General features: G+C 35.1%; 4 protein-coding genes across 6 annotated transcripts; 3 read left to right on the top strand and 1 right to left on the bottom strand.

Moving 5' to 3' along the window:
• Positions 1–62,980: 62,980 nt before the first annotated feature.
• LOC136041391 (uncharacterized) lies at positions 62,981–68,981 on the top strand. Its single transcript, XM_065726045.1, has 2 exons — positions 62,981–63,094; positions 67,644–68,981. Exon 2 carries the CDS (start codon positions 67,742–67,744, stop codon positions 68,786–68,788), a length of 1,047 nt encoding a protein of 348 aa, XP_065582117.1. The 5' UTR covers positions 62,981–63,094; positions 67,644–67,741; the 3' UTR covers positions 68,789–68,981.
• A 6,779-nt stretch (positions 68,982–75,760) lies between these two features.
• Positions 75,761–98,212, top strand: LOC136041402 (putative ankyrin repeat protein RF_0381). 3 transcript variants are annotated; one of them, XM_065726054.1, is made up of 3 exons: positions 75,762–75,860; positions 90,515–90,668; positions 94,768–98,212. In XM_065726054.1, exon 3 carries the CDS (start codon positions 94,866–94,868, stop codon positions 96,837–96,839), a length of 1,974 nt encoding a protein of 657 aa, XP_065582126.1. In that variant the 5' UTR covers positions 75,762–75,860; positions 90,515–90,668; positions 94,768–94,865; the 3' UTR covers positions 96,840–98,212. The 3 variants fall into 3 exon arrangements, with proteins under 3 accessions (XP_065582125.1, XP_065582126.1, XP_065582127.1); XM_065726053.1 differs by lacking the exon at positions 90,515–90,668 and having other exon boundaries at positions 75,761–75,860; XM_065726055.1 differs by lacking the exon at positions 90,515–90,668 and having other exon boundaries at positions 75,785–75,860; positions 94,678–98,212.
• A 7,937-nt stretch (positions 98,213–106,149) lies between these two features.
• LOC136041404 (saposin-C-like) lies at positions 106,150–119,300 on the bottom strand. The gene is made up of 4 exons (XM_065726056.1): positions 119,102–119,300; positions 114,933–115,081; positions 112,717–112,908; positions 106,150–106,364 (listed from the first exon to the last, which is right to left on the bottom strand). The coding sequence occupies exons 1-4, from the start codon at positions 119,157–119,159 to the stop codon at positions 106,326–106,328; spliced, it is 438 nt and encodes a 145-aa protein (XP_065582128.1). The 5' UTR covers positions 119,160–119,300; the 3' UTR covers positions 106,150–106,325.
• Positions 119,301–129,400: 10,100 nt separating this feature from the next.
• LOC136041390 (uncharacterized) lies at positions 129,401–132,486 on the top strand. The gene is made up of 2 exons (XM_065726044.1): positions 129,401–129,684; positions 131,528–132,486. The coding sequence occupies exons 1-2, from the start codon at positions 129,670–129,672 to the stop codon at positions 132,389–132,391; spliced, it is 879 nt and encodes a 292-aa protein (XP_065582116.1). The 5' UTR covers positions 129,401–129,669; the 3' UTR covers positions 132,392–132,486.
• The last annotated feature ends 11,693 nt before the right edge of the window (positions 132,487–144,179 follow it).

The following is a 144,179-nucleotide window of genomic DNA, read 5'->3' as shown; positions in this document are numbered from 1 at the left end:
GGGATTTCTCCTTGGAAGTGGGACCGGATATCCTGGCATTGTCTAAAAAATTATCAGAAATTTAATTAAAAAAAGAGTTTTTTTTCAACTGAAAGTAAGGTGTAACGTTAAAAATTAAAACGAACAAAAATTATGACGTGTATGAAGGAGGTTGTCCCCTCCTCAACACCTTTCTCTTTACGCTAAAGTTTGAATTTTGTCCCTCTTCTTTAAGAAAGATTCCTGAAAAAAAAGGGTCGTTTAGTTAGAACAATAAGAAGCGTTTTTATGGCACTTGGTATAAACCAAGTGACATATAGCAATCGAAATTCTGTCGGTCTGTCTGTCGGTCCCGGTTTTGCTACTTTAGGCACTTCCAGGTAAGCTAGGACGATGAAATTTGGCAAGCGTATCAGGGACCGGATCAGATTAAATTATAAATAGTCTTTTTCCTGATTTGACCATCTGGGGGGGGGGCGGTTAATTCGGAAAAAAATAGGAAAATGTAGTATTTTTACTTATGAGCGGATGATGGGATCTTAATGAAATTTGATGTTTGGAATGATATTGTGTCTCAGAGCTCTTATTTTGAATTCCAACCAGATCTGATGACATTGGAGGAGTTGGAGGGGGAAACCTAAAATCTTAGAAAACACTTAGAGTGGAGGGATCGGGATGAAACTTGATGGGAAAATTAAGCAAAAGTCCCAGATACATGATTGATATAAACGGAACGGATCCACTCTCTTTGGGGTAGTTGGGGGGGGGTAACTCTGAAAAATTAGAAAAAATGAGGTATTTTTAACTTACGAACAGGTGATCGGGTCTCAATGAAATTTGATGTTTAGAAGGATATTGTGTCTTAGAGCTCTGATTATAAATCCCGACCGGATCTGGTGACATTGGGGGGGATTTGGGAGGTGGAAACCTAAAACTTGGAAAACACTTAGAGTGGAGGGATCGGGATGAAAATTGGTGGGAAAAATAAATACAAGTCCTAGATACATGATTGACATAAACGGAACGGATCCGCTCTCTTTGGGGTTGTTGGGGGGGGGGGGTATTTCTGGAAAATTAGAAAAAATGAGGTATTTTTAACTTACGAACGGGTGATCAGATCTCAATGAAATTTGATATTTAGAAGGATATCGTGTCTCAAAGCTCTTATTTTAAATCCCGACCGGATCTGGTGACATTGGGGGGGGGAGTTGGGAGGGGGAAAACCTAAATCTTGGAAAACACATAGAGTGGAGGGATCAGGATGAAACGTGGTGGGAAAAATAAGTACAAGTCCTAGACACATGATTGACATAACTGGAACGGAACTGCTCTCTTTGGGGTAGTTGGAAGAGGGGTTAATTCTGAAAAACTAGAAAAAATGAGGTATTTTTAGCTGACGAACGGGAGATCGGATCTCAATGAAATTTGATATTTAGAAGGATATCGTGTCTCAAAGCTCTTGTTTTAAATACTGACGGGATCTGGTGACATTGGGGGAAGTTTGGGGTGGGGGAGCCTAAAATCATGGAAAACGCTTAGATTGGAGGGATCGGGATGAAATTTGGTGGGAAAAATAAACAGAAGTCTTACATACGTGATTTACATAATTGGAACGGATCCGCTCTAGGGGGGGGGGGGTTAATTCTGAAAAATGAGAAAAAATTACGTATTTTTAACTGACGAAGGAGTGATCGGATCTTCATGAAACTTCATATTTAGAAGGACCTCAACCGGATCAAGCGCAATTGGGGGAGGGGGCAGTTGGGGGGACCAAAAATCTTAGAAAACACTTAAAGCGGTGAGATCAGGATGAAACTGGATGGGAAGAATAGAAATCTGTCTAAGATGCGTGACTGTTATAACCGGACCGGATTTGCTCTCTTTGGTGGAATTGGGGGGGGGGGTAATTTTGAAAATTGAGGTATTTGTAGCTTACGAAAGGGTGACCAAATCTTAATGAAATTTGATTTTTAGAAGGATCTTGTGCTTTAAAGTGAATGAAATTTGATATTTAGAAGGATCTTGTGCTTTAAAATTCTAATCTTAAATTCCGACCAGATCCTGTGACATTGGGGGGAGTCGTAGGGGGAAACCGGAATTCTTGGAAGACGTGAAAATTGGGGTATTTTTATCTTACGAAAAGATGATCGGATCTTAATGAAATTTGATATTTAGAAGGAATTCATGTCTCAAAGCTCTTATTTCAAAACTCAACCAGATCTTTTGACATTGGGGGGAGTTTGAGGGGGAAATCTTGGATAAACAGTTGGAGTGGAGGAATCGGGACGAAGCTTGGTGGATAGAATAAACAAATGTCCTTGATATGTGATTGACAGAATCGTACTGGATTCGCTCTCTTTGGAGGAATTGGGGGGAGGGGTTCAGTGATTTGGCGAGTTTAGTGCTTCTGGACGTGCTAGGACGATGAAAATTGGTAGGCGTGTCAGTGAGCTGTGCAATTTGACTTGATAAAAGTCATTTTCCCAGATTCGACCATCTAGGGGGCTAAAGGGAGAGGAAAAATTAGAAAAAATTAGGTATTTATAACTTACGAGTGGGTGATCGGATCTTAATGAATTTTGATATTTAGAAGGATGTCACGACTCAGAGCTCTTATTTTAAATCCTGACCGGCATTAAGCCTCTTATTTTCCTTTTTAAATCAATGCACTTTACGGAAAACAAATTAAGTGTTTTCACAGTAGTCACTTTAATAAATAAAAAATCATTAAGATTTTAAAGAATGAATATGAGCACGTGTATATTAAACTGACAATGCACATTCATTTTTTTTTTTCAGTAGATTGCAAATTATGTTCTGACCTTAAGAATTCATAGGGGTTGTGAGCCCTATTCATGTTAATTTCTTCTCATTTTGGTTTCGAATGAGTTATTTGTTGTAGATTCTCTCCGATTTGGGTATGGTTTATTTATTGATTCTGATTTATGGTAGTTTTACGCTTGTAGATTTTTTAATTTTGGCTCATTTTAGATTTAATGCAGCTCTTCACTTTCCTTGAAAAACATATTTTGTTAAAAAAAATTAAAATTAATTTTCAGTAATAAAACTGAGATATACTGGGAGAAAAATATTTTCTTTTGATCTTTTTTTTTATTAAAGAAACAATATGACCGATGCTTATTTAAGCAAATAGTACAAATAGTACTATTTAAGCTAATAGTATAAATAGTACAGCAAATCTTAGTACACGAATTTTCAAAAAAAAAGAAAAGGAAAAAAAAATATGGTGCTGTCTTCAAGAAAAAAGTTATGCATGCACACATATACACGGTTGCTCGTTTAAAGACATATGTGCGTAAGTGTGTGTCTGTGTTTTAATGAGGTGGTTTTTCCCTTGGGGCTAGAAAGAGGAAGGTATTTGGTTATTATTTTTTTGGGGGGGGGGGTAATTGAGAGGTAAGATTTTGTCTGAGAGTAGAAGCACTGATCATGTTGCCTGTATCCCCAAAATGTAAACACTGTGGTTCTCGGTGTGGCGTCCAGGAATAGACATTCGAATATTTGAGATATATGTTTTTATTCGTTGATAAACCCACTGAACTTGAAACTTAAAAACTTAAACTAATGATACATCGCCCAAACTGTCTGAAAGTGGAAATTTCTGTTTCTGATTAAATTGAACGGTGTTTGCCTGGTAAAGCCTTCGAAAGGGCGGTCTCTCAAGATGTTCTGTCTACCTGCTAGGAATTTGCAGAAACAAAACTCGGGGAATAATTATCAACTGAGCAATTTGGTCCCTTTGGGAGTTATCTGTGTACGTATTCACTATGATTAAAAAGTTCGTCGATCAAGTAAAAATTGGATTGTCTTTATCAGTGATGGTTTTTAGGAAGTCATATTCTATTGGAATTTTACAATCTTTACTATAATCTCTGTCTGTTTTTCTGTTTAATTTGTCTGATTTTGGCAGTTATTCAAAATCGAGTTCGGCCTGAAATGTTTCTATGATTATTGTTTTCATAATATGGCATCTTAGTAAATATCATTGCGTCTACTATTTTACAATATTTATATTATCATTACGCACTATGAAAGTAAAAGAACTAGTCAATAATCAACCCATTAGCGTTGACTTGAGTGGCATCAATTCATAAAAATTTAGAAGGGGGGAGGGTCATAATATATTATTCGCCATTTCTAGAGGGGTGAATTTAACGTGCTTTCTATTTTTTCAATGAAAATAAAAAATAAATATTTTTCAATGAAAACACACCAAGACAAGTATTTTCAAAATCTAGGGGGTAGGAGCAAAAAATTCAGGCAGAAGCCCCCTCCCCTACTCTAAATGTCGTTACTAATTGAATTGATATATAGAGTTATCTGTGTACGCATTCACTATGATTAAAAAGTTCGCCGACCCAGTAAAAATTGGAGTGTCTTTATCAGTAAAAGCACTAGTCAATAATCAACCCATTAGCGTTGACTTGAGTGGCATCAATTCATAAAAATTTAGAGGGGGGAGGGTCATAAATATAATTCGCCATTTCTAGAGGGGTGAATTTATCGTGTTTTCTATTTTTTCAATGAAAATACAAAAAAAAATATTTTTCAATGAAAACACACCAAGTATTTTCAAAATCTAGGGGGTAAGAGCAAAAAATTCAGGCCCCCTACTTTAATTGTCACTACTAATTGAATTGATAACAATCATTTCGTAGCTCATTCCTATAGAAAAGCTTGTTTAAGAAGCTTGAGAGGGATTTTAGGAGGGTTATAGAGGGCTTATTTGATTTTAAGATGATCGTTCGAGTACCCTCTTACAAGGTAAAATATAATTTACAAACAAGTGGCACCTTCCTGTGCCCTTTTTTCTTAACATACCCTCAAAACCCGATCAAAACTTTTAAGTGTCGGTTAAAAACTTCCCGATGTGTTCTCTCTTGGGTAATTAATTTATTTGCATTAATTGATCTTTATGGTTAAAATTACGTATTTTCTCAACATAAATGCTTAAGCTCCATAATTTTAAGTTTGTTTTTCAGTGTATTTCGGAAGATAGAAAATTAAGACTCCCCGATCTCCCAACCAAGATTTTTTCCCCATCTAGACTTGAAAAATACCATTCTTGGTATTTTCATGAAGAAAAGGGAAAAAAATTACCCCCTTAGATTATGAGAAATGTATTTTTCCCCAGCCCTAATTTCGGTGAATTCAATGAACTGTGTTCTGCATGTTCAATACGTTCCATCTTTCAGGGGGCCTTTCAAGTTAGGAGGTTCTTAATAAAATAAAATAATGCGATGAATATAATATGAATTAATTGAAATAACCATTAATAATACAATGAAACTGTAGCATTTCCTCTGATAAGCCAGAACTCCATGGCTAAAATTTATTCCAATAGACTATTAAGCTAGAGAATAATTGTTTTTTTATAAAAAACAATTTTCTGGCAAAAGTAAAGGGCGGAGTTGAAAATTGAAACGAACGAAAATTACTCCTTCGGAGTTTATGCAACATACATCTGAATAACTGTTTTGAACAGACTCGTAATATTTTCCTGTAATTTTTAGAATTCTGGAAACTAGAACATTATTGAAACTATGCTGGCGTGAGTTTTTTAGTGAATTTTTTTCATTTCATGGTCGGTAAAATACGATCAAGAGCCTTATGAATAAGTATTTTACTTTCTGTAGGCCACATAAAGATTTTCAAGTCTTTTTCAATAATTAAATTAGAAATCGTGTATTTGCTCAACTGTCAAACTAAAGCAAGTGGCAAGTAGATGTAAAATACTTCTCTATTGAGTGATTTTTAACAGTCATATTCAGGTATTTGCCAATTATTTGTTAATTTAAATAATAACTATTTTATCTGGCTCATATATAAAGATGGCGAAACTGATAGTTGTAAAGTAGTATATTGAATAAATTGACACATGTTAGTTACAATGTAATTAACGCTAATTGACAAGAAGAAGGTAAAGAATTAATTACGACTAGATCCATATACGTAATATACTGGATCCAGTTGTTTATAAGACAAAACACTTATTGAATATTGCATTTTAGCTGACTCCTGACATCAGAGTTACCATCCACCAGGCTTGTCAGCTTTTCAAAAATTACATTACTTTAATTGTGGAATTTTGTCTGTAGTATATATATTATTGCTAGATCTATATTACAATTTTTGTACAAAAATCTTCTAAATTTAGAACAATGTATGAACAAAGTAATAACTTAAAAATATATTTTAAAAAGTCTATGAAATACCCTTGTTGTTCATAAAATGTTTATCACATTATAATATGTAACAATCCAGCCTCAAAGGGATTTTAAACATATAAATACATGTAATAGACATTTTAAAATAAAAATTGAAGAGTCAACATGCACACACCCGCTACCTGACCATCTCAATTACTATACAGAAACCGGTTCTCTTTGTATTACTCATTTTTTTAAGTATAATCCTCTGTACCAGATATTTTGATGAAACTGAATTAAAAGCATAAAATTAATATTACCCTTCTTTGTCGTCTTTAGTTTGATTTTCCAGTCATTTTTTCTAAATATATTCTCCTCTACAAGTGAAGGAAAAACTCTATTAAACTAGAAATGAATCAAAAAATAATGTCGAACATTATTGCCCCAGCCAAAATTTAAGTAAATTTGGATTAGGAATTCCTCCATGGTCCCGCACATGTAATTTTAAACAACCTGGAAACACAGTAGAAATGTTACATTTAGGTATTGGCGAAATGTTGTTGTTTTTTCTAGGGGGTGGCAATCCCTCCTAAGGCGCTGCGAAATATTAAAATTTTATCTTTTAACGATGAACATCTAATAGTTTAAAACAGTTCCATAGGATAATCTTCGATTGGTCGTAAGTAAGAACACACAAAATCGGATGCAACATGTAATTATTTGTGAACTGCGGGCTGGACGATTCTTAATGGGTGTGGAAAAAAGGGTTTTTACTTTTGCCTCTCCATAATACTAATTCACCATTCTTGATTGTTTTCCTTTCAGCAAAATTAAACTTCTATACTTTTGTGTTATGTGTATCTATAAAGCTTCTGTTTTATATGGGTAGTCTGCATGGTTTCGGGCCCTCTCCTTTTGCACAGCGTCAATTACTAATCAAACAGTGCCTAAAGGTTCATCTGCAGGACATTCTGACTCTTTATTAAATTAACTTTTATTTCAGCTGAAATTAAGAAGTAAAATTGAAACTTAAAACGAACACAAGCTATTCTATACATTAGGGGGGCTTCCACTCCCTCAACCCCTTTACTCGTCACACTAAAGTTTTATAGTGCTTCACAAAAAGCTTCTTGCTCCAGTTGAACGGCCTCTGTTTTTAATTTGTCGTTCTTAAATAATTGGGACGAAAATTCAAACATCAAATCAAAATTTTGAGACAGCCATTTTGATCAACGGTGTTGATAGTTCCGGAAATTATGTCTTTGGGTATGGCAACCCCCCTCCCCCATCCATCAGGACAAGGGTTTTTAAGTTATGCTTTAGGGGCATATAAGATTTTCTATAGAAAATTTTGTCGTAGAAACTTCAAAAAGGGCTAATTCAATTGGAAATTAAGAGGACTAGTGCCTTTGTTATCAGTCGAAGGTGATCGGAGGACAAAAGCCTCCCCCCCCCCCACAATGCCTATCATTTCCTAAAACACTTCTAATCAGGATTTTGAGATAGCCATTTTGTTCAATGTAGTTGAAAGTTCCAGAAACTATGTATTTGAGCATGACAAATTCCCCCATCCCTCGGGGCAAGGGTTGTAAGCTATGCCCTAGGAGAATATAAGGTTTTTGTAGAAAGCGTGGTCATATACAGTTCGGAGGGGGCTCATTGGTAATCTTAAGCTCTAGTGCCCTTTTTAAGATTCAAAGTGATTGGAGGACAGCTATACCCCCCCCCACACATACATGCGTCATATTGTTCCAAAATGCATCTAATAGTAGCCCTCCAGCCCCCAGGGCAAGGGTTGTAAGTTATGCTCTGAAGGAGTATATAGTTTTTATAGAAAGCATGGCCATAGTTCGGAGGGTCCTCATTGGTAATCAAAAGCTCTAGTGCTCATTTTAAGAGTCAAAGTGAACGGATGGCAGCTCCCCCCCCCCCTCAGACACACGTCGTATTATCGCGAAATGCATCTAATATAAAATTTAAAATAGCCATTTTATTAAAACTGTCTAAATATCATATAACAAGGCTCTTGAGGGTTTAAAAAAAAACCAAAGCCTTGGGAGCAAGGGTTTTAAGCTATGCCCCGGGGGAATTTAAGGTTTTTATGTAAGGGATGGTTGTATTAACTTTAAAGGAGGCTCAATTGGTTGAAAATTGGAAGTTCCAGTGCCCTTTTAAGAGTCAAACGTGATGGAGGGCAGCAAGCCCCCCTCCAAATACCCCCCAACAAGTGTTGTCATTATAGGGATGTCCCCCCTAATTTAAGTATTTTTGAGGTCTCTTAGGGGCGAACTTTTTTACTTAGGGATATGGGGATTTTTAGGGATTTATACAATTCTTCTGGAGTTTTTAAGGAATTTCTACGTTTTTTTTTCTAAATCTAGTGATTTTCAACGATATAGCGCATAGATTTAATATGCAATCGAATGAATCATAAGAAAGCTAACTAAAAATAAAAAAAAGTGAAAATAGCTGTCCATTACACCTCCCAATACGTGCCAAATTAACATTTATGCAAATATACCGCCTTTGAAACTTCTGATTTCTCACTATATCAGATATAGATCTCAGAGCGTTATAATTAAGAGGATAAGCGAACCTAGTGAATCGAAATTTGCAAATATGTTCTATGCTTCTTATTTCACAATTTCTTATTTGCTCATGTCAATTTTTTCTTCATATTTAAGGTTTTTTACTCTCTATAATCGGTCAGTTCCAAATTAGATTTTCTTCTGTTAAAACCTTTGAAAGTAGACTGGATATGAATACATCCTCTACATCTGCTAGCAGATCAGAAATAGAGCTATTAAAAAAAAAATGCAGGTATAAATTAAATACAATTTTCGGAACGAAAAAAAGAAATTATTGAAAAAGAAAATACGACTTAGTGCTTTTCACAATAGGGTTCGTAATATAACTAGACAGGTTAAACCGGATTATTGATTGATGACTGAACTCGGTCGGGAGTAAGGGGGCGGGGTATCTCTTCTGGGAATTTCTTAGTGGTTTTAGTTTTTACTTTTAATATCTAATCAATACTCCAATAATTCTCCAAATGCTCTTGTTTGTAATTGAAATGCGTAACAAGCGCGAATAACTTCCTATTCTATAGAGTTTTCAAGCTCTTATACGCACAAAATGTTGCATATACATTTTTTTTTTCTGTGCCAGAAGAAAGATCATGGATGAGTTTTTCTTTCCAGGGATGATCGCATCGAGCCAATCAAACAGTTCGTGGTAACGAACTGTAATAAGGAGCGAGCGACCTTGCTCAATAGTAAATGAAACTCTAAAAAACGGAATTTTTACGCTGAACCTAAATATATAGGTTTCAATTAATTTAGTCTTTGTCATCAAAAGCTACGAGCCTGAAAAAATTTGCCTTGTTTTGGAAAATAGGGGGAAACATCCCCTAAAAGTCATAGAATCTTAACGAAAATCACACCGTCGTATTTGGCGAGGTATTTAAGAGGAGATAAATACCTCGGTCTTTATGCTAAAGTATTTTTAGTAATTTCAACTATTTATTCTACGGGCTTTTTGATTCAGGGGTCATTCTTAAAGAATTGGGACAAAACTTACGATTTAGTGTAAAGAGTGAGGTATTAACGAGGGTACAAAACCCCTCGTACACATAATAAAAATATAAGAATATAAAAGTTTGTTAAGTAAGTTAATTCTTAAGTTACGCATATTTTTTACTAATAAAAACGTTCGTTAAAAATTAAAAGTACTAGTAGCCTTTTCAAGTAACCGAAAAATTGGAGGGCAGCTAGGCCTCCTTCCCCACCCCTTATTTCTCAAAATCATCTGATCAAAACTAAGAGAAAGCCATTTAGCCAAAAAAAATTAATATACAAATTTCATTTCAATAATTTATGTGCGAAGAGCCAAAATCAAACATGCATTAATTCAAAAACGTTCAGAAATTAAATAAAAAAAACTAGTTTTTTTAACTGAAAGTAAGGAGTGACATTAAAACTTAAAACGAACAGAAATTACTCCTTATATGAAATGGGTTGTCCCCTCCGCAATCCCTCGCTCTTTACGCTAAAGTTTGACTCTTTGCCACAAATCTGTTTTTTAAAACGATTAAAAGCTTTAGCGTAAAGAGCGAGGCGTTGAGGAGGGGACAACCCATTTTATATACGGAGTAATTTCTGTTCGTTTTAAGTTTTAATGTCACTCCTTACTTTCAGTTAAAAAAACTAGTTTTTTTTTTATTTAATACTCCTAGAACACCGGGCGAGGGCTCATTTGAATGCAAATTGAAATTTCTAGTTCTCTTTTTTGTGTGACTAAAAGAAATGGAGGGCAATCAGCCCCCCTCACATGTCCCTTTTTTTCCAAAAAACCTTTTTTAATAAGCATTTCTAGGAGACCAAACTTTGAATTGCGAGACAAATTTCAGAAACAAAATGACATTCAGTGTACTCCACCCCCTCCGAAAATATATACCCCGAACACCCTGATTCACAGTAGAAAAACTTTTGTGTAATTTTTCCAGGTTTCCAACTAAAAAAAGGAAAAACGACCCTCAAGTACAGTGTAATTACTGGAACACCAGCAACAATTTTGAAAATGATCTTTAGCGTCAAATAATCTACAAAGAGTAAAATCACCATCAATAAATAAATATAACCCAAAACAAACAGAAATTACAATAAACAACCGAATTAAACTCATAGAGGCTCACAACCCTTATGCCTACTCAAGGCCAAAACAAATTAAGTGTTTTCACTGTAGTCACTTAAATGAATAAAAAATTAATAAGATTTCAAAGAATGAATATGAGCATATGTATATTAAACTGACAATGCACATTCATTTTTTTTTCAGTAGATTGCAAATTATGTTCTGGCCTTGAGAATTCATAGGGGTTGTGAGCCCTTTTCATGTTAATTTCTTCTCATTTTGGTTTCGAATAAGTTATTTGTTGTAGATTCTGTCCGTTTTGGGTATGGTTTATTTATTGATTCTGATTTATGGTAGTTTTACGCTTGTAGATTTTTTAATTTTGGCTCATTTTAGGTTCAATGGAGCTCTTCACTTTCCTTGATAAACATATTTTGTTAAAAAAAAATTTAAAATTAATTTTCAGCAATAAAACTGAAATATATTGGGAGAAAAACATTTTCTTTTGATCTTTTTTTTTATTAAAGAAAGAATATGACCGATGCTTATCTAAGCAAATAGTACAAATAGTACTATTTAAGCAAATAGTAGAAATGGTACAGAAAATCTTAGTACACGAATTTTCAAAAAAAAAGAAAAGGAAAAAAAAATATGGTGCCGTCTTCAAGAAAAAAGTTATGCATGCACACATATACACGGTTGCTCGTTTAAAGACATATGTGCGTAAGTGTGTGTCTATGTGTTTTAGTGAGGTGGTTTTTCCCTTGGGGCTAGAAAGAGGAAGGTATTCAGTTATTATTTTTTTTGGGGTGGGGGGGGGGGGTAATTGAGAGGTAAGATTTTGTCTGAGAGTAGAAGTACTGATCATGTTGCCTGTATGCCCAAAATGTAAACACTGTGGTTCTCGGTGTGGCGTCCAGGAATAGACATTCAAAAATATTTGAAATATATGTTTTTATTCGTTGATAAACCCACTGAACTTGAAACTTAACAACTTAAACTAATGATACATCGCCCAAACTGTCTGAAAGTGGAAATTTCTGTTTCTGATTAAATTGAACGGTGTTTGCCTGGTAAAGCCTTCGAAAGGGCGGTCTCTCAAGATGTTCTGTCTACCTGCTAGGAAATTGCAGAAACAAAACTCGGGGAATAATTATCAACTGAGCAATTTGGTCTCCTTGGGAGTTATCTGTGTACTTATTCACTATGATTAAAAAGTTACGAGCCTGAAAAAATTTTGGAAAACAGGGGGAAACATCCCCTAAAAGTCATAGAATCTTAACGAAAATCACACCATCGCATTCAGCGTATCAGAGAATCCTATAGAAAAAATTTCAAGCTCCTATCTAAAAAAAATGTGGAATTTAGTATTTTTGCCAGAAGACAAATAACGGGTGCGTGTTTATTTGTTTGTTGTTGTTTTTTCCCAGGGGTCATCGTATCGATCAAGTGGTCCTAGAGTGTCGCAAGAGGGCTCATTCTTACGGAAATGAAAAGTTCTAGTGCCCTTTGTAAGTGATCAAAAAATTGGAGGGCACCTAGGGCCCCTCCCACGCTCATTTTTTCCCAAAAGTCAAGGGATTAAAATTTTGAGATAGCCATTTTGTTTCGCATAGTCGAAAACTATAATAACTATTTCTTTGGGAATGACTTACTCCCCCACAATCCCTGGGGGAGGGGCTGCAAGTTACAAACTTTGACCAGTGTTTACATATAGTAATGGTTATTGGGAAGTGTACAGACGTTTTCAGGGGGATTTTTTTTGGTTTGGGGGGTGGGTTTGATGGGAGGGGGCTATGTGGGAGGATCTTTCCTTGGAGGAATATGTCATGGGGGAAGAAAAGTTCAATGAAAAGGGCGCAGGATTTTCTAGCATTACTATAAAAAAAACAATGAAAAAATAAAATTGAAAACGTTTTTTCAATTGAAAGTAAGGAATAGCATTGAAATTTAAAACGAAAAGAGATTATTACGCATATGAGGGGTTCTAAAAATACTTTAGCATAAAGAGCGAGGTATCTAGGAGGAGATAAATACCTCGCTCTTAATGCTAAAGTATTTTTAGTAATTTCAACTATTTATTCTACGGCCTTTTTGATTCAGGGGTCATTCTTAAAGAATTGGGACCAAAATTACGATTTAGTGTAAAGAGTGAGGTATTAACGATTGTACAAACCCCCTCGTACACATAATAAAAATATAAGAATATAAAAGTTTGTTACGTAAGTTAATTCTTAAGTTACGCATATTTTTTACTAATAAAAACGTTCGTTCAAAATTAAAAGTTCTAGTAGCCTTTTTAAGTAACCGAAAAATTGGAGGTCAGCTAGGCCTCCTTTCCCACCCCTTATTTCTCAAAATCGTCTGATCAAAACTAAGAGAAAACCATTTAGCAAAAAAAAAAATTAATATACAAATTTCATTTCAATAATTTATGTGCGGAGAGCCAAAATCAAACATCCACTAATTCAAAAACGTTCAGAAATTAAATAAAAAAAACTAGTTTTTTAACTGAAAGTAAGGAGCGACATTAAAACTTAAAACGAACAGAAATTACTCCTTATATGAAATGGGTTGTCCCCTCCGCAATCTCTCGCTCTTTACGCAAAAGTTTGACTCTTTGCCACAATTCTACTTTTTATAACAATTAAAAGCTTTAGCGTAAAGAGCGAGGCGTTGAAGAGGGGACAACCCATTTTATGTACGGAGTAATTTCTGTTCGTTTTAAGTTTTAATGTCGCTCCTTACTGTCAGTTAAAAAAACTAGTTTTTTTTATTTAATACTCCTAAAACACCGGGCGAGGGCTCATTTGAATGCAAATTGAAATTTCTAGTTCTCTTTTTTGTTTGACTAAAAGAAATGGAGGGCAATCAGCCCCCTTCACACGTCCCTTTTTTTTCAAAAAATCTTTCTTAATAAGCCTTAATAGGAGACCAAACTTTGAATTGCGAGACAAATTTCAGAAACAATATGATATTCAGTGTACTCCACCCCTTCCGAAAATATATACCCCAAACACCCTGATTCACAGTAGAAAAACTTTTGTGTAATTCTTCCAGGTTTCCAACTAAAAAAAGGAAAAACAACCCTCAAGTACAGTGTAATTACTGGAACACCAGCAACAATTTTGAAAATGATCTTTAGCGTCAAATAATCTACAAAGCGTAAAACTACCACAAATCACCATCAATAAATAAATATAACCCAAAACAAACAGAAATTACAATAAACAACCGAATCAAACTCATAGGGGCTCACAACCCTTATGCCTACTCAAGGCCAAAACATAAATAAAATAATGCGATGAATATAATATGAATTAATTGAAATAACCATCAATAATACAATGAAACTTTAGCATTTCCTCTGATAAGCCAGAACTCCATAGCTAAAATTTATTCCTATAGACTATTAAGCTAGAGAATAGTTAGTTTTTATAAAAAACAATTTTCTGGCAAAAGTAAAGGGCGGAGTTGAAATTTGAAACGAATGATAATTACTCCTTCGGAGTTTATGCAACATATATCTGAAAAACGTTTTTGAACAGACTCGTAATATTTTCCAGTATTTTTTAGAATTCTGGAAACTAGAACATTGCTGAAACTATGCTGGCTTGAGTTTATTAGAAAAATTTTTCATTTCGTGGTCGGTAAAATACGATCGAGAGCCTTATGAATAAGTATTTTACTTTCTGTAGGCCACATAAAGATTTTCATCTTCCTATTTCTGTTTTGTTGCGCTTCACGTTGTCAGAACAGCGGTAGTTATCAGTATAAATATAAAGGATGCATTAATATATAAAGTATTAATATAAATTAATATAAATATAATTAATGTAATAATATACAATATATAAAATATAAAATGCAATATAAATAAAATATAATAAAAAATAAAAGTCTCAATAATAAAAAGTAATATGATATGAATATAAAAATAATAAAATATAATTAATATAAATTATTAATATAAAGAAATATAAAGAAATTAATGTAAAGAAATGCTACAAATCAGTGTAGTTGAAACAGTTTTTTAAATATATTTTGCACAAAACGCCAAGCCATAATTGTAAATTGTTCGGTAGCGTTCTGCTTTTTTAGTTTTTCTGCCTTAGGATCAAATTGAAGGAATTTACGTAGAAATTTTGACAAAATTTGAATATTCAATTTTCAATGAACAATTGGTCTGTTGAATAAGTCCTTAACAATAGAGTCACAGCAGAATTTTGGGAGGATGGAAAGGGGGTATTATCATGGTTGCAGTGATTAAGAACGTACCGCAGCCAAAAAAAAAAAAAAAAACATTTTAGAAGTTTGAAAACTAAGTGGCTTGGAAAACAAAATTGCCATCTGTAGCTGATCCTGGAATAGTAACTACTACCTCGACTAGTTTTCATAGAAAAAGTTTGTTGTGAAAACAAATTTGCGGGAATATCTAAAAAATAGACTGAAACCTCTCAAACGCATATTCGGATCGAAATCAAAAATGTATCTTTGGAATTGCCACTGACGAAAACCTCATACAGGAAACTTACAGTCCCCTGGCTAGGACAACAAGGAAAAATACTTTTTTTTTTACCTGGCAAGCACGAATGTTTACTCGTTTTTTCTTACTTTCACCACTGCTGATGAAGGAAAACGTAGAGGGCTGTTTAAGGGTTTGATTGAAAGTATAGTACTGTAAATGCACTTTTTGACAAAAACTGCATCGGAACACTCTCCCCGATTCTGGTTGGAACTGCCAAACGTTTGATATTCTCAAAAAGTATATAAGAGAATTACTCGTAAATATTTAAGGTTTTTTACCGGTTTTTCACATTACTTATAATCTAATTAGTGTCACTTGTCAAAAGAAAATGGTTAATAATTATTCAAAGATGCACAGTCAGGGTTGCCACCACGGACGGCTACAAGAGTGCTACACGTGCCAAATTTGCGTGCTACACAGCAATTTTTGGTGCTACAGTCAAAAGATGCACAAAATTAGCATGAGGTTCCTATAAGGAACTTCATGCAAATCCCACAGGTTCCTATAATTTTAAGACAAGGCACTTACTGATGACTATAATTTTAGCTGACGCACTTGACAATAGAGTTACCCTCTTTCAGGACTTGTAAGCTTCCCATAATTGAAATGGAGCAAAAAAAAAAATGTGTTATGTTTCAAAGTTTAAAGTGATATCATTATTTTCAGATAAAAGTATTCTAAATTTAAAACTCTTTTCTCACTTCTAAATTTAATTTATTCTAAACTCAAAACTCTTTTCATCGTTTTTTAATAAAAGTATTCTAAATTCAAAGCACTTTTTTTACGGTTTTGGTTACCATTGGTAAGAGTTACTCCTTTTTTACAGCTCAATACTACTAGCCGCTGGATTCTTGCTATTTTAATTAGCTTTCGACTCAAGTCTTTTTCAATAATTAAATTAGAAATCGTGTATTTGCTCAACTGTCAAACTAAAGCAAGTGGCAAGTAGATTTAAAATACTACTCTATTGAGTGATTTTTAACAGTCATATTCAGGTATTTGCCAATTTAAATAATAACTATTTTATCTGGCTCATAGGGGCATATAAGATTTTCTATAGAAAATTTTGTCGTAGAAACTTCAAAAAGGGCTCATTCAATTGGAAATTGAGAGGACTAGTGCCTTTGTTATCAGTCGAAAGTGATCGGAGGACAAATGCCCCCCCCCCACCATGCCTATCATTTCCTAAAACACTTCTAATCAGGATTTTGAGATAGCCATGTTGTTCAACGTAGATGAAAGTTCTGGAAACTATGTATTTGAGTATGACAAACCCCCCAAGCCCCCAGGGCGAGGGTTGTAAGCTATGCCCTGGGAGAATATAAGGTTTTTGTAGAAAGCGTGGTCATATAAAGTTTGGAGGGGACTCATTGGTAATCTTAAGCTCTAGTGCCCTTTTTAAGATTCAAAGTGATTGGAGGACAGCTAACGCCCCCCACCACATACACATGTCGTATTGTTCCAAAATGCATCTAATAGTAACCCTCTAGGCCCAGGGCAAGGGTTGTAAGTTATGCTCTGAAAGAATATATGTTTTTATAGAAAGCATTGTCATATAAAGTTCGGAGGGTCCTCATTGGTAATCAAAAGCTCTTGTGCCCATTTTAAGAGTCAAAGTGAACGGAGGGCAGCTGCATCCCCCCCCCTCACACACATGTTGCATTATTCCGAAATGCATTTAATATAAAATTTAAAATGGCCATTTTATTGAAAATGCCTAAATATCATATAACAAGGCTCTTGAGGATTTAAAAAAAAAGCTTCGGGAGCAAGGGTTTTAAGGGGAATCTAAGGTTTTTATGTAAGGGATGGTTGTATTAACTTCAAAGGAGGCTCATTTGGTTGAAAATTGGAAGTTCCAGTGCCCTTTTAAGAGTCAAACGTGATGGAGGGTAGCAAGCCTCCCTCCAAATACCCCCAACAAGTGTTGCCATTACAGGGATGTCCCCCCTAATTTAAGCATATTTGAGGTCTGTTAAGGGCGAACTTTTTTACTTAGGGATATGGGGATTTTTAGGGATTTATACAATTCTTCTGGAGTTTTTAAGGAATTTCTACGTTTTTTTCTAAATCTAGTGATTTCAACGATATAGCGCATAGATTTAATATTCAATCGAATGAATCATAAGGAAGCTAACTAAAAAAAAAAAAAATGATAATAGCTGTCCATTACACCTCCCAATACGTGCCAAATTAACATTTATGCAAATATACCGCCTTTGAAACTTCTGATTTCTCACTATATCAGATATAGATCTCAGAGCGTTATAATTAAGAGGATAAGCGAACCTAGTGAATCGAAATTTGCAAATATGTTCTATGCTTCTTATTTCACAACTTCTTATTTGCTCAGGTCAATTTTTTTCTTCATATTTAAGGTTTTTTACTCTCTATAATCGATCAGTTCTAAATTAGATTTCCTTCTGTTAAAACCTTTGAAAGTAGACTGGATATGAATACATCCTCTACATCTGCAAGCAGATCAGAAACAGAGCTATTAAAAAAAATGCAGGTATAAATTAAATAGAATATTCCGAACGAAAAAAAGAAATTATTGAAAAAGAAAATACGACTTAGTGCTTTTCACAATAGGATTCGTAATATAACTAGACAGGTTAAACGGATTATTGTTTGATGACTGAACTCGGTCGGGAGTAAGGGGGCGGGGTATCTCTTCTGGGAATTTCTTAGTGGTTTTAGTTTTACTTTTAATATCTAATCAATACTCCAATAATTCTCCAAATTCTCTTGTAATACAGGCAAATTGAGGTTTGACCCGAAACAAATTGCAACAGAAATGATTCTTACACCATCTTGTAGAAAAAAAAAAATGAACAACATATCCATTTTCGCATATTCTGAGTCGAAGCAAAATAACCGTGTTTTGGCTTTTAATGCGATTTTTTTTTACGTTTTCCGCAAAAAAAAAATATAATTTTAGTATCCGACCGTTTTTCTTGAAATAAAGTATGATTCTGATCCAGAATGACAAGCTGAGACAGAAAATGAAGTCAGATTGGGTGTCTGGTGCAAAACAAAAAAGTTTCACTATCATCAATATGCGTTGCGGTAATTTTTGTAAAGACAATCAATCGGCACTTGTTATTCAACAAATGATCGGTATTTCCTAAAATACCTGAACTAGGCACTAGTATAAGACACTTCGAAGGCTATGTAATGCAATAAAAATTTAAATCGTCACATTCATCACTTAGTCTTTTAAAAATTTCAAATATTATTCCCAAGATTTGACTGAAGAAATCAATTAGACGAAGACCTCAAGTAATGCCAGAAAGTCGAGTAGAAAACTAGTCCCGGTCAGTGACAGTCATAACCTTTATTTAAATTCGCCATCTACCCCGAGAAAAAATTTTATTCGAAATTCCGCCATCTAACAGTCGAGTAATACTTTCCGGTGAATCTGCTAGTGTTCTGATTAGCGCAGGTAAGAAGTCGGTTTTTATAATGGTGGTTCGGAACTGAATACTTTAAAAGTTTAAAGGACAAATTATTGTACTTTACTGCTTTGCGTCAAATTCTTGGATGTTTCAGGTCAGTTTAAGTTATTTGTTTTTGTTTTACAGCGACATCTATTGAGAAGACAATCGTCCCCTGAAATACACCTTGTACCAACAGGTGACCTCATCATCACGACAGGTTAACTTGTATTATGAGCCTGTGGTATTCTTCAGAGCTGTGAGGGACCAAAAGATTGACGGATTAGGTACAGTACTCTATTGAACTCTTTTTTATGGCACTTGGTATTAACCAAGTGACATATAGCAATCGCCAATTCTGTCGGTCTGTCTGTCTGTCTGTCTGTCGGTCTGTCGGTCCCGGTTTTGCTACTTTAGGCACTTCCAGGTAAGCTAGGACGATGAAATTTGGCAAGCGTATCAGGGACCAGACCAGATTAAATTAGAAATAGTCGTTTTCCCGATTTGACCATCTGGGGGGGAGTGGGGGGCCGGTTAATTCGCAAAAAATAAAAAAATGAGGTATTTGTAACTTACGAAGGAGTGATCAGATCTCAATACAATTTGGAAGGAAATCGTGTCTCAGAGCTCTTATTTTAAATCCCGACTGGATCTGGTGACATGGGGGGGGGGAAATTGAGGGGGGGCCTAAAATGCCTATCCGTCTGCCAACGTTGATTCTGCCAAAGATGTTGGCCTAAAAGTCATTGACGCCAAGTCTGGACAGCTGGTCTCTGACTTTGTGTTTCGACGAAAACAACAGGCAATCCAGATGACGACCAAGCAAAGTCCAAGTGGAGACTGCAAACGACTAGACCCAACTCTTCTTTTTCAGAGGTTTATCATGATCGCGAAAAGGATCAATTACGGAAACTGAGTACTTTCAACACGAACTGTGTTCCTACCCAGCGTCACTTTTTGACAGCTCCTGCATGCTCCGGACTGCGAACAAACCAGAACTTGCGAAGGCCATAGCCCAGGTGTGCAACCTTCAAAAGCATTCATTTCCCCTCCCCGAAGGCACTCGATATATCCTAGACGGAGGAGCTCTGCTGCACAGGATACCATGGACAAATAATGAAAGATACCTGGAGATTCTAGACCATTATGCAACTTATGTGACAGGAAAGTACCCTTCTGCCACTATCGTTTTCGACGGCTACGATGGTGGGGCTTCCATAAAAGATATGGCTCACTCGCAGAGGAGTCGTATAGTTGGCCGTGAGATCTTCTTCACAGCAGATATGCAGCTCATGGTGAAGAAAGAAGAGTTCTTATCTTGCAAGAAAAACAAAGCCAGATTTATCTGCGCTTTGGCTGATCATCTCCGTGCAAAGGGTGTCTCTGTCTCCCGGGCATCAGGTGACGCAGATGTCCCGATTGTGGAAGCTGCTGTTGCCTCTTCACGGTATCACGACACTGCCGTAGTTGGGGACGATACCGATCTATTGGTTCTCTTATGCTACCACTGTGACTTGTCAAGCAAGAAACTATTCTTCGCACCTGAGCCAAAGTCGAATAAAGCTCCCCGAATATGGGACATACACACCCTGAAAGAGAAGCTGGGAAAAGATACTTGTCATCTGATCCTTTTTGCTCACGCCCTGTTAGGCTGTTACTCTACTTCGCGAATCCACGGTGTGGGAAAAGGTCTTCCACTGAAGAGGCTGATAGAAGACAATGATTTCCAAAAATCAGCTGCAGTGTTCATGCAGAAGTCCGCTTTGAAGGAGGAAATCTAGACCGCTGGTGAAGACGCCGTGCTGATCATATACGGTTTGTCGAAAGGAGGGAACTTGAACAAACTCCGCAGAGAAGTTTTTGAAACGAAAGTGACAACGGCAAACTCTTTTGTTCACCCAGAACATCTGCCACCAACTTCTGATGTAGCCAAGTTTCATTGCTATAGAGTTTTTTATCAAGTTCAGGTATGGACCGGGGAGCCTGATCCGGAACTGAAAGCCGAGGAATGGGGATGGAAGAATAAAGATGACTTCTTGTACCCATTAACAACTGACCTCCCACCAGCCCCGTGTATGCTCCTAAAGATTGTGAAGTGCTCCTGTCGTGTACAGTGTAGTTCAGCAAGTTGTAGCTGCTTTAAAAACGGCTTAGTTTGTACTTCAGCATGCAGAACCTGCAAGGGAATAATGTGTTCCAACTCCCCAAAAATTGACAGCAACAATGATGAAGAGAACTTAGAACCCTAGTCGTTAATCCATTCCAAATGAAGAAGTTGTGAAACTAGTCGGAATCTGATTCTCTATTTTGTATTTTTTATAAGATTGATTCTATTTAATAGACTGTGAAGATTAGACACTATGGGTTGACCCTAAATAGTATACGAAGAGTGTTTTAAGTGTGATTTACGATACTGACCACTGAAAACCAGTTCGGTTTGTAATTGACTTTCCCTAATTATTTTCTAAAAAATTGTAGATTTTTTTTCTGGTTCAGTGAACAACCTATTTGATTCTATTTTCGGTCTCAGCTCGTGATTCTATGTCAGAACCACACTTTCATTCAAGAAAATCGGGCTACAACGAAAATTGTATTTTTTAGGCGAAAAAAGTCGAAAAAATACAGTTACTTTTTTTATGGTGCTTCTTACGCTAAATCCGACTTCGTTTTCGGTCTCGCCATGTTATTTTGGGTTAGAATCATACTTCAGTTCCAGAAAAACCGATGTCCACGAAAATTGCGATTTTTATTCGAATAACGGAAAAAAATAGCTTTAAAAGCCAAAAAACGGTTATTTTGCGTCGACTCAGAATATGCGAAAATGGATATGCTGTTCAGTTTTTTTTTCTCTACAAGATGGTGTAAAAATCATTTCTGTTGCAATTTGTTTCGGGTCGACCTCTTTTTGGAGCTCATTTTCCTGTACTATTGTTTGTAATTGAAATGCGTAATAAGCGCGAATAACTTCCTATTCTATAGAGATTTCAAGCTCTTATACGCACAAAATGTTGCATTTGCATTTTTTATTTTTTTTGCCAGAAGAAAGATCATGGATGTGTGTTTTTTCCCAGGGATGATCGCATCGAGCCAATCAAACAGTTCGTGGTAACGAACTGTAGTAAGGAGCGACCCGGCTCAATAGTAAATGAAACTCTAAAAAACGGAATTTTGATGCTAAAAGATACATCAAAAGAATCGAATTTTAACGCTGATTCTAAATACATAGGTTTCAATTAATTTAGTCTTTGTCATCAAAAGTTACGAGTCTGAAAAAATTTGTTTTATTTTGGAAAATAGGAGGAAACATCCCCTAAAAGTCATAGAATCTTAACGAAAATCACACCATCGCATTTGGCGTATCAGAGAACCCTATAGCAAAAATTTCAAGCTTCTATCTAAAAAAATGTAGAATTTCGTAATTTTGCCAGAAGACAAATCACGGGTGCGTGTTTATTTGTTTGTTGTTTTTTTTCAGGGGTCATCGTATCGACCAAGTGGTCCTAGAGTGTTGCAAGAGGGCTCATTCTTACGGAAATGAAAAGTTCTAGTGCCCTTTTTAAGTTATCAAAAAATTGGAGGGCACCTAGGCCCCCTCCCACGCGCGTTTTTTTTCCAAAAGTCAACGGATTAAAATTTTGAGATAGCCATTTTGTTTCGCATAGTCGAAAACTATAATAACTATGTCTTTGGGAATGACTTACTCCCCCAAAATCCCTGGGGGAGGGGCTGCAAGTTACAAACTTTGACCAGTGTTTACATATAGTAATGGTTATTGGGAAGTGTACAGACGTTTTCCGGGGGATTTTTTGGTTTGGGGGGTGGGTTTGATGGGAGGGGGCTATGTGGGAGGATCTTTCCTTGGAGGAATATGTCATGGGGGAAGAAAAGTTCAAAAAGGGTGCAGGATTTTCTAGCATGACTATAAAAAAACAATGAAAAAATAAACATGAAAATGTCTTTTTCAATTGAAAGTAAGGAATAGCATTGAAATTTAAAACGAACAGAGATTATTACGCATATGAGGGGTTCTAAAAATACTTTAGCATAAAGAGCGAGGTATTTAGGAGGAAATAAATACCTCGCTCTTTATGCTAAAGTATTTTTAGTAATTTCAACTATTTATTCTACGGCCGTTTTGATTCAGGGGTCATTCTTAAAGAATTTGGACAAAACTGACGATTTATTGTAAAAAGTGAGGTATTAACGAGGGTACAAACCCCCTCGTACACGTAATAAAAATATAAGAATATAAAAGTTTGTTACGTAAGTTAATTCTTAAGTTACGCATATTTTTTACTAATAAAAACGTTCGTTTTTAGAGAGATTTTCATTCGAATAGGAGATTTTCATTCTCCTATTTCTGTTTTGTTGCGCTTCACGTTGTCAGAACAGCGGTAGTTATCAGTATAAATATAAAGAATACATTAATATATAAAGTATAAATATAAATTAATATAAATATAATTAATATAATAATATACAATATATAAAATATAAAATGCAATATTAATAAAATATAATAAAAAATAAAAATCTGTATATAAAAATTAAAGTCTATATAATAAAAAGTAAAATATAATATGAATATAAAAATAATAAAATATAATTAATTTAAAGAAATATAAAGAAATTAATGTAAAGAAATGCTACAAATCAGTGTAGTTGAAACAGTTTTTTTAAATATATTTTGCACAAAACGCCAAGCCATAATTGTAAATTGATCGGTAGCGTTCTGCTTTTTTAGTTTTTCTGCCATAGAATCAAATTGAAGGAATTTACTTAGAAATTTTGACAGAATTTGAATATTCAATTTTCAATGAACAATTGGTCTGTTGAATAAGTCCTTAACAATAGAGTCACGGCAGAATTTTGGGTGGATGGAAAGGGGTATTATCATGGTTGCAGTGATTAAGAACGTACCGCAGCCAAAAATAAAACATTTTAGAAGTTTTAAAACAAAGTGGCTTGGAAAACAAAATTGCCATCTGTAGCTGATCCTGGAATAGTAACTATTATCTCGACTAGTTTTCATAGAAAAAGTTTGTTGTGAAAACAAATTTGCGGGAATATCTAAAAAATAGACTGAAACCTCTCAAACGCATCTTCAGATCGACATCAAAAATGTATCTTTGGAATTGCCACTGACAAAAATCTCATACAGGAAACTTACAATCCCCTGGCATACTTTTTTTTACCTGGCAAGCACGAATGTTTACTCTTTTTTCTTACCTTCATCACTGCTGTTTAAGGGTTTGATTGAAAGTATAGTACTGTAAATGCACTTTTTGACAAAAACTGCATCGGAACACTCTCCCCGATTCTGCATGGAACTGCCAAACGTTTGATATTCTCAAAAATACATAAGAGAATTACTCGTAAATATTTAAGGTTTTTTACCGGTTTTTAACATTACTTATAATCTAATTAGTGTCACTTGTCAAAAGAAAATTGTTAATAATTATTCAAAGATGCACAGTCAGGGTTGCCACCACGGACGGCTACAAGAGTGCTACACGTGCCAAATTTGCGTGCTACACAGCAATTTTTGGTGCTACAGTCAAAAGATGCACTAAATTAGCATGAGGTTCCTATAAGGAACCTCATGCAAATCCCACAGGTTCCTATAATTTTAAGACAAGGCACTTACTGATGACTATAATTTTAGTTGACGCACTTGACAATAGAGTTACCCTCTTTCAGAACTTGTAAGCTTCCCATAATTGAAATGGAGTAAAAAAAAAATGTGTTATGTTTCAGAGTTTAAAGTGATATCATTATTTTCAGATAAAAGTATTCTAAATTTAAAACTCTTTTCTCACTTCTAAATTTAATTTATTCTAAACTCAAAACTCTTTTCATCGTTTTTTAATAAAAGTATTCTAAATTCAAAGCTCTTTTTTTACGGTTTTGGTTACCATTGGTAAGAGTTACTCCTTTTTTACAGCTCAATACTACTAACCGCTGGATTCTTGCTATTTTAATTAGCTTTCGACTCAAGTCTTTTTCAATAATTAATTTAGAAATCGTGTATTTGCTCAACTGTCAAACTAAAGCAAGTGGCAAGTAGATTTAAAATCAGGGCTGCCAAATTTTTTTTGAGGAGTGTGTCATATTTTTTCCGAAAATGTGCTTTTTGTGTCATCTCAGATTCCATAATGTGTCACAAAATGTGTCATATTTTTTTGCTACAAGTGGTATCATATTTAATTGTCAAATCTTTATTTAGAGTTTTGAATATGTAATCTTTTCCAAATCAGTTCAAAAAGGAGTAAACTTAACCTTATCCTATTATCTTGGGATCATGACCTTTTTGTGACGTCATGAAAGAAATAGAAACATTCGATTAAATTAATGTTACACACTATGAATTTGTGTCTGGGCGGCCAACAAGGCAAGTTTACATTTATAAAAGTATTAGGGACAATGAATTCCGACAGTAAATTGAAAATAGACTTTTCGTATGACGTCGTAATCGTAATCGGCTCTATACGTGATCGGCTTTATTGGCTAAGCTTTTTATTAACTCAGTATGTAAGCCATTCAACCAGCTTCAATCTAGTATTTTTGTCATATTTTTTGGTGCCTTTTTAGGCCAGATGGATTTTTCTGAAGGAAAGACATCTCTGGAAATTTGTAATCTTGTCCGAGGTTGGATATCCCTCCTGTACGCCTAAAAATGGGAGTTGCTGCTTATGCACACAGCTCCGGTAAACTGCATGCTGTTTAATTTTTACTATTAAGTACGTAGGAATTGTCTACATCAAATACTCAATCAAGAAGTATTCAGCGTGCATTTTGCTGTGAAATCTCCGCCTATGGCTGTTTTTTTCGCGTGGTTTAATTTTTAAATAAGGTGATGGCATCTGTCCTGTATTCTGTACTGTTTGTGCACTACTGCCACCGTTAGGCAGCGCTATTCCCTTCCATTAATTTGTAGCCTTTCTGGAGGTAGAAAATTGAAATTTAACTTTTTTTTATTACCATTTTAAAATCAAGACTAGGATGACAAAAATATGTCATTTTTTTGAAAAATGTGTCATTTTTGTTGATTGTGTCATTTTTTATTGAAAAATGTGTCATTTTCGTCGATTGTGTCATCATTTCGTCTGAATGTGTCATCGTGTCATGCAACATCAAATTGTGTCATTTTGACACAAAATGTGTCAATTTGGCAGCCATGTTTAAAATACTTCTCTATTGAGTGATTTTTAACAGTCATATTCAGGTATCTGCCAATTATTTGTTAATTTAAATAATAACTATTTTATCTGGCTCATATATAAAGATGGCGAAACTGATAGTTGTAAAGTAGTATATTGAATAAATTGACACATGTTAGTTACAATGTAATTAACACTACTTGTAAGGGAGAAGTTAAAAAATTAATTACGACTGGATCCGTGTACGTAGTCATAACCGTTATCGCCTCCAGATGTATATATGACAAAAAATTATTGACGATGGCATTTTAGCTGAAACCTGACATCAGAGTTACCATCAACCAGGCTTGTCAGCTTTCCAAAAATTATGTAAGATTGTATTAGTTCAAATATTGTAAATCTTGTAATTATTGCAAGATTTATATTACAATTTTTGTACAAAATCCTTCTAAATTTAAAACAATGTACGAACAAAGTAATAACTTAAAAATATATTTTAAAAAGTCTATGGAATACCCTTATTGTTCATAAAATGTTTATCACATTATAATATGTAACAATCCAGCCTGAAAGGGATTTTAAACATATAAATATATGTAATAGGCATTTTAAAATAAAAATTGAAGAGTCTCAACATGCACACAGCCGCTACCTGACCATCTCAATTACTATACAGAAGCCGGTTCTCTTTGTATTACTCATTCTTTTTAAGTATAATCCTCTGTACCAGATATTTTGATGAAACTGAATTAAAAGCATAAAATTAATATTACCCTTCTTCGTCGTCTTTAGTTTGATTTTCCAGTCATTTTTTCTAAATATATTCTCCTCTACAAGTGAAGGAAAAACTCCATTAAACAAGAAATGAATAAAAAAATAATGTCGAACATTATTGCCCCAGCCAAAATTTAAGTAAATTTGGATTAGGAATTCCTCCATAATCCCGCACATGTAATTTCAAACAACCTGGAAACACAGTAGAAATGTTACATTCAGGTATTGGCGATATTTTGTTTTTTTCTAGGGGATGGCAACCCCTCCTAAGGTGCCGCGAAACATTAAAATTCTATGTTTTAACAATGAACATCTAATAGTTTAAAACAGTTCCATAGGATAATCTTCGATTGGTCGTAAGTAAGAACACTCAAAATCGGATGCAACATGTAATTATTTGTGAACTGCGGGTTGGACGATTCTTAATGGGTGTGGAAAAAAGGTCTTACTTTTGCCTCTCCATAATACTAATTCACTATTCTCATTTTGTTTTCCTTTCAGCAAAATTAGACTTCTATACTTTTGTGTTATGTGTATCTATAAAGCTTCTGTTTTATACGGGTAGTCTGCATGGTTTTGGGCCCTATCCTTTTGCATAGCGTCAATTACTAATCAAACAGTGCCTAAAGGTACATCTGCAGGACATTTTGACTCTTTATTAAATCAACTTTTATTTGAGCTGAAATTAAGAATTTAAATTAAAACTTAAAACGAACACAAGCTATTCTATACATGAGGGGGGCTTCCACTCCCTCAAACCCTTTACTCGTCACACTAAAGTTTTACAGTGCTTCAAAAAAAGCTTCTTGTTCCAGTTGAACGGCCTCTGTTTTTAATTTTTCGTTCTTAAATAATTGGGACGAAAAGTCAAACATCAACTCAAAATTCTGAGACAGCCATTTTGATCAACGGTGTTGATAGTTCCGGAAATTATGTCTTTGGGTATGACAACCCCCCTCCCCCATCCATCAGGACAAGGGTTTTAAGTTATGCTTTAGGGGCATATAAGAACTTCTATAGAAAATTTTGTCGTAGAAACTTCAAAAAGGGCTCATTCAATTGGAAATTGAGAGGACTAGTGCCTTTGTTATCAGTTGAAGGTGATCGGAGGACAAATGCCTCCCCCCCACCATGCCTATCATTTCCTAAAACACTTCTAATAAGGATTTTGAGATAGCCATGTTGTTCAACGTAGATGAAAGTTCCGGAAACTATACATTTGAGCATGACAAATCTCCCAAGCCCTCGGGGCAAGGGTTGTAAGCTATGGCCTAGGAGAATATAAGGTTTTTTGTAGAAAGCGTGGTCATATAAAGTTCGGAGGGGAATCATTGGTAATCTTAAGCTCTAGTGCCCTTTTTAAGATTCAAAGTGATTGGAGAAAAGCTAACCCCCCCCCCACATACACATGTCGTATTGTTCCAAAATGCATCTAATAGTAACCCTCCAGCCCCCAGGGCAAGGGTTGTAAGTTATGCTCTGAAGAAGTATATGGTTTTTATAGAAAGCATGGTCATAGTTCGGAGGGTCCTCATTGGCAATCAAAAGCTCTAGTGCTCATTTTAAGAGTCAAAGTGAACGGACGGCAGCTCCCCCCCCCCTCACACACACGTCGTATTATCCCGAAATGCATCTAATATAAAATTTAAAATAGCCATTTTATTAAAACTGTCTAAATATCATATAACAAGGCTCTTGAGGGTTTAAAAAAAACCAAAGTCTCAGGAGCAAGGGTTTTAAGCTATGCCCCGGGGGAATTTAAGGTTTTCATGTAAGGGATGGTTGTATTAACTTTAAAGGGGGCTCAATTGGTTGAAAATTGGAAGTTCCGGTGCCCTTTTAAGAGTCAAACGTGATGGAGGGCAGCAAGCCCCCCTCCAAATAACCCCAACAAGTGTTGCCATTATAGGGATGTCCCCCCTAATTTAAGTATTTTCGAGGTCTGTTAGGGGCGAACTTTTTCATTTAGGGATACGGGGATTTTTAGGGATTTATACAATTCTTCTGGAGTTTTTAAGGAATTTCTACGTTTTTTTCTAAATCTAGTGATTTTCAATGATATAGCGCATAGATTTAATATTCAATCGAATGAATCATAAGGAAGCTAACTAAAAATAACAAAATACTGAAAATAGCTGTCCATTACACCTCCCAATACGTGCCAAATTAACATTTATGCAAATATACCGCCTTTGAAACTTCTGATTTCTCACTATATCAGATATAGATCTCAGAGCGTCAGAAATAGAGCTATTAAAAAAAATGCAGGTATAAATTAAATACAATTTTCCGAACGAAAAAAAGAAATTATTGAAAAAGAAAATACGACTTAGTGCTTTTCACAATAGGATTCGTAATATTACTAGACAGGTTAAACGGATTATTGTTTGATGACTGAACTCGGTCGGGAGTAAGGGGGCGGGGTATCTCTTCTGGGAATTTCTTAGTGGATTTAGTTTTACTTTTAATATCTAATCAATACTCCAATAATTCTCCAAATTCTCTTGTTTGTAATTATGGCACTTGGTATTAACCAAGTAACATATAGCAATCGTCAATTCTGTCGATCTGTCTGTCTGTCGGTTTGTCTGTCTGTCGGTCTGTCGGTCCTGGTTTCGCTACTTTAGGCACTTCCAGGTAAGCTAGGACGATGAAATTTGGCAAGCGTATCAGGGACCGAACCAGATTAAATTAGAAATAGTCATTTTCCCGATTTGACCATCTGGGGGGGGGGGGAGTAGGAGGCCGGTTAATTCGCAAAAAATAGAAAAAATGAAGATTTTTTTTAACTTATGAGCGGGTAATTAAATCTTTATGAAATTTGATGTTTGGAATGATATTGTATCTCACAGCTCTTATTTGAAATCCCGACTGGATCTGATGCCATGGGGGGGAGTTGGAGGGGGGAACCTAAAATCTTGGAAAACACTTAGAGTGGAGGGATCGGGATGAAACTTGATGGGAAAAATAAGCGCAAGTCCGAGATACATGATTGACATAATCGGAACTGATTCGCTCTCTTTGGGGTAGTTGGGGGGGGGAGAGTAATTCTTAAAAAAAGAAAAAATGAGGTATTTTCAACTTACGAACGGGTGATCGGATCTCAATGAAATTTGATGTTTAGAAGGATATCGTGACTTAGAGCTCTTATTTTAAATTCCGACTGGATCTGGTGACGGGGGCCCGGAGTTGGGAGGGGGAAACCTAAAGCTTGGAAAACACTTAGAGTGGAGGGATCGGGATGAAACTTGGTGGGAAAAATAAGCACAAGTCCTAGATACATAATTGACATAACCGGAACGGATCTTCTCTGTTTTGGGGAGTTGGGGAGGGGGGCTAGGGTTAATTCTGAAAAAACAGAAAAAAATAGGTATTTGTAACTTAGAAGGAGTGATCAGATCTCAATGAAATTTGGAAGGATATCGTGTCTCAGAGCTCTTATTTTAAATCCCAACTGTATCTGGTGACATTGGGGGGAATTGAGGGGGGGCTAAAATCTTGGAAAACGCTTAGAGTGGAGGGATCGGGATGAAACTTGGTGGGAAAAATAAGCACAAGTCCTAGATACGTGATTGACATAACCGCAACGGATCCGTTCTCTTTGGGGAGTTGGGGAGGGTTAATTCATTACAAATTAGAAAAATGAGGTATTTTTAACTTACGAAGGAATGATCGGATCTTAAAAATCCACTCCCTCAACCCCTTTAATCGTCACACTAAGGTTTTATAGTGCTTCAAAAAAAGCTTCTTGTTCCAGTTGAACGGCCTCTGTTTTTAATTTTTCGTTCTTAAATAATTGGGACGAAAAGTCAAACATCAAATCAAAATTCTGAGACAGCCATTTTGAACAACGTTGTTGATAGTTACGGAAATTATGATAGTTACGGAGTTATTATATTCTGCAGTGTTCATGCAGAAGTCCGCTTCGAAGGAGGAAATCTAGACCGCTGGTGAAGACGCCGTGCTGATCATATACGGTTCGTCGAAAGGAGGGAACTTGAACAAACTCCGCAGAGAAGTTTTTGAAACGAAAGTGACAACGGCAAACTCTTTTGTTCACCCAGAACATCTGCCACCAACTTCTGATGCAGCCAAGTTTCATTGCTATAGAGTTTTTTATCAAGTTCAGGTATGGACCGGGGAGCCTGATCCGGAACTGAAAGCCGAGGAATGGGGATGGAAGAATAAAGATGACTTCTTGTACCCATTAACAACTGACCTCCCACCAGCCCCGTGTATGCTCCTAAAGATTGTGAAGTGCTCCTGTCGTGTACAGTGTAGTTCAGCAAGTTGTAGCTGCTTTAAAAACGGCTTAGTTTGTACTTCAGCATGCAGAACCTGCAAGGGAATAATGTGTTCCAACTCCCCAAAAATCGACAGCAACAATGATGAAGAGAACCTAGAACCCTAGTCGTTAATCCATTCCAAATGAAGAAGTTGTGAAACTAGTCGGAATCTGATTCTCTATTTTGTATTTTTTATAAGTTTGATTCTATTTAATAGACTGTGAAGATTAGACACTATGGGTTGACCCTAAATAGTATACGAAGAGTGTTTTAAGTGTGATTTACGATACTGACCACTGAAAACCAGTTCGGTTTGTAATTGACTTTCCCTAATTATTTTCTAAAAAACTGTAGATTTTTTTCTGGTTCAGTGAACAACCTATTTGATTCTATTTTTGGTCTCAGCTCGTGATTCTATGTCAGAACCACACTTTCATTCAAGAAAATCGGGCTACAACGAAAATTGTATTTTTTAGGCGAAAAAAGTCGAAAAAATACAGTTACTTTTTTTATGGTGCTTCTTACGCTAAATTCGACTTCGTTTTCGGTCTCGCCATGTTATTTTGGGTTAGAATCATACTTCAGTTCCAGAAAAACCGATGTCCACGAAAATTGCGATTTTTATTCGAATAACGGAAAAAAATAGCTTTAAAAGCCAAAAAACGGTTATTTTGCGTCGACTCAGAATATGCGATTTTGGATATGCTGTTCAGTTTTTTTTTCTCTACAAGATGGTGTAAAAATCATTTCTGTTGCAATTTGTTTCAGGTCGACCTCTTTTTGGAGCTCATTTTCCTGTACTATTGTTTGTAATTGAAATGCGTAATAAGCGCGAATAACTTCCTATTCTATAGAGGTTTCAAGCTCTTATACGCAAAAAATGTTGCATTTGCATTTTTTATTTTTTTTTGCCAGAAGAAAGATCATGGATGTGTGTTTTTTCCCAAGGATGATCGCATCGAGCCAATCAAACAGTTCGTGGTAACGAACTGTAGCAAGGAGCGACCCGGCTCAATAGTAAATGAAACTCTAAAAAACGGAATTTTGATGCTAAAAGATACATCAAAAGAATCAAATTTTAACGCTGATTCTAAATACATAGGTTTCAATTAATTTAGTCTTTGTCATCAAAAGTTACGAGTCTGAAAAAATTTGTTTTATTTTGGAAAATAGGAGGAAACATCCCCTAAAAGTCATAGAATCTTAACGAAAATCACACCATCGCATTTGGCGTATCAGAGAACCCTATAGCAAAAATTTCAAGCTTCTATGTAAAAAAATGTAGAATTTCGTAATTTTGCCAGAAGACAAATCACGGGTGCGTGTTTATTTGTTTGTTGTTTTTTTTTCAGGGGTCATCGTATCGACCAAGTGGTCCTAGAGTGTTGCAAGAGGGCTCATTCTTACGGAAATGAAAAGCTCTAGTGCCCTTTTTAAGTGATCAAAAAATTGGAGGGCACCTAGGCCCCCTCCCACGCGCATTTTTTTTCCAAAAGTCAACGGATTAAAATTTTGAGATAGCCATTTTGTTTCGCATAGTCGAAAACTATAATAACTATGTCTTTGGGAATGACTTACTCCCCCAAAATCCCTGGGGGAGGGGCTGCAAGTTACAAACTTTGACCAGTGTTTACATATAGTAATGGTTATTGGGAAGTGTACAGACGTTTTCCGGGGGATTTTTTGGTTTGGGGGGTGGGTTTGATGGGAGGGGGCTATGTGGGAGGATCTTTCCTTGGAGGAATATGTCATGGGGGAAGAAAAGTTCAAAAAGGGTGCAGAATTTTCTAGCATGACTATAAAAAAACAATGAAAAAATAAACATGAAAACGTTTTTTCAATTGAAAGTAAGGAATAGCACTGAAATTTAAAACAAACAGAGATTATTACGCATATGAGGGATTCTAAAAATACTTTAGCATAAAAAGCGAGGTATTTAGGAGGAGATAAATACCTCGCTCTTTATGCTAAAGTATTTTTAGTAATTTCAACTATTTATTCTACGGCCGTTTTGATTCAGGGGTCATTCTTAAAGAATTTGGACAAAACTGACGATTTATTGTAAAGAGTGAGGTATTAACGAGGGTACAAACCCCCTCGTACACGTAATAAAAATATAAGAATATAAAAGTTTGTTACGTAAGTTAATTCTTAAGTTACGCATATTTTTTACTAATAAAAACGTTCGTTTTTAGAGAGATTTTCATTCGAATAGGAGATTTTCATTCTCCTATTTCTGTTTTGTCGCGCTTCACGTTGTCAGAACAGCGGTAGTTATCAGTATAAATATAAAGAATACATTAATATATAAAGTATAAATATAAATTAAAATAAATATAATTAATGTAATAATATACAATATATAAAATATAAAATGCAATATTACTAAAATATAATAAAAAATAAAAATCTGTATATAAAAATTAAAGTCTATATAATAAAAAGTAAAATATAATATGAATATAAAAATAATAAAATATAATTAATTTAAAGAAATATAAAGAAATTAATGTAAAGAAATGCTACAAATCAGTGTTGTTGAAACAGTTTTTTTAAATATATTTTGCACAAAACGCCAAGCCATAATTGTAAATTGATCGGTAGCGTTCTGCTTTTTTAGTTTTTCTGCCATAGAATTAAATTGAAGGAATTTACTTAGAAATTTTGACAGAATTTGAATATTCAATTTTCAATGAACAATTTGTTTGTTGAATAAGTCCTTAACAATAGAGTCACGGCAGAATTTTGGGTGGATGGAAAGGGGTATTATCATGGTTGCAGTGATTAAGAACGTACCGCAGCCAAAAAAAAAACATTTTAGAAGTTTGAAAACAAAGTGGCTTGGAAAACAAAATTGCCATCTGTAGCTGATCCTGGAATAGTAACTATTATCTCGACTAGTTTTCATAGAAAAAGTTTGTTGTGAAAACAAATTTGCGGGAATATCTAAAAAATAGACTGAAACCTCTCAAACGCAACTTCAGATCGACATCAAAAATGAATCTTTGGAATTGCCACTGACAAAAATCTCATACAGGAAACTTACAATCCCCTGGCATACTTTTTTTTACCTGGCAAGCACGAATGTTTACTCTTTTTTCTTACCTTCATCACTGCTGTTTAAGGGTTTGATTGAAAGTATAGTACTGTAAATGCACTTTTTGACAAAAACTGCATCGGAACACTCTCCCCGATTCTGCATGGAACTGCCAAACGTTTGATATTCTCAAAAATACATAAGAGAATTACTCGTAAATATTTAAGGTTTTTTACCGGTTTTTAACATTACTTATAATCTAATTAGTGTCACTTGTCAAAAGAAAATTGTTAATAATTATTCAAAGATGCACAGTCAGGGTTGCCACCACGGACGGCTACAAGAGTGCTACACGTGCCAAATTTGCGTGCTACACAGCAATTTTTGGTGCTACAGTCAAAAGATGCACTAAATTAGCATGAGGTTCCTATAAGGAACCTCATGCAAATCCCACAGGTTCCTATAATTTTAAGACAAGGCACTTACTGATGACTATAATTTTAGCTGACGCACTTGACAATAGAGTTACCCTCTTTCAGGACTTGTAAGCTTCCCATAATTGAAATGGAGTAAAAAAAAAAATGTGTTATGTTTCAGAGTTTAAAGTGATATCATTATTTTCAGATAAAAGTATTCTAAATTTAAAACTCTTTTCTCACTTCTAAATTTAATTTATTCTAAACTCAAAACTCTTTTCATCGTTTTTTAATAAAAGTATTCTAAATTCAAAGCTCTTTTTTTACGGTTTTGGTTACCATTGGTAAGAGTTACTCCTTTTTTACAGCCCAATACTACTAACCGCTGGATTCTTGCTATTTTAATTAGCTTTCGACTCAAGTCTTTTTCAATAATTAATTTAGAAATCGTGTATTTGCTCAACTGTCAAACTAAAGCAAGTGGCAAGTAGATTTAAAATCACGGCTGCCAAATTTTTTTTGAGGAGTGTGTCATATTTTTTCCGAAAATGTGCTTTTTGTGTCATCTCAGATTCCATAATGTGTCACAAAATGTGTCATATTTTTTTGCTACAAGTGGTATCATATTTAATTGTCAAATCTTTATTTAGAGTTTTGAATATGTAATCTTTTCCAAATCAGTTCAAAAAGGAGTAAACTTAACCTTATCCTATTATCTTGGGATCATGCGATTAAATTAATGTTACACACTATGAATTTGTGTCTGGGCGGCCAACAAGGCAAGTTTACATTTATAAAAGTATTAGGGACAATGAATTCCGACAGTAAATTGAAAATAGACTTTTCGTATGACGTCGTAATCGTAATCGGCTCTATACGTGATCGGCTTTATTGGCTAAGCTTTTTATTAACTCAGTATGTAAGCCATTCAACCAGCTTCAATCTAGTATTTTTGTAATATTTTTTGGTGCCTTTTTAGGCCAGATGGATTTTTCTGAAGGAAAGACATCTCTGGAAATTTGTAATCTTGTCCGAGGTTAGATATCCCTCCTGTACGCCTAAAAATGGGAGTTGCTGCTTATGCACACAGCTCCGGTAAACTGCATGCTGTTTACTTTTTACTATTAAGTAGGTAGGAATTGTCTACATCAAATACTCAATCAAGAAGTATTCAGCGTGCATTTTGCTGTGAAATCTCCGCCTATGGCTGTTTTTTTCGCGTGGTTTAATTTTTAAATAAGGTGATGGCATCTGTCCTGTATTCTGTACTGTTTGTGCACTACTGCCACCGTTAGGCAGCGCTATTCCCTTCCATTAATTTGTAGCTTTTCTGGAGGTAGAAAATTGAAATTTAACTTTTTTTTATTACCATTTTAAAATCAAGACTAGGATGACAAAAATGTGTCATTTTTTTGAAAAATGTGTCATTTTTGTTGATTGTGTCATTTTTTATTGAAAAATGTGTCATTTTCGTCGATTGTGTCATCATTTCGTCTGAATGTATCATCGTGTCACGCAACATCAAATTGTGTCATTTTGACACAAAATGTGTCAATTTGGCAGCCATGTTTAAAATAATTCTCTATTGAGTGATTTTTAACAGTCATATTCAGGTATCTGCCAATTATTTGTTAATTTAAATAATAACTATTTTATCTGGCTCATATATAAAGATGGCGAAACTGATAGTTGTAAAGTAGTATATTGAATAAATTGACACATGTTAGTTACAATGTAATTAACACTACTTGTAAGGGAGAAGTTAAAAAATTAATTACGACTGGATCCGTGTACGTAGTCATAACCGTTATCGCCTCCAGTTGTATATATGACAAAAAATTATTGACGATGGCATTTTAGCTGAAACCAGACATCAGAGTTACCATCAACCAGGCTTGTCAGCTTTCCAAAAATTATGTAAGATTGTATTAGTTCTAATATTGTAAATCTTGTAATTATTGCAAGATTTATATTACAATTTTTGTACAAAATCCTTCTAAATTTAAAACAATGTACGAACAAAGTAATAACTTAAAAATATATTTTAAAAAGTCTATGGAATACCCTTATTGTTCATAAAATGTTTATCACATTATAATATGTAACAATCTAGCCTGAAAGGGATTTTAAACATATAAATATATATAATAGGCATTTTAAAATAAAAATTGAAGAGTCTCAACATGCACACAGCCGCTACCTGACCATCTCAATTACTATACAGAAGGCGGTTCTCTTTGTATTACTCATTCTTTTTAAGTATAATCCTCTGTACCAGATATTTTGATGAAACTGAATTAAAAGCATAAAATTAATATTACCCTTCTTCGTCGTCTTTAGTTTGATTTTCCAGTCATTTTTTCTAAATATATTCTCCTCTACAAGTGAAGGAAAAACTCCATTAAACAAGAAATGAATAAAAAAATAATGTCGAACATTATTGCCCCAGCCAAAATTTAAGTAAATTTGGATTAGGAATTCCTCCATAATCCCGCACATGTAATTTCAAACAACCTGGAAACACAGTAGAAATGTTACATTCAGGTATTGGCGATATTTTGTTTTTTTCTAGGGGATGGCAACCCCTCCTAAGGTGCCGCGAAACATTAAAATTCTATGTTTTAACGATGAACATCTAATAGTTTAAAACAGTTCCATAGGATAATCTTCGATTGGTCGTAAGTAAGAACACTCAAAATCGGATGCAACATGTAATTATTTGTGAACTGTGGGTTGGACGATTCTTAATGGGTGTGGAAAAAAGGTCTTACTTTTGCCTCTCCATAATACTAATTCACTATTCTCATTTTGTTTTCCTTTCAGCAAAATTAGACTTCTATACTTTTGTGTTATGTGTATCTATAAAGCTTCTGTTTTATACGGGTAGTCTGCATGGTTTTGGGCCCTATCCTTTTGCATAGCGTCAATTACTAATCAAACAGTGCCTAAAGGTACATCTGCAGGACATTTTGACTCTTTATTAATTTAACTTTTATTTGAGCTGAAATTAAGAATTTAAATTAAAACTTAAAACGAACACAAGCTATTCTATACATGAGGGGGGCTTCCACTCCCTCAAACCCTTTACTCGTCACACTAAAGTTTTACAGTGCTTCAAAAAAAGCTTCTTGTTCCAGTTGAACGGCCTCTGTTTTTAATTTTTCGTTCTTAAATAATTGGGACGAAAAGTCAAACATCAACTCAAAATTCTGAGACAGCCATTTTGATCAACGGTGTTGATAGTTCCGGAAATTATGTCTTTGGGTATGACAACCCCCCTCCCCCATCCATCAGGACAAGGGTTTTAAGTTATGCTTTAGGGGCATATAAGAACTTCTATAGAAAATTTTGTCGTAGAAACTTCAAAAAGGGCTCATTCAATTGGAAATTGAGAGGACTAGTGCCTTTGTTATCAGTTGAAGGTGATCGGAGGACAAATGCCTCCCCCCCACCATGCCTATCATTTCCTAAAACACTTCTAATAAGGATTTTGAGATAGCCATGTTGTTCAACGTAGATGAAAGTTTCGGAAACTATACATTTGAGCATGACAAATCTCCCAAGCCCTCGGGGCAAGGGTTGTAAGCTATGGCCTAGGAGAATATAAGGTTTTTTGTAGAAAGCGTGGTCATATAAAGTTCGGAGGGGAATCATTGGTAATCTTAAGCTCTAGTGCCCTTTTTAAGATTCAAAGTGATTGGAGAAAAGCTAACCCCCCCCCCCCCACATACACATGTCGTATTGTTCCAAAATGCATCTAATAGTAACCCTCCAGCCCCCAGGGCAAGGGTTGTAAGTTATGCTCTGAAGGAGTATATGGTTTTTATAGAAAGCATGGTCATAGTTCGGAGGGTCCTCATTGGCAATCAAAAGCTCTAGTGCTCATTTTAAGAGTAAAAGTGAACGGACGGCAGCTCCCCCCCCCCCTCACACACACGTCGTATTATCCCGAAATGCATCTAATATAAAATTTAAAATAGCCATTTTATTAAAACTGTCTAAATATCATATAACAAGGCTCTTGAGGGTTTAAAAAAAACCAAAGTCTCAGGAGCAAGGGTTTTAAGCTATACCCCGGGGAAATTTAAGGTTTTCATGTAAGAAATGGTTGTATTAACTTTAAAGGGGGCTCAATTGGTTGAAAATTGGAAGTTCCAGTGCCCTTTTAAGAGTCAAACATGATGGAGGGCAGCAAGCCCCCCTCCAAATAACCCCAACAAGTGTTGCCATTATAGGGATGTCCCCCCTAATTTAAGTATTTTCGAGGTCTGTTAGGGGCGAACTTTTTCACTTAGGGATACGGGGATTTTTAGGGATTTATACAATTCTTCTGGAGTTTTTAAGGAATTTCTACGTTTTTTTCTAAATCTAGTGATTTTCAACGATATAGCGCATAAATTTAATATTCAATCGAATGAATCATAAGGAAGCTAACTAAAAATAACAAAATACTGAAAATAGCTGTCCATTACACCTCCCAATACGTGCCAAATTAACATTTATGCAAATATACCGCCTTTGAAACTTCTGATTTCTCACTATATCAGATATAGATCTCAGAGCGTCAGAAATAGAGCTATTAAAAAAAATGCAGGTATAAATTAAATACAATTTTCCGAACGAAAAAAAGAAATTATTGAAAAAGAAAATACGACTTAGTGCTTTTCACAATAGGATTCGTAATATTACTAGACAGGTTAAACGGATTATTGTTTGATGACTGAACTCGGTCGGGAGTAAGGGGGCGGGGTATCTCTTCTGGGAATTTCTTAGTGGATTTAGTTTTACTTTTAATATCTAATCAATACTCCAATAATTCTCCAAATTCTCTTGTTTGTAATTATGGCACTTGGTATTAACCAAGTGACAAATAGCAATCGTCAATTCTGTCGATCTGTCTGTCTGTCGGTCTGTCGGTCCCGGTTTCGCTACTTTAGGCACTTCCAGGTAAGCTAGGACGATGAAATTTGGCAAGCGTATCAGGGACCGAACCAGATTAAATTAGAAATAGTCATTTTCCCGATTTGACCATCTGGGGGGGGGAGTAGGGGGCCGGTTAATTCGCAAAAAATAGAAAAAATGAAGATTTTTTTTAACTTATGAGCGGGTAATTAAATCTTTATGAAATTTGATGTTTGGAATGATATTGTATCTCACAGCTCTTATTTGAAATCCCGACTGGATCTGATGCCATGGGGGGAGTTGGAGGGGGGAACCTAAAATCTTGGAAAACACTTAGAGTGGAGGGATCGGGATGAAACTTGATGGGAAAAATAAGCGCAAGTCCGAGATACATGATTGACATAATCGGAACTGATTCGCTCTCTTTGGGGTAGTTGGGGGGGGGAGAGTAATTCTTAAAAAAAGAAAAAATGAGGTATTTTCAACTTACGAACGGGTGATCGGATCTCAATGAAATTTGATGTTTAGAAGGATATCGTGACTTAGAGCTCTTATTTTAAATTCCGACTGGATCTGGTGACGGGGGCCCGGAGTTGGGAGGGGGAAACCTAAAGCTTGGAAAACACTTAGAGTGGAGGGATCGGGATGTAACTTGGCGGGAAAAATAAGCACAAGTCCTAGATACATAATTGACATAACCGGAACGGATCTTCTCTGTTTTGGGGAGTTGGGGAGGGGGGCTAGGGTTAATTCTGAAAAAACAGAAAAAAATAGGTATTTGTAACTTAGAAGGAGTGATCAGATCTCAATGAAATTTGGAAGGATATCGTGTCTCAGAGCTCTTATTTTAAATCCCAACTGTATCTGGTGACATTGGGGGGAATTGAGGGGGGGGCTAAAATCTTGGAAAACGCTTAGAGTGGAGGGATCGGGATGAAACTTGGTGGGAAAAATAAGCACAAGTCCTAGATACGTGATTGACATAACCGCAACGGATCCGTTCTCTTTGGGGAGTTGGGGAGGGTTAATTCATTACAAATTAGAAAAATGAGGTATTTTTAACTTACGAAGGAATGATCGGATCTTAAAAAAACAGTTCCATAGGATTATCTTCGATTGGTCGTAAGTAAGAACACACAAAATCGGATGCAACATGTAATTATTTGTGAACTGCGGGTCGGACGATTCTTAATGGGTGTGGAAAAAAGGTCTTACTTTTGCCTCTCCATAATACTAATTCACTATTCTCATTTTGTTTTCCTTTCAGCAAAATTAGACTTCTATACTTTTGTGTTATGTGTATCTATAAAGCTTATGTTTTATATGGGTAGTTTGCATGGTTTTGGGCCCTATCCTTTTGCACAGCGTCAATTACTAATCAAACAGTGCCTAAAGGTACATCTGCAGGACATTATGACTCTTTATTATATTAACTTTTATTTCAGCTGAAATTAAGAAGTAAAATTGAAACTTAAAACGAACACAAGCTATTCTATACATGAGGGGGGCTTCCACTCCCTCAACCCCTTTAATCGTCACACTAAGGTTTTATAGTGCTTCAAAAAAAGCTTCTTGTTCCAGTTGAACGGCCTCTGTTTTTAATTTTTCGTTCTTAAATAATTGGGACGAAAAGTCAAACATCAACTCAAAATTCTGAGACAGCCATTTTGATCAACGGTGTTGATAGTTACGGAAATTATGTCTTTGGGTATGACAAACCCCCTCCCCCATCCACCAGGACAAGGGTTTTAAGTTATGCTTTAGGGGCATATAAGATTTTCTATAGAAAATTTTGTCTTAGAAACTTCAAAAAGGGCTCATTCAATTGGAAATTGAGAGGACTAGTGCCTTTGTTATCAGTCGAAAGTGATCGGAGGACAAATGTCTCCCCCCCCCACCCTACCTATCATTTCCTAAAACACTTCTAATCAGGATTTTGAGACAGCCATGTTGTTCAACGTAGATGAAAGTTCCGGAAACTATGTATTTGAGCATGACAAATCCCCCAAGCCCTCGGGGCAAGGGTTGTAAGCTATGCCCTAGGAGAATTTAAGGTTTTTGTAGAAAGCGTGGTCATATAAAGTTCGGAGGGGACTCATTGGTAATCTTAAGCTCTAGTGCCCTTTTTAAGATTCAAAGTGATTGGAGGACAGCTACCCCCCCCCCCACATACACATGCCGTATTGTTCCGAAATGCATCTAATAGTAACCCTCTAGCCCCCAGGGCAAGGGTTGTAAGTTATGCTCTGAAAGAATATATGGTTTTTATTGAAAGCATGGTCATATAAAGTTCGGAGGGTCCTCATTGGTAATCAAAAGCTCTAATGCCCATTTTAAGAGGCAAAGTGAACGGAGGGCAGCTGCCACCCCTCACACACATGTTGCATTATTCCGAAATGCATTTAATATAAAATTTAAAATGGCCATTTTATTCAAAATGTCTAAATATCATATAACAAGGCTCTTGAGGGTTTAAAAAAAAACAAAAAACAAAGCCTCGGGAGCAAGGGTTTTAAGGGAAATCTAAGATTTTTATGTAAGGGATGGTTGTATTAACTTTAAAGGAGGCTCAATTGGTTGAAAATTGGAAGTTCCAGTTCCCTTTTAAGAGTCAAACGTGATGGAGGGCAGCAAGCCCCCCCCCCCCAACTACCCCCAACAATTCTTGTCATTATAGGGATTTTTCCCTATTTTAAGGGTTTTTGAGGTCTGTTAAGGGCAAACTTTTTTGTTTAGGGACTTGGGGATTTTTAGGGATGTATACAATTCTTCTGGAGTTTTTAAGGAATTTCTACGTTTTTTTCTAAATCCCGTGATGTTCAACGATATAGTGCATAGATTTAATATTCAATCGAATAAATCAAAAGGAAGCTAACTAAAAAAAAAAAAAAAAAGCAAAAAGAGCGGTCCATTACACCTCCCAATACGTGCCAAATTAGTATTTATGCAAATATACCGCCTTTGAAACTTCTGATTTCTCACTATATCAGATATAGATCTCAGAGCGTTATAATTAAGAGGATAAGCGAACCTAGTGAATCGAAATCTGCAGATATGTTCTATGCTTCTTATTTCACAACTTCTTATTTGCTCAGGTCAATTTTTTTCTTCATATTTAAGGTTTTTTACTCTATAATCGATCAGTTCCAAATAAGATTTTCTTCTGTTAAAACCTTTGAAAGTAGACTGGATATGAATAAATCCTCTACATCTGCAAGCAGATCAGAAATAGAGCTATTGAAAAAAAAGGCAGGTATAAATTAAATACAATTTTCCGAACGAAAAAAAGAAATTATTGAAAAAGAAAATACGACTTAGTGCTAGGATTCGTAATATAACTAGACAGGTTAAACGGATTATTGTTTGATGACTGAACTCGGTCGGGAGTAAGAGGCTGGGGAGTCTCTTCTGAGAATTTCTTAGTGGTTTTAGTTTTTACTTTTAATATCTAATCAATACTCCAATAATTCTCCAAATTCTCTTGTTTGTAATTGAAATGTGTAATAAGCGCGAATAACTTCCTATTCTATAGAGGTTTCAAGCTCTTATACGCACAAAACGTTGAATATTTTTTTTTTTTTTTTTTTTTTTTTTTTGTGCCAGAAGAAAGATCATGGATGTGTGTTTTTTCCCAGGGATGATTGCATCGAGCCAATACTCCTAGAACACCGGACGAGGGCTCATTTGAATGCAAATTGAAATTTCTAGTTCTCTGTTTTGTGTGACCAAAAAAAAAAATGGAGGGCAATCAGCCCCCCTCACACGTCTCTTTTTTTCCCCAAAAAAATCTTTCTTAATAAGCATTACTAGGTGACCAAACTTTGAATTGCGAGACAAATTTCAGAAATAAAATGACATTCAGTGTACTCCACCCCCTCCGAAAATATGTACCCCGAACACCCTGATTCACAGTAGAAAAAACTTTTGTGTAATTTTTCCAGGTGTCCAACTAAAAAAAGGAAAAACAGCCCTCAAGTACAGTGTAATTGTTGGAACACCAGCAACAATTTTGAAAATGATCTTTAGCGTCAAATAATCTACAAAGCGTAAAACTACCACAAATCACCATCAATAAATAAATATAACACAAAACAAACAGAAATTACAATAAACAACCGAATGAAACTCATAGGGGCTCACAACCCTTATAATTACCCTTAACGACTCCATGCGTAAAATTGAGACAGAAAAGAGAAAGCGAGACATATAAAGAGAATTTTGTATAGGAATTCTGGCAAATTCACCTAGTGCATAATTTTCCCTGACGAGTCTCCCCTGAAAACTTCCCTCCCCATGGAAAACTGCCCCGTGGAGAATCCCCAGCTGAAAATTCGTCACCGCCCACCCAAAAATGTATGCATACTTCCCAAAAACAAATACTATGCGTAAACAATGGGCAAATTTTATAACTGAAATACCTTTCCCCTGGGGCCAAGAGGGGGGGGGGTCATTTTATATCCAAAAGCATAGTTATTGGGCTCTAAACTATGATAAACAAAATGGCTATTTACATTTTTTTATCAGACGAATTTGGGAGGGTGCCTAGTTGCCCTCCAATCTTTTTTGGTCACTTTAAAAGAGCACCAGAACTTCTAATTTCCATTCGAATGAGCCCTTACACGACGTTCTATGACTAATTGGTTGATAATAACCCCTGACAAAATAAAAACAGATAGAAAAAACAAACAAATAAATACGCGTGATCTTTCTTCTGGCAAAAAAAAATAAATAAATAAATTCCACATTTTGCAGATATGAGCTTGAAACCATAACAGTAGGGTTTTCTGATACGCTGAATTTGATGATGTGATTTTCATTGAGATTACGTCAGTTCTAGGGGGCATTTCCATCTTTTTTCCAAAATCAGGTAAATTTTTTCAGGCTCTTAACCATTGTTGGGTGAGACAAAACTTAATGAAATATATATATATATATATATATATATATATATATATATATATATATATATATATATATATATATATATATATATATATATATATATATATATATATATATATATATATATATATATATATATATATAATATATAAAACGTTCAAAGCGCTTAATCACCATTTCCTCTTGATGAGTTTTGAGCGGAAGGGGAACTTCACTCTCATGCAGTTACACTCGCCTGAGGGGGTGGGCTGCAAATGCAAGTCTAACAAAAAACTCTTACATGACACCTTTTGAATTAGCCAATAATGCAGCGAGATAAAAACAGTGACAAAAAAGAAAGTGAATGAAATGGAAGGAGAAGAATAAAACCGGAATTTGGCTCTTTAGAATGCAGTCAACACATAAAAGTGAACTTTCCTTCGCCAATTCTCAAGTAAACTAAAAAAAAAAAATACAACTCAATCCAAATTCTCAAATTTGGAAAACCATATTTTCTGCGGCGAGGTGGGGGGAATTTTCGGCACTTCCTTGTTATATAGAACACACGTGAGAAATTGTTATCGTGAACATGAGATAATTCCTGGTTTTCACGGATTTTATGCCAGACAACTAGCTTCGGCTCGGTAGAAAAATAAACCGTAGCTCTATTTTAATTAATTTACTATATGTATTTAATATATGCTATGCTTCATCCCCACCCCTACCCCTAAGGTGCAAAAATATAGCCCAAATTTGTTTCTAAACTATTATATTTTTATGATAATTAGGCGTGTGTTCTAAATAAGCAGAAAGTACCTTATTTTCCAAGGGGGAATATTTTTAGAGGGGGTAATATCCACGGTGGTCGTTTTCCAGAGTGTGGTGGTGGTGGGAGGGGGGGGGGTAAAAACTTAGACTCTAGAGCCGAGTCTTACCATTCAATGTTTAGCTAGAAGAAGGGTTGCACTCTTTTATTTTTACTGGGGTTCGGTTATTTATTTAACTATCTGTTTACTTATACAAAAAGGTGAATGCAAACGATTATTGAAGATGACAATTTGGAGGAGAACTGCAGGTAGGCTTAAAACGACATTTTAAAGAGTAAATATAGAAAAACAGTAATTGACTTTGATAACTCGATTGAATAAAATAGAAAACAGTTTAAAAGAAATCATAGAAACTCATTTTCTAATTCTCCTACACAATTCTCCGCAAATTCAAGTAACTAATTCTCCACATTTCAAGTAATTGATTGACTTTGATAAGAAATTTTCATAACGATATTAATAAGTAACTAATAATGGGGGGGGGAGTAAAGGTACCTATCTACAGTCATTAGGGTACCTACAAAAGACGGTTGTTGAGTATCAATCAAACAAAACATAAACCATTACCAAATTTTCCCTAAGTACGGCCAAGTATGTAAAAAAAACATAAAATGATAAAGAAAATAGGCACGCTGTCTGAAAAATATCACACGAGACTATTTTCTGAAATGACTGGGGAAACTACCAATAAAAATGCATTCAAGTCTTTTCTTATTCAACCGAATAATATTCAGTTGAAATTCGTACTAAAAACAAGGAAGCTACTAGATGGGACGGAACTAATTTCCAAAGTGACGAGCTTAAAGAAAAGGGAGACGATTAGTCAGTTGACAATAGGGTTTTGAGGAATAAGGAGAATGTCTTCACTGTGGATCCTGGGTCGTTTGAAAATGTTTCATAAACTGGGGCGCAAAGTGTTAAGAATATTTATACTTAGCCAATACTTTATAAAATCACTGAAAATATCGAGCCTAGTGGATGTAAGTGCCAAGCTAGTTGATAAATCCGCCCCCCCACTCATTATTTAAGTAACACTTTTAAGAGCAGCAGTTTACATAGAAGGTGTGCCAAAACCTTTACAACTGGATTCTCTGGTACGATGAATTTGATTGTGTTATTTCCACAAGAATCACTCCATGTTTGAGGAGTAGGGGTGCTTTCTTCATAATAAAGAAATCAGGTAGTTTTTTAGCAATTGGACGGGTAGCTTTAAACTTGTTAAATCTGCCTATTTAGAACCACCATAAAAAGCAGATTCTGTGAATATATGTATTTTCGTCGTAACTCATTTTATAATGTTGCAGTTCCAATTAACACGAGGCATCTCTTGCTTATAGCCCGTTACCATGAACTGTTTGATTTTCCAGAATGTATAAACTGTTCAGTGTGTGTGTTCTTTTTTTTTTCCTTTTCTTGTTTCCTTTTCCGTTGATAAAGACTTCGAGATATGAAACTGAAATGGGCAATAATAAAAACACAGTTTTTTCTGTCTTAATTCAAAGCATTACCTGCTATTACATTTTTTATTGTATTTCAATTATAAATAGAAAGGAATAAGAAATCATTACGTAAACACTAGTCAAAATAATCTGACAGTGCTGTCAGAGTTCATGGTTAGTCAGAGTTCATGCTGTCAGAGTTAGTTCATGGGGACTAACATGTGAAAATGTGCATGGAATCCCTTCTTCCTATGTTATTCATGTTCTAATTTCGTGCCAAATCAATTGAATGTCTCAAAGTTTGTACGTGTTCACACATGCTATCTGTAGATAATTTATTAGCATAATTTACAGTATTTTGGATAAAGGTGCAGACCAGGAAAAAGAAAGAAAACGTTTGGGTTTTAAAAGGAACCCCCAAAAGAACTATGAAACTACTTTAAAACAATTATAAATACTTACTTGTCTCATTCCTAAAGCCGTAGTTTGTCACCCACTCCTATAATGGACAGTCCGCTTTATAAAATCCCATTATATTTTGGGTAGGCTACTCCCGTACAATCCAGAACACATTTGAGAAGTTTTCTGAATGTAGTATATAACAAAAGAATAAAATATCTAAGGCTTCACTGGCCGACCATGACAAAAACAAAGAAATGAATTTAAAGACGATAAACGGGTCTATGACCAGTAACTGAAAGCGAAGAGAAACAACAAAAATCCGACGAAATTTTAGTCCATATATAACAAAGCGTCTTCAGCGTAAAAACAAAACAAAAAAGAACATAAAAAATAGAAACTAAAACTAAAAAATATAACTAAAAACATATGTAAAACTGACATAAAATATATAATAAACAATTATATACATTTATAATTTGTAGCTACCTTCATCAAACCACGAAATTAAATTCGTGGTTTGATAAAGATAGCTGCAAATTGTAAATGCAAGTAATTGTTTATTATATATTTTATGTTAGTTTATTTTAGTTTTATGTATGTTTTTTTCGTTGGATTTCTGTTGTTTCTCTTCGCTTTCATTTACTGGCCATGGACCCGTTTGTCGTCTGTATATTCATCTCTTTGTTTTTAGCATCTAACAAAACCGGTCTCATAGCCAAAAAATACAAATGATGCGAAACAAAATGCATTGGACTTGTGTAATTTGCACAATACCCCCCTAGTGTGCCAATATATAGCTCAAATTATATTATCTTATTAACTAAATTATTGTATAAACTAAAGTGTTTCATTATGATTAAGATAACTTTACTACTAAAGTGTGTTCTGGATTGTACAGGCATACCATGTTTAAAAATTGTGCTACTCACTTCTACAGCCCTTCAGCGGCACTCCCCGTTGTAAAATGTTCCATATTTTAAAATGCAACAAGAATATACAAAGTGGGTGATGTATGTATCAATCAGGGGGAGACGGGTAAAAGGATACATCAAAAGAATCGAATTTTCATGTTGATTCTATATATATAAGTTTCATCAAATTTAATCTTTGTCATCAAAAGTTACGAGCCAGAGAAAATTTGCCTTATTTTGGAGAACAGGGGAAAACATCCCCTAAAAGACATATAATCTTAACCGAAATCACACCATTGCATTCGGCGTATCAGAGAACCCTGAAGCAAAAATTTCAAGCTCCTATCTACAAAAATGTGGAATTTTGTATTTTTTGCCAGAAGACAAATCACGGGTGCGTGTTTATTTGTTTTTTTGTTTTTTTTTCCCAGGGGTCACCGTATCGACCAAGTGGTCCTAGAATGTCGCAAGAGGGCTCATTCTAACGGAAATGAAAAGTTGTAGTGCCCTTTTTAAGTGACCGTAAAAATGTGGCTATGTGGGAGGATCTTTCCTTGGAGGAATATGTCATGGGTGACGAAAAATTCAATGAAAAGGGCGCAGGATTTTGTAGCATTACTATAAAAAAACAATGAAAAAATAAACATGAAAACGTTTTTTCAATTGAAAGTAAGGAGTAGCATTGAAACTTAAAACGAACAGTGATTATTACGCATATGGGGGGTTCTAAAAATACTTTAGCATAAAGAGCGGGGTATTTATGAGGAGATAAATACTTCGCTCTTTATGTTAAAGTATTTTTAGTAATTTTAACTATTTATTCTACGGCCTTTCTGATTCAGGGGTCATTCTTATAGAATTGGGACAAAAATTACGATTAGTGTAAAGAGCGAGGCATTAACGAGGGTACAAACCCTCTCGTATACATAATAAAAATATTAAGAATATAAAAGTTTGTTACATAAGTTAATTCTTAAGTTACGTATTTTTTTACTAATAAAAACGTTCGTTAAAAATAAAAAGTTGTAGTTGCCTCTTTAAGTAACCGAAAAATTGGAGGGCAACTAAGCCTCCTTCCCCACCCCTTTTTTCTCAAAATCGTCTGATCAAAACTAAGAGAAAGCCATTTAACCAAAAAAAAGGATTAATATACAAATTTCATTTTAATAATTTATGTGCGGAGAGCCAAAATCAAACATGCATTAATTCAAAAACGTTCAGAAATTAAATAAAAAAAAAACTAGTTTTCTCAACTGAAAGTAAGGAGCTACATTAAAACTTAAAACGAACAGAAATTACTCCGTATATGATTGGGTTGTCCCCTCCGCAATCCCTTGCTCTTTACGCTAAAGTTTGACTCTTTGCCACAATTCTACTTTTTAAGACAATTAAAAGCTTTAGTGGAAAGAGCGAGGGATTGCGGAGGGGACAGCCCATTTCATATACGGAGTAATTTCTGTTCGTTTTAAGTTTTAATGTAGCTCCTTACTTTCAGTTAAGAAAACTAGTTTTTTTTTTTATTTAATATAGGCTGTGCTTCTCTTCAAATAGTCCTCTGATACAGAATTACCTTATTTTGGTCAACTATATTTATGAGATCTAGCCTCATTTCCACTGTTTTTGAATTAGCTGCTACCTCCCACACAATAATAAAATTGGGCTTAAAAAGCAACAATAGAAGAAAAAACACTTCTATGCATTTGGGCGTATAGAAGACAAATAATACTTCAAAGGGAGGAAGAGCTCGTAAAGGAAAACAATGATTTGATTTTGCTCTTTGAAAATCAGTATAAAAGCAAAGGGGCCTTGATTAATATTTCCAGATTATGAACCAAATAAGGATGGAACTATTCACTTATTAAACTTTAAAGATACAAAACTGAAGGTTAAATAAAATAGCACGGCAAAGAACTACAACGAATCTTGTTCCCAACTTCCGTATATATATATATATATATATATATATATATATATATATATATATATATATATATATATATATATATATATATATATATATATATATATATATATATATATATATATATATATATATATATATAGAGAGAGAGAGAGAGAGAGAGAGAGAGAGAGTAAATTTTAAGCTAAACATGTGAAATGCTTACTGCCTAATTTTTTAAGCATGAGAAGGTAAGCAAGGCTTCAAAAATCCAAAATATATTAACTAAAAATAAATAAAACAAAAAAAGGAATCTGACGTTGTCAAGACAACAAGGTGCGAGGAACGATGGCTCGAGTTAATAGTCGTACCGAACAGAGTAAGTAAAGGAAGGTGAAATGAAGCTATATTTGAAAGACCAAAGGGCCTTTTATTATACAAGGAGAGAAAACTTGAGCTCCTGAAACTAGCAAGGGGAGGAACATAATGTTGGGCTGCGTTTGCGAAGGTCTGAGCCCATTAGTTGCAAGGGCTAGTTTTCAGGACATGCTCCGGAATGGCGAGCGGGTAGAGGTAGCTGAAAAAGCAAGATTATATATCATTCCGGTCACAACCTGACTTTACCAGATTTAGTTAGTTAAGAATCGGGCAAAAGTGGTTCTTGGTTAAAAGGAATATTTATGATTAAAGCAAGCTTAGTCCAAAAGCCGTAAGAGCTAACATAACCACACCCACTTTTTCCTTCACATTAACAACATTCAAAACAACAAGTTTTTTCAGAAACAATGTATAACCCTGCCAAAATGGAGCGGGGCGAAAAAAGTCTCACTTTAAAAATGTTGGGAACCGAAAAGTGTATATACCGCAGTGGAATGACAAAATTATTGATTTAACGAAATTCATGAGCACTATTGGTGGGTTGGTCGAATCTCCAGGGTTCTTGATCAAATTAATGGCACAAACACACGATTTGCACCTGTGAATGTGAATATCAACAACCAAAGACGAAAACGGCTTGTCAGTCGTTTCTATTTGTTTCACAAAGGTTCACAACTCAGCAGTGGGATGATCAGTCCGGTAAATAGCCCACTCAAATAGCATTACATAGGAATTGAATTTCTATGAAATTTGACGTGAATTTCTTGCCCCTGTACTAATCTGTGTCGTTACCATGAGGGAACTTTACCATGAACAACTAACAACTTAAGTCGCGCAACAAAACTTGAATTGGCGTGAAAATACTTCAGAATAATAGCTCCAAAGCTTTACTTTCAAAACCCTACCACTGTAGATGGAAACTCCTTTCTTATAAGCGGTTCATCTTCAGTCGTTATCTTTTTCTTATAAGAGAAAATTCTCCCATTGTTAGCTAGAAAACGCAAAGGCTCTATCAGTGGACTAATACTGTCACTACGGTCAGGAACCAGGACAAAATTCTGTCATTAAGTTGGGAAGGTTTTTATTGGACTAAATTGCACGAGAGCACGATTGTAATCAAAGAAAATCAAACAGAAGCACAGAGGAGAGAGAGAGTCGGAGAGACTTGGGGAATAACTTAAGCCTTATCATGATTAAATAAAAAAAACAAGTTTTTTTAAAATGAAAGTAAGGAGCGACATTAAAACTTAAAACGAACAGAAATTACTCTGTATATGAAAAGGGCTTTTCCTCCTCAACACCCCGCTCCTTGCGCTAAAGTTTGACTCTTTCTCTTAACTCTACTTTTTAAAACAGTAAAAATTTTAGCGTAAAGAGCGGGGCGTTGAAGAGGAAAAGCCCTTTTCATATACGGAGTAATTTCTGTTCGTTTTAAGTTTTAATGTCGCTCCTTACTTTCATTTAAAAAAACTTGTTTTTTTTATTTAATTTCTGGACGTTTTTTAATTCATGCATGTTTTGATCTTGGCTCTCCGCACATAAATAATTAAAACGAAATTTGCATATTAATTTTCTTTTTGGCTAAATGGCTTTCTCATAGTTGTAATCGGAAGATTTTGAGAAAAAAGGAAAGAGGGAGGAAGCCTAGTTGCCCTCCGAATCTTACTTAAAAAGGCAACTAGAACTTTTGATTGTTTTACGAACATTTTCATTAGTAAAAAATATACGTATTTTACGAATTAACTTGCGTAACGAACTTCTATATTCGTATAGTTTTATTCCGTATATGAGGGAGTTCACCCCTCGTCGATACCTCGCTCTTTACACTACAGAACCAGCCTCACTACCCCCCCCCCCCGCAGCCTCCAGGGCAAGGGCTATAAGTTTAAACAGTTGCTTATTTTTAACATATAAGATTTTTGTGGAAGGGCTGATCGTATAAACTTCAAAGGAGAATCATGGGATTGGAAATATTACGTTCTAGTGCCCATTTTAAGAGTCAGAACTGATCACACGGCTATAAGCCCCACCCCCCCCCCCCCCACAACCGGTTTACCCTAAATGAATCCGAAAGAAATTTGAAGATGATCATTTTGTTAAAAAAAAAGTCTAATGGTCATATAACAAGGCCTCGGGATGAAAAAAACCCTCAGAACCCAGGGACAAGGATTGTCGATTATGCCTCGGGGGCATATAAGGTTTGTACTGGAGTGGAGGGTCATATAAACTTTAAAAGAGGTGCATTTAATTAGAAATTGGAAGTTCTGGTTCCCTTTTAGGAGAAAAATGTGATTGAGGGCAACTAACCCCCTCCCCCCCCCCGACACCCTATTTTCCTACAAAACATCTGAACAAAATTGTGAGATAGCCATTTTGTTATAAAATAATCCAAAGAACATATGGCAATGCCACAGGCCACCAGAGTCCTGGAGCAAGAGTTGTAAGATATATCCTGGGGGCATATACAGGTTCCATGACGTGGATGGTCGTATCGGATGGGACCCATTCGATTAGAAAGTCGAAATTATATTGTCCTTTTTACATGTCAAAATTGGTTGGAGACCAACCAGCCCCCCTCCCCCCACTCCCATCATTCTCCAAAACAAATATCCAATCAAGATTTAGAGACATCTATTTTTTTAAGCATTGTTGAAAGGTCCAGTAATTATGCCTTTGGGATGTCAACCCCCAACCCCCCACACACACAGCCCTCACGGAAAGGGCTGGAAGTTACGCAACTCGTTCATTGTTTGCGTATACTACATATTATAGAGAAAGGTATGCATATTTAACTTTTACTTTCAAAAAGACAAAAGGCATGTGAGTCTTTCAAAGAATGTTGAGGGATTTTTGAACTAAATCAAAACACATTGTGTGTATGCGGGATGTCAAGAGGTAAGAGCATGAAGGTGAAAACTTTAGAGACTATTAAGGGGATATTAGAACTAAATAACAACACACTATGTTAATGCTGATTGTCAAAAGGCGTATCTCAAGAATGGATTTGGGTATTAAACCTGTAACTTTTAGAGAATACTTGAAAGAAAAGATCAACTGACCAAAAGGTAGTATTTGAACACGGCTGCTACTATTATTATCATTGCTACTTATACTACTACCTCTGCCACAACAATAGCTGCTCAAACTACTACTTCTATTGTAACTACTTGTAAGGCTAAGATTGTTAAATTGAAAATTTCACGACAAATTAAATAAAAAAAACTAATTTTTTTTTAGCTGAAAGTAAGTAGCGACATTAAAACTTAAAACGAACAGAAATTACTCCATATCTGAAATGGGTTGTCCCCTCCGCACTCCCTCGCTCTTTACGTTAAAGTTTTTAATTGTTTTAAAAAGTAGAATTGTTTTAATGTCGCTCCTTACTTTCAGCTAAAAAATTTTTTTTTTTTTTTATTTAATTTCTGAACGTTTTCGAATTAATGCATGTTTGGTTTTGGCTCTCCGAGCATAAATTATTAAAATGAAATTTGTATATTAATTCTTTTTTTGGCTAAATGGCTTTCTCTTAGTTTTGATCAGACGATTTTAAGAAATAAGGGGTGGAGAAGGAGGCCTAGTTGCCCTCCAATTTTTCGGTTACTTAAAAAGGCAACTAGAACTTTTAATTTTTAACGAACGTTTCTATTAGTAAAATAATATACGTAACTTAAGAATTAACTTACGTAACAAACTTTCATAATCTTATATTTTTATTATGTATACGAGGGGGTTTGTACCCTCGTTAATACCTCGCTTTTTACACTAAATCGTAACTTTTGTCCCAATTCTTTAAGAATGACCCCTGAATCAGAAAGGCCGTAGAATAAATAGTTGAAATTACTAAAAATACTTTAGCATAAAGAGCGAGGTATATATCTCCTCCTAAATACCTCGCTCTTTATGCTAAAGTATTTTTGAACCCCTCATATGCGTAATAATCTCTGTTCGTTTTAAGTTTAAATGCTACTCCTTCCTTTCATTTGAAAAACGTTTTCATGTTTATTTTTCATTGTTTTCTTATAGTAATGCTAGAAAATCCTGCGCCCTTTTCATTGAATTTTTCTTCCCCCATGACAGATTCCTCCAAGGAAAGATCCTCCAACATAGCCCCCTCTACTCAGCCCCACCCCCAAACAAAATAAAATCCCCCTGAAAACGTCTGTACACTTCCCAATAACCATTACTAAATGTAAACACTGGTCAAAGTTTGTAACTTGCAGCCCCTCCCCCAGGGATTGTGGTGGAGTAAGTCATACCCAAAGACATAGTTATTATGTTTTTCGACTATGTTGAACAAAATGGTTATCACAAAATTTTGATCCGTTGACTTTGGGAAAAAAATGAGCGTGGGAGGGGGCCTAGATGCCCTTCAATTTTTTTGGTCACTTAAAAAGGGCACTAGAACTTTTCATTTCCGTTAGAATGAGCCCTCTTGCAAAATTCTAGGACCACTTGGTCGATACGATGACCCCTGGGAAAAAAAACAAACAAACAAAAAAAAAAAACAAAACAAAAAAACAAATAAACACGCACCCGTGATTTGTCTTCTGGCAAAATATACAAAAATTCCACATTTTTGTAGATAGGAGCTTGAAACTTCTACAGTAGGGTTCTCTGATACGCTGATTCTGATGGTGTGATTTTCGTTAAGATTCTACGACTTTTATAGGGGGTGTTTTCCCCTAGTTTCTTAAATAAGGCAAATTTTCTCAGGCTCGTAACTTTTGATGGGTAATACTAAACTTGATGAAACTTATATATTTAAAATCAACATTAAAATGCGATTCTTTTGATGTACCTATTGATATCAAAATTTAATTTTTTAGAGTTTTGGTTACTATTGAGCCGGGTCGCTCCTTCCTACAGTTCGTTACCACGAACTGTTTGATATGAACCTACAGGTTATAAAAAGGGCATGTCAGAAATGCAATAGCGACATGCAAGATCGTCAAAAATTCAAACATGCTAGGAAGTAAAAAAGTAAAAAATTCTAGGACTTGATAAGAGGGATATTCAATTGACAAAGAGCAATATGTTAATTTTGTTGTTGCTACTAATACTAGTACTGTTAATACTACTACTAGTACTAATACCACTACTGTGACTTCTGATACTACTATAACTAAGGTATGAAAGTGAAACTTTTACGGAATATTAAGGGGAGAAGATACACTGAATCGCCACACTTTCTTTGTTTGTCTCAAGTTTTCTTTGACAATTCAGTTTTGCATGTGGCGTCCCAAGGAAATTTTCAGCGTGGTTAGAACAGTCTGGGGAATTTTTTGTCTGGGGGGATTTATCTGCGGGATAAATAATTTACGAGAGAATTGTGTTTTGCTTATGTCTAGCAATAAAGGTTCCTTTTCTGAGAGAAAGAGAGAATCCTAGATATTAAATCTAGGAGAATCTTCCAATGATGTGGATGTATTTAACATGGGAAAAACTTTCCATAGAGGGAATTATTGTTGGGGTTATTTTCCATGAAGCAGAAGGTGGGTTTCTCTTATTACCAGAAATATGATAAGAAATTAAATAAATAAAATTGTATAACTAAAAGCAAGAAGAAACATTAAAACTAAAAACTAACAAAACTCTTCCGTATATGTCAACAGAATATTATAGAGCCTGGAGGCTTACCCCTCCTCAACACCTAGCTCTTTACGCCTAAGTTTAAATGTTTTGTCCCAGTTCTTTCAGAACGACTCCTGAAATGCAAGAGCTGTTTAATCAGGACAAAAAGCTTTTGAAAGCAAAAAAAGCATTTAGCCTACAGACCAAGGTATTGAGGAGAGGACAGCCACCCTCATACGCAGAATAATTTCTATTCACGTTAAGTCTTAATGATCAATGTGGCATATTTGAAGTGAATGAGTTTAGACTTATTAATAAAACAAATGGCTTCAATAGTGGTGAAATTCTGATAACTAATTTCCGTGTTACTACTACTGCGAATACTAACAACTTAATCCAGCACCAAGTCACTTGAAGCCAATACAGCTGCATAAACTCCACCTCAATTCAATTCTATTCAAAGTTGCCCTGTTTACATCTTCCCAAGAAGTTTCCATTTACTATAAACATTTCCTTACAATATCATCCCATCTCATTCAGGGACAACCAACTTTTCACTTGATCCCAGACTGTTGATCAACAAGGGCGATATTCAATTATCCAAAGAGCGTGGACTAGTCATCTCAACGTCTAACACTCAAAATGCCCACGATCACAATGCCAACAACTCAAAATACCCACGACTCAAAATTGAATTAAAAGGGAATAGTAGTGGGCATCAAGTCATGGCTAATTGTAGAAAAAGCCAAGACAGATACTCCAATTGAGTGAGAAGAAATACCCGGCATTAATTCCCCCCCCCTTGATTGCCGACGTTACCATCTCCCACTTATAATACACATCTTATGTCAATCCACAATGCTGAACTAGATTCAATCTCTTGGAAAGTCTCCCCGGCTCGGCACGCTGGGTTCTTCCCTCCCGGCACCGGCACCCGGTATACACTCATTCCCGGCACCTCCCGTCACCTTCCACTTTTGTCAGTTTTTACCCTGTCTAGGACGAGATGAAATCCTCCCGGCACCCTACCAGCACCTCCTGGCTCCCATACCCGGTGTAGACGTGTTTGAAGAGTGAGCAGCCCCTCGTCTCATTCCCAATAAAGGACTGAAACCTAAAATTTATACAATCGTGGGCATTGTGAGCGTGGGCAAAAAGATCGTGGTGATTTTGGGAACCACCCATCTCAACTTTTCTCTTACCCTAACCCTAGAAAGCGGGATAGAACCATGTGTTTTTTACATGGAATAATCCATGGACAGGCAGTCGTGTCGTAAGTAAGTATAAGTCGTCATTTACCAAATATTAAAAACAGTAGAAAAGGCAAATAATTCAGAGGCGACAACCCAACGCAAGGGCTCATCAGGAGAATACGCACTTGCCAATAGGGTTTCGGCACTTTAAATTACCAAAAATTACCCAAGCAAGTGACGTGCCTACCATAAATTTCTAATGGTTTCCTCGTGCTAGGTATCACCCCCAAAGTATATACCTATGAAAAAACAAATGTAAAATAACCAAGTGACTCCGGAAACAGCTTATTATACTATTTTTTTTTTTATTGTGATTTATAAGGTTCTCGTCAAACATTTTGAACCAGAACCTGTGTTTTAAAATAATAATGGGAATTCTCAATGCGCTTAAGATTTATTATGCTCCCGATTTTGCCAGATGAGATTAAAAAGTCCCATAAGTTTTTACTTCTTTACAAAAAAAGACATCATTAATGGGAAAATATACAAGGTGGGTCCTTTGAAATTTTCATACATAATAAAATTACTTATAATTAGATTCATCAGAACCCAAAACAATGAGGTCAAAATTTGAATATAGGTCGTAATATGATAAGTTGTCTTTGATAAGTCAATCTTCATAGGAATATTAAACTGAAAGTCTTAGTTTTTTGCTCCTTTCCTGAAACATGAAGGTAAAAAATAGTTTAATTGGTATTTTCCCAGTCTATAAGCCGGGCCATATCCAGGGAGACTGCAAGCCCCTCTCAAAATTTTTTGGCAACCTAATTTGTTTTTTCTCTCTTTTACCTTCTTTCTTATTTGTTAAATCACTAATAATTAGATTCATCAGAACCATCAGAACCAAAACAATCAGGTCAAAATTTGAATCTAGGCTGTCAAACAGTTCGTGCCAACGAACTGTAGTAAAGAGAGACCCGGCTCAATAGTAACCAAAACTCACGGATTTTTGATACCAATAGTTACATCAAAAGAATCGAATTTTAATGCTGATTTTAAACATACAAGTTTCATCAAGTTTTGTCTCGCGTATCAAAAGTTAAGAGCCTGAGAATATTTGCCTTATATTAGAAAATGGGAGGAAACACCCCCTAAAAACATGGAATCTTAACGAAAATCACACTATCAAAGAACCCTACTGTAGAATGTTCAAGCTTCTATCTGCAAAAATGTGAAATTTTGTATTTTTTGCCAGAAGACAGACCACGAATGTGTGTTTACTTGTTTGTTTGTTTTTCCCCAGGGGTGATTGTATCGACCCAGTAGTCCTATAATATCGCGAAAGGGCTCAATCTAAAGGAAATTAAAAGTTCTAGTGCCCTTTTTAAGTGACCAAAAGTTGGAAGGCACCTAGACCCCCTCCCACACTCAGCTTTTCCCCAGAGTCACCTGATCAAAATTTTAAGATAGCAATTTTGTTCAGCATAGTCGAAAAAACTAATAACTATCTCTTTGGGGACGAATTAATCCCCAAAGTCCCCAGGGGAGTGGCTGCAAGTTACAAACTTCGACCATTGTTTACATATACTAATGGTTATTGGGAAGTGTAACCCTTTTTCAGGGAGACTTTTTCGCGTTGGGGTGAGGGTGGGTCGAAGGAGGGGGCTACGTGGGAGGATATTTCCATAGAGGAATTTTTCATGAGTGGAGAGGATTTCCATGAAGTGGGCGCAGGATTTTCCAACTTTATTTAAAAAAAAAAACAATGAGAAAATAGTTCTTTTCAACTGGAAGTAAGAAGCAGCATTAAAGCTTAAAACGAACAGAAAATATTACGTATATAAGGGGGTTCGTCTCCTCCACAATGCCTTGCTGTTCTTTCAACTATTTATTTTAAGGCCTTTGTGATTCAGGGGTCATTCTTACAGAAGTTGGACAAAATTCAAGCTTTAGTGTAAAGAGGGAGGTATTGACGAGGGGGTGAACCCCCTCATAGATATAACAAAAATATGCAAATATAGAAGTCTGTTATGCAAGTTAATTCGTAAGTTAAGTATATCTATTGCTATTAAAAACGTTCGTAAAAAATAAAAAGATCCGGCTGCATTTTAAAGTAACCCACAATTAGAGGGCAACTAGGCCTCCTCCCACACCCTTTTTCTTATAAAAATCGTTGGATCAAAATTATGAGAAAGCCATTTGGCCAAAAAAATGATATGCAATTTTTTTTTAATTAATCATGTGCGAAGAGCCAAAATCAAAACATGCATTAATTCAAAAACGTTCAGAAATTAAATAAAAAAAAGTTTCTTTTTAACTGAAAGTAAGGAGCGACATTAAAACTTAAAACAAACAGAAATTACTCCGTATATGAAAGGGGCTGTTCTCTCCTCGACATCTCGCTCTTTATGCTAAAGTTTTTACTGTTTTAAAAAGTGAGTGGAGAGAAGGAGTCAAACTTTAGCGTAAAGAGCGGGGCGTTGAGGAAGGAACAGCTCCTTTCATATACGGAGTAATTCCTGTTCGATTTAAGTTTTAATGTCGCCCCTTACTTTCAGTTTAAAAAAAAGTGTTTTTTTATATTTAATTTTAATATGATGAGTCGTCTTTGATAAGCCAATCTTCATAGGAATTAAATTAAAAAAACAAGTTTTTTTTTTAAACTAAAGTAAGGAGCGGCATTAAAACTTAAAACGAACAGAAATTACTCCGTACATGAAAGGGGCTTTTCCTCCTCAACGCCTCACTCTTTACGCTAAAGTTTGACTCTTTCTCTTAACTCTACTTCTTAAAACAGTAAAAAAATGTAGCGTAAAGAGCGGGGCGTTGAAGAGGAAAAGCCCCTTTCATATACGGAGTAATTTCTGTTCGTTTTAAGTTTTAATGTACTCCTTACTTTCATTTAAAAAAACTTCTTTTCTTATTTAATTTCTGGATGTTTTTTAATTAATGCATGTTTTGATCTCGGCTCTCCACACATAAATAATTAAAACGAAATTTGCATATTATTTTTTTTGTTGGCTAAATGGCTTTCTCATAGTTTTAATCGGAAGATTTTGAGAAAAAAGGAGCGAGGGAGGAAGCCTAGTTGCCCTCCAATTTTGGATTACTTAAAAAGGCAACTAGAACTTTAAATTTTTTACGAACATTTTCATTAGTAAAATACATACGTAATTTACGAATTAAATTACGTAGCGAACTTCTCTATTCGTATGTTTTTATATGAGAGGGTTCACCCCTCGTCGATACCTCATTCTTTAAACTGAAGCTTAAATTTTGTCCCAATTCCATAAGAATGACCCTTGAATGACAACGGCCGTAGAATAAATAGTTGAAATTACTAAAAATACTATAGCGTAAAGATGGAGGTATTACGAAGAGGTAAACCCCTCATATGCGTAATGATTTCTGCTCGTTTTAAGTTTTAATGCTGCTCCTCACTTTCAGTAGAAAAAAAACTTTTCATATTTATTTTTTCATTGTTTTTTTAATAATGCTAGAAAATCCTGCGCCCCTTTCATTGAAAGTCTCTTCCCCTATTTGACGTTTTTCCATGGAAAGATCCTTCCACGTAACAACCCCCAACCTCAACTCTCCCTCCCAAACCGAAACAATCTCCCTGAAAACGTCCGTACATTTTCCAGTAACCATTACTATATGTAAACACAGGTCAAAATTTGTAACTTGCAGCCCCTCCCACGGGGACTGCGGGGGAGTAAGTCGTCCCCAAAGACATCGTTATTAGATTTTTGAATATGGTGAATATAATGGCTATCTCAAAATTTTCATCCGGTGACTTTGGGGAAAAAAGAGCGTAGGAGGGGGCCTAGGTGCCCTCTGATTTTTTTGGTCACTTAAAAAGGGGACTAGAGCTTTTAATTTTCGTTAGAATGAGCCCTGTAGCGACATTCTAGGACCACTGGGTCGATACAATCACCACTGGGAAAAAAAATCTGTCTTCTGGCAAAAAATGCGAAAGTCCAAATTTTTGTAGATAGGAGCTTGAAAGTTCTACAATAGGGTTCTCTGATACGCTGAATCTGATGGTGTGGTTTTCGTTAAGATTGTAGGACCTTTAGGGGGTGTTTCCCCCTATTTTCGAAAATAAGGCAAATTTTCTCACGCTCGTAACTTATGATGGGTTTCTTTTGATATAACTATTGGTATCAAAATTCTATTTTTTAGAGTTTCGGTTACTATTGAGCCGGGTCGCTCCTTACTACAGTTCGTTACCACAAACTGTTTGATATTGAACTGGAAGTCTTAGGTTATTTGCTTCTTTCCTGAAAGGTTAAGGTAAAAAATAGTTGAAATTGGTATTTCCCCAGTCTATAAACCAGGCTATATCCAGGGAGACCGCAGGCCCCTCTCAAAATTTTTTGGCAACCTAATTAGTTTTTTTCACTTTTTTTTACCCTCATTTAAAAATAAAGTTGCAAATTTGGTCAATTATTGGCATCCTTGTCACATTGCCCCCCCCCCTAAGATTTTGCTATAGATTCACCTTTGTCTCTATCAACCTACTTAATGTCTTTTTTCAATCTGTACTAATATAGTAAAACTATTCATTAAAACCATCATTCAAATTTGGTGAAAAATATAAACATTCTAAACATTTAAGCATTAATTTCGTCCGTAAAATTGTGGGTAAGGTAAAATTTTTGTCGAGTTAGATAAACGAAGCCTTGAGGTTTTGATCAAAGGTCTAAACAATACCCCAAAAAGATATTTTGCTCTGCTTACATTTAGCCCTCCCAAAATAAACTAGTATTTTATATTCTTTGACATTTATGCTCAATTAAAATCGAAACCTTTAGAAATTTTCGGTAGTCCTTTGCTAAATCCTGATTCATAAGGTTATAAAGATTTATAAAGCTATTTTTCTAATTTAGAATTAAAAAAAAAATCTCGGCTTGACTGACAATCCTGCCGAGAAAATAGAAATGTTTTTTTTTTTTTTTTAAGAACTAACCACTAGTTTGAAATCCGAAAGATTAATTTAAGAACCATTCCCACTTGCAGATTCGTAGACCGCAAGAACCTTTAAATAACATTTATTTTAATGGGTCCGGATTCCATTGGGAAAAGTTCGCTATATCTGATTAAGCTACAAATAACTTGAAAAAGTGACTCGATACGTCATGCCCATAATACGCAAAGCTAGAATTAAGAGTTGTTTTAAGTAAAATGCAAATTATGCTCTGGTCGATTTGAATCGTTTAGGTATTGTAATTTCTGTTCGTTTTTTATTTCATTTTTTTTATTGTAGTTATGACAGTTTTACACTTGAAAAATTATTTAGCTTTGTTTCTGTTAAACTTCAATAAAATGCAGCCCCACTTTTCTTTGGAAAAATAAATTTGTAGCAATTTTTTAAAGCAATTTAAACTAAAGAAAAAGCGAAAGGGAATCTGCACTTTAAGGGGCTTCAGACGGGAAAACATTCTCATGTATTTTTGGAAAAGCTTGATGATACCTATAACGCTGTCTGTATCATTTACTTCTAATGAAAGAACCTATAAAGAATTAATGTCAGTTAAATCTATCTTAGAAACAGGACAGGGAATCAGCGTTTGACACACTTAGTCTAATCCACACATAACATCACATGCATGGCCGTATCTAGGGGGGTTAGAGGGGTTTACCCCCCTCCCAACCCCGAAGTGTTGGCCTGACTCGCAAAAGCCTAAAAAAATGAATTTAAACACATTTTGGGGGCATTTTTTGTGCCCCCCCGTCTTATGAAAAAATACAAGGGAAAAGAACCCTGACAGCAAAATTCTTCATGAAAGTCATAATGACGAGGCTTGTAAATTGGATTTTAAAATGATATCCAAATTTTAGAAAAGCCGATATGGTATTTTCCTTTCCCCCCCCCCCAAGATTCTGACAAAACAATTTACCCTCTCCCTACATTTGCTTGCATTCGCTCAACGCACTTCATGAAAAATTTTGGCAAGAGTATGTGTTTTAAGTTGATAATGAGGAATTCTTAGTGCTGAAGACTTGTTATGGTCCAATTGTGTCAGATGGCATTGAAAAGTCCCGTGAGATTTGACTTCTTTTACATAAAAAAACGTCATTATCGGAAAATATACATAATGGGGCATTGTAATTTACAGACATAATGAAATCAGTTTTAACTAGATTCATCAGTCAATCAGGTCAGAATTTCAATCTAGGTTTGAATATGATAAGTTGTCTCGTCAATCTTCATCGGAATATTGAACTGAAAGGATTAAATTCTTTGCACCTTTGCTGAAAGACTAAGGTAAAAAGTAGTTTTCTTTTGGTATTTTGCCCAATAAAGAAACTAGCCCTAATCCAGGGGAGCCGTAGGTTTTTTCGGCACCCTCCCCAAAAAGATTTTTTCGGCACCCTCATTTGTTTTTTCTGCTTTTTACCCTCTTTTTAAAATAAAGTTCCCAATTTGGTCAATTATTGGCGTCTTTGTCACATTCTCCCCCCCCCCCCTTAACGTTTAGATCCGCCTTCATTACTATTTACCAGCTTTTCTCTTTTTTCAATCTGTTCTAATATAGTAAAATGATTAATTAAGTACGTCATATGAATGAAAACTTTTAAGTACTATTTTCGTCCCTTAAAATTGTACGTAAAGTAAAATTCTGGGTAAATTAGATAAACGAAGCCTTCAGGTTTTAATCAAAGGCCTGAATGATGCCTCAGAAAGGTATTTTGTTCTGCCTACATTTAGCGGTTCCAAAATAAACTAGCCTTTGATAGCTTTTGACATTTATGCTAAGTAAAATTGGAACCTTCAGAAATAGAATTAAAGCTCAAATTGATGGATGGATCAATAGTGAAAATTATATCATTTTTATACATTCATGAAAACGCTTTTACCGGCTGTGCCTCTCACTCAGACTATCAGTCTTGGCTTTTTGTCCATTTAGTCATGGATTGATTGCAACTGGAGTAGAATGATGCAAGATGGGTATTTCTATGGTTTGGTCTGGATTTCAAGGGTTGACCCTAATTTTTGTGAGTTCGTCTGGATTTCCGTGCATTGGTTATGATAAGTACCAGGGATAGAAGGGGTGGGGTCTGGTCAGACCCATCTTGGCCATAATACTAACTGGATTTTAATTCAAAAATCATAGGGCCACTTGGCCATCTGAATTGTCTCTTTTGTCACTAGCTACTGTCTGTTTTCCCTTAACGACATTCTTAATTATGGGATATGCTGTTTACCTTTTTTATGCTGCACCTGAATTATAAAGATTTATTACTCCCCCACAAAGGTTTCATCGGATTTGGGTCCCAAAAATCATGACTAGGATATTAGGACACTTGTATAGCATAAACACAATGAGTTCTTCTGTAGTCCTTAGCTAGATCCTGATTTATAAGGGTTTAAAGATTTATAAAGCTATTTTTTAAATTAGAAAAAAGCCTTAACGTGGTTAAAAATCCTGCCAAGATCAGAAAAATCATTTTTTAATGACTAACCCCAATGAAATAGAACCGGAAACACAAAAATAAAAAGTTTTAGACCAGAACATAATTTATACTTTTCTGAAAACAAAATATATTTTAAATGTTTCCACTTTTTTACTTTAATAAATAAAGAAGTATTAAGAATTTAAGGAGTCAATATCAGAATATGTATATTAAACTAACAATCCATGTTTTTTAGTAAAATGCAAATTATGTTCTGGTCTAAGAAAACATGGGGGTCGTCCGCCCAACTTTTTTTTTACTTTTGCTCGTTTTGAGTTTGAATAGGTTATCTATTGAAACTTTCAGACACAATGAAATTACTATTAACTAGATTCACCAGTCCATCAAACCCAAAGCAATCAGAATTTCAATCTATGTTTGAATATGATAAGTTGTCTTTGATAAGTCAATGGTTCATCGAAATATTCAACTGAAAGGATAAAATTCTTTAAGACTAAGGTATCCTTTAAAAAGAAAACTGAACCTTGCTAAACTTTTTGGTGTCATATGTTTTTAGTGCTATATAATGCAGACTACGTTTTCAATAATTTAAACGGCTACGTAATAATGGCATAATAATAACGGCTACATAATTTCCAAAATAAAACAAGAAAAACAAAAATAGCCCATTTAAGTTCAACATTATTAAGAAAAAAAATTAGAAAAACTGCTTTGAACTGAAAATTCAGGTTATAAAATTAAAGACTAATGCACACTTAACATCATAACATTATCTTAGAGGCCTTCATATTAAGACATTATACAGACCCTTTTTTCGGAAAAAGCACGTAAATATACGCTTTAGTGTATAGAATTAAATAAAAGAAAACAAGTTTTTTTAACTGCAAGTAAGGAGCGACATTAAAACTAAAAACGAACAAAAATTATTCCGTATATGAAAGGGGTTGTCCCCACCTCAACGTCCCGCTCTTTACGCTAAAGTTTTTTATTGTTTTAAAAAGTAGAACTGTGACAAAGAGTAAAACTAGTGTAAAAAGCAACACGTCGAGGAGGGGACAACCACTTTCAGATACGGAATAATTTCTGTTCGTTTTAATTTTTAATGTCACCCCTTACTTTTGGAATTCAAAAAGCTTGTTTTTTATATTTAATTTCTGAACGTTTAAAAATTAATGCATGTTTTGATTTTGGCTCATCGCACATGAATAATAAAAACGAAATTACAACTAGAACTTGGGCACTAGAACATTTAATTTTTGTTAGAATGAGCCCTCTCGCGACATTCTAGGACTACGATCAATACGATCACCTGGAAAAAACACAAATAAACACGCATCTGTGATCTGTCTTCTGGAAAACATTTCACATTTTTCTAAATAAAACTTGAAACTTCTACAGTAGGGTTCTCTGATACGCTGAATTTAATGATTTGACTTTTAGGGAAGGTTTCAACATATTTTCTCAAATGAGGCAAATATTATTTTATATATATATATATATATATATATATATATATATATATATATATATATATATATATATATATATATATATATATATATATATATATATATATATATATATATATATATATATCATAACTTTTGATGTGTAAGACTAAACTTGATGGAACTTATATATTTAAAATCAGCATAAAAATACGATTCTTTTGATGTAACTATTAGTATCAAAATACGGTTTTTTAAAGTTTTGGTTACTATTGAGCCGGGCGAACTGTTTGAAAACAAAATTTGCTATCAAGCAAATCAGCCCCTTTCATATGCGGAATAACTTCTGTTCGATTTAAGTTTTAATGTCGCTCCTTAGTTTCAATTGAAAAAACTTATTCTTTTTATTTGATTTCTGAACGTTTTTGAAATAATGTATGTTTTGAAATTGGCTCACCGCGCATGAATAATTAAAACTAAATTTGTATATTATTTTTTTTGGCTAAATAGCTTTCTCATAGTTTTAATCGGAGGATTTTGAGAAAAAAGAGCAAGAGAGGAGCCCTAGTTACCCTCCAATTTTTTGGTTACTTAAATAGGCAACTAGAACTTTTAATTTTATACGAACGTTTTTATTAGTAAAAAATATACGTACCCTACAAATTATTGTACGTAACGAACTTCTATATTCGTATAATTTTATTACGTATATGAGGGGTTTGGCCCCTTGTTAATACCTCGGTCTTTACAATAAAGTTTAAATTTTGTCCCATTTCTGTGAGAAAGACCCCAGAGTCACAAAGGCCATAGAATATAGTTGAAATTAATAAAAGTACTTTAGCGTAAAGAGCGACTTATTTAGGAGGAGAAGAACCCCTCATATACGTAATAATTTCTGTTGATTTTAACTTTTAATGCTGCTTCTTACTTTCAGTTGAAAAAACTTTCATATTAACTTTTTCATAGTTTTTTTTTTAATAATGCTAGAAAAACTTGGGCCCCCTTCATGGGATTACCTCTTCCCCCATGAAAAATTTCTCCAGGGAAATATAATTCCACGTAGCTCCCACTCCTCAACCCCAACCCACACAAAGATTTTTTTATTGTTTTAAAAAGCAAAGTTGTGACAAAGAGTCAAACTTTAGCGTAAAGAGTGGGGTGTTGAGGAGGGGACAACCCCTTTCATATACTGAGTAATTTCTGTTCGTTTTAAGTTTTAATGTCGCTCTTTACTTTCAATTAAAAAACTTTTTTTATTTAATATATTTAAAATCAGCATAATCATCTTATTCTTTTGATGTATCTGTTAGTATCAAAATTCCGTTTTTTAGCCTTTCGTGTATTATTGAGCCGAGTCGCTCCTTACTACAGTTCGTTACCACGAACGGTTTGATAAAATTGATTTGTAGACAATTCAAACTGCTTGCGTATCGTGTCGTCAATAAAATTTCGTTACGGGGAGTTTTCCTTAAATCTGATTTTACAAATTAGAAGTTATATATAAATATATATATATATATATATATATATATATATATAATAGTAAAATCATTTTACTATTATAAGTAAGTGATATAAACATAAAGTGACATAAATAAAATTATAAGTTATATAAATCACTTTAATAGTTTAATATTATATATATATATTAAATAGTAAAATCATTAAATAAACATACAATAAATAAATATGTTCCTTAGAGAAGTATAATAACCATAATTTGACATCTATAATTGATCTGTTGCCCAGTGTGGCACCAGGAGACCCCAGGCACTGATAGTTCTCTACCCGTCCCTGTTTTTTCTTTTGTTAATATACTTATCTTAAACCTGATTTTGACAAATCCTTGCTGAAAACTGAAAAGAAGTCTTACTGACATCCTTTTGAAAATGCTACCTTTGTTTCATAAAGACATGATAGTCTGAACTAAGATTTGTTTTTCTTTTTTAGACTCCCTATCTTCTAAAGAGAAGAATTGTTTCACGTCGGAGAATTGTCGTCACCGAATCGACGTGAATCGACACAGAACTGTCATTGAACCGCCAAAAATGAAAGCATTTCCGTCACCTTTCACAGCCCTTTTAAGTAAACTAACAATCACCGATGATACCATAGTGACTATTCAATGTAATGGTGGAGATGTTAGGGCTAAAAAGATCCTACTAACAACAGTAAGCGATGTGTTTAGGTGCATGTTCCAACACGACTTTCTTGAGAAGAAGACAAATACAGTTATGGCAGATGACGTGCATTTTCCCACTATGGAGTTTATTATTCAGTGTTATACACGTGGGACTGTTGCTTTGGTAGACAATCAAGTAGATAAGGAAGATTTTGAATATATTGTTGAGAAATACAATTTTATTGGTATTCGAGATGAAGTTGCTGAGATGATGATTCATATTTACAGAAAAACAGGAAATATAGAAGCCCTCGCGAACGTTTTTTTCCTTTGTGATAGTCAAAAGTGGAGGATGACAGCTTTAAAAGAAATTGTTCCAATCATTACTGCGGGAAAGAAAGCGCCAGATTTTATTGACGTGTTCACAATCGAAGAATTCAAGGAGTTTTCCAGAATTTGCTGTCACATAATGAAAGACTCTAAAGTTGACCAGTGGCAAAGCTTTTTAGAAGCATTTTATAGCTGGACGAAATATCCAGAGAATCCAGAAGAAAGATCCATGACATCCTTAGAAATTTTGGGAATGATGAACATAGAACAATTCCCAGTTACTGGAGTTCTGACACTGCTTGAGAACTTGAAACTTGGCGACACAATCCAAATAATAAAGTCGATTTCAGAAAAATTGTTGCGTTACATCCTAAAAATGGAAGTAAAAAATCCGCCAAAAATCCAGAAGTCCAATCTGCCCCCTAAAAGTTCGTCGACAAATATCAATTGCATCAAGTGTGGACACAATGACAAGCTTCCTTATCATTATTCATCAAAATGCACGGGAAGGCACTTGAAATGCATGAGTACTGAGTGTCCACATAACTTGAAGGTTCTAAATGATAATCCTCGTGAAAAATGTTATGTAAGACTTATATATCCAAACATAGAATCTCGTGTTTTCGGGTCTGTGACTCGCTAAACAACAATTGAGTTCAATGTGCTAGTTTACCAAAACTTATTACCAAAGTTTCCCAGAAACTTAAAATCTTGTTTTCTGTGACAAAACTAAATTGACGCTGTTCTGCCAATGTAGGTAAAGTAAGTAATAGGATTAGTGGTATTAATTTAGTAAGTTTTTATCCACAGTATTATTCAAGTGAAAATAAAGTAACTTTGAGTATTGAACCTATTTAATTTTTCCTACTTAGAGGTAGACCTTCTTAAAGGCAAGTCTAACTTCAGGAGATTAGCATGTGCTATGGAAAACAGCTTAGCCTTAAGCCCTATTCGCCAATTGGAGATAACTTCCTCTTCTCTCTCAATATCTTTCAAAACCTCTTAGCTTTTCCTTTTTCTCTCGTTTTCTTTTTCTCAGTGTGCTTTCTTGCTAATAAGAAAGAGGACTTTCTTAAAAATAAGAAAGAGGACGTATTTAAAAATTTTCAGGAAGTGGTTACAATATTTCTAACACTATTGTAATAGTTTTGAGAAGTCTAGAAGCAAAAGCAAATTTAACGTGGAACCTTTTTTCCTTCAAATGTTTTCCTAAATATGGTGCCATGCTTAGAGAATAGCTCTTTGCCCATTACATTCAAAAATATAAGGGCTTGAACAGTATGTGAACAAAGAATTTGTTTGTTTTTCAACTTGGGTGAAAATTTTTCAACTTTTTCATCCCAGTTGAGGGTGTAGAGGTGATGACAGATTACGAGAAAATAAATCACGTAAATGTCCTCACCTTGATTTTGCAGCAAGACCAGGGTTTTCCATATCCCCTGGATCTTACATTCAGAAAATACGTGAGAGTTTATTCCGCTATAAGCTCCCCAGATTCACGGCGAGTCATGCCACCAACCCTCAGCCAAAGGATTTGTTACAAAAGAGCTCTAACCCTCGTCCTAAAGGGCATAAGAAATATCCCAACTAACCAAAGTGGTATTATAAATGAGTACGGTGGAGAGGAGTAAAGATGTAAGCAGTAGAATAGCAAAAAAGAACCAAAATTGAACAAAAGGAACCAAATTGGGAAATTTTAGCTCAAAATAAATATTCTTATTAAACAAGCAACAGTTGTATCAGTAAAATTTTGGTCCAATATTTGGCCTAATCTTTTCTGAAAACTGGCAGACTACTGCTATTCGGAGCAAACAAACAATCTAAATATGCCATGACTTCAAAAATACCCAGACATTAATTAACCCTAACGGCTTTACTCAGAACCGTTCAAGGGGGAAGCAGCTGCCTCGGGCACTACAGTTGGGGAGCAGTGGCTGGGGGTTGTTCACGTTGATTCGGCTTTTACTGCTTTTATTTGAGTCTGGAGTGGAGCGCAGTGATTAATTTTTCACTGGGCACCACGAACTCTATGAACGGGTCTGGCTTTACTTTATAATGGTTTTAGGTATTTTAATACTGGTGCAGTTTTTCCTCATTTCTACCATAAAAAAAGGGTGAAAGCTACAGAAAAGTCAGACATGAAGTTTAAAACTCGTTAAAATCTTCACGCACAAATAACCATATTTTGAACGTTTACATACTTTCTAAAAGAACGAGGCAAGCAGGCATCGATGTCCCTACATTGTGTATTCCTTTCCGTCTATAGTATGTGTTAAACATTGGGGATTAGGATCTGGCTATAAGTAGAGTTGTCAATCAAGGCCAAACAGTTCTAAAAAATGATTGTGTCCTATCTTTTCAGTTTATCTACTACTACTGCTAACAACTAATTGTAGCACTGAGGCAAGCACACCCACGCACGCTCCTTCTGGCTCCAAATCTATTCAAAGCATAACACAGCATCGTTATATGTTTGTAGTTTGTTACATGATTGAGAATGCGCGAATTTCTTTGGGGTATTTTAGGAGATACTAAATCGACTATTCAAATTTTTTTTTTATGTATTTATTCTTGTATTAAAAGCACATCCTTGTGATTCCATGAAAGATTGTGGCAATTTGACTCTAAATTCTTTTAAACAATATATTAGGTGTTTCGTAAGTGTTTAGTAGTCCTATAGAAGGTTTATTAATACACTTTTTATCTAACTTTACATGGTGGAAAATTATAGGTTCTACACCTATCTTAGATCTATGATTATCCTTAATTCTGCCCTAGGAGTGACGCAGAGACAGATGATAGATAGACTTATCTATTAACAAATGAGCTGACATCATTTTTATACAATCCTAATAGGGACTTAGGGCAAAATTTGCCTCTCACTCCATCGGACTATCTGTCGTGGCTTTTTCTAAAATTAGCCATGGTTTGATGCCCACAACTACTTGATTTTTAATTCAAGTATATGAATTTAATTACAAAATTACTCCGTATATGAAAGGGGCTTTTCCTCCTCGACACCCCGCTCCTTGCGCTAAAGTTTGATTCTTTCTCGCAACTCTACTTTTTAAAACAATAAAAAACTTTAGCGTAAGGAGCGGGGTGTCGAGGAGGAAAAGCCCCTTTCATATACGGAGTAATTTCTGTTCGTTTTAAGTTTTAATTTCGCTCCTTACTTTCATTTCAAAAAACATGTTTTTTTTATTTAATCGCGTAAGAAACGGGGGATGGATTAGGGGGAGGGGGCTTGCTCATAAACGAATTGATTTCTGTTCGTAAGTTTTAATGTCGCTCTTAATGTCGCTTGAAAAACACTTGTTCGATTTATTTAAATACAGCTAAAACGTGCTTCCGCATGAATAAGCCAAGTCACAAAAAGTAATGAAAAAATAATTTTGTAGAGGGTCAGTTTTAATCCTAGGCATTTTTTACTTTTAAAATATCACTTTTCCTTCTAAAAATTGTGTTTTTTTTTTAAAGAAATGTTTTTAGACAATTTTTAGAGATATTTGTAGACATTTTGTTCTATGTATAGAAAGCCGACCTGTAATGATCGGTATCTACACTCCTCGTCAAATCACCCTCCTTCTGTGAAAAAAGGGGTAGTAATTTACAGGGTTCTAAAAATCTGTTCATGAAATCATGTAAAATCTGAATTAGATTACGTTAAAAATATTCTCTTCTGCAGTGGTTACCCAATCAACCTCAATGAAAACATAATAAATAGACGATTAAAAAAGGTAATACAGGAATATAGGGAGCCCGTCCCCCTTGATTCCGTTAGACTGGTAATTGAGAACGAAACTTTCACTACGTTACCATGCGTCTCGAAACTAAGCGACAAACTTGAAAAAAAAAATCTCTCTGGTTTCTTTCAGAACTGAACAAAAAGATGATCGTTTTTTCAACTCGGGAAAGGATAAAACTGGCCCTATACTGGGTAGTGGTGTCTACAGGGTCCTGTGTTCACGTGGAAAATTTTACATTGGTTGGACCCATCAACAACTAGGGAAACTACTGCATGAACAAAAAATTTCAATAGATGTGTCCCTGAGATTTGAAAAAATCAAAATGACAACTTTCACCAACAACTTTCCTAACCATTTAGTTTTTTTTTTAAGAGGCAACTCTAATATCTACCTTAAATGGCCTACCCCAATCTTTTAAAGAGGCAATTGAGACAAAAAAAAATATTTAGAAACAGAAATTTGGCTATAATAGAGACACAGGAGGTATATCCTTAACCCCAATCTATAACAACTTAATATTAGAAGATTGTATCAGTATTTTCGCCCAGTCTAATTTGAGATACCTTGTCCACAAACAGTTCGTAGTAACAAACTGTAGTAAGGAGATCAATAGTAACCGCAATTCTAAAAAAACGAATTTTAATACCAATATATGCATGAAAAGAATGGATTTTATTTACCCAATGGAAAATGGAAGTTTTACCCATCAAAAATTTCGAGCCTGTATTAGTTGAATTAGTTGTATTAATTGAACGTATTTTTAGTTGAACTGCAACTAATGTGTTCGTTTTGCCGCTCTTCAAGAATTGACACATAGAGTTCAGCTATCGCGTAAGAAACAGTGGGGGGCAGATTAGGGAGGAGCTTCCTCATATACGAAATAATTTCTGTTCGTAAGTTTTCAATGTCGCTCTTTACTTCACTTGAAAAAAAAAACTTGTTCGTTTTATTTTATTGCAGCTAAAACGAGCTTTGAACAAACAAACGAATTTTGAACAGTTTTGACGTTTGTTTTTGTGAAATTTGTCACTATATTTTTTTTTAATCTTGAGGATTTTTCAAAGTCGAGGGAGTACGGGCTACTATACCCCCCCCCTCTCCCCCAAAAAAAAATTAAATTTCAATTAGTTCTAATTAGTCGAAAAACAGCTCCATATAAATAAGCCAAGTAACAAAAAGTAATGTAAAAATAATTTTGTAAAGGGCGAGTTTTAATCCTAGGCATTTTTTTCACTTTTAAAATATCACTTTTCCTTCTGAAAATTGCGTTTTTTAGAGAAATGTCGCTGTTACATTGTTTCTTCAGAGTACACACAGCAGTCATTTCAATGCTTTAAACCGTATGCTAAGCTGTTTTCAAGAGAAGGGCCAGTAGGTTTTGGAAAAAATCCAAAATAGTGAAGAACCACTGTTCCCCACTCAACCATATTATTTTGAAACAAATTCTACGCTAAACACGACATCCCAAATCAGTTTTACCGGATTTTTGAAAAAGAGAGAGATTTATAATTTTTCGAGAAAGGAAGATCACGGATACGTGTTTGTTTGTTTTTACGGGGATGATATTAATGAGCGAATGGTTCTAGAAAATCGATGGAAGGTTCATTAGAAAGAAAATAAAAATTCTAATGCATTTTTAAAGTGGCCAAAAAGACTGTGCCACAGCAATAACAAATATCAATTTTGCAAAAAACAATTTTGCCCCACAGAGGGCCAAGTATCTATTGATTTAAAATTCTAAATAACCCAAACGGTTTAAAATTATCAAAAAGCCATATATTGAGCGTCCCAGCTAAAGAGGTTGTAATACCGCACAGTGGCATATTCGTCCCTAAATAATTTAGTCCATACAGAATAAATGGTTCATTTTCTAATTTTCAACAAGCCTTCAGATAAATATAGAATAGGCAGAAATATTCTCTAATGTCCCTTAGGTTGCACTAAGCCGAAATACAGGTGCTGCGGGGTAATAGCTCCTCTTTTATTACTATCAGGGAATTTCCCAGGAAGGAGGAGGGATGTTTTACAAGGCAATTTGCTTTACCAACATTTTGAATATTCGTAGTCGCAAGAGGTCAGAGACAAAGTAGTTGCATTCATAGTCGCATGTTGCATAGGTACAATTGCAAAAATTCACAGGCTCAGTCGCAAGTAATTGCAGTCACAAGTCGTTGCAGTTGCTGTCAAAGTAGCAAAAAGTCAAAACAAAACACCTAAAACTAATAAATACAATGATGTAGTTAACTTGTACTTTCGGAAAAAAGTTACACCTGTGAGCATATCGCAAAAGAGGGTGTTTCAAAGGAACCATAAACCATGATAGGCTTCATCTATGAATTAAATAAAAAAACAAGATTTTTCAACTGAAAGTAAAGAGTGACATTAAAACTTGAAACAAACAGAAATTAATCCGTATGTGAAAGGGGTTGTTCCCTCCTAAACATCCCGCTCTTTGCGCTAAAGTTTGACCCTTTCTCACAACTCTGCTTTAGCGTAATAACTTTAGCGTAAAGAGCAGGGCGTTTAGGAGGGAACAGCCCCTTTCATATAAGAAGTAATTTCTGTTCGTTTTAAGTTTTAATGTCGCTCCTTACTTTCAGTTAAAAAACATGTTTTCTAATTTAATTTCTGAACGTTTTAGAATGAATACATTTTTTTTTATTTTGGCTCTCCGCATATGAATAATTAAAAAGAAATTTGCATATTAATTTTTTCTTTTTTTTTGGCTAAATGGCTTTCTCATAGTTTTGATCGGACGATTTTGAGAAAAAAAGGGTAGGGTAGGAGGCCTATTTGCCCTCATAGTTTTTGGTTGCTTAAAAAGGCAACTAGAACTTTTAATTTGTTTTGCAAACGTTTGTATTAGTAATAAATACACGTAACTTACGAATCAACTTACATAACGAACTTTTATATTCGTATATTTTTATTACGTATGCGAGGGGGTCCCCCCACGTCAATGCCTTTCTCTTTACATTAAAGCTTAAATTGTATCTCAATTCTTTAAGAATGACCCCTGAATCACAAAGGTCGTAGAATAAATAGTTGAAATTATAAAAAATGCTTTAGCGTAAAGAGCGAAGTATTTAGGAGGAGAAGAACCTCCTCATACGCGTAATAATTTCTATTCGTTTTAAGTTTTAATACTGCTCCTTACATCCGGTTGAAAAAACTTTTTCCTATTTATTTTTCATTGTTTTTTTTAAGAATACTAAACATCCTGCACACCCTTCATGGAATTTTTCTTCCCTTATGATAAATTCTCCATGAAAAAATAATCCCACTTAACCCCCTCCCCCAACCAGAAAAAATTCCCTGAAAACGTCTGTACACTTCCCGATAACCATTAATATATGTAAACAATGGTCAAAGTTTGTAACTTGTAGTCCCTCTTTCAGGGATAGTAAGTCAAGGACTCAGGGGGAGTAAGTCACCCCCAAAGACATAGTTATTAGGTTTTTCGACTATGCTGAACAAAATGGCTATCTCAAAATTTTGATCCGGTGACTTTGGGGTAAAATGAGCATGGGAGGGAGCCTAGGTGCCCTCCAATTTTTGTGGTCACTTAAAAAAAGGGCACTAGAACTTTTAATTTCCGTTAGAATGAGCCTTTTCATGACATTCTAGGAGCACTGGGTCGATACGATCACCCCTGGGAAAAATTTAATGCATGACCATTATGTTCCCAGCCTAGATGCTTGAATCTTACTTATAGTTCATGTCGGAAAAAACAGATTGGTAAAATATAATGGACTTCTTGTAGTTTCTTCAGTTAATCAAGAAAACAATTCCTTTGTTATCGTTCTTGTCAGAAAAATGTTGATAGTACAGCCACTGATAAGAAGCAAACAAGAGATAAAGGGTCAACAAAAGTTCTGCAAAGGAGATAATGCTAGTCGGTGTAAAATGTTCAATGTCAAATCAGCATACGTGGTCTAATTTCTAATTTGACCTTTCAGATACTTTGTAAGTTAATTTTAAGTTTTATTTTCAGTATAAACATAGCTTCTATTAAGACTCAAGCTATAGGAATATGATGACATATATTCCTATATGTTATAAGAATATGATGAAACTGAAAATGATCTTTTATTCTGTGTGTTTATGCTTTAAATATAAAAGAATATTTAGAAAAAGAGGGTTGAGATTAAGCTGAGGTTGAGAAATTAAGCTGCCTCTAGTAATTTTAAAGGGGTCATGCCTCATTTTTTCTCTAACTGTGATTAAATCTATATCTGCACCATAAAAGCCTCCAGAGTTCTTCCCCATCCGATGGGACGGTCATGATTGCATCGCAGCAAGGCTCTTGATACTAGACTATCGTTTTCTACAACTTTTTGAAGTGTTGTAGCCTCGTATAAGAGGTCCAATAGAGTTCACCTCAAAACCACCTTATATAACGAAATTATTTTTCCATTGTGTAAAAAAAACGTACATTTTTTTTCTATGATTATTCACATAATCAAGTTGGCAGAACGACTCTGCTGCCTTGCATTTTGAAAACAATGCAACTAAGGTGTGCCATTGAAGCTGTTTGAAATCTCTGATGTCATTTTAAAGGACTCAAGAAAAGCTATAGGTCCAATCATGAAATGTAACCGAGGATATATCATCTAAGATGTTTGTCAGATAATCTATTCAAGGAGTCCATTAAAGAAGTTCATCTCTAAATTCAACAGAACAAATTTGCTGAAAGCAAAAGCTGACTGCCACAAAAGGAAATACAAAGAAGTTCCACGGAGAAGTTGTCACCATGCCACCAGCAAACTCTTTCCAAGAGTTTGAAGTAGCACTGTGGGTTCACCTTCTCAAAAATGTAGGAAACAGAGTTACCAGACATCCGATATAAGATAGCGCAGCTATAAAAGCTAAAATGGACCGTTTTTTAGCAAAAACATCACAACTGCAATTTTTCAAAACATAACTCCGGGAAAATGTACTGATTTGAAACCTTCAATGCACAACCATCTGGAGAAAGTGCCCAAATGTTGCAAATACGTCCTGTCTGAAAGCAAAAGCTTTGCTTCTCTATTGTCATTGTGGTGGCTCTTTGTGTGCTTGGGGTTGGAATCGTGGGGATATATAAAATAACAGAGGCTGAATTGGCTTGCATTTACCGTGGTTTAAAAAAAAATTATTTAAAACTAATTTTGACTAACACCCCAAGGATTTACGACCCCAATTCACTATTGAATACCTCCCATTAAGAGTGCCAGAAAATGAAAAGAAATAAAAATGGAAAAGCTTCTAAATAAAGACAACTTGCACTCATTGAATCTTCCAAAACTATTGTTATTTTTTTTAACCAAACTGTTATTAATTATATTATTCATTTTTCGATTTATTATTAATATTTATTATATATTGTTATATCACATATTTATTATTATCATATTTATTATAGTTATTAATATATATATATATATATATATATATATATATATATATGTATGTTATTAATATTTATTATATATTTATTATTATTATTATCTAGTTATGTCAAATGCAGTTCTATCACTCTTGCAAAATTTTACTAAAACTCCAATTCCAAAGCCCTAGTTGGACGTTATTTAGTGTTGTCATAGAATATTTATGAGTCTACTGCTCAATAGGGGCCTTCCTCAAGCCACTCAGCGTGTCCCAAATTGGTAATAGGAGAACGCCACACAGATATGTAAGCTACCTCCAAAGGAAGCACGGACCAAAGAGGGACCTTTTCCCTGTAGTTCCATAATAGAAACAGGGGCACCCTCGCCTGGGGCCATAAATATAGGTGGAAGAGCAAAGAGGCACCTCTGAGGTTAGGAATAAGCTACTGAAGATTATTAGCCCTCTGATTTTAGGAAAACCTTAATTAAACCACTGTATAAGAAAGGTGACAAGAGTGAGTGTCGTAATTATCGAGGCAATAGTCTGGTCTCGGTAGGTAGAAAATTACATAGTAATATGATACTTTTAGACTGAGAGATGCTGTAGATAAAGTTTTAAGGGAAGAACAGTGCGGTTTTAGAAACGGTAGAGGATGTGTCGACCAAGTTTTCACTTTTAGGTTAATAATTGAGAAGTCCCTTCGTTGTCAAATACTTTTGGTCCTCAGTTTTGTCGATTAAGAGCAAGCTTTCGATTCTGTTGATAGAAGAGCGTTAGCAAAGGTCTTATCCTTATATGGTATACCAGAAAAACACGTTAAAGTGATTTGTGCTATGTACAAAAATAATACTGCTGCGGTTAAGGTAGGAAATGAGGTTAGCAACTGGTTTTGTATTAAATCAGGAGTTAAGCAGGGTTGTGTTCTAACCCCATTTATATGGATCATTTTGATGGACTTCGTCTTAAGGAGCACAGGAAAGGCAATTGGAGACCACAGAATCAAATGGGGAGAAAAAACGCTCCTGGACTTAGATTATGCTGATGATTTAAGCATATTAGATGAAAGTGTTAGCAAAATGAATGAATTTTTAGAGGTTTTGCAAGTTCAGGGTGCTAGAATAGGCTTGAAAATTAATGTTAAGAAGACTAAGTCACTAAGGCTAGGAATAAGTGAAGATGAAAAGGTGACGTTGGGTAACGAAAAGATTGATCAGGTTGACAGCTTCACTTACCTTGGTAGTTTTAGTAGTAAAGACGGTGGGAGCAGTGAAGATGTTAAAAGTAGAATAGCTAAGGCTCAGGGTGTTTTTTCACAGTAATAAAAGTTTGGAAGAATCGAAAGATAAGTCTGCAAACCAAGATTAGAATATTGGAAGCTACAGTGATGACAGTGGTCAAATATGGCTCTGAAGCATGGCCTCTCCGAAAAGCAGATATAAATTTACTAGATGTTTTCCAGAGAAATTGCCTACGGATTGTCCTGGGTACCCGGCTGACTGACCATGTTTCAAACAGTAGGTTGTAAAAAAAAATGTGGTTCAATCCTGTTTTCAAGGGCTATAATGACAGAAAGATTAAGATGGCTAGGCCGCGTTCTGTGGATGAAGGATGACAGATTGCCGAAGATTGTCCTTTTTGGCCAACCGTCTGGGGCTACACGGAAAGCAGGTCGTCCTCGTCTCGTTTCGGAGGATGTCATAAATAAAGATTTAAAGGAAATGGGAACTGCCTGGGAGGGTGTAAAGAGGGAGGCCTCGAATAGATTAGGTTGGAGGAGAAGCGTGCGTAGCTGTGTTGGCCTCAGTTGGCTTGGTTCTGCAGTGAGTTATTAGTAGTAGTAGTAGTAGTAGATGCATAACACCGTCGTGGGAGGACCCTTCATAGGAGGACAGCTGAAGAAGGGCGTAAGATCCAGATCTATGAACAACGGCCTCTGCGAAGGGCTGCCTCAACCCTTTTAGGGTACCTGCAAGACTTAGGGCCTTGCAATCAACGCTATTCCCACTTGAAAAGTGGCGCAACTTAAGGAAATTATAGCCTGATAAACGACACAGCATTCGCACAGGATTCTGAATAAAAGATAATTCTTCTGGGCTGGATCTGTTTTTGGGGGCGTTTGTCATATTGTTGTTCATCCAGGTACTAAAAAGTCTTTTTGATCTTCACTTGGAATTCGGATTACCATTATTAATATGTTATTTTATGCATTTTAATAGAAATGAATGGTTCTAGATTTTTAAGTGTTAATACCAAGAACAAATCGCCAATTTTCTTAGCATGCATTTTTGGGAGGTTTCAGAGAGCCCAAATATCTTTTGAGAAAACTCTAGGATAGCAAAAACATCCCAGGAGAGGTGCAAGTCAGAAAAATGCTTTTCGGGAGCTCTAATAACTATTGAAGAACAGTTTCTTGCTCAAGCAGAGTCTTCTTGCCTTCAGGGTCATTATCTTATTAGCTTGCGGCTAATAGAGAAAGTAGGAAAAGAAAGCGTGCCCAGGAACCACAACAACAGTGTGAAAACAGGCTTGCATCTCAAAGAGAAATCACCAAAAGAAAGCTTGCCGAGGAATCACAACAACAGCGTGAAATTAGGCTTGCGTCTCAAAGAGAAATCACCAAAAGAAAGCGTGCGGAGGAATCACAAGAGCAACCTGAAAATTTTCGCCTGGCATTCAGGTACACCCCAGTCGATGATTATAGCTTGAGTAGATGTGTTCAAAGCGGGACTATGTCTAAAATTTGTCCCTATTGCAAGGCCTTGAAATTTAATGGTGAAACAATGGGAATGTGTTGCGCTCAGGAAAAGTTAAACTTCCTCTACTGGCTGCACCACCAGAGCCATTGAAGACTTTGCTTACTGGAACTACGTCAGAATCTAAGCGTTTTTTTTTTATCACAGATCAGAAAATATAACTCATGTTTCCAAATGACGTCGTTTGGTGCCCAAATGAGCAGGGGTCCCTTCTATCGTTCTCAGGCGAGAATCATACATTTTTACAACTGTACATCATCAGTGATATAAATTCTGACTTGAATGCACGTTGTGAAATTTCTCCCGACGTTGAAAGGACTACTGTTTCCCAATTGTAACATATTTTCCACGAAAATAATAATTTAGTGCGTCTGTTCAAAACAACCATCGATTTGATGCCTATTGATACGCATAAAATTGTTATTTCCGCTGACAAAACGCCTACTGTCCAACATGTGCGTAGATACAATGCTCTAACTATCGACGAAGTGGCAATCGTTATGGTTGGTGATCAGTTTTTACCTCGAGATATTATTCTTCATAAGCGAAACGCTCAGTTGGTAAGAATTGCTGAAACTCATTGATGCTACAATGCTCTATAATATCCTATCATTTTTTGGGATGGAGCCGACGGCTATCACTTTAATAATAAATTGCAAGATCCATCCACTAACAAACAAACGGATAAGAAATGCAGCGCAATGCATTATTATTCTTATAGACTAATGATTCGGCAGGATGAAGACAATTGTATTTTAAAATGCCGTCAATTGTTTCACCGATACATCGTTGATATGTATGAAAAAATTGAATCAGAACGTTTGCTATTTATCTGTCTGAATCCGACCAATCTCCGCTCTGAACAATACATTCATTTGCGAGATGCAGTTGTAAATGACGATAATACCACAAACTTTGGAAGATTAAACAATTTTACCTTCGTCTTATGCTGGCAGTCCCCGTCATATGCAAGAATATGCTCAAGATGCTATTGCGTATGTTCGTCTCTATGGTCGTCCAGATTTATTTATTACATTTACATGTAATCAATCTTGGGACGAGATACAGCAGCTTTTACTTCAAGGACAATTGGCGGTTCATAGACATGAAATTACGGCCCGTGTCTTCCGGGAAAAGTTGAAATCACTGATAAACTGATAAAGTGTTTGGGTCAGTGCGATGCTGGATGTACTCAGTGGAATGGCAAAAACGAGGATTGCCACACGCACATATGCTAATCTGGCTACATGATAAAATTATTTCTAATGAAATTGATGATGTGATTTCCGCTAAAATTCCTGATGAAAATGTCGATAAGAGCTTATATGGTATTGTTGTAAAAAAATATGATACATGGACCTTGTGGTGCACTGAACGAAAAATCACCATGCATGGCAAAAGGAAGGTGCACAAAACAATATCCTCGACTTTTAGTACCCAACACAATTACTGGCAATAATGGTTACCCACAATATAGAAGAAGATCTACTGAAGATGGTGGTAAAACAGCAATAATAAAGAAGCGTAACGGTACCACCATCAAAGTAGATAACCAGTGGGTTGTTCCATATTCCCCTTTATTATCAAAAATATTTAATGCACACATAAACGTTGAATACTGTTACTCCGTAAAGGCAATCGAATACATATGTAAATACGCCAAAAAAGGCAGTGACATGGCAGATTTCGGCTTGCAGTAAGAAATAAGTGATATCGACGAAATCGTACAATATCAGGCTGGAAGATACATAAGCAGTAATGAAGCTGCTCGGCGAATTCTTTCATTTCCTATACATGGACGAAGTCCAGTTGTTGTTGAGTTAGCGGTACATTTACAGAATGGTCAGCGTGTTTATTTTTCGAAATCCAACGTGCAGCAAAGAGCCCTGAATACACCGGATACAATGTTAACTGCTTTCTTTTCGTTATGCAAAAATGATTCTTTTGCAAAAAAACTGCTGTATACTGAAGTGCCTTCGCATTACACGTGGAATACTAAAAATAAAGTTTTTGAACATCGAAAACAGGGTAAGTCAGTCGACGGCCAACCTACCATCTTCAAAGATACCACGATAGGAAGACTCTACACCATTCACCCCAATCAACATGAATGCTTCTTTCTACGCCTGCTTTTGGTGAATGTACCTGGTCCGACGTCCTTTGAGTATTTGAGAACTGTAAACGGTACTATACATGACATTTACCGTAGTGCATGCCAAGCTCTGAATTAATTGGAGAATGACCAACATTGGAATAACTGCATCAATAACGCGTGCAAAACGTCAACTCCAAGTCAAATTCGTGCATTGTTTGGAATCATACTAACCACTTCCTCTCCTTCAGCTCCTACAAAGTTATGGGAAAAATATAAATCGAAAATGTCCGAAGATATACTCCATCGAAAACGGTTAGAGACGTCAGATATGACTTTTGATTTTACATCATAAATTTATAACTACACTTTAGTTATTATTGAAGATTTGTGCGTATGTCAAACCAATATTGTTGATTTCGTGGACGCCTATATTTTTGGCTGCCAGAATCGCTCGTTCACTTAACCGTTTATGATTTTTCTAATTGGTTAGAATATTCGGAAATACTTTTTCAATCAATTCATTTTTGGACGTCACTAAATTACAGAATTCAGCAGGTAATTGTATACGTCCTTAAATTAAGTCTACTGGGAGCTTTCCATTTCCAATTGCCAGCAATTGATCTGAAAATGTTTGACCAGAGTCATTGTTTTGCAATCGGACACGCATATTTGTAGTTAATTTTAATGTCTTTACGTGTGCCCATAAATTAGAATTTTTCAGGCAAGCATTCATTTCGTCTGCAGGGGTTGATCTAGGTATTATAGGTAATGTTTGCCTAAAATCTCCCGCAAGCAATATTAATGTGCTGCCAAAGGGTTTCGAATTCCCTCGCAAATCTCTCAAAGATTGATCCGGAGGCTCGAGTGATTTTTTGTGTGCCATTGTGCACTCGTCCCAAATAATAAGTTTGCATTGTTGCAATACTTTACCCATCCCAGATGATTTGGAAATATTGCAGGTGGGAGTTTCTATACAATGCAAATTCAGATGCAATTTCAAAGCGGAATGAGCAGTTCTTCCACCAAGCAGCAACGTTGCGGCTATTCCGGACGACGCAATTGCCAACACTATATCATTTTTTGATTGAATTGATGCCAGAATCAGTTTTATCACAAACATTTTACCAGTACCTCCTGGTGCATCCAAAAAGAAAATTTATCCAACGTTGTTATCGACACAATGCATTATCGTATCATAAATGTCTTTTTGCTCCGACGTTAACTGAGAAATGTTATTTTGTACATACGACAATAGATCACTCGTGCTGTAACTTTGTTCACGATCCAATTCTACACATGTTGAAACAACAGCGGTACGATTAGGCGAAGGCATTCCCAAATCCTGAAGAGGTTTGTTTGCCATACATACGCAAAAATCTTCAATAATAACTAAAGTGTAGTTATAAATTTTTGATGTAAAATCGAAAGTCATATATGACGTCTCTAACCGTTTTCGATGGAGTATATCTTCGGACATTTTCGATTTATATTTTTCCCATAACTCTCTAGGAGCTGAAGGAGAGCAAGTTGTTAATATGATTCCAAACAATGCACGATTTTGACTTGGAGTTGACGTTTCGCACGCGTCATTGATGCAGTTATCCCAGTGTTGGTCATTCTCCAATAAATTCAGAGCTTGGCATGCACTACGGTAAGTGTCATGTACCAGACACTTTTTGACCACTTTTTGACCTTTTTGACCAGAGTCATCGTTTTGCAATCGGACACGCATATTTGTAGTTAATTTTAATGTCTTTACGTGTGACCATAAATTAGAATTTTTCTAAGTTTTACTACTACACGCATATTTGTAGTTAATTTCAATATCTTTACGTGTGACCATAAATTAGAATTTTTCAGGCAAGCATTCATTTCGTCTGCAGGGGTTGATTTAGGTATTATAGGTAGTGTTTGCCTGAAATCTCTGAAGCAATATTAATGTGCTGCCAAAGGGTTTCGAATTCCCTCACAAATCTCTCAAAGATTGGTCCAGAGCCTCGAGCGATAATTTGTGTGCCATTGTGAACTCGTCCCAAATAATAAGTTTGCATTGCTGCAATACTTTACCCATCCCAGATGATTTGGAAATATTGTAGGTGGGAGTTTCTGTAGAATGAAAATTCAGAGGCAATTTCAAAGCGGAATGAGCAGTTCTTCCAGCAGGCAGCAACGTTGCGGCTATTCCGGACGACGTAATTGCCAACGCTATGTCATTTTTTGATCGAATTGATGCCAGAATCAATTCTATAACAAATGTTTTACCAGTACCTCCTGGCGCATCCAAAAAGAAGATTTCTCCAACGTTGTTATCGACAAAATGCATTATCTTATCATAAACGTCCTTTTGCTCAGACGTTAACTTAGAAATGTTATTTTGTACATACGACAATAGATCACTCGTGCAGTAACTTTGTTCACGATCCAATTCTACACATGTTGAAACAGAAGCGTTACAATTAGGTGAAGGCATTCCCAAACCCTGAAGAGGTTTGTTTGCCATACATTTGCACAAATCTTCAATAATAACTAAAGTGTAGTTATAAATTTCTGATGTAAAATCAAAAGTCATATCTGACATCTCTAGCCGTTTTCGATGGAGTATATCCTTGGTCATTTTCGATTTATATTTTTCCCATAACTCTGTAGGAGCTGAAGAAGAGCAAGTTGTTAGTATGATTCCAAACAATGCACGAATTTGACTTGGAGTTGACGTTTCGCACGCGTCATTGATGAAGTTATCCCAGTGTTGGTCATTCTCCAATAAATTCAGAGCTTGGCATGCACTACGGTAAGTGTCATGTATAATACCGTTTACAGTTCTCAAATACTCAACGGACGTCGGACCGGGTACATTCACCAAAAGCAGGCGGAGAAAGAAGTATTCATGTTGATTGGGGTGAATGGTGTAGAGTCTTCCTATCCTGGTATCTTTGAAGATGGTAGGTTGGCCGTCGACTGACTTACCCTGTTTTCGACGTTCAAATACTTTATTTTTAGCATTTCACGTGTAATACGAAGGCACTTCAGTATACAGGAGTTTTTTTGCAGAAGAATCATTTTGACATAACGAAAAGAAAGCAGTTAACGTTGTATCCGGTGGATTCAGGGCTCTTTGTCGCAAGTTGGATTCCGAAAAATAAACACTTTGTCCATTTTGTAAATGTACCGCTAAGTGAACAACAGCTGGACTTCGTTCATGTATCGGAAATAAAAGAATTCGCAGAACAGCTTCATTACTGCTAATGTATCTTCTAGCCTGATATTGTATGATTTCATCGATATCACTGATTTTGGACTTCAAGCCAAAAACTGCCATGTCACTGCCTTTGGTGACGTATTTACATATGTATTTGATTGCCTTTACAGAGTTATAGTATTCAACGTTTATGTGTGCATTAAATGTTTTTGACAATAAAGGTGAATATGGAACAACCCACTGATTATCTACTTCGATGGTGGTACCGTTATGCTTTTTTATTATTGCTGTTTTACCGCCATTTTCAGTAGATCTTATTCTATATTTTGGGTAACCATTATTGCCAGTAATTGTGTTGGGTACTAAAAGTCGAGAATATTGCTTTGTGCACCTCCCTTTGGCCATGAATGGTGATTTTTCATTCAGTGCACCACAAGGTCCATAGATCATATTTTTTACAACAATATGATATAACCCCTTATCCACATTTTCATCAGGAATTTCAGCGGAAATCACATCGTCAATTTCATTAGAAGTAATTTGATCATGTAGCCAGATTAAAATATGTGCGTGTGGCAATCCTCGTTTTTGCCATTCCACTGAGTACATCCAGCATCGCACTGACCCAAACACTTTCAGTTTTACTATGTAGTTTATCAGTGATTTCAACTTTTTCCGGAAGACACGGGCCGTAATGTCATGTCTATGAACCGCCGATTGTCCTTGAAGTAAAAGCTGCCGTATCTCGTCCAAAGATTGATTACATGTAAATGTAATAAATAAATCTGGACGACCATAGAGACGAACATACGCAATAGCGTCTTGAGCATATGGCAGGGACTGCCAGTATGTGACGAAGGTGAAATCGTTAATCTTCTAACGTTTGTTGTATTACCGTCATTTACAACTGCATCTCGCAAATGAATGTATTGTTCAGAGCGGAGATTGGTCTGATTCAGACGGATAAATAGCAAACATTCTGATTCAATTTTTGCATACATATCAACGATGTATTGGTGAAACAATTGACGGCATTTTAAAATATAATTGTCTTCATCCTTCCGAATCATTAGTCTATAGGAATAATAATGCATTGTGCTGCATTTCTTATCCGTTTGTTTGTTAGGTTTGTTTGTCCTATTAAAAATAATAGGATATTGTAGGGCATCGTAGCATCGATGAGTTTCAGCAATTCTTACCAACTGAGCGTTTCGCTTATGAAGAATAATATCTCGAGGTAAAAACTGATCACCGACCATAACGATTGCCACTTCGTCGATAGCTGGAGCACTGTATCTACGCACATGTTGGCCAGTAGGCGTTTCGTCAGCGGAAATAACAATTTTATGCGTATCAGTAGGCATCAAATCGATGGCTGTTTTGAACAGACGCACTAAATTATTATTTTCGTGGAAAAGATGTTGCAATTGGGAAACGATAGTCCTTTCAACGTCGGGAGAAATTTCGCAACGCACATTCAATTCAGAATTTCTATCACTGATGATGTACAGTTGTAAAAATGTATGATTCTCGCCTGAGAATGATAGAAGGGACCCTGCTCTATGATAAATTTGCCCTTTTACTTTGAAAGTAGGCATAAATTGATCTTGATTTTGGATTTGGGCACCAAACGACGTCATTTGAAAACATGAGTTAAATTTTCTGATGTTTGACAAAAAACGCTTAGATTCTGACTTACTTCCAGTAAGCAAAGTCTTCAATGGCTCTGGTGGTGCAGCAAGTTGAGGAAGTTTAACTTTTCCTGAGGCGCATCACATTCCCATTGTTTCACCATTAAAGTTCAACACCTTGCAATTGGGACAAATTTAGACATAGTCCCGATTTGAACACATCTACTTATTTTTCTTTCTACAGTAAAAAAAAAGAAATCTAGAATTCACCTGAAAGACAAAGAGCAAGTAAAAGTAAAGGAGAGAGATAAAATTCTATTCATTTTGAAGTTCAATGAAAAGTCCGATCACCAGCGGATCCGAAGGGATTTTTCTGGCACCCTCTTTCCCTATTTTTATCTTTTTTCCCTCTTTTCTAGAATAAATTTGTCAATTTGGTTAATAATTGGTACCTTTGTTACATTGTAAACCAACACCTATACAGCAAACAACTATAAGTTACTGTAGACTGGACCTTCTTACTGTAGACTGGACCTCCTTACTGTAGACTACATCTTTTCATATCTTTAATGGCAACTATAGTTGACCACTTTCAGATGATGTACGTTGCTTCTTTCTGTACGTAGCTTTAAAACAATTGCTTTTGGCAGTAACGCACAGTAGAAGGTCACATTTTTCGCGTTCAAATGCGAAACCATTCAACCTTGCTTTCATTAACAAAAATATATAAAAACAAGTGGTAATTCCATTACCAACTAAAATTAAAACTTAAATTTATACCCCCAACAAATAATAACTAAACTATATTATATATATATATATATATATATATATATATATATATATATATATATATATATATATATATATATATATATATATATATATATATATATATATTGACTATTCATTCAGAAAAAATCATACAGTATCCAATAATTCATTTCTTACATACACATTTTTATATTTACAATTATTTAACAGGGGAGGAAGAACTAGGCAATTTTTAAATTACAATTCATGCATTGCCATACATCCATATATAGTACACTATTCATTATTTTACAACACATCAATTAAGCCAGTATCTTTTACATATTGTCCTAAATACTTAACTGTCTCTTTTTGTTCATTTTTCACAACCTTTCCTAACAGTTCTTTTATTCTGAACTGAATACCTCTCTTTTGTGCTTGTTCCTTTAGTCATGACCTAGCAGTCTCATACTTTTTGCATTCCATAATTATATGTTGTAAATTTTCCTCCACTCCACAGACATTGCAGTCAGATGAGTCTGTCATATTTCATATTTTCAGTATCTTTTTCGTCATTGCATGCCCAGTCCTCATTCTCAGTATTATGTCTGCTACTTTTTTTTCTGGATGCATCATTTTATTATTTATGTATCTGTATTCAATGATTTCTAGGTACAGGTTCAGTGATCTTTTCCTGAATTCTTCCAGTTCAATTTCTTTTAGCTTCTCAACTATCTTTATTGTAATTTGGATATGAGGTAAAGCCTGTGTCTTTCTTAGCAGCAGTTTTAGCCACTTGGTCTGCTCTTTCATTTCCTGATACACCTACATGGGCTGGGATACACTTCAACGAGACACAGCTTCTTGTCTCCTCAATCATTCTTATATTTTGGACAATATCCCTTGCCATTGTTGGGTCTTGCTTGTGGGCTACTTTGAGGTACTTCAGGAAAGATAAGAAGTCTTTACATACTAGGTATTTTACTTCTTTTCCTTCTCTGACTATTTCTTTTATTGCTGTATCAATAGCAAATAGCTCAGCCATGTAAGCACTTGTGTGGTCTGATAGTCTATACTGGATTGCTTTTTTTTATAATTATCCCATATACCACAACCAGTGCAACTTCCTATTTTGGATCCATCTGTAAAAAATTCCTGTAGTCTCTGTAGCTTTCCAGCTCACTCAGTGCAAATTGCAGCAGGGACTGTTCAGACACTTCTGATTTTGTCTTATTTCTTCATGGATTTTCCATGATTTCTTTCTTTCTAGTACTAGTACTAGTGCGATTAATGTTAATACTACTACTTGTAATACTAGCAAGGTGCAGCTAAGGGGGGGGGGGGGTATGTCACCCCCTCCAAAGTTTCAAGGTGAGCTTTAACAAGGCCTTGGAACATTGGGTGTTCCAAGGAATCACAACATGTTGTCTGTATATTGGTTGTCAAAACAGCATATCTGTAATATCTTAGGAATAAATAATAAATAATTTCTGAGACCGCACTGGTTAATCATGACAAAACACAAATTCGAAAAAAAAAAAACAAGAACAAGGACAATTAACAGCCGCTGAGGACGGTCAAGCGGAGGTCTTGAGTGAAATATTTGCATAATTTTCAATTATTTCATTGGCTGTTAATTGTTCTTGTTTTTCTTAAATTACCTTAAATCACAGCTTGGAGTGAAATAAGGAATTTGATCCTGTTGAATCACTCCTTAAGATGATAATTGCATACATCGTTGATTAGATTCTTGGAAGATTCTGGTGCATCCCAGTCAAATCTCCATGGATTGTCACTCCACTCAGCATCCGGACGGCGTTTGAATACATCTGTTGATTCAGCAGAAACAGTGTTCTCCTTGAGGCTATTCCAAGTGTTATGTGGGAGGGGTCAATCTCCAGGAGCTCATTTTCTTGATTGGTAGAGAGAAGTTTGTGTGCCATGATCATATCCCCACGTTTCCGCCTGTAGACTAAAGAGGGGAGGTTGAGTTCCCTCAGCCGTTCACTGTAGGGCTTGTTTTCCGTACCAGCAATCAGCTTAGTGGCCCTTCGTTGGATTTGCTCAAGCACTACCTTGTCCTTTTTGAATCGAGGGGTGGCCAGGATGGTCCCCACCTCCAAACACGGTCTTACCAGTCCTTTGTAGAGCTTGGTGATTACATGTCGACTCCTGCTGGTAATGCTGTATTTAATGATGCCTAGGGCTTTGCTAGCATTGGCTGAGATCTTCTGTGAGTGGGAGCTGAATTTCCACTGGGAGTCTACAATAACTCCATGGTCTCTCTCCTCCTGAACATGCTCCAGTATGTGGTGACTCCCAGGGTTTTGGGTCATTAGGTATTGTTGCTGCGAGTTATTGTGTGCAAAGTGTATGACCTTGCATTTTTCAGCGTTGAATTCCTGCAACCATCTTTTGACCCAGGAGCACATGTGGCTGGGATCAGTTTGGAGGGATTGGCGGGCAGAAGGGGAATTGGTAGGACCTATGAGTTTTGAATCATCCGCATAGAGAGTGGTTTTGTTACTGGTGATAAGGGCTAGCTCATTTACGTATATATTGAACAGGGTAGGGCCCAGGACACTGCCCTGGGGGACCCTGCTGGTGACTTTGACTTCATCAGAGAGTGCGTGACTGTTTGGTCCAGTGGTCACTTTCACTTGCTGTGTTCTGTCCCTCAGAAAATCCTCGATCCAACTGATCACTTTTGGATTAAGAGACAGGGTGCATAGCCCGTGAATGAGGTAGCGGTGACAAACTTTGTTGAAAGCTTTGGCTAGATCCAGCAGGATTATATCCACTGGTACTCCTTTTTCTAGTAGGTCAGTCACAAGACTATAAGACTCAAGCAGGTTTGTATCCACTGATTTCGTAGAACGAAAACGATGCTGGCTGCTGCTGATGAGTGAGTTAGCCTCAAGATGGTTAATGATGCGTTTGTTGACAATTCTCTCCATGACCTTGCATGCCACACAGGTAAGGCTGATAGGTCTATAGTTTGCTGCTGAAGTTTTGCTACCCTTCTTATGAATTGGGATGACTATTGCCTTCTTCCAATCCCTTGGAAGCTTTCCTTGTGTTAGCGACAAGTTAAATAATTTTACCAGGGGCGCTGAAATAGCAGGGCTTAGTTCCTTCAGCAGTTGTGGACTCAGACCATCATGTCCGGTCAATTTGTTGGCATCAAGCTCCTTAAGCTGCTTGGTTACTTTTTCGAGTGTGATTGGTGAGTGTAACATTGGGAAGGTAGTGTGAGCCTGTTCTGCTGGTGGGAGGGTCGATTGGAGGTCATCCTTAGAAAACACTGAGGCGAACTGCTGATTCAGAAGGTTAGCTTTTTCAGAGGCGCAGGAAGAGACTGAGCTGTTATTCTCCAGGTCTGGTACTGAGTGTCTGCCTGGTTTGCACAGGGAGATATGTTTCCAGAATAACTTAGGGTTTCCCATGATATTTTTGGCCAGATGTTCTTCGTAGTTTACAGTGAGTTTCTGCGTTTCTTTTATGAGGAGATTCCTGACGATTTTGTACTTCTCGTATACTGTTGTTGTTTTTTGTTTCACAAACTTCTCCCAAAGTTTTTTCTTCCTTGCATAGATTCTTGATTTTTGGGGTGAGGAAAGGTAGAGTTTTGGGTTTCTTTTCTCATATCACGCTGGTATGATTGGCTTGGCTCTCGAGTAGGGTATTTTTTAGGATTAGCCATGAAGCTTCCACATCATCTGAGATAGGAGTTTCCAGATAGGCATCTATCAGTTCTTCCACCATCATTTTGTAATTATTAAAGGATTGCTTAGTATATTTTGATGGTTTGGAGTTGAGTTGTATAGATGAGAGGACTGGCATGTGGTCATTTGAGCCAATCGGACTGAGAGTCTGTGTCCTGATCACCTTTTTTGGGTCATTGGTTACGACCAGGTCGAGTGTTGAAGGATTTTGTCCCGGACGCATTCTTGTGGGCACCATTACTGTTTGGTACAGAAAATGTTCAGCAAGGAATTGAATTAGTGGGTTTTGTTCAGGGCTTGACCTGGTCATACCTTGGACATCTATCCAGAACACGCTTGGGAGGTTGAAGTCCCCTGTCATGAGCAAAGTTGCCTTTGGGAAGTTGCATAGTATGAATTGCGTCATTTCAGCAATTGCTCCTTGAGAGGACAACTGGCATGGACTGCTGGGGCTCCTGTAAATTGAGCTTAGGACAAACATTTCGTTAGGTAGGGACAGGGACAGCCAAATGGCTTCAACCCAAGGTAAGTAAGAATTTGGGACATAAATTTCTCTTACTTGGAATTCATTGGAAGCCAGAACAGCAACTCCTCTTCTACAGTTTGGATCGGACAGATTGTTGAAGATGTTGTATCCAGTGGGGCAGATTGAGTCTTCTGTCAGTTGAAATCTGGAATCCTTAGGGCTAATTTCTGTCAGAGTTACAAAATCTATCTGACTTAATTCGAGCACTATTGCCAGTTCTGGCATCTTATGGGTGATAACATCGACGTTAGCTGTCATAATATTTACAAGTTTTCGGGTGTGTCTAGGCAACTTCTGGTTATGCACACTATGGTTCTCACTTATAGTTGAGGTGGGTGAATTACAGCTGAGGTACACGGAGCTGCTATTGAGGGACAATGCAGAGGGGCATGGGGACGTAACTATTAATTTACTGTTTTTACTTTCACACAAGTTTACTGTTACATTGTTATTATCAGTACTGCAGGACCTACTATCGTCGGTTGGATTAGCGCTTTCATTTGTGAAGGACTTGAACGAATCAGGGCTGGACAGATAAGAAAGTTCATCAATACTTGTTAGTTTATCACGATCCACTTTGTCATTATTTACGCTATGTACTGGGCTAGCAAAGGGAGCAACTAACGTTCCATGGTCAGGTGAGAGTATTCCCCAGCTGGGCGCACTGAGTTTTTTGAGACGATCTTTCCACAGTTGATAGCTAAGTTTGGCTCTCCTAGTTCAGTTCGGCGTCTGAGTTCAGCAGCTAAGACTTTTCTTTTCTCCCGGTCTTCCCGCGAGGCATCTGCCCTAAACTGAATTACTTGACGAAGCTCGTAAGATCTTTGTAGAATGCATTTTTTCATGTTTAGATTTTGGACAGAGAAAAGAATGGGAGGGGGTCTGCTGTGGGTCGATTCTTGATAGCTTGCTCCTGCTTGTCTGATGGGTTGCTGAGTGGCCCCAACCTTGTTGACAGGTGGCGATTGGCTTATAATGCGTCTTACATTAGTAATGTTTGCGTTCGGAATTTTGTATTGCTCTGTAAGATATTTCTCAATGAACGCCTTGTCGCTGTTTATTCCTAGCTGCAGGGGTACGCCATAAGCAACTAGGTTAAGTCTCCTGCTATCTCTGTCTTTTTCCTGTCTAAACAGTCTGCGGACTTCGTCTTCGAGGTGGGAATCAATGGCCTGTTTGATCTTGGATGTTTCCTGCAGCATTGATGCTTGGACATGCTGTTTAACTTCTAGGATAGCACATTTATCCGTCATGTTTTTCTCAAGGTCATCGACACGCTCTTTGACTTCATCTATGCTTTCGGTGATATCACGTTTAAGCTCCTCTACCACTCCTTTAACTATGTCAGCGATAGCCAAAGCACTTGAGACCTTGGATGTTATAAGGCTCGAGATTTCAGCTAATGAAGGGGGGTCTGCTGATGTACCAGAGTGCTTACAAACCCTATTTTTTAGGTGTTATGGACTTTCATTTTTAATATGGGGCGTGATCGTCTCTTACTAGGTTGCTAGCTATCACTGCAACCCGGAAATATAGTTTTTACTAAGGGACGTGACAAGGGGCTAGATTGCTAGATATCGCTGCAACCAGGATTATATTTAAGTATAACAGAAACTATTTTAAAATAGGGTTTTTAAGAGTGTCAATGGTGGAGTGGATACTGTGTTGGAATTCTACTCGTAAGGTAATAGGGTCAATTCCTTCCATGGGTAATTGTTACACATTTGTTAATTTAAACCTCTAAACAAAACCTCTATTAATCTGTAACTCCTTTCTGTAACTAGTCTCATTCATTCATTCTTTTCTATAACAATTGCGCTTCTTAGTTTTTTTCTTTTTTTATTGTTTAAGATACGATTTTATTCAGCATACCTATTTACACGTATTTATCTTTAATTTAAATTAATTCCTTATCTATATATTTTCGTGTTGTTGGTTTTAATGCCCTGTCTACTAAAAAAACACACTGCTTTTTACCTTGATAGGAAAGTTTAAGGGATAAATGACGTTTATTATTGTTTTATTTATTATGTTTTAATTTGTAATATGAATTTATTTGAACCAACCTAATTTGCTTTCATAAGAAAAAATTCTCCATTTTCTATTCTCCTGAAAATAGCTAACAAAATTCATTTGGGAGGAAACAACATCTAATTCAAATGTAGTTACTTTAAGTCCGTTGCTGGAACTGATAAACTTCAGTCCATATTTTTGCTACTAGGATACTAAAATAGCAATACTTAATAACGGGGATGTTATCTAGAGCTTAAATTCTGCAGTGATGAAGAAAGACTGTATTGTATTGTATCATATTAACGACGCTTCTTGACTACTAAGGTCCCTGCGTCGACCCTGCAGTGCATTGCTGCAGCATGATTCGATCTCTGGGTCCCGTATTACAAAGCTAAGGTCAAACCAACTGCGCCACCACAGGACAATGAAAAAACTAGAAAGAACGTGCGAGATATTCAGTTCATTTTGGGCTGCCTTATTCGAAAGACAATTTGCAAATAGCTATAGTACTAGATAGAAGCTCTATCACTTCTCTTTTATTTGGCTGTTGGTTAAAATTTTTTTTCTATTGACATATTTTTTTCAGAATACCTATTCTCAGTCTTTAATGAAAAATGGGCTCTTCACCTTCATACCTGGGCTATATCAGTTCTAACACACTGACTTAACTTAAAGGGCCAAAGGTGTTTATTATTTGTTGGTTTATCATGCTTTTTTTTAGGCAGTTTGAACAGAATTGAGCCAACCTGATTCTATTGAATTAACCATTTAAAAAAAGAAGATGATTATGTGGTCATATTCTATTTTCCAGGATTCATTGGGCAAAGACCATTTGATTCAAGGGCAGCAGCTTTAACCAATAAACACCAGTCAATATTTTAAATATTTAAGGCAAGTGCTGCAGTAGCCATGTCAGATGATGAAGATGGTGGAAATTGCACCTTTACTTTGTCGACTGCAGTAAAGGCTGGTCATAACGATACTCTTATATTTGCTGTTAAATATGGTGATATTGAAGGTGTTAAGGTGATTATAGACGAAGGTGCCGAGATTGATGCTAAAGATGTCCTGGGTAAAACTCCACTTCACTATGCTGTTGAAAAAAAAAGGACGTCTGATATTAAAATGACTGATATTGTGAAGATGCTTCTAGATAATGGTGCTAGAATCAATGCTAAAAATCGAAATGGTGAAACTCCTTTACACTGTGCAATTGAGAAAAAGAATATTATAATGACTGAATTACTGTTAAGGCATGGAGCTCATGTTAATGCCAGAGATAATAATGATTTAAGTCCACTTCATGTTGCAGCCTGGGAGGGTTGTTTACAAACTGTTGATTATCTTTTAAATTATGGAGCTGATATTAGTGCTGAAGACAAAACTAGACGAACTCCTATATTTTATGCAATTTGGAAGGGTGATTTGAAAACTACTCGGTTACTTTTAACCCGTAAACCTAATTTAAAAGACAGACCTCATCTGCTGAATATTGCTAGTCAAAAGGGATGCATAGAAATCGTTCAAGCGCTTTTGGAAAATAATGCTGATATTAACGCTAGTGATTCAAATGGGCTAACAGCCTTGCATTTTACTGCTTCACGTGAGCCTGATTACGATATCGATTTCGATGATATAAAGGATATATTCTCATTGAAACCTCGTCAAACCTCGTATCCAAATGCATATGTATCTTATAATACTATTTATAAACCATTGAGTGATATGGTTACATCTTTTTTTAATCATAATATTAATGCTATTCACATGCCCGTAATTGGACCTGAAATTTTAAGAAGAGAAATTGCTAAGTTACTTCTAAGTAAAGGTGCAAATATAGATGCTCAGGATGTAAAGGGTGCAACATCGCTTCATCATGCCATTGATAATGGGCATAAAGATCTTGTAGAAGCTCTTTTGGAATATAATCCAAATGTTAATCTAGTAACAAAAAACAAAAATGGTTCACCTTTCCTCACTTCTGTTTTAAAGGGAAATGTAGAAGTTATCACAATGCTTTTGAACAAAGGAGCGGATATCAATGCTAAATTAGAGTGTGGATCCACAGCACTGCATATCGCCACTCATCGATGTATCGCATCTCATCGATGCACAGAATATATCCAACTTCTTTTGAGTAAAGGAGCTAATGTAAATGCTCAAAAAAAAGATGGAACCACTGCTCTTCATATTGCTGTTTCATCTAGGAATGTAGAACTTTGTAAAATGCTTCTGAATTGGGGGGCCAATATAAATGCCACGCAAACTCTTTCGAAATTTGGTGCTAGTATTCATCCTGTAGATGAGGAGGGAAGAACAGCACTTCATATTGCTTGTAGATTAAGCGCAAACGGGGAGCAATTGGAGCGCAACAGATTGAGCGCAATTATTAAACTTCTTGTTCTCCACGTACTAAAATTGAAAGTAGCAAATATGTATATAAATAAACAGAATAATGTCTATTATTCTTATTGTATTCAACGTATCAAGTCAGGACTTACTTCATTTCGTGGTGTCAAAAATTACTTCATACGCGAAATAGAAAGCATGAAGCGTGAGAAGATTATTCATAATAAACTATCATTTTATGATTTTTTAGTTAGAACTCCAAGTTCATTAGTAATATATATGAGGAATGAAAATATACTACAAGTTTTAAAATCAATCAACTATGAATCAAAATTTCCTATGTACGTCGGCTTGATAAAAAACCAATTCAGTGAGGTAATGGAGAGAAAAGAGTTACTTGAGCAATGTATTGACATTTTCTATTTCCTCTTTAACAAAGCTACTGGTCTACCACAGGAATGCAGTGAAAAAATACAGACCTACTTGAGTAATGAAGACATAAAAAGTTTAATCGATGCGTTTCAGCCACTTTGAATTCCTACTCCTAATGTGAGTTCTGCTGTTTATTGTTCATGTTTCGATTGTAATGGTTTCATTATATAAAATGCATGCAGGAGGGTAAAAGAGGAGTGGAGCAGGGTAAAGGAGCCTGCTTTAAGTTGCTGATTTGTACAAAGAGGATAATTTCAGTACAGCGTTGCTCAACTCTTCTTGTAATTTTCTTCCGTTTTTTTTTTGCTTTTTAGTTATTTGTAAGCTTATGGAAAAACCTGTTGATATTAAAAAAGATATATCTAATAACGTTCCAACAAGATTTTGGACAGTTTTAGAATAATTTATGCCTAAAACAGGAATCAGAAATCAAGTAAATCTTCGGTGAACGATAAATAGAAAGAGACGAAAAAAAAAAATACAAGAGTTTGTAAGGGCTCAAGCGCTACAGATTAATCTAAATTTTTGTATTATCTTAAATAACTCAAATAGGATATTACTTTCTTATCAAGATTAAGTGTAAATGGGTATTTAATCTGGGTATCTAAAAGTTCAATAGCGATTCGTAAAATGAAACTTAGCTATCTATAAAAGTTAGTAAACCGCAAACTTTAGTATAATCATTATGTTAAGAAAAGAATAAAAGAAAAGTATAATCATTATATTAAGAAAAGAATAAAAGCTTAGAATAAAGAAACGAACCAGTTTTTTCATGAAATAAAGGAAAGGCTTTGGTTGTCATTGCATTTGAAAAGTATGTAAAATAGAAAGCCAATGCATGCAGAAGAAACATAATGGTATAAAGATAAAGATAATGGTAAAAGATAGAAGACAGATAATGGTATAAACACAAGTAATATTTGTTTGTTTATATGTAGTAGTTTTTTTTCAGGATTTCTTTATCTCAGTATGCATATTATATGACCCAAAAAGTCTTGGATATTTTTACTCGTCTGTTTTTTAATTATTTAAGTATATTTTAATGTTTTGCCTTTTAACTATAAATGTTTAAAAAATTTGGTCATTACGGTTTTTGAAATGCAAAAAATCTATGTAACATTTATAGGCTTTTTTCTACCACATTTACAGTTCTTTGTGTCTGTTTCAATTCTTTTTATTTGTATTAGCCTATAGCTTACTTTCTTTAGCATTTTTTTTCTGATTCTAGCGCTCACCGTCACTGAGTTTTCATTTTAAAGCTGTAGTTTAATGTTATTTTTTTTAATTAGTATCCATCCTTTTTGTGAATCGGGAATTGGAATCAGTTTTTTTTTATTCTGAGCACTGTTTTCAATATCTCCAATTTATTTACTGCTAGAAATACGTGTCTCATTTTTGAACTCTCTTATTTTATCTGTTATTGGTATTAAGATTTGTGTGAGATAAATTTTGAATAAAGCTATATCTGAAATGAAGATGTTTTTTTGTAATGACTATCAGAAATAAAAGAGGGGAGCTTACTTTGTAACCCTAATCGTGTTGTTTTTGTCACGGGTCTTATATTTTGTCTCTCAACAAAAAGGTATGCTGAAACAACAATATCAGGTTTGAAAACTATAATCCTCGCTTACTATTTGAGTAAGACTCTTTATATATGCTTACTCTTTACTCGCTTGAGTAACTCGTTTACTCTTTTATATGCAATATGAGCGTTTGGTAAGTTGAGAATTTCTTCTTGCCATTAGCCCTTGAGTATGAGATCAAATAAAAAAAAAGTTTTTTTTTTTGAATAAAGCTATATCTGAAATGAAGATGTTTTTTTGTAATGACTATCAGAAATAAAAGAGGGGAGCTTACTTTGTAACCCTAATCGTGTTGTTTTTGTCACGGGTCTTATATTTTGTCTCTCAACAAAAAGGTATGCTGAAACAACAATATCAGGTTTGAAAACTATAATCCTCGCTTACTATTTGAGTAAGACTCTTTATATATGCTTACTCTTTACTCGCTTGAGTAACTCGTTTACTCTTTTATATGCAATATGAGCGTTTGGTAAGTTGAGAATTTCTTCTTGCCATTAGCCCTTGAGTATGAGATCAAATAAAAAAAAAGTTTTTTTTTCAACAAAAGTAAAGAGCGAAGGAATGTCTTGAGCAGAGCAAAAAAGATTGACAGATATTATCCTGAACAATGGGTTATAAGTTAAAAGAAACAGATATTAGACTTAATAAATAATGAAACCAATAATAAACTTATAATGAACAAAAAATTAATCTGATATTCAACTCAAAACGAACAGAAGTATTAAATATATTAATTGGGAAGATGCCCCCTTTAACTCCAGTTATAATAAAAACAAAACCGATATTGGAGTTAAAAGAAGCAGCTATTAGGCTTAATAAAATACGAAACAATTAATGAAGTTAGAATGTACCAAAATGAAATTGATATTCAACTCGAACTCAAAGCGCACAGAAATTACTAGATATATGAATTGGAAAGTCGCCCCCCTTGCACCCCAATTACAGCGCGAGTGTAATTTGCGCTTTATTGAAAGCAATATATATTTTAAGCAATTTTTCTTTTGTCATTATAATATTTAGAAATAAATAGATTAACGAAAGCTTCTGAAATTGATGTGATAATATTTTGTAGTATCAATTTAGTTACATCGGGCTGATATACCCTGAAGTTCCATGAATGGTTTCTTCAGTCTAAAGCTATCCCTGTAAAACACCTACAAAAACAAAATAGATTTGTCATTGTAAAACTTCACTTCAAAGAATGAAATAGATTTCTTCAAAAATTGAATTTTTGTTCGAAATGTAATTTAGGCACCGCTGCTCTATATCTTTAAATAAAATAGGACGAACTAGAAGAATTCTGACATGGAACTGTCTTGATTGCTCTTGGAATTTTAATTTTCAATTATCATCGATTTATTTAATAATTAATTTAAAATTATGTAATTTTGTTTTTTTTTAACATCAGCAGCAACGCAATAAAGAAAAATGGTCTCCTAGGACTAATCAATGTTTGTGATTAAAAATGCTGCTTTCCTTTTCTTTTCTTTCGTTTTACATATTCTGAACTATACTTCAGAAACTGTAAAATATTCGAAAAAAAATTAAAAACCACTTAAGAATTGTTTAAATGTATTTTTATAGCTTTTTATGAGAAAATTTAACCTTTTGATGAGGGGGACTGAAGCCCAGTAACACCCTTCACTCTGGATGGTTTTTTCGAGGGGGTTACAAAAAACTTTACAAAACACATCAAGATTTGTTTATTTGCATTTTGTACCTTTTTTTACAAGTAGAATTTAACCTTTAATCTAATGGGGGGGGGGTTATACTTAAGCCCATTAAACCCTTCACTCTGGATGTGGCCTGGAGTTTTTATTTGATGAAACACCCATTAATTTTATTTTGATTTCGCTTTGAAGTCGCTTAAAATATATATTGCATTCAGTAAAGTGCGAATTATGCTCACACTATCATTGGGTTACAAGGGAGATGACTTCCCAGTTCATATATCTAGTAATTTCTGTTCTTTTTTTGTTTGAGTTGTGAAGAGTGTATCCGAAATACACGTTCTAGCTGTCTTTCTGGGTGTTCGATTTCTAACCGGGTCTAGTCATTAATATGTCAGGGAGTGTCCTCTGTAGGGGGGGGGGCTCTATGGCCATAGCGAAATCATGGAAAAGACTCCATTCCCAGGGTTATCAAATAGCCAATCCCTGGAACTCCCATTTCAGAGGAATTCGGGCCAAACAGGTTTCTTAAAAGTTAGACCGTAATTTCCCTTTGTCTAAACTGTACGCGTATCTTTTACTGTTCCTTTACTGTACGTGTGCTTTCCCCATTATTGAAGAAAATCCTTCCGACAGCTGATATAAAAGGCAGATAAAGGGAGTTTCACAGTTGAGGGGGTTCGCCCCCTCGTCAATAACTCGCTCTTTACTCTAAAGCTTATATTGTGTCCCGATCCTTTAAGAATGACCCCTGAATCACAAAGGCTGTAGACTAAATAGTTGAAATTACTAAAAATACCTTAGCGTAAAGAGCGGGGTATTAGAGGAGGTGAGCCCCTCATATGTGAAGTAATTTCTGCTTGTTTCAAGTTTTAATGCTGCTCTTTACTTTCAGTTGAAAAAAAACTTTTTCATACTTTTTTTTCAGTGTTTTTTTTTTAAATACTAGAAAATCTTCCCCTGTGACAAAGTCCTCCATGGAAAGTTAATGGTGGAATCTGGAATGAAATCTGATGGTGCGATTTCTTTTTAATTTTCTAAGACTTTTTAGGGGAATTTCCCCCTATTTTCTAAAATAAGACAAATTTTCTCAGGCTCGTAACTTTTGATGGGTAAGACCAAACTTGATGAAACTTATACATTTAAAATCAGCATTAAAATGCAATTCTTTTGATGTAACTATTGGTATCAAAATTTGTTCAGTTACTATTGAGCCGGGTCGGTCCTTACTACAGTTCGTTACCACGAACTGTTTGAATAAAGCAGATAAAAGCGATTCTTTGGTTGTCGACATAAGACAACCGTATGCGGTATTTGGTAATACGACAGATTATGACACAATAATTTATGCACATATAAATGACAAAACTACATATACAACTATAACCCACGATCATACTGATCAGTTTGCTAACAAAATTGAATTAAAAGATCTAAAACAAAATGGTAAGATTACTCCACAATTATGTAATAAAATTTTCCCCTGGGGCAGCTTTTGTCCAAAATTTCAAGGTCTACCAAAATTGCATAAGCAAGGCATTCCTTCAAGGTCCATCGTAGCTTCTACGAAAGCCTCCGCCTCCAATTTTTCCATATTTTTGTTGAATTTCCAGTTCTTTCATTGAATTTTCATCACATAGCGTTGTTCAATTTGCTAGGCTATGGTTCTCATGAATAAGTTTCCTTTTCTAGTTTTCGATCATCAATAAATACCAAATAAGTGCTCATTTATTTTAATAAGTACTTCAACAGCATAATAGCAGTCCGACAGAAGAAACCTGGGCTAGAAACACCTTCAAACCAGGAAAAACAGTGTGACACACGAACCTGACATAAAAATGAAATGAAATAGATCTATAAGTAAAAGAGAAAGGCTCCCCTTACTTTTTATAGAAGTCCCCGTTTTTAGAAGGACTGAAGGGTTACAAAAATTATGCCACAAATCATGTCCCTTCTGAATTCCTTCAACTTACTAATCAGATTGTATTGAAATTAATATTCCCGTTCTTTACGCTAAAATTTTGATTTTTTTTTTAAATAGTAGAGTTGTGGGAAAGAGTCAGACTTTAGCCTAAAAAGCGGGGCGTTGAGGAGGGCACAGTCCCTTTAATATACGAAATAATTTCAGTTCGTTTTTGGTTTTAATGTCTCTCCGTACTTTCAGTTAAAAAAACTTCTTTTTTTAATTTAATTTCTGAACGTTTCTGAATTAGTACAGGTTTTGATTTTGGCTCACCGTGCTAATGTTTGACTCTTTCTGACAACTCTAATTTTTAAAACAATAAAAACTTTAGCGTAAAAAACGGGGTGTTGGGGAGGGGACAGCCCCTTTCATATATGGAATAATTTCTGTTCGTTTTAATTAAAATTTGCATATTTATTTTGCTTTTTTTTTGGCTAAATGGATTTCTCAAAGTTTTGATCGACCGATTTTGAGAAAAAAGGGGCGGGGGCCTAGTTGCCCTCCAATTTCCTGCTTGGTTATTTAAAAAGGCAAGTAGAATTTTTTATTTTATTTACGAACGTTTTTATTAGTAACAATTATACGTAACTTACAAATTAACTTATGTAACGAACTTCTATATTCGTATATTTTTATATTCGACCCCTTAATTTTTTTATATTTGACCACTGAATGACAAAGGCCGTTTAATTAAAATAAATAGCTCTCTTGAAATTACCAAAAATACCTTAGCGTAAAGAGCAAAGTATTGAGGAGGGGACGAACCCCCTCAAATACTTAATAATTTCCGGTCGCTTTATCTTTTAGTGTTGCTCCTTGCTTTCAGCCGAAAAAACTTTTTTTTAATTTCTGAACGTTTTTTGAATACTTTGGCGTAAAGAACGAGGTATTGATGAGGGGACAAACCTCCTCATATACCTAATAGTTTCTGTTCACTTTATCTTTAGTGTTGCTCTTTGCCTTCAGGTTAAAATTTTTTTTTTCTTTATTTAATTTCCTAAACATTTTTGAATTAATTTTGATTTTGGCTCACCACAAATGAATAATTAAAGCGAAATCTGCATATTAATTTGATTTTTTGGCTAAACGGCTTTCTAAAAGTTTTGATCGGAAGATTTTGAGAAAAAAGGGGTGGGGGAGGTAATAAATGTACGTAACTTACAAATTTACTCACGTAACAAACTTGTATATTCGTATATTTTTATTACGTGTATAAGAAGGTTCATCCCCTCGTCAACATATCGCTCTTTACACTATAGTTTGAATTTTATTCCAATTCTTTAAGAATGACTCCTGAATCACAAAGGCCGTTTAATTAGTATAAATGGCTATTTGAAATTACTAAAAATACTTTGGCCTAAAGAGCAAGGTATTGAAGAGGGGACGAACCCCTTCATATACATGATAGTTTCTGTTTATTTTAAGTTTTAGTGTTGCTTCTTTTTTTAAGTTAAAAAACTTGCTTTTTATTTAATTTCTCATTGTTTTTTTAAATAACGCTGGAAAATCCAGCACCCCCTTCATGGAAATTTCCTTTCCCCATGATAAGCTCCTCCATGGAAAGATCCTGTAATGTAACCAACTCCCCCCAACCCCCCATCACCAGAAGAAATCCCTCCTAAAAATGTCAATATACTTCCCCATAACCAATACTATATGTAAATAATGGACTAAGTTCATAAATTGCAGCCCTTCCTCCGGGGACTGTGGGGGATAATTCGTCCTCAAAGACATAGTTGTTAGATTTTTTGACTATGTTGAACAAAATAGCTATCTCAAAATTTTGATCTGGTGACTTAGAGAAAAAAATAGGGTGGGAGGAGGGTCTAGTTGCCCTCCGATTTTTTTGGTCACTTAAAAAGGGCACTAGAACTTTTTATTCCCTTTAAAATGAGCCCTCTCGCGACAAAATTAGAATTTATAAGAAAAAGAAACGGCTAACGCAAATAAAAATTTTATAGAGTGAACTAAGCATAATGCTGACATAGAACACATGAAAGAAGATAAGATAATTACAAAGATTTATGACTGACCATGTACACAAGACTTTGAAGACAATTGGACAACTGAGATGCTTCTGTAGTAAGCTCGCCTGCTTAGAGTCTCGTGTGTTCATACCATGTCTGAACATGGCACATAAAGTTTCCGATTGTACAGCCTTGATAGAACTAATAAACAAGTCCCTCAATAGGCCTATACCCAATCACTCTCCCCTACTAATTGTAGCTACACCAATAATTGGGAATGATTAAATTGAAAGTATTCAATCCAAAACATGAAAATAGATGGAAAAACTTGCATTGGTAGGCCTAAATTCTTTAAGTCCAAAATTTGTATCATGGGGTTCGTTCTATGGTTTTAAATCTAAAGTAATTTGTAATTTTTAAATCTAAAGTAATTAAAGTAATTTGTTAAAGGTTAGTTGTGGAAGTATAGTTGCTAAAAATGAAGTTTTCAATGAAGTTCGCAAGGAAAAATGAAGTTTTGATATAGATGGCAGAAAACCAGTTACATATTCTTTTGAAGTTGGCAATTCCATCAAACACGTGAAATAAAATTTAATCAGATTGAATTTAGCAGCTATGAATTACTAAGTGTATCATCAGTTGAATTCCTGGTGCTTCAGAAATCAGAGGACTCGCTTTTAAAAACAAGAATTTTTGGTAAAAAAAAAGATATAAAAAAGTGAGAATTCCACGAAGAAAATAAGAAAGAACAAGCCCATATGGATATCTCAGGAACAGGGGGGGGGGGGGGCTTATTAAGCTCATTCGAAATGAGGCAAAAAAGGGAAGTTTAACGACCAAAAGGACCAAAATCTTAAATTGATCCTAAAAAGCATGAAATTCTTATCGAGTGCAGTTTCGCCCATATTTGGCCAGGGCGAATTCTAAGCTATTGCCCATACTGGGCCTTGATGGATCTAATTCCATCAGCCAAATCTCCCTGTTTGGAAAACCGAAGGCTTTTAATTTTTGTAAAGAGAAGCCAAAACTTTGTAGAAAATTAATAAAACTTAGCAGCATTACAAAATTCTTAATAATTAATTTTAATTTTCAAAGAAAAGATTGAACTGCAACAACATAATGAAGCCATTGTCAAGGAAGTCACAGAACAGATGACAAGATGATACTTTAAAAAAAGAAAAGAAAAAAACCCTGAAAGATGCTTCAAATCGAAGCCGCATCCAGAGGGGGGGGATGGTACCGGTTTTAGACCTCTTCCCCTAAAATTTTTGACCTAGTCGCCAAAAAGATAACGTTTCCTAAAAAAAAAGAAAAATTGTGAGCCCCCCCCCCCCCCACCAAAATCCTGGATACGTCCTTACTTCAAAAAGATGAGGAGAAACAAGTTACAGTCCCAACTCCCATTTATGGGACTGTATACTATCCTCAGAATGTATCGAAAAAAAACAAAAATTTGAAATGGAAAGGGAAAAAAATTCACAAAAATCTGATAAACGATCATCGTTACTAAAACCAGTTTATCCAGAAACTAGGTATGTCTTACTGGCGTTTTAAACAAAAATTTTTAGTATGTTCATATGGAAATTTTAATTTAATTTATATTTACTTCAAATATAATACGAATTAACTGCGAACATTCCAGCGTTTATTAACTAATACCTTAGCATTTAATGGTGATTAAAACATGAGTAATTTCAATAAATAATGAGTACAATATGAGTGTTATTACCTTAATACTAATTATTTCAAAAAATTTGGTCATTTGCCTCCATTTTTACCGTTTCTGCAAAAATTAAAAGACTAAAATGTCAGCTAACCATTTTCGCACAAATTTCATAAAAAGTTTAATGCTAAGTCAATTTTGGTCTTTTGTTTTAGCAATTAATTAAATTTCAACCGGAATGAAAGTTAAATATTATTAACTTTTTGTTAACGCTGGAAAGTACTCATCAACTTTTTTTTAGCAGCTTTTACTAGATTAATGATTTTATGAATTATTAAAAGTATTTTTGGTACTTTGGGAAACAAGAGGATTGATGGGCTTATACTGGAGGGGGGGGGGTGTAGAAAACTTATAATGCTTACTCTAAACAAATCAAAAAGAGGAAAATTTAGGAAAATTTTGAGTGAAATCCTAAAATGCCACGCTGAAAAAAAACCTGCAGAGGAAAGCAAAAACTTTTTTTTTTATGAGCTCAATCAGTTTTTTTCAAACATATTAATAGTGCAAAATTTTTTAAGACATTTTATTTATTATAAATCCGGAGTATATATAACAAAAATAAAAGGCAACACAAAATACTAAGAAGCTACAAGCCCATGTGTCTATATAATACGTAAATCACTGCAAATTTGAATGATAGGTAAAGCGCTATCACGTGAGCTAATACTATTTCTAAGGCAAATTAATTCTTCCACACAGATTTCTTGCAGTAGTGTAATTCCTAAAAGAAAATGCAAATCAGTATTGTATCATTAAAACAAAAGTAAAAACAAAGATTAAAACAAAAAACTATCCACACTAAATTCTTGTAGTAGTATAATTCCTAAATTTAAAAAAAATGTATATAAATTGCTTTGTTTCAATAAAATAAGAATAGCAAAGCAAGTAAAAAAAAATATTGTACAGAAAAAAAATCTGTACACAGATTTCTTGCAGTGGTCTAATTCCTAGAAGAAAAGATAATACAAATCGGTTTTGTATCATTAAAACAAAAGTAAAAACAAAGATTAAAAAAAAACCTATCCACACTAAATTCTTGTAGTAGTAAATTCCTAAATTAAAAAAAATATATATAAATTGCTTTGTTTCGATAAAATAAGAATAGCAAAGCAAGTAAAAAAAAACTATTGTACAGAAAAAAAAATCTGTACACAGATTTCTTGCAGTGGTCTAATTCCTAAAAGAAAAGAAAATACAAATCGGTTTTGTATCATTAAAACAAAAGTAAAAACAAAGATTAAAAAAACCTATCCACACTAAATTAAACGAAAGTAAAAATAGAAACAAATCTCTCTACACTAAATTCTTGCAGTAGCCTGATTCCTAAAATAAAATGATAGAGCAAGTAAAAGAGAGAAAAAAAAATCGTTCTACACAGATTTCTAGCAGTAGTCTAATTCTTAAAAGACAATGCAAATTGGTTTTGTTTAAAAAAAAAAGTAAAAACAAATATTAAAAAAAAAGTTTCTACACTAAATTCTTGGAGTAGTCTAATTCCTAAAATAAAAAATGCATGAATTGCTTTGTTTCAATAAAACTAAAATAACAAAGCAAGTAAACAAGAAAACTGTACAAAAATAAGAAACAAATGCTTTCAACACAGAGCTGTTGCAGTAGGGGAGATCAGCCCAGGTTCGCCATTTGCATTTTACTTGCAATCCATCCACGGAGAGGATCCCATAATCTAGCGTTTGAACTGCCATCTAGTAGCGAAAGTATAAGTAGATTAAGAAGCATGTTAAAACACGTTTTGTAAATTCTATGTTTTTTGGTGCTTTAAAACTAGATTTTGTCCAGCTGGAAAATGGAAAAAGTCAATGCTTAACATAAAGGTATGAGAGGACTCATTATCTCAACGTGATGATCTGCAAGTTAGCAACAATGATTAGTGCATATTTGACGCTATCTATGGTAATAACTGATCAGCACTTTTTTTTTCTCAAAAGAGGGAAAAAGCCCACGTTCGCCACTCCTAGGAATGGCGAACCAGGGCCTGGCGAACCTGGACGGTCGAATTCTCGCAATAAACCGAATAAGCCTATCTTCTTTTTTTTACCTAATCGGGAAGTAAATGTTGTGATTTTTGTTCGAATGACCTTTCTTCTTATACTTTGTGACCAACAGTCGGTACGATAAAAAAAAACACAATAGTTGATATTCCTGAGCCAGCTTCAGATGACGATTCCTCCTCCCTTGGCAGCTTTTTTCCCAAACATGTTTTATATTTTTGGCTGCTATGGTGGTTGTGGCGGAAGTACCAATCATGAAAAAAAAACTGATCGTTCCAAGTTATGCTTTTCCTTTTGGTTCAATGTGTGGGACTGTAAGTCCTCAAACGAGGATTTTCAAGAATTTCGATTTCAATGGTGGTTTATTTCGATTTGACATAATTTTTGAGGTGGTTCTGGCTTCATTTGAAAGTCTCAAAAATTTGTCTCAATAACGACAATTTATTGCTCTTTTAAATCAAATAATAGCTATTATTTTGTATCAGCATTCATTCGGAAATATTTCTCACAATACGGTTCTTACAGCATACATTTTAAGTTTACGTTGAAAATAAGTCATGTTTCACTCTTTACTAAGCTGTTACTAGTGCTGCACTGATGATTAGAGAAACACTAACCGCCAGAATTATGCTCAAACTTATCTGTTTGCAAAACCAGACGTGATTCATGCTCCAAGGAGATTCCTTAAATATGTAAAAACGCGATATGTAAATAGCGTTTCTTCTCAATCATTTACCTATTTTTGTTCAAACCAGAGATTCATTGCTTCTTTCTCTTGCTTCCTCTATGGGATACAAAGCCAAAATTCAACCTAGATTAAACTGTTTATATATCACATTAGGAGAAAATCATCACAATGTCAAGGGAAAGTGTAGTTAGATGATGGCTTATAAAAATAATGCTGGAGAAAATCATCACAATGTCATGGGAAAGGGTAGTTAGATGATGGCTTATAAAAATAATGCTGCTGAATGTCTGAAAATTGTACACACACAAACATATATATATATATATATATATATATATATATATATATATATATATATATATATATATATATATATATACACATATATATACATATATATATATATATATATATATATATATATATATATATGTATATATATATGTATATATATATGTATATATATATATATATATATATATATATATATATATATATATATATATATATATATATATATATATATATATATATATAGACAAACAAGAGATATTCTCATATAATTCAGCCTGGAGTTCTCTCCCTTAGTTCTCGGGAAAATGTGAAAAAAAAATCTACCAAAATCTTGACTGATACCCCAGTAAAGGAAAGAATCCGCCAGGAATAAGAACTGAAAGCCACCAGGAAGAAGAAGAAAGAACAGAAAAAGGGCCAGGGAAAGGAGAATGCAAAGAAAGCCAAATTACAAGAAGCAAGCAAGCAAGCATCTATTTCTTGAGAGTGAGAGTGAATCCGATCATGTTGAGATGGAGTTTGATGATGATAGCGACAACGTAAATAACGACGAAGACCACGTCGTTATTTACGATTACGATAATAGGAAACAAATTATAATTTGTTGCCCACTGTCTTAAAAAATTCCCTATTGTTCTTCTTGTTTTTGGTGTTTGTGATAGCGACAACAGTCTGAATCTAGGAGAAGATGAAGTGGATTTGGAAAGCAGACCAATAGAAGTGGGCGACTTTATCTTAGTTGGTCTTGCAGGTAAAAAGAGTGGCAAGCATTTCTATGCTGCGAAAGTTTTAAAGGAATATCCAAATGAGCTTGGGGTTAAATTCTTGAAGTGTGTAGAAATGAGCAAGTTCGTGCTGACTGAAGAGGAATCGTGCGTCTTGAAGTCCGAGGTTGTAACAAGATTAGGAGAACCCTCAATATCAGGTGGAAGTTCAAGACTTGCTGAACGGCTGAAGTTTGGTGTGGACCTTTCAGTATACTAGATGAGTTAAGTGAATTATCCTATACCTAATTCCTTTTGTAGCTGCGTGACAAATAAATATCTGAAATAACCATACATAAACACCTATTCTAGCACTACATTTACAGCAATAGATGATTTAATAACCGTGATGTAAGATGGTGGCGAACGTGGGCTAATGTGTGGCGAACGTGAACCAGGTTGGCCCAGGTTAGCCATCTTTGGAGAATCTCACTGTGGCTGTTTTTTTTGCTGCATCGAAAAAGATTGACTGCTGGGGATTTTTTCCTATATACCCCATAGATAAGCCTATATTCCAGGATTTTCAGAATTATTTTAAGTCGAAAACTGTGTTTACAATAAATAAAGAACGAAAAAGTGGCGAATGTGGGCCGGTCTCCCCTAGTCGTAATCCATAAAAGAAAATGAAAATTTGAATGGGTTTTGTTTTTTACAAAACTTAAAAAACAGAGTAAAAAAACAACAAAAACAATGGATTGAAAAAATTTACAATAGTATATTTCCTAAAAGAAAATTAAACAAGAATTTAAAATAAGTCGTAAAAAATTTAGGACATGCAGCATTTAAAAACGTGTGTTATGTTTTACAATAGAAAATCTATGCTTCGTTTTAATGTTCTGACCGAATTATTCAGAAGTTTTGCTGAAGCTTTAGACCAAACAACCCCTGTTCTGGGCACAGAAGAATGGGAATTACTTTGTGTTTATCAAACCCAAAGAACAATATTTGAATAACAAATGGCAAATAGTAATTTGCTTGTTTTCTTTTTCTGTTTATAGGACTATTTTAAGGTTTTTTATACGTCCAGTATATTTCTCAGAAATATATATTTAATTTTAGCTTACTGTTTTTAGGTCACCTTCACTGCTGAGTTTAAACAACTTGTTCTACCTGAAAATTTCTGAAGAAACTTGAAAACGGCTCTAATTCTCTGATCTGATACTGATAAAGATAATCCCTTTGGAAGACTTATCGAAACGGACGTACCATGCCCAACAAACCTATTTTTATAGTACTAATTCTTACACATGCTGAGGTATACAGAGCAAGCTTTGCGCTTACGACTTGGTCTTACCGCCTCGACAAACAGTAGCACAAGGATAGAAAGCTTCTGAGAAGGAGGTGGTTCGGTACGCGCATGACATTCTTTCACCCCGCCTTTTTTGTAAGGTAGTATTTGTGGTAGAAATATTATAGTGCTGGTGCAGGAGAAATATTAAGAGCAGTGCAATGGAAATTCTCGAAGACTGCAAGTGAAGCAGCTCAGTTAAAAATGAAAGTGAATTCTCACAGATCTAATATTGTGACCCTTAGTTTTCTGAAATCAAAGCCATCGTTTACGACTGAAATACCTAATGAAATAATTACAACAAAAACTAAACTCTTAGGGGTCACACTAATGAGCGACTTAAAAAGGGAGGCCCACGTTTGTTCGTCTCTTCTTAAGCTATTTGCTAAATTTTCATGTCCAAAAGCAAATATCCTCCGACTTTACGTATCATTTATCATTCCACTTTTTGAGTATGCTTGCCCGGTATTTTGGCCTTATGATGGATCAGTCGGATAGGCTAGAAATTATCCAGAAGAGAGCCCTGAGAATTATTTACGGTCAGGATAAAGTGCCTTACATTCTCCTCCTCAAGGAATTCCGCCTCCCAGCTTTGGCAGCCCGACGTATTACTCTGCACTAATTTCAGGAATAATCTGCGTTTGACCCGCGTTTTCAATATCTGCTCCCAGTCCCTTATTGCCCACCAAAGCCCTGTTTACCTCAATCAAAAACACAAAACAAATTCGATTGTAAATCCTATTAGTGCAAGAACGGAGCGTTACAGAAAGAGCTTTGTGCCGGTATTTGTTGAAATCCTAAATAAATGAACTCTTATCCTATTATGTGCCAGTTTGTTTGTTAGCGGCTTTAAATGACATGCCGGTCGAGAATATCGTTGTATGTTTTTAGTGATAAGGTTTTTATAATATATGTTGATGTACCTGACAAAAAACATGATGTACCGAAAATATTTATGACGGTATGATATATATATATATATATATATATATATATATATATATATATATATATATATATATATATATATATATATATATATATATATATATATATATATATATATATATATATACATATATATATATATATATATATATATATATACTGTACCTGACAGAAAACGATAAATTCGGCAGTTTGATGTTGTGAAAGTTCGTTTCTTAATTAAGTGTCATTCAGTCATTCAATCATTGTCTTAGCGGCACCAGCGACGCACACAGGTTCGTCTTTTGTGATGGAATCAGTGGCTTTTTATATCTAAGGCGTGATTCCCAGAAATATATGCCCAATTTTAGTTGTTATTTTCTAGCTCAACATATACGCTGAGCTCACACATCTTGTTTCCTGAAAGTTTTTTAAGAAACGGCCCTGATTCTCAGACGTCTGTCATGCGTTAGTAGTCAGAGTCGAAGCCCTGATTGAGTCTAATTTGATTATGCCGCCCGGGGGTGGATACAGAATTAATGTTGGAGGAAGGTGGACATTGATAAAATTTAGCTCCTCCATCAGCGCTTTTCGCCCATCCACTGCTGTAATTAATGCAACTTTCAACCTTCTGAGGCAGGCACGTGCCCCAGAGAGCCCCCCTTGAATCCGCTCCTGACACCAACCTGCTACTTTGTGCAAAGGTTCGATTTCCCTTTGTAGTAATAAAATATTCAAGACTTCAAATGTACCCTTCCTATATCCTTTCCCCAGAATTAATTGCGGAGACTATAGGTTCACGTCCTCAATCCCTAGAAGACACTTCTGGGCGAACTTAAAGGATTTTTTGGTTCTAACCATGGGTCTTAAGGAACATGGGTCTTTGGGCACATAGACGTACCTGTTTAAAAAAAGGAACCCTGATAAAGAATTTTTTTTTTTTTTATGAAACTTGTATACTGTATCTAAGACTAAACTTTTGACTATAAAGGTGATATCTATATTTATTATTTTCTTTTCAAATATTTATCCCGAGAGGACAAAAATTATTGGAAAAGCTAAATAAATGCTTTAACAAATAAAAAAGTGAAGATTAAACCTACCCCGCAAGCCTTTGCGTGCTGCTCGGAGATACACCAGTACGGTGCTCCAAGTTTGCACTGCTCACCACCGTACATGTGAACAAGTCCTGGCTTCTGGCATAGGTCAATGGCTTCACACACTTCATGCGCACTAGCCAATTGACCAATCAAACTGGCAATATACGGACCATATGTATCAATAACAGCTTGGCACTAAAAAAGAAAGATAATTAACTGGCTTATTCATCCCTGTGGCAGTAGAATGCTTTAATAAGACTTAGATCTTACTAAGCCTAAAAAGGGCATCTCAAGAAATCGCCAGAAAGTAGTATTATAGTGAGTTCATCTAACAAATAATACAAAGTCATCCCTTTTTTTGCCAATTAAGAGCATTTTAAAATTATGCGGTTGAATTAGAAAGGAAGTATGTCATTTGGATTTTAGGCTGAAAAAGAAACAGATTTATTCTTAAGATTTACATGAGCAGTACACCCCTCCCTCCCCCTAGAGGTAAGGAAAGATGTATTTAGAATAAAAACAACCTTCTGTTGTTAATATTTAAGACACGAGCAAAATTTGTAACGTACAATTTAACGTATATTAACAAGAGGACAGAACTGAATTATGTACGTTATAATGCTTTCTACTTCTAAAATATTACGGAAAATAATTTTGCTTTTTCTTCCCAAAGGTAAACAAATGAAACAAAATAAATAAAACGAGCAAATAATAAATCAGAAAGTCACACCAAATAATACTACTACTACTGACAACTCGAAGCAGGACGAAGCCGCCCGAGGCCAGCTACACACACCCATCTTCCATTTCAATGCGTACAAAGACTCCCTCTTTATATCCTCCCCAGAAATTCCTATTTCCCTTAAACCTTTCCTTATAATATCCTCCCACCACATTCAGGGACGAATTCTTTGGCAAACTGTTATCATTTTATCAGCAGAACGTATCCTATCCATCTCAACCTAACTCTTATTAAAGCAAAAGAAAGCGGGATTGAACCACACTTTTCGTACAGCCTACTGTTTGAAATACGGTCAGTTAGTCGGGTACTCAAAACAATCCATAGAAAATTTCTGGCAAATTCTCCTCCGTTTTTCGGAGCACCCATGCATCAGAACCATACTAGACCACTGTCATCATTGTAGCTTCCAATATTATAATCTTAGTTCGCAAAATTACCTCCACATTCATCCAATGTTTTCTTCAACTGGGCCACCTGGGCCTTCGTTATTCTACCTTTAACATCTTCCCAGCACGCAACGTCTTTACTAATAATACTATCAAGCTAAAATCGTCCACTTGATCCATCTTCATGCTATCCAACATCACCTCTCACCTTCACTTATTCCTGAGTTTAGCAACTTAGTCTTCTTAAAATTAATTTTCAAACCTATGCTTGCACTCTGAACTTGCAATACCTCTGAAAATTCATTCATTTTCCCAACATTTTCATCAAGGATGGTTATACCGAAGTCTAGGAGAGTTTTACTTTTCCAATTGATTCCGTGTTCTCCCATTACCTTTTCTGAGCTCCTTAGGACAAAGTCCATCAAAATGATTCATATACACGGGGATAGGACGCAACCCTGGTCAACTTCTGAATTACTATGAAACCAGCTGCTAACCTCATTTCCTACCTTAAAGACAGCAATGTTGAACTTATATATGGCACTAATCGCTTTATTGTATTCATCTGGCATACCATACAAGGATAGGACCTTCTCTAAAGTTCTTCTATCAACAGGATTTATAGATAATCTATGAAAATGAGGACCAAAGATGTTTGATAATTCATGCACTTCTCAATTATTAGTCTAGGAGTGAAAATTTGATGGACATATCATCTACCCTTCCTAGATCTGCACTGTTCTACTCTTAAGACATTTTCTACAGCATTAATAAGTCTAAAAATTATCACTATACTAAGTAATTTGCTCCAAACAGAAAACAAGCTAATGCCACTATAATTACCAAGCTCATTTTTATCATTTCTTTTATAGACGGATTTAATTAGAATTTTTTAGAATCACTACCAATTTCCCCTTTTTTTCCGGAGCTCTAACGCTATCTGTAGCAATTTCTATTTAATCCAAAGAAAATACTTAACTTACGTATATAAATATTACTCAAGAATTGATATTGTTCTTCATGATACTTTAAGTATATTATTAAGTAATAAAACCAAGTACTTAAGAATGAATTTATAAAAGAAGACTTACCTGTGGTCGGTTCTTTGCTGGAATAATTCGACACACTTTTTCCAGGATTTGATCAATATTCTCCTCCACACTGTCATCCTCAAGCAAAGTGTCAAAGTACTGAACGGCGATTTCACAGATTTCGCAACGATTCATATGAAAGGACTTATCTAAAATAGCAAAGCTTAATCAGAAATGGACACAAAATCGGACTTACAGATTCCTTCCCAAAATCCCTCCGGACTTTGTCCCTCCTATGAAGTCTTTTTGACAATTCTTCCCATTACTTTCAATAATTTTTCAAATAATTTGCTCATGGTTTTTCGAATGTGCTCAACCCTACGGATCGTAAGCCCTGTTGGTTTAAAAGTTAAAATTAATAACCTTTTTTAAATGACTTTTTGTGCTAATAATTACTGTTTTACTGTAACATTTTAATATTTGTTTATTATGTGTTCTTCGGTTTTGTCCAAGACGATTTGACTTATTGATGCTAATAATTACTATTTTACTGTAACAATTTTAATATTTGTTTATTATGTGTTCTTAGGTTTTGGCCAAGACGATTTGCAAGGTCTTATCTTAAAAAGTAAAAGCCAGAAAAAACTTAAAATTATTATTTCATATGCAAATAATGAATCCTTTACTGCAATAGTTATTTTTTATTTAATAATTCAATGTGCCCTTCAGTTTTAGCCAAGACAATGTGAATTGTCTCATCTAAAAACAAAAACAAAGGTAATCCTAAGCTCAGAATAAAATTACACACGTTCCTAATCCTGGGAAATCAATCATGATTAAACCTTATAGTACCTGAAAATTACAAGGAGGCAAGTTACCAAAATAATTTTTAAAAGATAATTTTTAAATAATGTAAAAATGATTCAAGCATTCTCTAAATATTTTATTTAATTCTCAATAATCTTAAATACTTCCCAATACTACTTTAGGAATTATTCTAATACACAGTATTTATGAACTTAACATCGTTCATCTGCTGTCGCACTTGGCACTCGGCCAAAACATTAGCTACATTGGGGAATTAAGCTATTAATGGAAGGAAAAGGGAAGACATCTTAAATTGTGTGTAGTCCCTTTCCGTCACTCTAAGGATACCAAACATACTTCCCTTTGGCTAGACATGTGTTCTAGGCAAATTTTTTTGAACCTAGTCACACATTTATGGCCCCATAAATTAAAAGGCCCGAGTTCCAATTTTTTTTCTCAATTTGAGTTTTTTTATATTTATTTATAGATTATGTATCTATGCTGCAAAGCACACCTCTCTCTTATAATATAAAGCCCAACTCCCACAAATAAGCAGGCAACAGCATAATTTATATAGGCCCTAACTCCGTTTTGAGATAATTTTCGATTCAAAAGGCCCCAGATACCAATTAATTAGTTAAAAACACCTTAAATCCAATAGTGTTTTGTACTTAGGGCCTTTAATAATCAAGTAAAGGAAACCTATTGGGAGTTAGGGCCTTTTCAAACTGAAAACTATTAATAAACCAAAAACTCAAATATACTAACACAAACCAACGATATTAATATTGAAGGAAGACAAAAGAACAGACAAAGAAGATATAACAAAGAAGAGGACGAAAGAATTATAAAAAAGAAAAGTGCAACACATCAAGAAAAAGAATCTTATCAGAGCCAAGAAGTTATGAGAAAACCACCCTCCTCCACGTCAGGTGCGTAACTTACCATGTGTCAGAGGGGGCGACTGCGTCTTTCAGACCTCGGCTTGCCTCCCACCCACCCCAGGTGAAATTTAGTTTCTCCAAAAATCTTGTCAAAACTAAGATAACCCTACATGATTCAAGCATTCACAGAAACGGGTCAGTTTTTTTTTTTATTATATCGTTCCCATTTTTGTTACTATATGGCTGATTTTTCAGTTTTAACTGTCTTTTTCACTTGATTTGGAAAACTGGCTTCAAATTTAGCCCCCCCCCCCAGGAATACGACGAAAATACGCCACTGCTCCATGTGCACTTTGCAATGAAAAATGCAGGGGTAGATGAAGTTTAACCTTTTCAAAAGATTGGCGCCAGCAAATGAATAATGAATTTTTGGGAAAAAATTTAACTAGAAGAAGGGATTATGTTTGTGCTGTAAAGCAACCAGTTAAGAGACGATGAGGAGTTTCAGAAATAAGGAACAACTCGTCTATTAATCACAGAGAAGGAAACAGGATTAGAGTATGTAAATGGTTTTTTCTCACAAATTTAGAGTTTTCTAAGGAAAAAATTCAGTCATTTATAACACCTTAATAGCACAGGAATGACTTCTAATGTGTCTGATGAAAGAGTAAGATATCAGAAACCAAGAAAAAATGGATAGATAGAAAAAATAAAAATAAGATATAGAAATAAAAAATAGATATAACTATAATTATAGACCATGTAGAAAGGTACAAGTCGTGATTGCTCTTATTATTTGTATAGAAAAGTTGTAAATGATATGTTTATATCATTTGCAAAGCTAACAAAAAAAAGAAAAAAAAATTGCAGACCATTGGCCTGAGCAACGCCAATAATCTGCGTTGTGTAGGTATCAATCTCCTGATTTGCTGCCTTCGGCTAGGAGTACAAAGCGTGGTTGGGGACAAATCATCTGATGCTTCCTATGGTTTCCCCCAGATTTCTCCAGGCACCTATTTACAGCTGGGTCAACTCTGGATGAGCTTACAGAGTCACACCATCGAACCAGGTGCCAAAGTCGAATATCCAGTGACACCAGGTCTCAATTTACCAAGCTAGGTCGTAAAGAATTTAAGGACTTTTTAAGGAGAAGAATTAATTCAAATTTAAGGAGCATGATCATAACTGCAATGAAGATAATCCAAAAACGACTGTAAAACTTGCATTCATTGGAAATGTCACATGCAAAAACGTCATTTGTATGAAAAACAAGCAAAAACAGCCTATTCAGACACATTATATTTTTGCTGATCATCAAAGGCCATCATGTCACCACACATAGGTTCCTTTAAGGAAGTTATGGTTACTAGAGGAATGGTGGAAATTAGCAAAAACTTTGTCACACTTGGCACTCGTCCAAACCCAATATATTAGCTACATTGGGGAATTAAGCTATTAGTGGAAGAAAAAAGGGAGACATCTTAAATTGTATGTAGGGCTTCTTCGTCACTCTAAGGATACCAAATATATTTATTTGGCTAGATAACTGTTCTAGGTAAAGTGAAAATTTGACTTTTTTCACCTTTCTAATTTACTTTGGTAAACTATTGTGATGAAGTTTTTAGGACAAAATTGAATTTTTTTGAACCTAGTCACACATTTATGGCCGCATCACCAGGTTGAACTGGTGACACGGTGATGCGGTTATCGCCGCATTTCAATGAAACATTTTGGAAAAGTGTATGATTTTAAGATTTCATCAATTATACAAAAGGAGCCAAATCTAGGAAAGTGGGCGAAAACCTAACCGCCGCCGAGGATATTTTTGAATGGCTGGATTATACTTAAAAAATTCAACTAAAAAATAGTTAAAAAAATATAGTTTAATAGTATAAAATAAATAATATTTAAATAATAGTTTAAATAGTATAAAAAAAATTTTATACTAAAAAATAGTGACAGAAGCATGCCTTATCTGAGGGATTGAACTTTCCAGAGTCACATGAGCCGTAGTACGAGTAAAACTTAGAGTAAAAAATATTTTTTTTCCTGTGACGTAACAGTTATGTCACAGAAAAAAAAACTCCTCCACTGTTAGTATTTTCTGTGTTACTCAATTGTTAACTGATCTGTTTTTGGGGTTCTCAGTATTTATTAAATAAACATTGTGTGGAATTTATAAATTGATGAGTGTCTTATCACCTGAGTAATTTGAACATTAAGAACTTCAACTCCTTTGATGAGAATTAGGGCTTTTAGATATGTATCTGTAGCGCCGAGCAGTACTAAGATAAAAAGGCCCAAAATCCATTTTTCGTTCTATAAATATTGATACTTTATACTTTTTCAAAGACACAAATAAACTTATACAGTTAAAATTAGCGTTCCTAAATGTGAAGAAACGTTGAAAGTGAAATTGTTTGATAAATAGTATTCCTAGAATCCTGAAAATTTCTAGTCTTTGGATACAGGGTTTCCTTTCTTATGGCGACAGCGGAGGAATAAAGAAAAACATATATATATATAAATATGTATTACCATCTTCGCCTATAAGGAGGCACACGTGCAACGCTGTGCAAACTTCTTGGGGTGCCATTTGCTTAATGAGAAGATCGATAACTTGTTCACCATAAAGATCGAAAAAAGACAAACACTGGAGCTCAACTGTTCGAGGCAAAACGTAGCAAGCATTTCGAACAGCTTTGATAATATCCTCCTGCAAATAATGAATTAATTTATTAATTTCTATTAAATTAATTTAATTTTAATTAATATTTTAAATTACTAAATTAATTAAATAATTATTAATTAATTAATTCATTTTAATTAATTAATCAATTATTTTGTATTAATTTTACAGATTAAAATTTTAAGCAGAGCACTAAATTTAAAACTGAAAACATGCAGATGAAACCAGACATTAAGGAAGGCAAATATATCTGTAGTAAATAGCACCGAAATAGACAACATAAACGTTTGTGGACTGAGCAATAACTATATATCCCTGTGTTAAAAATCTTCATAAATGGTACCAGGGTGCAGGCTGTGGCACAACAGTTTGGGGTTCCAGCACTTTCGGGGGTTCCGAACCCCCTCCCCCTCCTTGGACCCACCTCTTAAACATTAGCGAGCATTTCAAACTCCTTTGATGATATCCTACTGTAAATAATGTGTAATGTATAAAAGTTCATACCCGAATTTCGACTAAATTTATCTATTCACACACTTTATTTACAAGAAGCCGCGGACGATCCAAGTCTGTTGATAGACTTAAAATGGTGAAAATATGGCCATTTCAACGCTGAATCTATTCAAAGATTTAATTTTTACTCCCTCTCATGAAGTGGCAATTTCCTTTAATTCCTTCCTTATGACCTCTTTCCACACCATTCGGGGATAAACTACTATTTCATCTTTCTAATTTCAAAATATTGCTTAGACCTGCACTCTGATTGGTCTTACCCTTTAAAGCTGAAGATCATCCAACAGCAGAAATACAAACAATACACATTATTGGTGCTGTAGTCATGCATAATTCTAGTTCTATCCACAAGTGTGACTAGAAGTGTGTTCGAACTCTGGACGATAGTAGTAGAATATGATTGGTTCGATTACAGTAAAGTCAGGCACGATCCTGACAAGGTTCAAATATCGAAAGTTTGCTTCTTGATCTGTAAAGCAATTATTAGATTCCCAGGCAAAAATTTTAGTGGAACTCAAATGCAGTCCTATGTAAATGCAAAACTTAATTTTGATTCTGGGAATGTGCCTTTGAGTGTGCACGGATCCTGAACAATGGTAGTGAACTATAGTTGACCCGACTACAGTTAAGTCAACCGTGGTTTAAACGAAATCTACGCATGTAAAGACTGTTTTTTAGGCAGTAAAGCAAATAGCAGATTGTCATGGACCATTTTTAGAACAAACTTAAAAAGCCTTATGCAAATACAATTTTTTTTTTTGCAAAACCTTATTCGGACTTAAATGCAAAGCTTAATTTGCCTCTATCCACAAGTGTGACTTTAAGTGTGTATAGACCCTGAACAATGGTAGTGGACTATAGATGACTTGACTACAATCAAACAGTTCATGGTTACGAACTGTAAGTAAGGAGCGACCCGGCTCAATGTGGTTGGATCTTTCCATGGAGGAATTTTTCATGAGGGAGGGGAATTTTCCGTGAAATTTTCCCAGCATTACTTAAAAAACGACCAGAAATTAAAAAAAAAAGTTCTTTCAACTGAAAGTATGGAGCAACATTAAAACTTAAAACGAACAGAAATTATTACGTGTACGAGGTGTTTCGCCCTCTAGTCAATACCTCGCTCTTTACGCTAAAGTGTTATTAGTAATTTCAAAAGATCTATCTATTTTAATTAAACGACCTTTGTGATTCAGGGGTCATTCTTAAAGAATTGGTACAAAATTCGAACTATAGCGTAAAGAGTGAGGTAATGACGCGGGGGCGAAGCCCCTCATATACGTAATAATTTCTGTTCGTTTTAAGTTTTAACCACCTGTTAGGTTCTAGTCATTTTGAGTTTGACTCGTTTATTTATTGTGATTTCTACTCGTTTCGGGTTTCATTTATTTTTTGATGGTTAATATGGCAGTTTTAAAGATGAAAAATTATTTGAGTTTATTTCTGCTCATCTTTGGTTTAAAGTACCTCTTTACTTTTCTTTGAGGATAGTTCTTTTTGTGGATAGTTTTAGATCTTTTGTGGATAGTTTAAAAGTTAATTTATGTTAATTTAGCTTCAGAAACACATATCCCAGAGGTAGGAAGCATGAAATTAGGTGATGAAGACTTTGTTTACTCAGGCAGGAAGGGTGGGGTACTTAGACAGGGAGTAGAGCTCATGATGAATAAGGAAGCTATTAAGGCTTTTTTAAGACAGGAAGGTATTAATAATAGAATATTAATCCCTAGTTTTATGACTAAAAAGTTCAGTGTATCAGTTAAAGCAGTATATGCCCCTATCCTATAGAACCAATTCATAGAGATACTAGTAACTCAAATGAAATTTGATTACAGTTACAAGAACAAATAGACAGCGTCACAGGTAGAAATTTGGTGTTTTTATTAGGAGATTTTAACGCCCATGTCGGTAGATATAGAGATATACGGTATCCGAGACTAGGTAAATTTGGTGTAAGAAAAGAAACAGTAATGACTACAAATTTCTGCAATTTTGTAGGTATAACAATCTAGTTTTAACCAATACGGTGTTTGGTCTTAAAATGGCCCATAAGCTAACATGGTATTCACGTAATAGTAAGACAACAAACTTTATTTTTTATGTTATAGTAAACCGGAGACTGACAGAATAAATGCAAGATACTAGGGTATATAGGAGTGCTGTTATTGATGTTAAAAGTAAAGATCACCATCTGGTAGTGTCAAGGGTTAATTTAAAGTTAAAATTTTAGAAAGGAACTACCTGCCGGAAAGTTATGATGTTGGTAGACTCCAGTATGAGAATTTGAGAGGAACTTCCCATGAATAGTTGAATACTAAACTTGATAGATTAAAATTTAACAACGTGGAAGATGGTTGGAATAATTTTAGAAAAACAATTTTGTGAAGTTGTTGATAATTTCTTAGGGAAGAAAGTTCAGACTGCAGCTAAGAATATTAAAGAACAATCTTTATCTTTAATAGAGAAGTGAAGGGGTGTGTATAAAAATTATCTGAGTGATAGATCATATGAAAACTAAAGGATTGTAAAGAACGTGGAGAAAGCTTTAAAATATGAACTAAGGAGATGTGAAGTGGAGGCCATCGATAAAATTTCCGAGGATCTCGAAGATGCAGCTAGACGGCATAACAGTAAAGTACTGGTATGTTCACAAATTGAGAGAGACTAGTCAATCCAGACTTGGCCCAGTTAAAGATAAGAACGGGGCCAAAAATAGTGATAAGAAAAGGGTTAAACAGATATAGGCAGGACATATTAAGAAGGTGCTGAACCGAGATAGAGGTGCAGGAAAAGATATAGAGGAAAATGAAAAAGTTTTTGATACCTTGGATGTGAAGGAAGATTTATTAAGTCAGGAAGAATTAGCGGCAGTACTTTCTATTAATTACTATTATAGTAATACTAATAATAAATATAGTAAATAAATATAGTAAATAAATATACCAAATAAAAATAAAAAATAATGAATATAGTAATACTATATAGTAATACTAAGTAATAAATAATAAATAATAGTAAGTAATAAATTAATAAATACTATTAAGTACTATTAATAGTAATTAATATATAGCACTAAGAATTAGTGCTTTAGTACTGCAGGATTAAAAAATAATACAGCACCAGGTACTGATAATGTATAAATGAGTTTTTTTTTAAATATGACAGTTTTAAGGTTAGAAAGAAATAACTGAAGATTATGAATATGATTTTAAAGAAAAAGGAAGTACCTAGCGATTTTAGAAAAACCTTAATTAAGCTACTTTATAAGAAAGGTGATAAGAGTGAGTATGGTAATCATCGAGGCATCAGTCTGGTCTCTGTAGGTAGCAAATTACTTAATAATATGATACTTTTTAGACTGAAAAATACTGTAGACAAAGTTTAAGAGATGAACAGTGTTGTTTTAGAAAGGGTGGAGGATGCGTCAACAAAATTTTCACTCTCGGGTTAATAATTGAGAAGTGCCTGATTTGTCAAACACCTTTCGTCCTCAGTTTTATAGATTATAGGCAAGTGTTCGATTGTGTTTATAGAGGAGTTTTAGCAAAGGTTTTATCCTTGTATAGTATACCAGACAAATACATTAAAGTGATTAGTTTATGCACGAGAATAACAATACTGCGGTTAAGGTAGAAAATCCCGTTAGCAGCTGGTTATGTATCAAGTTAGGAGTTAAGCAGGGTTGTATTCTATCCCCCTTTAAATGGATTATTTTGATGGATTTTGTCTTAAGAAGCACATGAAAGACAATGAGAGACCACTGAATCAATGGCAATGGCGATTTAAGCATACTAGATGGAAGTGTGAGCAAAATGAATGAACTTGAAGAGGTTTTGCGAGTTCAGAGTGCTAGAATAGATTTGGAAATAAATATTAAGAAGAATAAGTCCCTAAGGCAAGGAAAAAGTGACGATGAAAAGGTGACGCTGGGCAATGAAATGATTAATCAGGTGAGCACTTACCTTGGTAGCATTATTAGTAAAGATGGCAGGGGCAGTGAAGATGTTAAAAGTGGAATAGCCAAGGTTTAGGATGTTTTTTCACAGATAAGCAAACTTTGGAAGAATAGGTAGATATGTCAGCAAACAAAGATTAGAATATTGGAAGCTACAGCGATAACAGTTGTCATATATAACTCTGAAGCATGGGCGCTCCGAAAAGCAAATTAAGATTTGCTAGATGTTTTACAGAGAAATTGCCTACGGATTATTCTGGGTACCCGGCTGACTGACGGTATTTCAAACAGTAGGCTGTACGAAAAGTGAGGTACAATACCGCTTTCTGAGGCTATAATGAGAGAAAGGTTGAGATAGCTAGGGCACGTTCTGCTGATGAAGGATGACAGATTGCCGAGGATTGTCCTTTTCGGTCAACCGTCTAGGGCCAAAGCGAAAGCATATCGCCCACGGTTGGAGTAGGAGGATGTCATAAAGAAAAATTTAAAGGAAATCAGAACTTCCTGGAGGGTGTAAAGAGGGAGGCTTTGATTGGATGGAGGAGGAGCGCGCATAGCTGACTTGTCCTCAGTCGGCTTGGTGCTGTAATGAATTGCTAGTAGTAGTTGTAGTAGTTTACACCTTAGTTTTCCCTGAAAAATAAAATTTATACCCTTTTCTGTCCCTAGGACATTGTATCTTGATACCTTGACATCTTGATATTTTGTCCATTTCTACAGCCTGGACGCATTAAAATTATTTTGATTTAGTTCAATAGTAACGGCAATACTAGTAGAAGTAGTAGCAAAATTGGTAGTAATGGTGGTGGCCCTAAAAGTGTCAGCTTAATACCCTCTGGTGTCGCTGGTGTATTGCTAATACAACCCTTCAATAACCTAAACGTACACAGCATGTTCTGATTCAGTCCAATACCCCCCTGACCGTTCCTTGAAAGTCTTGTTAATACCCTTAGCGTTAGCAATAGTATTAGTAGTTGTAACAGTAATAGTATTCACGTTGTCTTTTTAGTCTAGTTCAATCTCACCTCCCCATACCCTGATAGTTTCGGCTTAATAATTTAATCCATTTCTGAGATATTACTGACACACCCATTTGGTAAGCATTAACATAGTGTGCTTTGATTTAGCCTAATATCCCTTTTTAACAGTTCCTGAAAGTTCCAGATTAATGCCAATAGCCTTAGTAACAGTATGGCTAACAGTAGTAGCAGTACTAGTAGCGCCACTACTACTTGTAGTAGCATTTTTATTGGTTCAAAATACCACTCAACATGTCCAGAAAGTTTCAACCTAGTACTCTGAGCCGTCCTTGAGAACTTGCATACACATAGTATTTCAACTTAATTCAACATCCGCTTCAAGATTTCCTTAAAATTTCTCCTTAACATCCTTAGCCTTAGTAGTAGTAGCAGTAGTAGAAACATCAGTAGCAGAAGCAGTAGTAGCAGCATGCATACAGTACCTTTTACCTGGTTCAATATACCTCTCAGCCTGCATGGAAAGCTCCAACTTAATACTCCAATGTGTTCCTGGGATATAGCTGTTACGCCCCTTTAATAACCTGCATCGACATAGTGGGTTTCAATTTAGTTAAATATCCTTTTCAGCATTTCCTGACACTTTCACCATAATACCCTTAGCTATAGCAATACTACTAGCAGTAGTCGTAGTAGAAACAGTAATAGTAGTAGAAGAGGCATACAAATTTTGCATTTTGGTTAGTTTAGCATCCCCCACAACAAATCCTGTAAGTTCCAACTTCATGCTACAAGCCGTTCCTGAGATATTGCTGATGTACCTTTGTGGTGTATGTTTTCATTTAGTTCAACCTGTACCTCAATATTCTTTGAAGTTTTCACCATCACCTTAGCCTTAGTGAAAATAGTAGTTACAGAAGTAGCAGTAGGAGTACTAGTAGTAGTATTAGCAGTACTAGTGGCAATATTAGTATGCACATACTGCCTTTTCTTCAGTCGTACATCTTCCTCATCATGCCATGGAAGTAAGCCAGACCGTTCTAAGATATTGCTGATGTGTCCTTTTGACAACCGGTATGCACATATCGTGTTTGATCTAGACTAAAGTAAAACAGTTCAAAATAGGGATGAAACCTTTTAATTGACAGTGAATAGATATAAAATTATTTAACTGGATATTTCGAACACATATACAGTGTTCATCATCAGCAGTAAAACTGCCGATATTTACTTTCGTCATGGAAAGGCAGTGTGGTCTTCGAAGTTATCTAGTTTGATCTAGTAGCAGTAATAGCGTGCAAACATTGTCTTTTTGTCAATGGGTCATCCCCTTCGACATTCCCTGAAAGTTCCAACTTAATATCCTAAACCATTCCTGAGATACCCCCTTTTAACAACCTGCATGCAAAGAGTGTGTTTTTACATTTCCTCAAATTTTCACCTTAACATCCTCAGCCTTAGTAGTAATCGTAATAAAAACAGTAGTTGTACCAGTAGTAGTAATGTTGGTGGTAGTAAAGCAGTAGTAGTAACATGCACATATTGTCTTTTGGTCAATTGATTATCTTCATCATCATTCCCTTAAAGTTCCAATGTAACACTCTAAGTCATTCTAAGATACGCCCTTTTGACAAACCGCATGCACATAGTATATTTTGATTTAGTTCAACACTCCTCTCAACATCTCCTGAAAGCTTCACCTGAACGCTCTTGGCTTTTATGGGCACAAAAGGTCAAACATGGCCCCTTTCCCAAAAACATGTACTAAATGAAAAAATGGACAAACTATATAACTTACAGCCCTTGCCCCGAAGTTTTTGGCGGGGGGGGGGCTGTCTTTCTCAGAGACATAATTATTGAACCTTTAAACAATGATGAAGAAGATGGCTATCTGAAATTTTTGATAAAATATCTCAGGGAGAAAAAGTACTATGGGGGTGGGGGATGGCTGGTTGCCCTCCTATCACTTTTGACTCTTGAAAGGGCACCAGAAATTTTAATTTTCAATCGAATGAGTCCCTTCTGAAGTTTCTATAGCAACTTCATCCATACGAAGAGTCTTGATGAAAAAAAAAACTTAGTGCCCATTTCGCTATTTACTTAGGCAGCGCCATGAGCGCTGCCTATACCAGTAAGAAAGGAAGGCAGTGGTGCCAATACTGAGAGAGTAGGGAGTATGTGTCTCCTAGAACTTTACCCACCCCCACCATATTTAAAAAATTACGATTTTGGGGTAGATTTTCATCGAAAATTCCCTTTTTTTCGGTATTTTCATTAAAAAACGAAAAGACATGTCAGGTTTACCCCCTCCACTGGATTTTGAAAAACACATTTAGAACCCCTGTCCCCCTCCAAGTTTTTGCAATGCCACTGAAGGAAGGAAAAACTTAATTTTTGATAAATTGGAAAGTACATTGATTTATTCCTAAGCCATGTCATTAAGCCACTATTCCGACGTATTTATATACGCATTGAGAGATATATCATAAATGCGTTCTTAATAACATAATGGATGACTTTCCTTCTACTGAGGTCATAGTGGAACAGAAAAACAGGAAGTGTCAGTAATGCGTGTTCCCAGAAAGAAAATGAACCGTATTGGGGAAATACAAGATTGAGCGCTTCATTATTCTTTTATCTGATGGAAAATATGACGAAGAGGAAACATTATACAATGACAAAAGGAAGTTGAAAAAAGTGAATTTCACAATAAGATTATTTTTCGCCAGCTCTCACTGGTGCCGAAAAAATCACCAACATCATCCAGCGGTTGACGTTTTTTAATATAACCAGTAAGACAAATTAGAGCAATTAGTTAATTAGAGTAATTGACTGGTTGCTTGAATCACAGGTGTTTACAGCTAAACTGGAGGAATATAAGGGTTACAGAACGTTTCAAAACATCACTTACTTTTAAAAGTTTGTTCCCACAAAAAAAAGAAAAAAAAGAAGAAAAAAAACCTACGAGTAAGGAGAGTTCTTGGATGGTCCCTGGGAAGAATATACAAAACTACAAGCATTCACAACAATATTCAAGGAAAATTCCATCGTTTAGTACCCATTTCCCCATTTTTTCTCTATTATGTATTATTTTATTGTAATACCACAAATGGTATTTTTACCCCTTCTGATCGTACCCTGGGTGGAAATAGGGTAGGCTACTCGGTGATAAAATTTTCAATTCTGGTTTAGTTTTTGATTTCCTCAGACTTGAATTTATAGGAAATGACCTTTCAGTCCACTAAATACTGCGTAAATAAAGATTCTGATTTTTCGTCCCTTCTGACCTTGATTGGGTAAAAATGAGTTACGAAGAAGTGGAATTTTCCAACTCTGATTTCATTCTTGATCTCTCCAGACTTGATTCAATAGAGAACAACTTTTCAATTACATATATTTTTCAACTATTCATTATATTATTACAATACCATATATGGTATTTTTACCTCTTCTGACCTCGCCTAGAGTGGAAATGGGGTACTAAGTGATGAACTTTTCCAATTCTGATGTCATTTTTGGTCTCCCCAGACTTGAAATAAAAGGAAACAAACTTTCAATCCCACCAATTCAGCACAAATTAAGATTCTTATTTGTCATCGCCCTCTAACCTTGGTTGGGTGGAATTGGGTACTAAAGGGTGGGATTTTTCAATTCTGATATCATTTTTGGTTTCCCCGGGCTCAAATTAACAGGAAACGACTTACCAATCCAGAAAATGGGTCAACAATTTTAAATTAAGATTTCCCCCTTTTTTTCCTGAAAAAAAGGAGTATTTCTCCATGGCCAATTTTGGATATGTTATTAAGCAGATTTTTCTCAACGTTTTGGTGCCAAAAACAGTTTTGTCGCTCAAATGCCAGGTCAAAACTGTATTTGTCCTGGACTATAAGTGACCAAGTCTCAACTCTTCAACTTCAACTTTAACTTCATTTAACGTAGCAGTAAACAAATTGGGCTACAGTCCCAATTAAGAAGATACGTATAAATACCTGTTAAAATTTCGCAAAAAGAAGTTATACTTTTCTTTACTTTTTTGTGGGGGAAGGGGGGTCCGAACTTTTTTGGCTTGATAAGCTCATAACTTTCTCGGTTTTACAATGTTTGACTGCTTTTATATTGTTAGGCCATCTAAGGGAGGGGGGTCTCTTGCCCTGTCTGACCCCATCTCCACGTAGGGGTTCGAGCATAATTTTGGACATGATGATTTTACCGTGCGCAAGATCAAGTGATATTTCAAACTTTAATGAAGAGCAAATTATTGGAGAAGACGATAAAGTTATTAACTTTTGTGAAGTTAATGTTTTGTAATATATTGAATGAAGATTAATAATAATAAAAAAAATGAAGAGCAAAATAATATGTTGAAGCTTTTAAAGACAGAGATTGATTTTCTGAAAATTTAAATAAATAAAAAAATCTAAAAAATTAAAGTCAGCTGAATAAAATGATCAAATTGGTAAATACCCTATGAGCAGCAAAAATCTTTGAGCAGCAGATCTATTAAATTTTTTTCTGTACCGGTCAAGACGGATCTTCCCTACTTCTACATGCATCCCTGCAAAGGTGATCAGCAAAGACCCACCAATTATACTGAAGGGTTAATTTCATAGAGAAGGCAAAGTCGGCCAGAAAAATTAAATATTTTTTTGTACAACAGAAACTTCGTTTTGTTAATTAATAAATTTCGTTATTTTTCCGCCGTTCCAAAAATACGAAGTCACCAATTCCCATTTTTCTCAAAAACTTAGAAGACGCGTTTTTGGCAGAAGATTTGTTCCTTTATCTTTGTGTCAAGGATAAATCACTGAACTCTAGTACAGCTTGGGATAAATCTCGAATTACGTCAATAACCCGAAATCGTAAACAAAATCTAACCCTTTTGATCTACAAACAAAACATACTCCCAGTATATATACCAGTAACACATAGAAATCTGTATCAGTTGGTCTCAATCAAAGAAAGGGATAGCGAGATGTTCTTTTTCTTAGTAAGTTTTTCCCTACTCTATTGTTGTTTGGCAACGTTAAATGTTCAGCGAAAGCAAAATTTATGTAATATACAAAAATCTGACTTGAAGCAACAAGGAGATATATCCCCCTGGACCCATCTTACGGCTATTCGCATCTGAAAACCGTGATCTTCTAAGAATTTTTGTTTCAAAATTAGGAAGTTTTTATGACAGTACGACATTTTCAACAGCGTTGCTATGTCGAACCAAGAAAATAATAATCGAAATTAATTAGTAAAATTTGACAACGCTTTTCGTCTGTAAAAATCTAATATTTAATTAATCTAATCTAACCTAAATTTTAATCTAATCTAAATTAAATTAATCTAATCTAATAATTAATTAATCTAATAATAATTAATCTAATTAAATTAATCTTATATTAACGATTTTTTGATTCCCAAAGACAGCTAAAGCTATGTTCTTAAGCTGTTTGGTGTATTTTTTGTTTATTTTTGGCATTTTTTTTTCACTTTTTTATCCAGGTTTCTTTTTCTAAATTTAATACCCATTCCTATAATCTAAACTATAGGGGTGACTAAACAGCGTTATTCGCGTGTTGAAAAGCAAAGCCGGATTAGCCTTCCATTGATATTCGTGATCAACAGAAAACTATCAACTTTATTCGCGAGAAAACAAGGATTGGCTATTTTAGAAAGCAAATTTCGTCCGACAGTGTGTACAGTTTCTTTCTAGTAGTTCTTAGCGCTCAATTTAAATCATTACTCTCATGACTAGAATAAAACTCTTAATTTAAAATCTTTTCTTTATTTTGCGATTAATAACTTCAAGAAATGATTACTATTTTTTTAAACTATGCAAAATCATAGCTGAAATCAATTAATAACACTAGTTTATCGAGCAGTATGTATATACATATATACACATATTTATATACATACACATGTGTATATACATATATATATACATATATATATATATATATATATATATATATATATATATATATATATATATATATATATATATATATATATATATATATATATATATACATATATACATATATATATATATATATATATATATATATATATATATATATATATATATATATATATATATATATATATACATATATATGAATATATATATATATATATATATGAATATATATATATATATATATATATATATATATATATATATATATATATATATATATATATATATATATATATATATATAAAAGTAAATAAATATTCATAAATAATATATAGATAAATCCTCATCATCTTGGCGATCCTACATGGTGCTAAGACCGGGTTGCTTTTGAAATAAAAGAGGACATTTAAGACACTGTTTCCACTTTTTAAATAGAGAATAGAGATCCTCTGGGGCAAATTCTGGAGATGTAAGACTGCCCTCCACAGTACACCTTCCACTGCAGCCAGGTACGGTTAATACCATACAATCGACTTTAAAATAAAAGAAAATGGTATTTTAATATTAGAAAATAACAGTTCCATAATCTTAATTTGTAGATAGCGTCAAGTTGCTTATATCAAGTTATAAGAACAAATTAAGATTTGTTCTTTAACTGAACTTTCAATGTTCATTCACTGAGTCAATTGGGTTAAGGTAGTTGTTACAGCAAAAAAATCTCCCGCTATAAATCTCAAGTTGGTAACATGATTAAACAAAACAAAAACTAATACATAAACTAAAACGAGAACCGATCATTTTCCCCTACTTCCATTTTTTTTAATAAACCAAATGAATAGCAGTTAATAATCTTGGAACTTTTTCCAGCGACACTATTTCTATGAAACAAATCATAAGTTATACATTTTTTTTACAGGCCGTCGTATACGCAGCTTTGACTTGCTCATTTGCCGCACCTTCTTATTACGGGTATGCACCAGCAGCAGATCAAAGCGCGTACGCACCAGCTACATCATACGGCGGTTCAAATCTCAGAGCACCTACCATGGATGAAATGAAAGAAATGCCAACAACCCAGCCTCCACCACGGGATTATCAATTCAGCTATAATATCAACGATGAGATGTCTGGGTCTCTAAACCAAAGAGTCGAGCAACAAAAGAACGGTGTGATTACTGGAGCGTATGCCTACACAGCACCAGACGGAAAACTAATGACAGTAAACTACGTTGCTGATGATAAAGGCTATCGTCCAGTAATGAGTGAAGCTCAAGCACCAGTCATGAAAACAAACACCGCCTCCACCTACACCATGAGCCTACCGGACTCAGTTGAGCAAATAAAAGTATCAATTACTCAGCAAGAAATGGAAGCAATGCGAAACAAAGTACAAGAAAATGAACAACCACTAGCTTACGCTCAAAACCAACAAAATGTACCAATGAAATACACTGCCTCTACATATACTGCTGCTGCTGTACCAGCCATGAGGGAACAGGTAAGAACCTACCCAACTCCTCAACAAAGCGCAATACACACACCACATAAATATGATGCTTCTGCATATGCAGCTCCTGCACCAGCTAAAAATGAACCAGTGGAGACCTACCCAGCTATCCAAGAAAACTTTCCTCAAGTATCTGAATCTCCAGAGCAATATAGTGCTCCTGTCAAAGTCAACATTGATCCAGCACAGACCTACAGAGCCCCATCACCAGTCACGACTATAGCTGAAACCCCAATCCAAGCAGAGTCTCGGCCAGCCAGTTATTATAGATAATTCTTTATTTGTATAGATATGTTATTTTTATTTACTCTAGAAATATTTTTGTATCGTTTAAAGAGATGGAATAAACACGTTGTTTTTATTGCAAACACTTAACTAAGTCAGATTCTAATTCCCACGAAATATGTTTCCTAAATAATTTGCAAAAATACAGCACTACCAGAATTCAGACGTACTCGGTGATTTTCTGTCACGGTCAAGACGGATCTTTCTTCTTCTTTTTTTGGCCATTCATGCAATTCTGGCAAGGTTCGATTTCAGAGATTTCGATTTTACTATTTTCTTATTAGTTTTATAATCATAGTTACAGCACCAGCTGAAACTAGTAAAGAGCGAACCACAACCAATAATAACCAAAAGTTAAAAAAAGCGTTTTGAAAAAAAAAACTGCCTAGTGAGATAAAACAGCCATTTGACACTGATTCAGGAATGGTAACCTTTATTTCGATTCATCTTAAAAGTAAAATTTTGGTAGGAAGTGAAATTTATGGTAAAACTGAAATCCCTCGAAAATTCCAATAGATCGAAATTAAAAATGCACCATTGGAAACATCACGGTTGAAGACCCTGAATTGGGAATTATAGTCCCCACATTGAACAGCAAGGAAAATCATTTTTGAATCGGTAGCACTGAGGTCTCTTTTCTAAGGACTAGCGGGTTACCAGAACATCATAGAGATATGTTTAATGGCTCATTTAGAATCTTTTTTAATATGTACGTGCTTCATATAAACTTTGCCATCTGCAAGTGCCATATGACACTAAAAATGGCACTTTGTGCCATTTGTTAAGGGATGAGCCTAGCGGGCAGAAAGAACATCGTAGACATACGTTTAATAGTTTTTATTGCTCATATCTATATTCTTCCTAAAAAGACCATCTGCCAGAGACCATTGGCACTAAAATCGGCACTTAAGATGCCATGTGTCCAGTGGAAAACCTGGAGCTCGTGGGCTACGAGAACTGTTTAGAGAGATATTATGGCTGGTATTTAATATATCAATATGATATTCAATGGCTTATTTAAAAGCTATTGCTCATATCTACGTGCTTTTTATCTATTCTACCATCCGTAAGTACCATATAGCCTTGATAATGGAACTTTTGGTGCCACTTCTTAAGTGAAAAATTTGGAAGCATAAAACCGTACCATTCTTATAATTATGGTCCAAAAACCTTAACTAGAGGTTTACAAAAAAAAACTCATGGATAATTTCCCTCTCAGCCCCCTTAGTAAGTTTCATTAGTTCGATGGGAGAATTCGCTATGAACTTTTAGTTTTTAACACGGTCTGTTAACGTTGTGGCTCGCAAAATGATTTTTAAGATATCAAATATTCTTAAAAAGAAAAAATCCATAGAATAACAAATACTTGGGTTTTAAATTTCCGTATGACTGTTCCTTTATTTAATCCCTCCCCTCCCCCTGTTCGCAAAACTTCAGGTTCACCAAATATAGTTTAATGCTCTCACTCTTTACAATAGACACTTTAATCAACTCAATGTTTTATATTAGACAATTACAAATATATTTGCTTTGCCATAGTTCCTGGGAAAAGAGCTGTAAGTTACGCAGTTATGGTCCTAATAAAACCAGTAGATTGAATTCGATCGATCATCAGCCGCCGTAGTTCAGTTACTAAAGTGGTTGGAGAAGTGTAGACATATGGTTCTGGAACCACTCAAAGTTGCATATTCAAAGAAGGATTACTTATTATTATATTTAATTATTCATATGATTTATTTACTTTTTAACTATTTAATAGACATGATAAAACTATTTATAGTGTATATAGATATCATAGTACTAAAAAAACCTATTTGTGTTGCGAGAGCAAGACTTTGGTTTTGTCGTGTTTTTTTTTTCTTTTTTTTCCTATCACCCCGATTTCAGCTTATTCCTGGAAAGTGGTAAGGGTCTAAACTCTGCGGTTTTTACGGAAAATGTGGACCTTAGGCCAGATTGATGAATATGACTGCTTTTTGGAAAGCTTCGTAGAGCTTTTGCCTGGGGCCAAAAAGGAGGATTTTTGCCTGTTCTTGAGCCAGAGCATATAGTGGGTGAAGTGAAATGGAGTTCTATAGCCTATGTCAGAGTGAACTATCTGAAGTTATGCAGTCAAGGTTTCTTTTCATCGAACCATGTTTCTGCTTTCGATTGGAAAGCTCCGTTCTAGCAGGCAAGCATGCAGGCGCCAGTTTCAAATTGAAGATGGATTAAAATCTACAAGTGTTAAATATATGCGGCAGTTACCCGACCCCACAGCCAATATATCTTCTTTGAGTGATAAATAGAAAAATTTACAGAAACAAAAAGTGGGGACCGCAATTGCTGCCATCTATTGTTTCTACCCATTTCTGTTCGTGATTTAAGCTGAGTTTATATTCGGTTTTTCGCACTTGGGATTGCGGTAGAGAAATGACATCAGATGTGCCGATTAAACTTTAAAAGTTCTCTCATTGCTAAAGAAATTAGAGTTTATCCTTTGCTCCTTTCTAAGTGAGGACGTTAGAAACTTGGGTTACGACAAAAAATCCACTTTTGAACTAAGACGGATCGATTTTTTTTTCGACGGCAGTCGATAGCTCTTGATGAGCTGATCAAAGTATACGTCATCCGTTTTTTGGAAAAAAAAAAAACTCCTTCATGAGATATACTTAGACTTAGACTTGACTTAGACTTCATGAGATATACCAGTTTGAAAGTTTAAAGGGGTTGACAACTTCAATAGCAAGGTATACACTGAAACCAAAAATAGGCCGATACCAATAGTGAGACATATAGAGGAGTTTTAAGAAACTGTCAGCTGTTAGCTCATAATCATCTTCGGTAATGAAGGGTTCGCAACTTTTGCTAGTTGGTGTACCTATTATTTGTTTCCGGTGCATTTGACGGTAAGACCAATTTGGTTCCAGTGGTAAGACATGTAGGGGACTTGTAAGTAATAATCGGCTGTTAGACTACAATCACGTTCAGCAATGAGGGGTTTGCAACTTTTGCTAGTTGCAAGTAATTTATTTTGAGATCCTTACAGATTAACAACTTCAGCGTTTGATCGAAGCGAGGAAACAAAACCAAAGCGTTGCTCTCACAACACTTTACTCGGCGAGGCCGAACAAAGGTTGCCGCAACACCTCACGTTGCCTATGCAACATAGATCTATTTGCATTTTTTTCCCTGATACTTTTCTAGTTGTCTAGTTACTTTCCAACTTTTCCTTGTTTATTGCTATTCCACGCCTGTATCTCTAAAGTTTTTTGGTGTTTATCAGAGAAGGGGGAGATTATTTTGGCTAGTGAGGCCTCTGCTCCTACCTCTCATTCAAAAAACCAACAGCCATAGCATTAAATGTATATGATGAATGCCTACCCAGATATTTTAAATTTTTTGAAAATTTTCTTTTTGATCCTCTCAAAGTGGAGGTATCTTTTTGTGGATCCTCTAACCCAAACTCCAAAAAGTTGTAAAAAAGATAAAAAAAATAAAAAAGACAAACTTATAATATATACAGTCTACAGCCCTTTAGTATACCCCTTTCTTTATTTAGTTTTGTTCCTTTGCACTAAACAATACTTACATTCTGTAAATACACCAAAATCTCTCCTACTATATTTTATAAAGTTGTTGACAGATCTTAGATTTCTATCTTTTGGATTTTTTTTTTGTTAGTAACAAATAGTATTTTCCATCAAATAAAAGATAACGAAGCGCACGATCTTAAGTTTCCCCAATATGTTTCATTTCCTTTCTAGTAACTTTGACCTTGGTAAAAGGGAATTTATCCATTATTTATTAATAGTCTCTTATTATTACTTACTAGCCAAAAAGTGTGACGGACCAACGGTGATATATATATATATATATATATATATATATATATATATATATATATATATATATATATATATATATATATATATATATATATATATTCTTGTGAACATCGGAATCGGAAACGAATTGCTCCGATTGAGAAAGAAGAAAAAAAAGAACCTAGAACGAAGGAGAATTCTTGGAAGGTCCTTAGAAAGAAGTTCCCTGCACTGATACACTGGATATGATGCCCCAAGAATCTATTTTTTAACGGGAGTAAAATGGCCTCAGCAACTGCTCTAAAACTACCAATGTACTGTTTAACTGAGAAAAATAAAAGGGATAACAATGTTAAATGTTATTATGGATAAAAGAGCCTCCTTCGTAGATGCGGAGATCCGGGAAATTAGACAAAAAGAGATTTGTTCGAAAGTCGCAAAATATGGATACGACAGGATTTTAGGAACTAAAACATATATTACCGTACTGAAAATCGATTGGAGTGCCTGGAGGAGATTTTTAATTAGTTGAGTGATAATTGAATTAATTATTATTCAATTTAATTGACAATTCACTGTAATTGATTGCTAAAAGAAAGGTTTTCTAATCGAGAGAGTTAATGACGGAGGGACAGCACTTGCTTCTACCCTATATTTAAAAAGTACATGTTTTTAGGTATTTTCTTTGAATAAAATGTCTTACTATATTTTCATCAAGAAAATTAAAAAAATTACCCACCCTCCTAGATTTTGAAGAACAGACTTTGCCCTTTACATTACCGTGCACAGACGCGGCATTTTCCAATGCCATTTTTAGGCTAATTTGAAAACGCAGGAAGTTTTGATTCCTAGCCAACAGTCTAAATGATTCCTTTAATTTTGCTTGGTAATCACAGTGCTTAAGCAGAGCAAAAAAAAAAACCCAAATTACATTTTGTAAAATGTAAAATAACCGAAATTTGTCATAGAACATAATCCTGATTGCAGTTTTGAATTTATAATCTAAAAATTCAGTTAGGATCATCAAATGGGTTTTTATTATTCACGAAATGTAATCATCTAACAACCACGTGGATTTTAACACTTCTTTGGAGCACTGAACAGTGTTTCCACTTATTACCGATTTTCCAGGAGATATACCGAATTTCCATCTCTCGACAAAAAAAAGAAGATACAGAAACTACCGAAGATCTCCAGAAAACGTAATCCCCAGAAAATATTGCTTTGTGGTCATTCTTTTTTTTACATGGCTGTTGTCTGTGGTCTTTTAGGGATATTTTCTGGAAAAAAAGAACACAGTCACGTCACAGGCAGTTGAGAGAGCACGATTTGAATTTGTTGGCACATGTTTGAACATTGCCCACTATGCATTTCACAGTGGTTGCATTGGTTTTCTATTCTTAATCCTTTAAACACCTTCAGGGTTTGTAATTATTTCAATCCACAAACTAGCCACTGGTGTTGCCTAGCATAATGAAGATCAGAACTAAAATTATATGGGTCTAGCTGATTCAGTAAGTTCAAAGTGGTCCAAAGTTACTAAAAATTGAAAGAAATACGACAAAAATTAGACTCTTCCTGTAATCAAACAGTTCGTGGTAACGAACTGTAGTAAGGAGCGACCCGGCTCAATAGAAACCAAAACTCTAAAAAATGGAATTTTGATACCAATAGCTACATCAAAAGAATCGCATTTTAATACTGATTTTAAATATATAAGTTTCTTCAAGTTTAGTCTTACGCACCAAAAGTTACGAGACTGAGAAAATTTGTGTTATTTTAGAAAATAGGGGGAAACACCCCCTAAAAGTCATAGAATCTTAACGAAAATTACACCATCAGATTGAGCGTATCAGAGAACCCTACTGTAGAAGTTTCAAGCTCCTATCTACAAAAATGTGGCATTTTGTATTTTTTGCTAGAAGGCAGATCACGGATGCGTGTTTATTTGTTTTTTTTTTCTTTTTTCTTTTTCTCAGGGGTGATCGTATCGACCCAGTTGTCCTAGAATGTTGCGAGAGGGCTCATTCTAACGGAAATGAAAAGTTCTAGTGCCCTTTTTAAGTGACCAAACAAATTGGAGGGCACCTAGGCCCCCTCCCACGCTAATTATTTTCTCAAAGTCAACGGATCAAAATTCTGAGATAGCCATTTTATTCAGCGTAGTCGAAAAACCTTATAACTATGTCTTTGGGGACGACTTACTCCTCCACAGTCCCCAAGGGAGGGGTTACAAGTTACAAACTTTGACCAGTGCTTGCATATAGTAATGGTTATTGGGAAGTGTACAGGTGTTTTCAGGAGGATTTTTTGGTTGGGGGGAGGGGTTGAAAAGAGGGGGAACTTTCCATCGAGGAATTTGTCATGGGGGAAGAAAATTTCCATGAAGGGAGCGCAGGATTTACTAGCATTAGCATTTACTAGCATTTTTCAACAATGAAAAAATAAATATGAAAAAGTTTTTTTCAGCTGGAAGTAAGGAGCAGCATTAAAACTTAAAACGAACAGAAATTATTACCCATATGAGGGACTCACCTCCTCCTAATACCTCACTCTTTACGCTAAAGTATTTTTAGTAATGTCAACTATTTATTCTACGGCTTTTGTGATTCAGGGGTCATTCTTAATGAATTGGGCCAAAATTTAAGATTTAGTGTAAAGTCAGAGGTACTGACGAGGGGGTGAACCCTCTCATATATGTAATAAAAACATGAGAATAAAAAATTCTTTACGTAAGCTAGTTTATAAGTTACGTATATCTTTTACTAATAAAAAGATTCGTAAAAAATTAAAAGTTCTGCCTTTTTTATTAACCAAAAAATTGGAGGGCAACTAGGCTTCCTCCCCCACGCTTTTTTTTCTCAAAATCATTCGATCAAAATTATGAGAAAGCCATTTAGCCAAAAAAAAATAAAAAAAATGCAAATTTCGTTTTAATTATTTCTCTGCGGAGAGCCAAAATCAAAACATGCATTGATTCAAAAACGTTCTGAAATTAAATAAAAAAATAAGTTTTTTCAACTGAAAGTAAGGAGCGACATTAAAACTTAAAACGAACAGAAATTACTTTGTATATGGAAGGGGCTGCTTCCTCATCAACGCCCCGCTCTTTGCACTAAAATTTTTTACTGTTTTAAAAAGAAGAGTTGAGAGAAAGAGTCAAACTTTAGCGTAAAGAGCGGGGCGTTGATGAGGTAGCAGCCCCTTTCATATACGAAGTAATTTCTGTTCGTTTTAAGTTTTAATGTCGCTCCTTACTTTCAGTTGAAAAAACTTGTTTTTTTTATTTAATTGCTCTCTAGAACTGAAGGCAATAGATGGCTCGAAGAAAACCTCTTTCCCTAGTCTTAAGTGTTGGACTCATTTGAAGTCTTAGTTTGTCAGTCATATATTCAAAATCTACCGTTTATCTCGCATTGTATCTCTTTCGCGTATTGCCTTTTTTGTTCATTTCTTAGAGCAAAACGCCTTTTTTCCTTTCCGTTTAATCCCTCATTTTTCCTCGTTTTCCTACCTTGATTTTTACCATAATATCGAAATGACAAGTACTTTAATTGATTGATTAATTCACAATACAAAAAAACAACAACATAATAGCAGAACGAACAACGAATGATAGAACTCCGTTTTGCTTCCCATGAGTCTTTAAAAGTGCATTCTTACTGCTTTTCATAGATTGGTCTTAAACCGTTTTTCAGCAGTTTTAAAAAGCGGTGGGAGACGGATGATCGAAATAATCTCATATAATTTTTTGTTTTAATAAATGTAAAGCAGTATATATACTTGAAAGTTTTGTTAATTGTTATATATTTTTGCAGTTATATGAGCATTAATGAGCTGAGACTTTATGCTTTCCCTTTATCATTCGTGAATAACTATTTGGGAATGGTGGTAAGAAAAATTTTATCCACTTAACCCAGGCTCAATGGTTAAAGACCTGGTGCCCGGAATTCACCCAGATTTTCTGTCACCGTCCTGAACTTAGCGGGCTGCCGAGTGGAGCATGAAAGGGTGAAAAAAAGTAGGGTTTGATGAAGAAAAATGTCTTAATTAAACAACTTTTAAAGTCAGAATGAAATAAAACTACATTTAGTTTCACATTAAATACATTTAATTATTTTTTCGAGCTTCTAGCTGCTTCCCTTTCTGAAGTTCGACAAACTTGATCAACGAAATCCCAGTTTTCTTTCCGGAATAACATTTGGTTCCTATAAGATCTGCTCTTTAAACTTTTATCATTGGTTTCAATTGATGGGATTTTTTTTAACACAACGTGGTTTGCCGATAGCGGACGTCAGAAAATCGCAAAAATCAAACAGTTCATGGTAACGAACTGTAGTAAGGAGCGACCCAGCTCGATAGTAACCAAAACTCTAAAAAACGAAGTTTTGATATCAATAGTTACATCAAAAGAATTGCATTTTAATGCTGATTTTAAATATATACGTTTCATCAAGTTTAATCTTACCCATCAAAAGTTACGAGCCTGAGAAAATTTGTCTTATTTTAGAAAATAGGGTAAAACACCCCGTAAAAGTCATAGAATCTTAACGAAAATCCCACCATCAGATTCAGCGTATTAGAGAACCCTACTGTACAATTTTCAAGCTTCTATCTAGAAAAATGTGGTATTTTATTTTTTGCCAGAAGACAGATCACGGATGCGTGTTTTTTTTTTTTTTTTCCAGGGGTGATCTTATCGACCCAGTGGTCCTAGAATTTTGCGAGAGGGCTCATTCGAATTGAAATTACTATTTTACTGTTTTAAAAAGTCGAGTTGAGAGAAAGAGTCAAACTTTAGCGTAAAGAGCGGGGCGTTGAGGAGGGAACAGCCCCTTTCATATACGGAATAATTTCTGTTCGTTTTAAGTTTTAATGTCGCTTCTTACTTTCAGTTAAAAAAAACTTTTTTTTTGTATTTAATATTCACACAGAAACGGTTCACTGTAGCCTTTGAACCGCAAAAAATATAAAGAGATATTTAAAAGCAAATACAAAGGTTCTAGAAGCTAATAAAAACCTTCAAAGGGTTTATCTATGATAAGCTAAGTGTTTTTATCAAATATTAATGCAAAACTTCAAATGAACATGGTTAGTTTCCCAGTTACTTGCACTTTTTGGTTTTACACAGCTTTCAATTCAGAATAACAGATTCAATTTTCAACGGCTCAATAGAGATATTAAATAAAAAAAACAAGTTTTTTTAACTGAAAGTAAGGAGCGACATTAAAACTTAAAACGCACAGAAATTACTTCGTATATGAAAGAGGCTGCTTCCTCATCAACGCCCCGCTCTTTACGCTAAAGTTTGACTCTTTCTCTCAATTCTTCTTTTTAAAACAGTAAAAAACTTTAGCGTAAAGAGCGGGGCGTTGATGAGCAAGCAGCCTCTTTCATATACGAAGTAATTTCTGTGCGTTTTAAGTTTTAATGTCGCTCCTTACTTTCAGTTGAAAAAACTTGTTTTTTTGTATTTAATTTCTGAACTTTTTTGAATCAATGCATGTTTTGATTTTGGCTCTCTGCAGAGGAATAATCAAAACGAAATTTGCATTTTTATTTTTTTTTTTGGCTCAGTGGCTTTCTCATAATTTTGATCGAATGATTTTGAGAAAAAAAGAGCGGGGGACGAAGCCTAGTTGCCCCCCGATTTTTTGGTTAATTAAAAAGGCAACTAGAACTTTTAATTTTTCACGAATCTTTTTATTGGTAAAAGATTTACGTAACTTATAAATTAGCTTACGTAAAGAACTTTTGTATTCTCATGTTTTTATTACATATATGAGGGGATTCGCCCCATCGTCAGTACCTCGCTCTTTACACTAAAGCTTAAATTTTATCCCAATTCATTAAGAATGACCCCCTGAATCACAAAAGCCGTAGAATAAGTAGTTGAAATTACCGAAAATACTTTAGCGTAAAGAGCGAGGTATTAGAAGGAGGTGAGCCCCTCATATGGGTAATAATTTCTGTTTGTTTTAAGTTTTATTGCTGTTCCTTACTTCCAGCTGAAAAAGCTTTTTCACTTTTATTTCTTAATTGTTTTTTTTAATAATGCTAGTAAATCCTGCTCTCCCTTCATGGAAATTTTCTTCTCCCATTACAAATTCTCGAAGGAAAGTTCCCCCAGCATATCCCCCTTTTCTCAACCCCTCCCCCAAACCAAAAAAATCCTCCTGAAAACGCCTGTATACTTCCCAATAAGCATTACTATATGTAAGCACAGGTCAAAGTTTGTAACTTGTTGCCCCTCACACGGGGACTGTGGGGGAGTAAGTCGTCCCCAAAGACATAGTTATAAGGTTTTTCGACTACGCTGAATATAATGGCTATCTCAGAATTTTGATCCGTTGACTTTGGGGAAATAATTAGCGTGGGAGGGGGCCTAGGTGCCCTCCAATTTTTTTGGTCACTTAAAAAGGGCACTAGAACTTTTCATTTCCGTTAGAATGAGCCCTCTTGCAATATTCTAGGACAACTGGGTCGATACGATCACCCCTGGGAAAAAAAAAAAAAAAAAAAAAAAAACAAATAAACACGCATCCATGATCTGCCTTCTGGCAAAAAATGCAAAATTCCACATTTTTGTAGATAGGAGCTCGAAACTTCTACAGTAGGGTTCTCTGATACGCTGAATCTGATGGTGTGATTTTCGTTAAGATTCTATGACTTTTAGGGGGCGTTTCCCCCTATTTTCTAAAATAACGCAAATTTTCTCAGGCTCGTAACTTTTGATGAGTAAGACTAAACTTGATGAAACTTATATATTTAAAACCAGCATTAAAATGCGATTCTTTTGATGTAGCTATTAGTATCAAAATTCCATTTTTTAGAGTTTTGGTTACTATTGAGCCGGGTCGCTCCTTACTATAGTTCGTTACCACGAACTGTTTGATTTCAACACAGCCTTTGAACCGTTGTGACAGATAAAGTTGCAACAAAAAACGGAAGAAATTCGACGGATCACATAAAGACGGCCGTTTTTGCGGGAAATCGCATCAATGATAACCCAGAGTTAATTATGGTACTTTACTCACAAATCGCTTGAACACCTCCAAAATATAATACAAAATAAAACAACATTCTTACTAAAAAAGTCAACCGAATTCTGAGAGTCATCTACGGATTTTCTACCGAAAATCCGAAAGTTTTATAGATTATTTGAAAAGCAAAGCGGAAACACAAGTGCTGAATAAACAAATTTTTTGTTGATTCGACAAAAGTATTTGACGACATTGTTGTCAAATAAACGACATTTTTTAGCACTGCAGTTAGACATTTCTATTTAGATTCATACTTTCATAGAGCTAGTACTACCTTATTCTATACTCGAAACAGGGGCAACATTTAAAGGAGATCCCATGCTCTTCCCTTAAGCCTAGGAGCTCTACCAATATTCATAAGAATATTCATAATATTCGTAATAATATCCAAAATATTCATAAGAATGCATCAAGCATGAATAAAAATTGTTAAAAATGGGTCAAATATAGTTCTACTGCAGTTTTGCCCCATCCCTAAAAACCATCTTTTTCCATCCACAGTTCAGTTATACTTGTCTTCACAATTATAAGCCCCTGTGGTTATATATGTTTAAATAGATCCACAATGGGCGGGGAAGGGTATAGGGTTTCTTCTAAAGTAAGCAGGAAATTGAGATCCTTACTTTCCCAGGGAAAGTCGTAGAAATTATATATGGGGATAGGAAAGTACAGTGGTATCAACTGAAAGGGGGGAAATGGAAATTGGCTCCAAAAATTTACAATAGATTTACCCCTTAATTTCTTGAATTGACACCACTAAGCAATTAGCTATAAAATATCCCTAGTAAGTTGAATAAAAACATTTAAAGCAAAAACATCCAATACTTGCCAAACTTAATCAAATTTAACGATTTTTCAAAACGTTTCTGCAAGTGAAGTTCTTTGATGGCTCTAAAAGATCCCCTCACTTGGTAAATATGACAAAAA

The sequence above is a fragment of the Artemia franciscana genome, unplaced genomic scaffold (genome assembly GCF_032884065.1).
Source record: "Artemia franciscana unplaced genomic scaffold, ASM3288406v1 PGA_scaffold_200, whole genome shotgun sequence".
Lineage (NCBI taxonomy): Eukaryota > Metazoa > Arthropoda > Branchiopoda > Anostraca > Artemiidae > Artemia > Artemia franciscana.
The sequence above is the reverse complement of the archived record's forward strand: the minus strand, read 5'-3'. Positions and strand labels throughout refer to the sequence as shown.

What these genes read in the sequence shown, in the direction of transcription:
- LOC136041402 (XM_065726053.1), top strand. Translation starts at nt 94,866, where the DNA reads ATGTCAGATGATGAAGATGGTGGAAATTGCACCTTTACTTTGTCGACT.
- LOC136041404 (XM_065726056.1), bottom strand. Translation starts at nt 119,159, where the DNA reads ATGGCACCCCAAGAAGTTTGCACAGCGTTGCACGTGTGCCTCCTTATA. An exon ending in CCTCCTTATAGGCGAAGATG is followed by an intron (nt 115,082 to 119,101) that starts GTAATACATATT and finishes TTGCTATTTTAG; the next exon opens with ATAAGTCCTTTCATATGAAT. An exon ending in CAGCAAAGAACCGACCACAG is followed by an intron (nt 112,909 to 114,932) that starts GTAAGTCTTCTT and finishes TTTCTTTTTTAG; the next exon opens with TGCCAAGCTGTTATTGATAC.
- LOC136041391 (XM_065726045.1), top strand. Translation starts at nt 67,742, where the DNA reads ATGAAAGCATTTCCGTCACCTTTCACAGCCCTTTTAAGTAAACTAACA.